Source organism: Crassostrea angulata, chromosome 5 (assembly GCF_025612915.1).
Source record: "Crassostrea angulata isolate pt1a10 chromosome 5, ASM2561291v2, whole genome shotgun sequence".
Classification (NCBI taxonomy): Eukaryota; Metazoa; Mollusca; class Bivalvia; order Ostreida; family Ostreidae; genus Magallana; species Magallana angulata.
Window position 1 is genome coordinate 58174286 of NC_069115.1, and position 144179 is coordinate 58318464.

The window sequence follows — 144179 nt, forward strand, 5'->3', positions numbered from 1 at the left end:
AGAACTCTTTTACAAATGAAGATAAGAATGTAAATCTACTTTCATTTTTCTATATCCATAGGGAGACCACAGGTCACCTTACGTCCTAAAACAATGTCGTAATCAGTTTGTTAATCAATACCGAAACAAAAGTTACCTAACATCTGCCTAGTGTCAGTTTTACAATATTGAGATTCATCAGAAGTGATCCACTGTAGGGACCAGGGGTCACCTAATGTGTAATATCAATGGGGAGATGTCATCCGGTCATCTTATGACAATTTACAAGATTAATATTTACTGGAAGTCAGTCATTTTAGAGAGACCGGCGGTTAAATTAAGTGGAATGTTCGTTTGAGACCAGAGGTTACCTTAGGTCCTAAATATGAAAGGAGAAAAAATAATTCTGGTAATTAATAGAGCAGGTGTCACTTTAAGTGAAAAATTCATAATATGCCTAGAGTTCATATTATATTAGGACCTATGAATTCTATTAATGTATAGGAAAATTAGAGGTCCAGGCACGTAGCATCGGGGGGGGGGGGGGGGGGGGGGGGGGGGTTTGCTTGTCAAGAGTTTTAAGATTTTTTGGATGACTCTGCCCCCCCCCCCCCCCCACCACCACTTTCAAAAACGATGCTACGTGCCTAGAGATTTATAGATTTTTAAGGATACAGATTCACCAGAAGCCATTTACTGTAGAGAAACAAGGGATCATTATAAAAACGATATCAATAGAGATCACCTTAGGTCCTGAATCAAGTGTTGTTATAATTTTGGTAATATATTGGAAGACCAAGTTCACCTAATGCCATTTTTGAAGATGGATAATCACTAAAAGTTCGCCACTGTAGGAGACTACCTTAACCTTAAGTGGAACTTCAATAAGGAGACCAAACGTCACCTAAGGTCCTAAATCAATGAAATGATAACCTTATTAATCTATATAGGGAGACCATTGACCACATTAAGTGAAATATCCAAAAAAAGGAAAGAGGTCTGACCTTTATGCATTTCTGAAGATAGAGATTAATTCACCAGAAACAACTGTAGGGAGACTAGTGGTCACCTTACTTCGAACACCAATAAAGAGAACAGAGGTTACGTACCTTAGGTAACCAATTAAATAATTTTGTTAATCTAAAGTGAACCATTTATAATGTCACCAGAGTTCATCTTTGGTCCTAGATCCCTGAAGTAATAATTTTTTGTTAATTTTTAGGGAGACCGGAGGTCACATATTAAGGAGGTTCGATGATCGTGACCATTTTTATATCATATTGATCTCCTTTATAATAAAATTCTACAAAAAGATATAGTTTATAGCTTGAAAGATAATTTCTAAAATTTAAGGTAGATCTGATGCGTTAACGTTCACCACCAAACTCTATCTATAAAAAAATGTGTAAAGGATGCTGCACCAGAAGGCATCCACTGTAGAGAATCCAGGGGTCACATTTTGTCATTTTTGAAGATGGAGGTTCACCAGAAGTCAGCCACTGTAAGGAGCCTAGAGGTCACCTTTGGTATTAAATCAATCAAATAAAAATGTTGTTCACCTATAGGGAGATCAGAGTTCATCTTATGTCATTTTATAAGATTTTACAAGGTGGAGAGCTTCAACATAATTCAGCCACTGTAGGAAGACAAGGGGTCCTCTTAAGTGGAATATCCATTAGGAGACCAGAGGTAACCTTAGGTCTTTAACCAATAAAACAATTTTGTTAGTCTAAAGAGTATGGGTCACTTTAAGTAAACTATTCAAAATTATACCAGAGGCAATCTTGGGTCCTAGACCAATGAAGTAATAATTTGTGAATCTATAGAGAGACCAAAGGTCACATTAATGTAGTTTTGAAGATGGATATTCACCAAAAGTCAATCACTGTAAGAAGGCTAAATATCAAATTACATTCACAAGGAGACGAGGTCAACGTGGGTCTGAAATCAATGGAGTAATAATTTTTATCTATAGGGAGACCAGAGGTCACCTTATGTCATTTTATAGTATGGAGAGTCACTGGTCATTTGATGCATTTTGCAAATTAAAGATTAATCAGTCTTCATCCATTCATTGACTACTTGGTGTTACCTCAGATTATTTTACAAGATGGAGATTCACTTAGGTTATTCACTGTAGGATAACCATAGATCACCTTAGGTAAAAAAAAGAATAAGTGACGTCACCAATGGTTTTAGTTTTGATGTTGTAATTCTTTGAGTCAATATTGAGACCAGATTTAATAAATATTTTAATATGCAAGGTGAAGATTTACCAAAGCCAGAGGTTACCTGATATTGGCATGGTCACGATTTTGGTCAAAAATCACCTTTCCTATTTTAATATTTACAATGCTTCAGTAAGGCATTCTTAATAAGCAACCGAAATTTGAGTGTAATTTGTTGAATTGTCAACAAAGTACAGAGCTTGAACTTCTTTGAAAAGTAAACAAACCGTTTGTTTATATTTTAAATGTTAAAGTGAAAATTCCAATTTTAGACCTCAAATGAATGTGTTAAACGTTAGAAACTGTTTATGCTTAAAATAAATTAAAAGATAGACAAATCAGGTTTATAATTTTTTTACTCGTATATTCAACCTATGTAAACAAATACAGGGCACGAGCGTTGTTTACATTACAAAGATTTCTCAGCTCTGTATCTTGCTTTCAACTCCACGAATGACTCTAAAATTTCATTTGATCATTGGAAATGCATGTCTAAAGCATTCTAAAACATAAAATAGAAAAAATAGAATTTGACCAAAATCGTGACCATGCCCCTTTAATTGAAATATGTCGGGGGGGGGGAAGAGGTTACCTAAGTTTTTTTTATCACTGTTAATTCTTTATATCAATACGGAGATCTCGGGTCACCTTATGTCATATAACAGGATGGAGAGTCATCAGTAATCCACTGCAGGGTGCTCACAGGACGCCTTATATCATTTTACACAATAGAGAGTCACCGGTCAACCTCTGTAGGGTGACCAGGGGTCCCCGTATGTCATTTTACACAATGAATAAATGAAATATACCTAGGAGAACCAGAGGTTACCTTAGTTTTTTTTTATATCACTGTTCTATTAATTCTTTATATCAATACGGAGATCTCGTGTCACCTTATGTCATATAACAGGATGGAGATCACCAGTTATCCACTGCAGGGTACCCACGGATCACCTTATATCATTTTACACAATGCAGAGTCACCGGTCAACCACTTTAGGGTGACCTGGGGTCCCCGTATGTCATTTTACACAATGAATAAATGAAATATGCCTAGGGGGACAAGAGGTTACCTTAGTTTTTTACCTCGGGTCACCTTATGTCATATAACAGGATGGAGATCACCAGTTATCCACTGCAGGGTGCCAACAGGTCACCTTATATAATTTTACACAATGGAGAGTCACCTATTACCACTGTAGGGTGACCCGTATGTCATTTTACGCCATGGAGAGTCACCGATCATCTTCCAGAGGATGACCGATGACTCTCCATGGCGTAAAATGACATTAGGTGACCCCTGGTCACCCTACAGTGGATGACCGGTGACTCTCAACCGTGTTAAATAACATATGGGGACCCCTGGTAACTCTGCAGTGGATGACCGGTGACTCTCCATCGTGTTAAAGGATATAAGGTGACCCCTAGTCACCTTACAGAGGATGACCGGTGACTCTCCATAGTTAAAAATGACATAAGTGGACCCCTGGTCACCCTAAAGAGGATGATCGATCACTAAGTGTAAAATGACATAAGGTGACCCCTGGTCATCCTACAGTGGATGCCCTGGTCATCCTACAGTGGATGACCGATGATTCTCCATAGTGTAAAATGACATAGGGTGACCCCTGGTCATCCTACAGATGACCAGTGACCCTCCATTTTGTAAAATGATATACGGGAAACCCTGGTCACTCTACAGTGGATTACCGGTGACTCTCCATCGTGTAAAATGATATACGGAGACTTCTGGTCACCCGACAGAGGATGGCCGGTGACTCTCCAAAATGATATAAGGTGACCTGTGAGCACCCTACTGGGGATTACTGGTGACTCTCCATCATGTTATATGACATAAGGTGAGAGTCACCGGTCATCTACTCTAGGGTGCCCAGGGGTCACTTTATGTCACTTTACAGGATGGTGAGTCATTAGTAATCCACTGAAGGATGTCCACGGGTCACCTTATGTCATTTTGCACAATGGAGAGTTACCGGCCTTCCACAATAGGGTGACCAGGGGTCACCATATGTCATTTCACACTATGGGGAGTTACCGGTCTTCCACAGGAGGTTGACCAGGGGTCACCTGAACAGAAATATCATGAGAGAAAGAGAAGTCACCTCCTTACATGTATTTCCCACACAAATGTCGTTATGATTATGTGAACCTTATGTCAATATACCCGATGGAGAGGGACCGGTAATCCACTGTAGGGTGACCAGGGGTCACCTTATGTCATTTTACAGAATGGAGAGTCACCAGTCATCCATTGAAGGGTGTCCACGGGTCACCTTATGTCATTTTGCACAATGGAATGTTACCGGCATCCACTGTAGGGTGACCGGGGTCACCTTATGTCTTTTTACACTATGGGGAGTTGCCGGTCATCCACTGTAGAGTGACCAGGGGTCACCTTAACAGAAATATCAAAAGATAAAGAGAAGTCACCACCTTACATGTATTTCCCACACAAATGTCGTTATGATTTTGTGAACCTTATGTCATTTTACACGATGGAAAGTGACCGGTCATCCACTTTAGGGTGTCCAGGGGTCACCTTAAGTGAAATATCATGAGAGAAAGAGAAGTCACGCAAATGTCGTGATGATTTTGTTAATCAATATATAGGATAACCAAGGGTCACTTTAAGTGAAAAATGAATAAGTGGCGTCATCAATGTTTTTAGATTGATGTTGTAATCCTTTGAGTCATTACGGAGACCAGATTTACCAAATATTTCAATATACAAGGTGAAGATTTACCAAAGTCATCCAACGTAGGGAGACCAGGGGTCACCTTAATTGAAATATGCCTACATGTAAGGGGACCAGAGGTAACTTAAGTTTTTTTATCACTGTTGTATTAATTCTTTATATCAATACGGAGACCATGGATCACCTTATGTCATTTTACAGGATAGAGAGTCACCAGTCATCACTGCAGGGTGCCCAGGGGTCACCTTATGTCATTTTACACTATGGAGAGTGACCGGTCATCAACTGTAGGATGACCAGGGCATCCACTGTAGGGTGACCAGGGGTCACCTTATGTCATTTTACAATATAGAGAGTCACCGGCCATTTACTGTAGGATGACCAGGGGTCACCTTATGTCGTTTTACAGGATAGAGAGTCACCAGTCATCCACTGAAGGGTGCCCAGGGGTCACCTTATGTTATTTACACTATGGAGAGTGACCGGTCATCCACTGTAGGGTGACTAGGGGTCCTCTTATGTCATTTTACAATACAGAGAGTCACCGGTCATTTACTGTAGGGTGACCAGGGGTCACCATATGTCATTTTACAGGACAGAGAGTCACCAGTCATGACCTTATGTCATTTTACACTATGGAGAGTCATTGGTCATCCATTGTAGGGTGACCAGGGGTCCCCTTATGTCATTTTACAGGATTGAGAGCTACCGGTTATCCACTGTAGTAATAGAAATATCATGAGAGAAAGAGAAGTGACCTATTTACATGTATTTCCTACACAAATGTCGTAGTGATTTTGTAAATCAGTACGGAAACTGGTGGTCGGCTAATGCATTTTGCAGATGAAGATTAATCAGTCTTCATCCATTCTTTGACTACCTGGTGTTACCTCAGATGATTTCACAAAATCGAGATTCACTAAGGTTATTCACGGTAGGGTGACCAGGGGTCACCTTAAGTAAAAAATCGATAAGGGGACCAGAGGTCACCAATAGTTTTAGATTGACGTTGCAATTCTTTGATTCAATATGTTTTATGTCAATGAGTTTTAACAAAATATCAATATACAAGGTCAAGATTTACCAAAACCATCCACAGTGGGAAGACCAGGGATTACCCCAAGTAAATTACCATGCAGAATTCATCCACTGTAAAGAAACCAATGTCTATTAGGAGACCAGAGGTCACCTTAGCTTCTAAATCAATGTTATATTTTGAAAATCAATACGGATACCAGAGGTTATCTTATGTCTTTTTACAAGACGAAAATCATGCACTATATTTATATTGTTTATTAGGAGGAACATAATTGTTAGAGGGAACATGTGTCACGTAAAGATGATAATAAATACGTAAACCAGAGTTCGCCATATATTGTACATCATTGGGGAGACCAGAGTTTGCATAACTTATAAGGAAACAACAGGTTAAAATGTGGTGTGTGAAAAATTATACTCTAATCTACTGAACACAAAAGTTCAGACTTTGATTCTATAAATAAGCAAAAACGGTACACATTTCGATCACATTTATTCCAAGGTTATTTTTTGTCGTCAAAGGAAGTTAAGGGGGGGGGGGGGGTAAAGGGGTGACGATTTGCTCGTCTTCATATATTTCTTAGATGCAATTCACAAAAGGTCCGTATTTACTATGTTTATCTTAGCAATTTAAATATTTTTTTTTAATTTGATGAGTGAAAATCCAGTCCAGGGAAGTGGTCGGTGGAGCGGGGTGGGGGGGGGGGGGGGTGGGTGAACTCAAACCCTCATGCAACACCTGTGGACAGCGGAACACCTACTCCGTATTGACAATAAAGAGACCAGATGTTAGCAAGAACATTAAGTTTATAAGGTTGCCTTTGTTGTATATGATGTATCTTTAGTTAGAACACAAATTTGATGTCATTCCTTTGTTCCAGCAGTCTTAAATTTTTTTTACATGTACAGTCCGATATTAGTGAGCTTCTTAAGATAAGACCGTTACTTGTGCTTACAGTACTAATATCCTTCAAAATCAGACTGTCTCGGGTAAATCAACAATGAAATTCAATAGCAGTGTTTTTAGTACGATGTATGCCGAAAACAGCTCTGTATGGAAAAAAAAATATCACACAGTTCTCATCACTAACGGGCTCGAAAATATCAGATATTTTTTTTTTACAAAACTGTTTTGGCATGCACCCATTACGGAAACCAGATGTCATCTAATGTAATTCATTATCAAATCATTTTACCATTATATTAAAGTATCAATAAGAAGTCTTTGGATGGGTGGCTGGGGGGGGGGGGGCAAAACTACTTCTTTCTACATGCTACACCTACGTATACAGAGTAAGAAGGTAAATTACTTTGATATTTTAATGAGGAGGATTTTGTGTTACATTTAACTTATATTTCCTTAGGGGGACCACAGGTCACCTTATGTCTATATAACGTATATCAAATATCTTTCAAATAACAGTCAACGTTGAATTTTTTATCCTCTATGGTGTACTTCCAATACTTAGAGGGGTATTCTTTAATAAAAATACATTTCTGCCTGTTGTATATCATTTCTAAAGGCTAAGTAGTGAAAGTTATTCTACTTTCACTTTGCGGTTGTAATGCACTACATCTTGTAGCGGAGTGCACAGATTTGGTAGTTGTGGATAAGCAGGTGACCTGGGGTCCTAGTCGAGCGTACGTTTAATCATAAAGCGAGTATTTCGCTTATGTTGATCATCAAGGTTAACAAAATGATTGTAAAACGAAAAAGTTGTGGGTCTCCTAAAAAAGGAATTCGGGATAAATTAGGTTTTTAAAAAAAAAAAAAATCTATTCACTGGGTTAAAAAAACAATTCAGTCGGCGGGATTTAATTGGGTCGGTCGCGTTAGGGGAAACATAAATATTTTTGATATTGGCCTGACCATATATGAAACCAGTGACGTCAAAGAAAAGGCTAGGTGCATGTAAAGGCATGCCGTAATCGCCGGAATGCGGACGGAATAAAGAAAAGAAAATACTATGTAGGCCTACTATCTTATTATGACTGGATAACAATCTTCCTTTGAAAGTATGAATTTTCGAGAAAAAAAAATAAATTATGAGCTTGGTGTAAATTTTATCAAGAGAATGTATTAAAGATGCGAGTGAAGAACTCGATCGGCTTCATGTATATTGGATATACACGCATTTTTATTAGATTACATGCAACTAATTGTTAAAGTATAGAGTCGGCTGAATAAAGAAAATATCTCCAAAAGCATCCTCATCGCTACCACAAAGTTGGGACAAGAATCCCCCCATGGCAAAAAATTACAGTTAGTCAATTAGATGCATGTAACTGAGTAGCAAAGTTATCAAGAAGAAAACCAAAATATATTAAAGATATTGTTTTGAGATTTTGATTAATATGAGAATGAGAAGCGACCCCCCCCCCTTTAAAAGAGAAAATAAAAATTCCAAAGAGAAGGTTAACTGTTGTGAAATTTAAATGTATATGAAATATTTTTTAAAAATGTTTCATTTTGCATTGTCAGCAACATACAGGGAAAAAAGCCTATCATTCAGGTGAAAATTGGCAATTTCTTTTTTATTTCAGCAATTACCGGTATTACGGGATATGACGTTATGAATGTCGGTTCAATACATACTCACTTAGTGAAGTTGGTTGATAACAATTTTCCGGAAAGCTATTATAATACAGCTTTTCAATCACTTGTGAACATGCACTGTATACCAAGAAGCAGCTACTTAATTTTGTAAAATTATCGTCAATACAGTCTAAATACATATATTTTAAAATATTTTATAATTAAAACCCTACCAGTTCAAAAACGATCAAATTCATCTGACCCACTCCGTCCTTAATTTCAGAAATCCAATTTCGGAAGAAAAACATATTTACAAAAACGTATACATACTAGTATACCCTTACTATTTCTTCAAAGCGTTTCAATTTTTAACAAAACTTTGTGCTTTAATTAATCATTATAAAACTTTTTTACAACAGTTTTAGATTGTTTTAATATTTAAAGGGACTTGGACACGATTTGACTTAAAATTTTCAAATTCTATTTTCCCATTTTTATTGTTTTTACTGATAAATATAGAAGTTTTAAATGCTATGTCAAATTTTGAGTCAAATATCAAGTTATAATCAAGATACAGAGTTCATAATTTTTTTTTGGGTAAACAAAGCTCGAATATATTAATATTGTCATTTTTGGGAGTTGGTTTTAATCAACTCACCTATGCAATTACTCTGGCAAATCGAAAGTGAAACAGTGTTTGGTCCTAATCACAAATCATCACCGCTGACAAGACTTAGTTCTTGAAAATAATAGAAAAATTCGATGTAATGTAAGCTGAAGCATTGTTTTTCAAGAAAATATATATATAAACACTTTGAAAATACTCTGATCTTATATAATGCGAACAATTTCGATATTTTTGTAGTCTCATGTATTCCTACGCCAATGTTTGATATAGTCTCATTCAACCAAACGCTCGGCTGTCTCCGTAAATCTCTGACGAGCAGAGAGGCTAACGTTTTCAAACCATGTCAATTTCAAGTCTTTGTTCCGGCCTAAACAACTGTTTTTTTCTTCAGGGAACTTAGTGTGGCTGTTCCAAATCCCCTAGAACATTTGCACATCGTATTGAATTACCTTTAAAATTTATGGGTAATTCGATTCAGATATTTCATAAATAAGTGAAGTGTATTTTACATCCAAAAAAAAAAAAAGGCACTTCATATCAGTCTGATAGTTTGCCTGTAATTGATGCGCATGATAACAAAATCTTTGGGGTTATACGGAACAGCCGTCTAAATTATATTGTTTGTCTCTCCATAGCAGAAACGACCATTTGAAAAGTCTTGTCTGTTAATAGAATAGAAATAAAAGTTTCTGGTATCATGAATGCTGCAAGATGACCCCCTAGGTCTCAAAATGGTGTTTGCTGACCCCTTGCGCGGGGGGTGTTAAGGAAGTATATGGAATCTGAGTTACATGTAATTCCGTGAAGTCACAAATCTTAGTTATTATGTACATATTCAAATATCTAAGCAACGAAACGTAGACCAAAAACAAATAAAAAATACTGAAGACAATTTTTTTCAAAAATTTGTTTGTATTACGTAGATTTGCACATTGATGACGTCATGGTTGGAAGTTGAATGTCATGTGAATTTGATCGGAAAGCATTGTAAACATATTCATGTATTGTGTTGTTTTGATGCAACATACCGTTTTCTGTGCAAACGTTATAAAAGTTGGGAAGGTTTTACGAGAGCCGGATAAATAACTATATGTATAAGCTATGTATAGTTGTCACGTGATAATGCACCAAAGTGGCAGTAACGTACTACCCGAGTTTTTTAACGAGGGAATTAAGCATGTCACCAAACGATAATTGATGAATAAGATTGCTATTATACTAAAATTTTCGTAAACGCACCACATGAAAAAATAACGTCAGTGCTGTTTGTTGTCTGATGTTCTGAAGAAGTGACTACAAAAATACAAAAATGTATCTTATTTGCCAAGCTTTTCAGTAAAAGCTGGAGAAAACCCCACGACTCTGTATTAATAAAATTAGAATAGTGACATTCATTGTCAATCAGTCATCTTATTTGTGCATACGTTGTGAATTACTAGTATACAAAATATTTAATCTGCAATAAACTGTTGTCCTGTAATCACATTTTAAAGAATTCGGTAATTAAATGATACATTAACTATTATTCTTTTGTAAAATTCAATTACCATGCAAATGAATGTGATAGAAAATGTAGGTTTTTATTAGAAAATACACAGTTCATAGACTTAAAAATCTTAATCAAACAGGCTAAGAAAGGAAAACAGATAGGAATGTTAAGAAAAGGAAATTCCAGAATATTAACCTGTTGTACTTGTAACCTTACACCCAGACACAAAGTCACACAGATCAGCAGAACATTCACACGTCATGGAGCAGTCCTCTCCATACTATGGATAGTGACATCTGTAAGCACAGTCAATCCCCGTGTATCCAGGTGGACATTCTGTAATTTAATTTATTGATTCCGACTATGATGGTGAGTTTCATTAGTAAACTCTGTTACATATTCATTCAACAACCTAAAAGATAAAACAATATTTTTTTGAAAATATAATTATGCTTTGATTCGAATCATTTTAATTCAAAATGAATGTAGTATTAAAATGTAATATCTATTCATACTGTCACAATGTCCAGACATATTGTTTAATCTGTACCCAGAACAGCAAACAATTATACCATTTCTGCAAGACATATAAAGATAAATCTAGCCACATCTGAACATTTCAAATTATTTATATTGGTATCAATTTAACGGAATAAAAAGTAAACTAAATGAATTTCAAGATGAATTTCAAGATAGAAAATGGGTTAAAAATCGGTCAAAGAGTAAAAATGTGTCATATATAATTGGGACCCACGGGTTAAAGAGTTTGAATTATATTTAATTAGGTTTTAACGTTATATTAATTTTTATTTCTGACATTTTTTTTCTAATATTTGTAATAATTGTTTTAGATTTGAAATGTATATTTCAGCATGTTTAAATAAAATTGCAAATGATCTACATACTTATCAATTATAGGGTCTCTAACGAGTAAAATTAAGCAAACTAATTAAAAAAAAAATTAGACGGCAGATTGATACAGTTGTATAATCATTGATGCTTTTGTCTAAATACATTAATTAATTACTCTTGTTTAATGTAAGGTTTTCAACCTTAATTTTTCATACAGAAAAATAACCAAACATAATACAAATTGAAGTATAAAAATATTACTTACTCAAAGCATACAGCTGCTTGTGCTTTTAAATCTATGACAATGCATATGGCAACGATGATGTATATGTCCATTTTGTATGAAACAATATTACATTAACCACCATAAAATAATTCTACTAGTTTTTTTCAAGCAAGGCGGACAGACTTTGACTCTTCTGAGGAGATCCAATGATATTTAAGTATCAAATTTAAACATCTATCAGCTAGATCTCTAATAGTTTAACAAATATTATTCGAAGGATCGATAAAAAAAATTATGGATAGGAAACAAAAACACGTGTTAATAAATGTCAGCTAGGTTTGTCTTTGTACCAAAAGAGTTCAATATCTTTTGACAATAGGTGCAATTCATTTTTAATTTGCAGTAAGTTAAGAAATCACAAACATTGCAAATGAAAAATGAATAAAGTTTTTTTTTGAAACAATATAAAATCAAGCTGACAAATATTAACATGTATCTTTGTTTCTTACCAAGAAACTTTTTTTTTATCGATTCTTCAAATGATATTTATATACAATTTTGTATTACTGGTCGACCAAACAATATTAAAGGCACATTTTTGATTGAAATTGTAAGAGATCAGAATTTAGTTTGATAGTTATATAATTCTCAATTATGTTCAAGAATACGTTTACGAATAAACTAGCTAGTTGTATTTCACTCTAGTCTTCGTACTTCTTTTAGCAAAGATGAGCAATTGCTAAACTCATAATATTTTTAATATGAAAAATTGAAAAAAAAATTACGCACCTTGTACATCAAGCTGCTCGTGCTAATGGACCGATGACAACGCATACAGTAAAGATGATATAGAAGTCCATGTTTAATGAATGATAACTGTTATATGTAATGACAAATTGTAATCAATTATCATAAATACTTTTTAAACAGGACAGACGGATATATATATATATATATATATATATATATATATACATATATATATATATATATATATATATATATATATATATATATATATATATATATATATATATATATATATATATATATATATATAATCTCTCTATCAAAACCAAAAAACCGCATTATAATATGTATTTTTACATATGTCTCTTTGTGTTGAGTCGCAGATTATTCCGAGATATTAAAACATTTCAGTGAAAGACGCACCAATATTAAGGTTTAACTTTCAAATCTGAAAGTCATATTCATCTGTTGTTGAAATTGGATTGTCATATTTTATCTCTTGGGTAACGATTTTTTTTCAAGCAATATCTAGGATTTTAATACAAAGGTTGTATATCAAATTTCAAACTGATTATTTTATAATGCTGATTTATAAAACAATGAATGATTGAATAAAATAGGTAGTAAAAAGATCAATTAACAGTAAAGCTACTAATGCACATGCTGTAGATTATTTGAGTTAATGCTATATATAAAATAAAATACCATATAAATTCTTATGCTGAAAACCAACTTTGATTGGGGGGGGGGGGACTCACTTTCGAATACCGCCATTGGATTTGAACGAGGTTCAATCAAAAGGGAATATCAACAATGATAAAAGAGATTAGCATGTACCTTAAAATCCCATTAACTCTTTGAAGCGTGTAAGTTTACAAAATATTAAGGATGATAGATGTACCCAGAGTTTTCAGTTCTCTCTCTCTCTCTCTCTCTCTCTCTCTCTCTCATCTATATAAATGTACATCTACTGGCATTTTTCTTCCTTTTCCTTAAAATATCCGACCGTGTGTTCATGTCAATTGTCATGCTAGGATCCACAAATTTCTTTTGGCAAGAGGGAATAGGCTGAGATGGAACATTTTGTTTGCCGGGTATAGGGGGGGATGGGGAGGCGGTCCAAGTTTTTTGTTTCTAATTTCTACCAATTATAAAATCAAAAAGAAGTTTGAATTTTCCAGGGCCCTGATCCCCGTCTCCCATGATCCACGGATGCGTGTACTTGAAAACTGCTTTCAAACACATTATCAAACAATACTATGGCGGCATATCTCTGCCCCTTGTGTGCAAGTTATTTTTCTATCAGATATTTCTACATGCAAAATAAATTTGTTGACATGCAAGACGATTATGTCAACATGCAACATAACTATGTTGACATGCAAAAAAATTGCAATCAGATAAGAATTATGCAACTAATTTATGTTAACATGCAAGATAAATATGCTGACATGCAACTTATTTATGTCAACATGCAACTTATTTATGTCAACATGCAACTAACTTGTGTTGACATGCGAGATAAATATGTTGACATGCAACTTAGTTATGTTTACATGCGAGATACATGTGTTGTCATGCAACTGATGTCACGTGTCAGCGATATTTGAGATTTTTTATAACTCTTATTTGATTGCAGTTTTCTTGCATGTCAACATAGTTATGTTGCATGTTGACATAACTATCTTCCATGTCAACATCTTTATCTTGCATGTCGACATAATTAATAGAAAATTAACTTGCACACAAGGGGCAGAGGTATGCCACCAATTACAATATCATTTAGTCAAGCGAGGAAATTTATTTCGATGAATCGAAAATTTAGCCGGCTGCACAGGAATAGACGTCATATTTTCAAACAAATTGCAATAACTACCATACATGAAAAATAGACTGTTTATTCACTAACAACCAATAACGGTAATTTACTTATTGTAACTTACTTTACATGGATAATAAAAGGGAGATAATAAAGAAGTTCGTAGAGATTTGTAAACTTAATCCAAAAAAAGGAAAATATTATGTGAATTCAGATTTGATTTTTTCTTTAAAACAAGAATTGCAAAATCTTTCATTAATAATTGAAATAAGCTGATGTTTTTGATAACGTTTCGTATAAATCCAATATTAACAATGTTATCAATAATTTATTGTTCAACGAATATTTAAATAAATAGGTTAATTTCTACCCGTGCGAATTGGATATCTACGGCGTCAAACATAAATCCGCCGAACATGCGTTTCAATACACCAAAGCGATTCGTTGTGGTGATTTAGATGCTGCGAGTAAAATAACAGCTGCGGAAGACGCTCTCTCAGCTATGCGACTCGGGAAAAAAATTAAAACGAACGAACAATGGAACGCCACTAAGGAGGCAGTGATGGAAGAAATTATTGAAAATAAAAGCGTGCAAGTAAAACTGTTTCAAGAAAAAATACGATCAGCTAAACAATCTACCACGTTCGTGGAAACAACCTACAACGACGAATGGGGCTCCGGTCTGGATAGGACAGGGACCATCAACACAAAACAAGATAAATGGCCTGGTAAGAACACCTTGGGAACGATCATTAAAAAAGTGGCGAAAAAAGTTCGCAAGAGAAAATTAAGTGATAACGCACCAAAAGCACAAAAACAAAACCGCGAACAAGCAAAGCAACAAAACATCGTTGACATGTTGAAAACATTGCGTGCGGCATCAGACAGTGATGCATCTAGCTGCAATCCCGACTCCGAGAGTTCGGAATCGGAGGGTGAGACCTAGGTCAGTTAATCTGTATTTAAAACTATATATGAAAATTATTGTTATATGTACTGTAGTTTACATAAGAACAAATAGTTGAAAAACGAATGAACTAAAAAAACATGTCAATGTATCGATTATTATTACTATTTGTATTTTTTTTCTTTTTAATATTTTGAATTATGGTATTTATATATAAACACATATAACACAAAGTAATACAAAACCTTTGAGAAATGAATGAATTAAATATACTGTCAGTCAATGTAAGAGGATTAAATTCTAGTGAAAAAAGATATAAGATTTACACATGGTTAAAAGAAAAAAAAGTAGATATAGCTTTTCTTCAAGAAACTCATTTTATTCAAAAATTTGAAAACAAATATAATTTTTATTGGGATGGAACATCTGTGCATGCTTTTTCAAACTCTCAGTTTAGCAGAGGGGTCACTATTCTTTTTCGTAAAGAACTAAACTTGGTTATTCAAAATACCCACCGTTCGGAAGATGGTAGAAAACTTTTAGTAAACGTAAAAATAGATGATAAAAACTTCACGTTTGTAAATATATATGCACCAAATGATGATTCAAAACGTACGGCTTTTTTCGAAAGGATGAAAAGATTTATTACACTACATTCTTTACAAGAAAGCGATAAATATTTATGTGGAGATTTTAATTGTTCCTTTGAAAGAAAAAATGATAAATCGCACAAAAAGTTAGCAGAAATTATAAATTATTTAGATCTTGTAGATATTTGGAAACTAAAAAATTCTAATACAGAGGGATATACTTGGTGTGATTCGGAAAACAACCCAAAAAGCAGAATTGATTTCATATTTACAAGTAAATTAGCCTCTGAACTAGTTGAAAAAATTCAAGTTAAACGCATTCCAGGTACTCATAGTAAAGGAAATAGAATGAGCGATCACCGTTTTTTGAAAATAATTGTAAAAATTGATAAATTAAAAAGAGGCCCAGGGTACTGGAAACTAAATACATCACATCTTGATAACGATGAGTATAGAGAAGGAATAAAAAATATTTTTAAAGATCTAGACAATTCACTAGATGCTTTTTCTAAATGGGAAACTTTTAAACTCAAAGTACGCGACTTCTCAATGAACTTCGCAAAAAAGTCATCAAACAATATAAAATCAAAAATACAAAATTTAGAAAAGAAAATCGATGAAATAGAAACTCTACCAAGTGAAAAGATTAATATGAAAGAAAAACGTGATCTTGAATCAGAACTTGATAAACTACAAAACGAAATTGCAAAAGGCGCGCAAATAAGATCAAAAGAGAGATGGATAAATGAAGGTGAAAAAAATACAAGCTATTTCCTAGGACTAGAAAAGAAAAATCAAACTAACAATACCATTAAAGAATTAAAAGATGTAAATAACAAAATAATCAATACAAACTCAGAAATTATTAAAGAAATATGTAATTTTTACGAAAATCTGTACACGACGAAATCTATCGATTGCAATAAAATCTCTAATTATATTAATGACATTAAATGTCCAACCCTTAATGAACAAGATAAGCTAATATGTGATGCTTTACCAACTTTAGACGAGTGCAAAGAAGCGGTGTTTAATATGAAAAACAACAAATCCCCTGGTTTAGACGGACTGCCCTGTGAATTTTATAAATGTTTTTGGGAATATATTTCACCAATATTTTTTGATTTACTCATAAGCGTATATGAAAAAAAAGAGCTAAGTTATACTCAACGATTAGCACTAATCACAGTTCTATTTAAAAGTGGCGACAGAAAAAGTCTAAAAAACTATAGACCTTTAAGTTTAACTAATACTGATTACAAAATTATAGCATTCATATTTGCTAGACGATTACAAAAGGTTATTAATAAATTAATCGGAAACGAGCAATCGGCTTACATTAAGGGTCGTTATATTGGCGTTAATGCGAGATTAATATTGGACATATATGAATATTGTACAGAAAATAATAATGATGGGATTTTATTATTTCTAGACTTTGAAAAAGCTTTCGACTCTGTTGAGTGGAATTTTCTCTTTAATGTCTTAAAAAAAATTAACTTTGGGGATAATTTCATAAACTGGGTTAAGATTTTGTATACAAATCCAGTCTTTAAAGTAAAAAATAATGGATGGATATCCAAGTCATGTAAAATGTCAAGAGGAATAAGACAGGGATGTCCAATTTCAGCAATGCTTTACATTTTTATAGCAGAAATTTTAGCTTTAAAATTAAAAAACAATAATACAATAAATGGTTTTCAATTTAACGATACGCATAAAGAGATTAAATATTTGCAATATGCAGACGATATAACTCTTACTTTAAAAAACACCTCATCTCTAAAAAAGGCATTACAGACTGTTGAACTATTTTGCTGCCATGCAGGATCAAAAATTAATTTGAATAAATCCCAATGTATACTCATGGGCAATCTAAAAGATAAACATGAAATTATAGAAGGAGTAAAAGTAACAAACAGTGCAGTGCGATGCTTAGGAATTCACATCGGTCATGATAAAAATAAATGTAACGAGTTAAATTGGATGAAAACTTATAACGACATGGAAAAACTGTTTGAGTCATGGAAAAAGAGAAAACTAACTATATTTGGCAAATCATGTGTTGTTAATAATTTAGCTGTGTCAAAATTAATTTACATTGCATCTATTCTCCCACTTCCCGAAAATGATTTTATTAAGAAAGTCAATAGAGCCATTTTCAATTTTATTTGGAACAAACATGACAGAATTAAACGAAATACATTAATAGGAAAAATAGAAGACGGCGGGATCGGTGTAATAGACATAGAACTCAAGTTAAAAGCACTGAAAGCATCTTGGGTTAATAGATTATCAGAGTCTTGTTTAATTAATGATGTCATTAATGCTTATTTGAAAAGGGTCAACCTTAATTTGAACTACATATTATCAACGACTGAGAGAAATATGGACGATTTTACAGTTATTAATCATATTCCTAAATTTTATCAAGAAATATTTTGTTGTTTTAATAGTTGTAAAAAACAAAATAACATTCTTAACATGTCAAACGTAACATTTGTACAACAACCCCTATGGAACAACGAACTATTTAAATATAAAGGCAAAACGTTGTGTTTTTTACGATGGATAAAAAGTGGTATATTATATGTAAAAGATCTTTTCAAGAAAGATGGCAAAATGAAAACACTAAATGAATTATCTGATATTTTGTTGAAAAAATGTAATTGGCTATGTGAATATAATATTTTACGAAACGTAATAAGACAACAATGTGTGAATTTTGATATGACATGTAGTCAATACACAAAAAGTAATGTTGAGAAAAGTTATACATTTCATTTAGGATGGCATACAATAACAGACAAAAAATGTAAATTCTTTTATGAAAATTTGTTGACTACTAAGTTCCAAAAACCCATTTATAAATCTTATTATAAGAACATGTTTAACGTTCAAAAGGAAAACTGGAAAAGTATATACATTAATAAAATTAAAAACATATATGATAAGAACATAAGTGAATTTAATTACAAATTATTGAATAATATATTAAGTTGCAATTTATTTTTACATCAATGTAAGTTAAGACCAAGCAGATGTTGTGATTATTGTCAAGACACAACAGAGAACGTTGAACATCTTGTTTTTGAATGTGACAATGTCAAAGAAATATGGTCAAAACTGTGTACGACTTTGCATTTAGATATTATGTGGAAACATGTAATAATAGGCTTCTATTATGAAAATAACCTCAAGGTACAATTTTTGAATAATATTATATCTTATGTTGCTTATAGAATTTACAAATTTAAGATGTTATGTAGATTTGAAGAAAAAAATGAAACCTCTAAAAGTCTAAACGAATATGTAAAGAATTACTTAATTAGAGATATGAATTACATTACAATGTACTTAAAATCATCGAAATATTCATCAAAACTTAAATCATTAATAAATATATTGTGATTACTATTGTATACCCTAGACACTTAGGGTCTGCCTATGTGTATATATGCTACACCCGGGGACCATGTGATGGACTGTCTGTAGAAGTGTTTGTCCTCCGGGTTAGCCAGGGTATAACATGTACATTTACTTAATATATTTCTACCTTTTACTATGATAGCTTACTATGTACCAGTTTTTTCATATTTGTGTACACAATTTTTTTTGTGTGTGCACATGTATATTAGACGCAAGTATTGTGAGTCATAGTTATGCATATCTATAGATTATCGACGTACATGTATCTCTAAATACATATTACATAAACAATTATATACCAAAATTAAAAACATTATTTCTATGTATAAATATTTATATATATAAACATGCATTAATATACATGTTTTAAGACAAATAGTTAGATACTTTTAAATGTCTTCTCAATGAAAAATTGTACATTATTTGTAGCATTAATATGAAAAATTAAGGAATTATACAAGATGTCTGTACGCTTATAATTGAAATTTTTGAAGTTTTTGTATATTTGTTTACTCTTGTGAATAATGTTGATAATAAAAAAAAAAAAAAAAAAAAATAAATAGGTTTACATGAATTATCTTTCTTGTACAATCTTTATAGGTATGTTGATGACATCACTCAGTTCAGTTTATTTAACTAAAAATCATAAAATGATACATGATGTATGTGAGCAAAACTATATATTTACATATGTAAGTCCAAGGGAAAAATAGGAAAAAGAGGTGCTGAGCAAAAAAGGACCTCTACAGAAGTTAGAAGTAGGATCAAGTACAATGGACAAGCGAGCATCCTCTGCTGACCAGTCACACCCCCCGAGTGTTCTTTGTCGTAATCGGGAAAACGGAAAACCGGCAGACAATAAAATGATTAATTAGTGTTTAACATTGTTTTGTTGTAAGGTTACCATTTATGTCTTTTTCTAGTAAAATAACCAGATATGAAATAGATAACTCAAACGCTGGAGTATCTTTTATTTCATTTCAGTGGTATATACTAGTAAAGAGTCGACGTTAGACTTAATTGTATATTCTTTTTTCCGGTCCCTTATTTTGGCGTTCATAAAATCATCCTATTCATCAATCAATCAAGCAAGCAAGCAATCAGTTATCGGCAAATTAGTTAATTGATCAATCAAATCAGTCAATCGGTCAATCAGCCAATCGTTCAATGACAATGAAACAATCGTTCAATCAGTCGGTCGGCCAATAAGTCAATCGGCCAGTCAGACAATCGGAGAATCAGTCAATCGGTTAATCGTTAAATCAGTCAATTGGTCAAAAACAAACACATACAACCTGTTGTATTGTAAACTCAACGTTTTTATCATTATAACTACTATTGTACATGTAGACCTTGACTGTTTTTGAGTTCATTTGTGTATACTCAGTAAACTGGCCTTAGGTGAATAAAGAATTGAATTGGTCAATCAGTAAATCAGTCAATCGGTCGATAAGTCCGTCGGCCAATCATTCAATTGTACATGGTGCAAACACAATGAGGTTTACATTTTTTTTATAATAGGATAGACCAGAAAACCATAGTGACGGACAATAACAAGGGTTTCAATTGGTGTCGTGACTGTTCTTAAACATTTCTTTATTTCCGTGACATCATATGACATCAATTCTGTTTGAAGAAGGATGTGGTTTTTTTGCGCTTGCTCACCACAGCCAGACAATGCCGATGTTTGTGGTAGTGAATCTAAGAAGAAATAACAACGACAAAACGTATATCTGTAGAAATGTCGAGGATCCCACAAGCAAGTCTCAAAACAGATAACACCAAACGTGTATATATTCATAAAACCCAAGATTATGGAGTATATTTTATTAGATCGTATTATTATCTCCACCTGATAAGAGCTGAAAGTAAACCAACACAAACATTAATTACACACACATATACTGATTATGAGGTATTAATAATTGACATCATCCAAATATTTTCTGTGCTGTGTTTAACTTTTTTAAATTTAATTTTACAGAAACAATTTATTGCTTGTCAAGCACAAAGATTAATCATACATGATATCTATGATATCAAGAGTCTCCATTTACTGTTTACTGGATATCATGATATCTGGAGTCGCCGTTTACCCTTTAAGGGATATCCTCGTCCTTAAGACAGACACACATTCTGTCCAGGCAATGATAATGGCGGTCCCTGTCATGACAACGTCCAACAGTCATACAGTCAGTGATATCTGTACAAGCTGTAAAAAGATCATCATTTATATTATTGATTTTGTGATATCTTAGTGTACAGGCTGTAAACAGATCATCAGTTACATTCCGTGATATCTTTATACACACTGTAAAAGATAATCAGTTACACACTACAGTCCGTGGTATCTGTACAGGCTGTAAAAAGATCATCAACGTATAATACAGTCCGTGAAATATGTACAAGCTGTAAAAAGATCATCATTTATATGAATATACAATCCGTGATATCTGAGTATACATTGTCAGGCTGTAAAACAATCATCAGTTATACGATACAGTCCGTGATATCTGTACAAGCTGTAAAAGGATTACACTTTATAATACAGTCCGTGATATCTTAGTGTACAGGCTGTTAAAAGATCATCAGTTATATGATACAATCCGTGATATCTGAGTATACATTGTCATGCTGTAAAACAATTATCAGTTATACGATACAGTCCGTGATATCTGTAAAAGCTGTAAAGGATTACACTATATAATACAGTCCGTGATATCCGAGTCTACAGGCTGTTAAAAGATCATCAGTTATATGATACAATCCGTGATATCAGTTATACGATTTATTCCGTGATATCAGTACAGACTGTCAAAGATAATCAGATACACAATACAGTTCGTGATATCTGTAAAAGATGTAACAGATTACGATATCAAGAATAAAATAGAGTACGTGGTATTTATAAAGACAGGTACAAACTATCACGATTTCAGTATTATTATACAATCTGTAATGTTTATATTGGATGTAAAAGATTGCAAACACAACACGTTCTGTAAGATCTGTATAGGCTGTTAGAATTTCATGATATTAATTATAAATACAATCCTTGATATATTTTCAGATTAATAGGATCGAAATACCAAGAATATAATACAGTGTCCGATATCTGTACAGGCTGTAATAGATCAGAATATCAGTTATAAACTACATTGTTATACTTTCATGTTAAATACTGAAATCTGATTGGTTAAGACGCAGTTAATAATATTTACTATTACCCTCAGCGTTAGCAACGCACTTGGCAACGGGTAACATTAAAAAATGTTACATGCGCGAAAATTATGCGCGTACGGTTCGCTGTAGAATTCACGTTATTCCTTTATAAAAGCAGTAAAATTTTCTTAAAAATTTTAAAAAAGACATTCAGTATAACAAAATAAATAGTGCCTGTTTGGGAGGATAACAGTTGAAATTGACACCCCTCGAAAACCATTGTCAACCTCCGCTTCGCGTCGGTTGACAATGGTTTTCTCGGGGTGTCAATTTCAACTGTTACCCTCCCAAACAGGCACTATTTATATAATATGTGATATCTATATAAGCTGAAATAATTACAAAATATAATTTTTACAATACAGTTTGTATTACCTATTAGGGTAATAACCCAATACCCATAAGGGGTGAAATAGAGTAGTCAGATATACATGTATGATGAATAAACAGGCTGAAAAATACCCCGATATAGAGTGTGTTATTTGATTCACATAGGCATTACAAAGTTAAGGTGGCTCTATATACCCACAGTTATTTCAATTTTCAATAGAAGACCACAAAACATTTACTTATCGAATATCAAAATGATGGCTGTGATACTATATTTATTTTAAAGGAATTTTTCAGTGTTTACCGTTTCGTGTTTTTGTAAAAAGTTAACAATTAACAAATTGAAAGACAATTGTTTGTCAAATAATAGGTTTTTCCTTCAGACACATAACATATTATAAAACTTCATTACGTTAAAAAATATTATTATTGCAAATTTTTGAGTATTTTCCCGAATCATATAATTTTCATATCTTCTTATTTTGTTGACAAATCATCTGAAATAGCTGCTTAATGTTCTTAGAAAATGTATTTTGATAGATATGACATAAAATATTGAATGAAAATCATTAAAAATAAACACAAATGAAAAAAAAAAATTAAAGTTCCCCAGGCAGGAGTTATCTTTCCAAAGTCCCAGACGAAAACACCTTTGGGACTTTTCAATTTTTGAATTGAAGAAATTTTCCCAAGATTTGTTTTGGGATGATAAATACATACACATTTCATTATAGGCCTATATAAGTAAATATATTCGCTTAAACGCAAAACAAAGTCAAATACATACAGGAGAAAATTAATCTGTAGGATTTTTGTATCCCTGCCTGAGAGAAATACAAGTATATATCTACATGAACGATATACATATCATATCTTTGAATTTAAAAACAATGTAATCGAATAATGAATTTTCCAATTATCAAATTAAATCTATTCAACTTAAACGTTTGAAAAAAAAGCTGTTCCCATACAATTCGTCTAAGTTTAAATCAGCCAGTGCCGAAAGTAAATGCTTCCAGATTAGTTTTTTTGCGTACTGCGTCATAAAATCGTGGTGTATAGAGCCACCTTGGAAAAGGGATAGCACCAAACAAAAAGGTGGGATTAGCAGGAATTTTTTGCAGAAAGAAGATGGGTGAATAAAGCGTGTAAAATGCCTATATGAAGAATGATTAGATACTGCCAAATTAAAATATCATTAAATCTGATATTTTTTTTAATTATTAGAAACAGTGTATTTTTAACGTAACATCGGTTTGTAACCCTTAACTATTTTAAATATTTGTAATAGGTTGATTTAAACTGGAGTGTCACTGTGCGTGTCAAAACCTCCAAATAGTGACATTTTTGGGAGTTGATTTTAATCAACTCTCCTATGCAGTAACTCTGGCAAACTAAAAGTGAAACAGTGTTTGGACCTAACCACAAATCATCACCGCTGACAAGACGTAGATCTTGAAAATAATAGATAAATTCGGTGTACTGTATGCTGTACCATTGTTTGTCAAAAGAAAAGTATCTATAAATGGAATTTAAACAAATTTTAATCAACAAAAATGTGGAGAGATGACCCACTATACTTAAAATATGTCATTTTGTTGCCCAACATTTGAACGATTTAGAAAAAAAATACGAGTCCGTAAATTCGTGGTCAATGTCTCATATAGCATTTAAGCAACGCTCTTTGTTGTGAATGAAATGGCTCAGTGGTTAGAGCACCAGACAAATTTTATAGACTTGGGTTTTTAGGTTGTGGGTTCGATACCACCAAAACTAAAGAATTCATTATTTTTTTCTTATCGTTTTTTGAAATATTTCAAACTGAATATAGGTAGAAATTACCTTTTTGTAAACTTGTATTATAACATATCAAACACAATGTATATTTAATTGAAAAAATGTTAAATTTGAAATTGTATCTTACGATTAAACCAAATGGGTAGTTGCACCATCTTATTCCCCCATCTTCTTTGTTATCATGTCTATTAAGATCAACCTGATGTATATGTTTTCTGAATTCTATGTTAGCTTAAACAGAAATTTCGGGAATGGCAGCTTCCGGGCCATCACGCCTAGACGAGCTAACTTTTAATCTTGATGTCACTCATAGAGAATGCGGCTGAAAAAAGGAGACTAAATAAAGGAGCCGGATTGACTTCAAAAATTAGCTTGGCATTATGGCCCCGGATATCTGCATCTTAATCAATGAGAGTGCAATCTTACTACCCGGATACTCACCAATGACGGCGTCACAGGTACATCTGTCATTGTGACAGGCGATGTGGGAGGAGTTACCGGAACAGACGGTCACCACACAGTCGTCACCATGGTGGCAACGCTCGGCGATCACGCTCACTGTTAATGCAAAAATAGTGTAGAACTCTAGTAGAAAAAAAATAACGTAGGTAGAACAATTAACTTTTAAAAAATACGGACCTGGTGGTTGCATCTCTAAGTAGTTAGTGGCAAACTGATATTTTATAACAATCTTTAGAAGTTCGAACAGAAAAACATCATGGTAGATAATTTCAAAATGGCAGTCTTTCACGCATATGCTAGTAGAACGCAAAACTGTTGACCCATAAAAAGAAATGTTTTTAGGGTCGAGTGTCTGTAATTATAAATGTGACCAGTGGAAGTAAACTAACGGACATGTTTTTTGATTTGTATTTATTTATTTATTTCGTCTCTATCAGAAAATGATGCACAATCAATGTATTATGATGTCACCAATAACGGAATATAGAAACGGAGAGTTATGAAGTAAGGAGTTTTTTCTGGTTTAAGACTTGTCAAACGTAAATTTGATTAATAAAAGTAAATTGTTCATTAAATCAAGATGAATGGAAATTAAAAATTATTGGCATAGAAATAGTAATCAATGTTTAGGATCTAACAAGGACTATATTTTTTGGAATATTGGCGTAGGAAAATATAAGATATTTCGTAATTCAGAATTGCTGTAAATTAATGAGTCTGTTTTACCATTTTTAAAACAATAACATTCATGTTGGATTTTTTCAACTAATGTGAACTAATGATATGATACTTGGGTTTCAGAATTTGTTATTGAAATAAGATTTGTCTATCAATGGCATTTTTATAAGCCCATTTTATACATTGTGTGAAAAAATCACTAAAATCAGTTTTTATTAAATGGTCAATATATTAGCTTTTCTGTTAATTTTTATCTTCATATAAAGTCTTCATAATAGGAAAAAATCAGAAATGTTTTAATATTGGATGCATAAACAAATAATCAAAATATCTTCAAAATTTAAGAAAATTAGAGGAAATGCGGGCTAAGCCATATCAATTTTAGTTTCAATATAAATAAATTATCCAATTAAGTAGTATTATAAGCTGATAGACAATCTGATATTCTACCATTCCACTGAAGAAAAGAATCTTCATATCTTAAACATATGTCTTTATAACTGCAAAGATTTATCATCCTTTAAGGAAAAAGGTAGTGACCTTGACCTGAACTTTATGCGAAAACACGGATGTCAGATTTCATAAAACAGAATCATTTGGTTATATGATATGTTTTGCCGTGTCAGAATTTCATGAATTTCTGATTATAAGAAGTATGTTTCTTAACGAGAATACTCCTTCCTTAAGACCAGTTATTGCAAATCAATATATGTTAAACGTCAATTTTGATGAAAATTTCCTTTTCAACTCGATTTCCTATGTTGAACACTAAGATTCAACATTGTAACGACTTTTTTTTTTAATTCAGCAACAGTTCAGTTAATGTGGCTCATATCACCAGGGAACCTTTAATATATTTTAACATTTACCTTTCATGAGATTTATATGTTTACATAAAAAAAACTTACCTGCGTAAAGGACAAAGGCACAGATAAGTAAAGACTTCATTTTATAATTTGTGACTTTTCTGTGCGAGTCTCTTACATGAAATGAAATATGGACTTGGATGATAAGAAGCTATACAAGTTGAATCATGACATCAAAGGTCGCGAGGTCGGCGAATCCCAGCGACGTGTCTAAGAATCGGATAAAGATTCCAAATAAACCTATCTGAACTTATAAAGAGTATAAAGAGAAACAACAGGAATGTAAGGTTTTTTTTCACATATCCGGTGATAAAACTCTGTTTCAAATAATTTTCAATGCTTAAAAGCATAGAAAACCTGTTGAAAATATTATAGTACTTTAAGGTACACGTAATCATGACTGTTCCTTGAAGAGGATTCTATTATACACCTATTCTGTGAATAAAATATCAATGACATTCATTTTTTTTACAATTATTTTCTAATTTCCTTTTTGAAATGAAAGTACCACGCAAAGATCTAGCTCTCTTTTATTTTAAAACTAGTAGTTTGTCGTAAAGTCACAATTTTTCAAAAACAAATTTAAAATGAATTGTTTCAAATTAAACATTTTTTGGCCTCGCCTCGATCAAAAATCGTTATCTTTAGTCGTCATTTTGCATTGATTTTATCTCGGACTAGAATGACGCAACGTCATTGGTTAAAATGTGTCATGTGATTGTCGTCTTTATTTCATCAAAAGAAGAAAAAAAAAATGATGGTCGTACCTCAAATTTTCATTCTGTTTTCAAAAGAACTTAAAACTTTTTATCTTCGACCAAACACTTAGTACGTTTGTAAAGACTTTCTATGAAATAAGTGGTTTACTCTTATTTTAATAGGATCATTTATCTTCTTTTTCAATACATTTTTTATGTGACTCAGATAAGTCCTGGCCGATGATACCGGTTATAACCAGTTTACATTATCAAACCATGTCAGAAAAACGTGGGTCACGCTTCTTAAACTAAGTCACTGGTCTGAAGAAATGAGGGCATCAATACATTGATTTAAGAAATAGGGAAATTCGAGTCTATGAACTTAATAAAAAACTGGACAAGATAGCAAATAAAATACATGTACTTGTATACAGATTAATATCTTTATTTCAATCTGTGATGATTCTAAAACTATTTTCCGACCCAATCATCTGTTTTAGATGCATGAAAGCAAAGGGATTAAACAGGCTCTGTTCTAAGCATGAATTTGTAATCATCGTGGCTTTGCAAAAATAAATTCTTGTCGACAAGTGCATTGGACGTCACAGCTATATAATTTCGTTGCAGAAAAGCCAAAGACAATTAGATCTTCTGTCTCCAGTCATTCAAGACTATATATAACAATTCAATAGTAATTGACACACATTCAAGGCTATATAACTACTGAGTATTCAATAATAAAGGACACCCATTTTTTGATTGTGTTCTAAAGGTTTATTGGTTTAGTGTGGAATGTCCTCATCTTTCAGGCACGTGCACTCGCTGTCCAGGCAGTGGTAGTGACGGTCGTGGTCTCTGCAGCGCCCGAGGTTCAAACAGTCCGTGATGTCAGAGCATGCTACGTGTAGGAAAGTGGAAAGCATACTGAAATACTCACTTAATACATCTAGCATATTAACTTCAAGTACATGAAAAACCACATCAAATTATTATCCTAAAATTGCCATTTTATGGAGAACTAGATGGTTTGTCATTTTTGACTATCCTGATTTTCTTGAAAAAAAAGCACTATATATATATATATATATATATATATATATATATATATATATATATATATATATATATATATATATATATATATATATATATATATATATATATATAAAATAACATTCCAACTTTAAATCAGAAATCTATGGATGTTTTCTGAGCTTAACGATTATTTATAGCAAAAAAAAATTATGCCTAAAGGGGAGATGAATGCTAATGATTATCCACAAACTTACTTAATATCCCCCCTTTAAAAAAATATGTCTAAAAGAGGCTTTAACAAATGAAAACTAAATAAAATAGTAGTTCAGGTTGTAAAACGTACGCGTGAAGGCATCACAGGTACATCTTCCTCCGTGACAGGCAATGTGTGACGAGTTGGAGGGACAGATAGTGATAGAACAGTCCCGTCCGTCTCTACAGTACTCGGCGTACACACTGACTGTAAAACAGAAATACAGCTAACTGTAAAACAGAAATACATTTGTCTTTAAAACAGAAATAAGTTGACTGTGAACATCTAGAGATTATGATAGAGCAGTCCCGTCCGTCTCTACAGCACTCAGCGTACACACTGACTGTAAAAGTGAAATACAGCTGACTGTAAAACAGAAATACATTTGTCTGTAAAGCAGAAATAAGTTGACTGTGAACATCTACAGATTGTGATAAAGCAGTCTCTAGAGTACTCAGCGTATACACTGACTGTAAAAGTGAAATACAGCTGACTGTAAAACAGAAATACATTTGTCTGTAAAACAGAAATAAGTTGACTGTGAACATCTACAGATTGTGATAAAGCAGTCTCTACAGTACTCAGCGTATACACTGACTGTAAAAGTGAAATACAGCTGACTGTAAAACAGAAATACATTTGTTTGTAAAACAGAAATAAGTTGACTGTAAACATCTACAGATAGTGATAGAGCAGTCTCTACAGTACTCAGCGTACACACTGACTGTAAAAGTGAAATACAGCTGACTGTAAAACAGAAATACATTTGTATGTAAAGCAGAAATAAGTTGACTGTGAACATCTACAGATTGTGATAAAGCAGTCTTGCCTGTCTCTACATACACTGACTGTAAAACAGAAATACAGCTGACTGTAAAACAGAAATACAGCTGACTGCAAACAGCTACAGATAGTGATAGAGCAGTCCCGCTCGTCTTTACAGTACTCAGCGTTAACACTGACTGTAAAGAGAAATACAGCTGACTGTAAAACAGAAATACATTTGTTTGTAAAACAGAAATACAGTTGACTGTAAACATCCACAGATAAAGGAGTCCCGCTCGTCTCTACAGTATTAATCGTACACACTGTAAAACAGAAATACAGCTGAATGTTAACATCTAACATATCGACTGTTTTTAAAAAAGACATTGGCTGTCAACATGAAACATACCGAAATAAAAGCAAAGCACCGACTCTAAATATACAACACTCCAATTGTAGAATTTAACACATTGGCTGTAAATATGCAACATACCGAAAGTAAAAAAAAAAGCAATGGATGGAATTATGTGCCATCAGGCTGTAAAATAGATAAAAGATCTCTCATGATTTGCGATGGTAAATGATTTTTTTTACAACGAGTTGTTTCTATGCCGGAGCCTTGTCGGGAGGATAAAAAACACACAAAGAGATGGATAAAAATCATATACCATCGCAAATCATGAAAAATTCCCATGTTGACACTATAGCTGTAAATCATGTGAGCATGAACATGATTGCTGACACTATAGCTGCAAATCATGTGAACATGATTGTTGACACTATAGCTGTTAATCATGTAAACATGATTGCTGACACTATAGCTGTAAATCATGTGAACATGATTGTTGCCACTATAGCTGCAAATCATGTGAACATGATTGTTGACACTATAGCTGTAAATCATGTGAACATGATCGTTGACACTATAGCTGTAAATCATGTGAACATGATCGTTGACACTATAGCTGTAAATCATGTGAACATGATCATTGACACTATAGCTGTTTATCATGTGAACATGATTGTTGACATTATAGATGTAAATCGTGTGAACATGATTATTGACATTTTAGTTGTAAATCATGTAACCATCATCTTTGACTCTATAGCTGTAAACCAAAGGTTCCGGATCGTTACACCGGAAGTTATCAAATGTGGAACTTACAACTGGCGATTGATATTAGATTTACGAGCTGTAATTTCAATCATTGCGAACTTCAAATAAAATGATATATTTTTTTTTCTGTGTATCGAACAGTTAACTGCAAATTGAGGTCACGGCGCATGGTCAAATTCTGTGTTATGTAAACAATAAAAAATATACGTGTAATGTCAAAAGTAATGTTTCTACAAATTAAATAACTTTGAAGCCCCAAAACAGAGTAGTATCACGCTATTTAAGACGAGATGGCCCTCGTTAGAATTCGCTAAAAATATTGGGAGTAAACTGTGAATCATAGTTCCTACGCCAAAATGCGCACTAAACAATAACAAATAAACAACTCAGTACTACCTTGATGAAAAACGTAAATAATTGTACCTCGCGGGAATTGTGAATATGACAAACACATTTCGGTTTTGTGTAAGAACAATAAACTTTAAAAAAAAAAAAACTCTTTTTAAAAATTATTGCTCTATTTTGGATGTAAAAATTACATTGTTGATATTATGCGGACAATATGCGAACCATATTTCATATATTACAAGAAAATATATTAACGCAAGCGTCAAATGGGCCGCAAAAAATATAATTGTTGTATGAATCATTGGTTGATTACATAAAAACACACCACAAAAAAAGAAAATAAAAGTTGGTTGTACTAATTTTTATGGTAAATTTTAATATACTTTCAGCAACTTGTTTTAAAGTTTAACATTTTACTCTCATAAAGAATCGCGTTCGTTACTGTAAGCATTTCTAACGGTAATTGTATGATCATTGCCCTAATATGAAGTAATGGAGAACACATTGATTTGTATATTACTCTAATACAAAGTTTAACTCATCATTTTTCTCTTGGAGATAATGTATTTCAAACCATTTTGGTTTTTTTGTTGCATTGTATTGAATGAAAACTTAATGCATTAGTTTATATGATTTAAAGGGACCACATGATAAAATAAAAATGGATTAGTTCAAATTTTCCAGTCAATTCAAAATTTCAGTTCTCTCATGCATATTTTTGCGTGAATAATTGATATGGATGTCATTTTTATGATATATATTTTTCTACAGCATACCACATGGAAATATAATAAATAGACACACAAAGTCATTTTATTTGACACGGAACATAGAAATTCAAATGCATCATTTATATAAAATTTAATGACATTCAGGTCTATAGTATTTCAGGTCTTTAGTATGTCCCGCATACCGATGCAGATGCATTGTTTTGAAAAGATAAAGAACTCCGAAATTTTCCGAATAGATTTTAGTCTCGATAAAAACGCACCAAACACGACAGTCTACCGGGTATGACCTATTTTTCATTTACAAGTAAAACGAAAAATATGTGATGTTTTTTAAAACACATTAAACATATTTCTACATGAAAATTTACTTTTAATTTTTAAAAAGAAGCATAATATTAATTCTATTGAAAAAGCACTGTCCCGCAGAAACGCAGCAACAATATTTTAATGTATATCAAATAACGGACCGCCTTCCGGCGGCCCGTAATAAACTAATGAAATATCCACAGGCTTTAAAAAACACAATGGCTCTCAGTGTATGATGAAAAAAAATTTTGAAAAGAAGAAAAAAATAAAGGTGATTTTAAAATTTCCCATATTTTTATACAAAGTTTTCCTTCTATAGAAAACTACAAATTGACCAATCAGTCCTCTTAACAAACTGTATACGTTCTCAATTTAACAAATTATTTTTTATGTAACAAAATTAAAATCTAACAAAATATATTTGCCTCAGCTGACTGCTAACATAAATATTCATACATTTGTAGGGTTGTTTACTGAAGACAAGGAACACTTAGGTCGATGTTACTGAAGACAAGGAACACTTAGGTCGATGTTAGATATAGTCACCACAATTTACAGCTATATATACCCATATACATGTCAGTCATTGTAGTTTTAAAAATTTAGATTATTTACATTACTTAAACAAACAAAATATGCAGATTATTATAGACATACCAGCAAAAATGGCGAGAGCTCCCAAGACCACCGACTTCATGGTAACAGTTTGACAGAATTCACTATTTTGTAACGGAATAAGAGTCCTGTTCAGTCCCAGGGGATTATAAGATACCATCTATCGCCATTACATAAGAGTTCATGATGCCGCATACTTTGACTGACATAGTTCAGAAACATTGTGTACACATATTACTTGGTGAATATAGGATTAATTTAAAAAATTGTTACTTTTTGAAATAAAGCTTTTCTCCCAAGTGAAATAATGAAATAGCATCATTTTTGATTTGAAAGTTATCACTATTACTAGAATTTTTTTTTGCAAACAACCCTATATAAAACATTACATTTTTTTAAATATGCTATATTTGACAGATTATTTTCATTTGTGGCACACTCATGTTTTATCCACTGAATATAACACAGTGTTACATATAATACAATATAAATACTAGGTTAAGTTAAGTTTTTTTGTTTCTGACCAGTCCTTCGGAGTATGTATAATAAAATATTTATACACTAAACAAGAAAGACTGCATCTGACCTTCATCAACAATAATGACATTATACAATTTTTTGTAAAATTTTTATATAAGAAACATCAATGATGACAAGGGACTCGTAACATAAAGGGTACTTAAGTCTGAGACAGTGCTTAAGTAGGACTAATGTACATTCTAAGATATAAGAATAAGATGATTTGGAAATAGTAGGTTCACTGCAGCATTTATCTTGCGACCGTTATGAAAATGTGGACAACATGAGTGAATCTATTCAGAATTATATTAATGTCTTAATAACTTGAGCATGTATGTAACATAATGAGATATACATGTAAACTAATTTGACTCTCAAATGTGTTCAAATAAATTAAACCGTAATTCATCTTAACTGATTTTTATATTCTATGTATTTTTCCTTTTTAATAACTGCCAGTGTAATAATCAAGGACAGAACTACATAATTTATAGCAATATAACGAACATATATGATAGTGGCTGATTTAAATTTAGAATATATTTTTATTATTTTTTTTATCGTAGATAAAGTGAAATATCAGAATGTCACATTGTCTTACATTGTAATCAAGTAACTATAAAAAAGGAATTATTTTCGAGGGTTAACCAAAACTTTTAAATCTTATAAACATATGAGCTACTACCATAAAAATGAGACTGTGCGGTCCACAACGGATCAGATTAACTTCTGGCATATCCTCCTCCCCCTTTCCCCTTCAAATCATGTTAATGTAATCATATTGTAAATGTTGCCATCGTCCACACCAAACTCGTAATACGATGGCCGATATGGGCCGGACAAAAAGTAACCACGAGTTGTGTTTGATTTGCCAGCAACTCTTAGATGCCGGCAAATCTTAAAGGTGGCCAAGTTTTACTTATTGTTCACTTAAAATACCAGAGGATATAAAGGTAATAGAAATAAATTTGACTCAATTGACAAAAGGGTTTGACAAAAACATGGCAGTGCCTATAACAGACCAGACATCTGATAAATGCTAGTGATCCAGCTGTATTACAAAGGACTTTTAAGATTTCAAAACTCATCTTGAAAAAAGAGGTTGCAAGCAATCAGAAATTATTGAACCTATTATGCAAGAAACTCTTTCTGCAATAGAATGGATCTTCCCAAAAAACAAAAGAAGAAAAACAATGAAAAGGTTACAGGTATGCCTTATGCTTTTGTGACTAACTTGACCTATGTTAAAGGTTTCAGGAAACAACCTATGAAATACTGGAATAACATACACCATGAAGATGTATGTAAAAAATTATTCACAACACCTCCAGTGATTACATACAGTTAACACAAAAAGTGTTCTAATCATTGGATCCAAATTAAAATCAAATGAAGTTCAAGGAGATAAATTTATTCATAAGGTGAAATCCTGACGAGACGGGCCCTAGAATTACAAATTTGAAATGAAATGTGCTATCAATACCGCCGAAACACTCTTAATTATTTATGACATATAAGCAAATGACCATTGGCAAATGCGTCATTAAGAGTGTAGGTTGTAATAAGTTAGGACATGTCTGGATGTTATGATGCTGTCGTTTTTTTTGCTCAAAGTCAATGCTGTAGTTTTGAAGTACCCTCAACAATGTCGGCGCGCAATCCCCCCTTACTTCTCCTCATACTGTTTTTTAACCAATTAAGATAACTTGATCTTTATGACCCCGATGTCTTCTGGTATTTTAATTAAATATTGAATATAAAACTTGCCCACATTTAAGATTTGCCGGCATCTAAGAATTGCCGGCAAAACAAACACACTCGTGGTTACTTTTTGTCCGGCCCATATCGGCCATCGTCAAACAGTTCGACTCTCCAACTTCTAAGCCTTAAATATTAAATAAAAAATCTAGAATTTGGTTTTTATTCATATTTTATTACACAAACACCACGTGGCCGCCTCAGTGCATCTTCATACACTTGCAGGCCCCGTCAATACAGTGGAACTCCTCGTCACGCTTGGCGCATCTCCCCATCATCATGCAGTCGCTTCTGTCGCTACAAGCTGGAACAAAACACCAGTCTTCTTATGTCTGGTAAATCTAATACATACATATCATTGCATTCAAGGAACTTAATTATATCATACGCTTTGAAGATAGAAAATATGGGCGCGATAGATTAAAAGTAATTCTTATCCTACGTGCACTCAGGATGCTGTCTTCCCACTTACCTAAAATTCTGAATTTTCTATGGGTGACTGCATGATTTTAGCTAAGTGGGAATGGCGCACAAGTAAGGGTGTCAAAGATCAGAGGAAATTAATTACAGGTGAATTATAGTCTTTCAAATATTGACCTTAATAAGGTAAAATTTAGCTAAGTGGGAATACGAATTTCAAAATGTTAGCTACTTGGGAATAAACCTTCAGGATTTGTAGCAGCTATGCCTGTTTTGGTGAGGGAGGGGGAAGGAAGGTGGTGGTCAATAACTTACTCATGGCGTCAGCGACGCACGTGCAGTAATGGTGGTCACATTCTATGTGTGAAGCGTTGACCCCACACATCGTGTCCGCGCACTCATCTACCGTGTTACATCGCTCGGCCAGTACATACGCTAAAAACATTAATGGTATTGATGAATATATTTATCGTCGGGTAAAATAGTTCCCCGGAAAGTTACCAGGTATGTCATTCTTAAGAACTCCGGTGAAAATAGACTTAGACACTGATTTGTTGGACATAATTAAGGAGACGAGATATCCCCGGATCTCGCTGTTTCCAGCCAATGCAATAAAAATAAATCATTTGGTTTATACGTGAAAGAATAAATATGAATAAAAAATTTGAAAAAAACCCACAAATAAAAAACATCGATATGCTTTTTGTCTAAATTTCTTTGCGGAAAAGTAATAAAAAAAAAACCCCAAAACAAAACAAAGTCCACAAAAATTAATAAGAATAGTTTATATTTTATAGGATGAAAGCGCGCTTACCAAAGGCAAGTACAGCACACACAATTACGGCAGTCCTCATTTTGTGTAAATTAAGTTCTAAATGAGAATTATTTCTACAAAGGTCTACCTTTAGAAGTCTTATCTAGCTTATCTATACGTGACACCAGCATGTGAACACGGTTATAAATCTACAGCAGTAGATGAGAAAATTAGGGCAAACTTACAACTCCACAGAATGTGTGTATTTATACACCGTCACTTATTACTGATTGTCCACAAAAATGGGTTTGTAGGTTTGTTACAGATCCACTCCTGTGTACTTTAGCGTAACAAATATACACACATGCATATATTAGTATGGGTGTATAACATGTATTGAAAAAATGGAAATTTATCATGTTATTACTAAAATAATATACTTCTTTACTAAATTACAACAATTATTACATCTTTGATATTTCATGGTAAATAACTGTCGATGACCCTTTAAATACATGCTATATAATTTTACCCTTTTTCTTTCTTTCTGAGCAAATCTCGACGCTATATAACATTTTCCTCTGTTCTTAAAACATAAAAGTGGCGCCATTTTAAGGCAACTACTCTTCTTTAAAAGTTATTCCAAAGGGCTCAAACTATTCCAAATAAAAAGATTGGTTGTTTTGGCGCCACTCTGTGATTACAGTCCAAGACTGTAGAGTTTATTTAACAGACAAAACATACACGATAGTAGCATCAAGCAACCTAATAGGCAATTATGAAATTGGCAAAATTTCTTAGTGACAGACCCGGAACGCCTATACGTACAGTCATAAACTAAGAAAGACTCTTCATAGAATCTTGTGTTAGAATATTTACCAATCGATTTGGCAAGTCAGAGAATACGGGCAATTGGAAGGTGTGTGTGTGTGTGTGGTGTGTGTATTGGGGGAGGGGCAAAGTCTTAACATACGAAAAAAAACCCATGCAAACTCTCTCCTATTAACAAGTGGTTAATTAAGAAATAAGGAATCAGTCTTTGAGTATTATGAGGTGATAGTTTTGGTCGGGGCATGATCAAATCCAATAAAGCCCGAATGATTCTTTATTACTGATATTTGTATAATTTTAAGCCATTGTACAATTTAATATTTAAATATAAATAAGCAAACCCCGCTGGACCCCAATTATACGTCATTTGAAGTTGTGGGTTATGTAGTACAAAATCGATACATAGTGTTATCACAGGCAAAGACACTGAAAAGTGTAAATATATTCTTATTGGTGAGTACATTTTGCCCCCCCCCCCCCCCCCACTTTCTCTCCCTTGAATAAAAATCGATATTTTACCATTATTTCAGAATACACTTCTATGTTTGTCGAAATTCTTTATCAGCAATGTTACAAAATTTAAAATCCGATGATAATGTTTATATTACATCTATAAACATTAAAACTGGTTCAACTTTGTTTCATTAAATAATTGGATAAACATACTAGATGTAAAACTAAAATCTCAAAAATAATGATCGGCAGATGTCAAAACCATTGAAAGAAAACATTTCAAACAACAAGCATTCTGAAAGTATTTCGTAATAAATACATGTACCCTACCCCCCCCCCCCCCCCCCCCCACACACACACAAGCAAACAAACACATACACGCACGTGCGCATTTTGAAAAAAAGGTCGTTTAACGTGCTAAAAGATGAGGAAAGAAAATTTGGTTAAAGATTTTTTACAGGACAATCCCGATTTTTAACGAAACGAATCTTTTAAAGCTTATTTCTTCATCAGCATTTGGTTCCATTTGGATAAATAGACTATTTGCTATTTACCCGATGAAGAATTTCGAACGATTGCCAAAAATTCATAACTTAAAAACCAGTGAACAAAAAGTAACGGAAGTCGTTAAGTGAAAATCGCTGTGTTGGAGGAAATGGCACAGTCAGAAAAATCCAATGTTTATAGTCTATTTTCTAGAATCTAGGTACTTGTAGTCAAAAATGAAATAGATATGTTTGTTGATTTTAAAGCAATATGAGCTGTATTTTTTTAGAATTTCATGTTGCTGCAAAACCCTGCTAGTATGATAAGTCTATATGTACTTTAACTTTTCTTGATAATTAAGTTTTGAAAAAATCAATAATCTTTGTCAGAGGAAAGATTTCTATATAGCAGATTAATTTTGTACAGGACAACAACAATTTAAATTTTGCTCCAGTTAAGGCTTCTTAACGGCCTTTTCCACAAAATATGGCTAACAGAAATTAAAAAACCATGATATTTTTGTCATTTTAGAATAAAATAACATTTTCGTAAAAATTTTCAACATGAAAATTGCAGCTCATATTGCTTTAAACTTTATCTCCATTATTTGACTGATAAATGAGAAATAAATATGACAATAGAAAATATATAAGTTTTTTCTGCTCTTGCAACAATTAACATTCTTAGTAGCGATCCCCTAACGATTAATTTTCAATCCACGCCTGACATAGTAATAGCATCAATAGTGAAACAAACTATACTATTTTATGCAGATTGTTACTTAAAATTGGTTCGATATACTATATGTTTTAATTCAAAACAGACACCCATTATTTTTCAAAAAGCATCAAACATGGCTATGATTTTATTAAGCAACCCAATGTTTATATTTTCAAACACGTATAGAGTGGTTGAACCCGAACGATAACTCTGTTTTTAATAGCATCGTTTAGTTTACATAACCACTAGATGATGAAATAAGACATATATCTTAATATGTTTTCATGTTTAACATAAATCAAAGTAGGATATAATATGAAAAACGACCAGTACTTACGTATTTTGAGAATATTATCCGAACACTTATACTTCCGCTCGAAATTTCACAGGAACTGAACAAATCTCGGTGAAATCTCGTGAATTTTCATTCGAGCACCTCTGGATTTATACTTAGCAACGATAAAGAAAACATTCCGACCACATTCGCAGGGGTGCCGGTAATGTTAATATAATTCGAGGTGTTTTTCCGAGCCTACCGGAAAGGCCCGAGAAATTGCGATTGTCAAACCATAATTACGAAAAAAAGGTCTGGAAAACAAAATGGGGACAGGTCGCAATAAAGACAACACCCCCCTCCCCCGCCTTCCCGGTAGGAACTAATAACTCTATGTAATTCGTCAGATACAATATTCATTTTTAAGGTGTTATGAACTAAACAACCAACATTAGGTGTATACACTTTTATGTTGCAAAATGCTTTCACTTCAGAGCATACCTATGTTATTTTGCTATTAGTCAATTAATACACAAAATATAGTTTTGGTTAATGATAATGGGCTGTTATAATGCCTGTTACCGTGAACGTATAAATACAGCGCCTTCTAAGAAATGTCCAACTTAGGGGTTCAAGGACCGATAATTAATGTTACATTCGTCATGGTCTTTGCACACACAGGTACAGGCCGCATTCATCACTAGCAGTCAGCACCGGACAGCAGTCAATGACTGTCCACACGCGGTGAATGCGGTATCTTCAGTAAGTTCTACAAAGATCTGAAGATGGTGGTAGCGCGCAGTGCGATAGCGTTTGGCATTCTTGTCGCCATCTTGGATCCAGCGCATGCTACTTCCCTATACTCCAACGATAGACAGATAGCCGACAACTGCTGCTCGGGCTGCAACTCCTCAACGTCTCATTTTGGATACACGGAGGCGACATGCCACGGTAGGTCTTGAAGTGTGTGTGTAGGGGGGGGGGGGTGTAAGGGTAGAAGTTCAAAGACGCAGGGTGGATGGTAAATATCATGTCTACCCAAGAACATTACCTTCTGCTTTTTGGTTAATTTTGCATAAAGCTCTCAAATATTCTTATTTAGATTTTAAAATTTGTTTATCTTTAAAATCAATAATACACAGTGAAACATTTAGACCTATAAAGTCGTATCTTACTAAAGGTACATGGAGGTTTGGCAAAAATAACAATTTGTTAAACGTATTATTTGTTATAGTAAATCGCGTATAAAACATGGAACACAAATGTTTATTAACAGTACAAAACATCGGTTTTTTTGTATAATTCAGAGAAAATTCTAAAATAAACACACGATACACGTGGTTCTGATCGAAGTTATTGATATATAACTGACACGTGATCCAAACAAGATTTTGAAAACATTTCATTTGAACAGAAATTTCTAGGTATTACTTCAATATTATTATAAATTAATTCTGTAACGTGATAGATCTTTCTATCCAAAAATATTACAATGACTACGTTATTCTTGATTTTTTATTGATAAATTCCATTATCGTTCATTCGAAAAAAAAAATGTATATGCTGAGGATGGATATTAAATTTTAAATTCAATGGAGATAAGTATCTTGTTGCGGTGTCAAAGTTTTAGAGTCTAAAGTTTAAAGTCTAAGCAGACAGAAAATACACACAGTACACAGATCTGTAATTTGATTCCATAGTTCTTCTTCATACCTTTACACACTGTATTCTGTAGGCCCCACCCATTGGCACCAGATCACATATGACTGGAGGTTCTGTGGTAGATCCACCCAATCACCTGTCAATATTGGGACCACTAGCTCCATCTACAGACCAGATCTAAAGGCATTCCCACTCCGATTCAGAAACCTTTGTCTTCGAATTCCTGCACGTATTCGAAACAATGGTATTTAAAACAATTACGTCAAACTAATTTTTAAGCTTATTTCAGCAATATTGAAAATAATGTGCTCTCCTGGAAATCTGTATCCAATTTAAGGTTCCTTGCGGTAGCTTTTTCTTTGAAATCTTTTTTCTCACCTTTACAAGGACAATAACATTTTATGATAACATAAAAAAAATTGGTCAATAGGGCATTCGCCGCATTTCGACACCGAGAACGAGGCTGTAGGCTTGTACAACGTGCCGGGTCTCCCTGGTCAGAAGTTTACGTTCAATGAGTTTCACATCCATCTTGGAAGACGTTTACCAGAGGGGTCAGAGCACCTGGTAGACGGCAATAAATTCCCCATGGAGGTTTGTATGCATCAAAGTACACATGGACATAAATGCGAAGATCCTTAACCATAATATACACCGTAGACTAGTTATGACATTTTGAAAAAAATCTAACTCAATGATATGTGTGTTTTACACGACGGCCTTTAATGACGTGGTCACTGTGTTTCCCTAGCATTCTGATAGACATTTTGATTACATTAGTTTCAAATTAAATTTTATTAAATTATTTATATTTCTCAATTATCAATATCATTCTGCAATATATATATATATATATATATATATATATATATATATATATATATATATATATATATATATATATATATATATATATATATATATATATATATATATATATATATATATATATATATATATATATACATACATATATATGTATATCTCAAAGCTACATTAAATACTTTATGTTGAACTTCCTAATTTAACGCAAGGAATTGATATCCGTAAAAAATAGCGAGAAGCACATTAGGTTGATTTTAAATTATCTATTTTATTTTCCCGAAATATTTTAAACTAAATGAAACTTTGATAACATTTTTGCGTTTGCAATATTTTGTTCTGACGATTTTTTGATACAACTGTTGAATCGCGGAATTAAGTACTCGCGTAAAATTAGGAATCTACAGTAAGCGAAATGAATTCTCTTTTTCCATTTGTCGTTTATTATCATACGTTCATTTATGAAAGCGTTCAGACTGGGGAATATTGACCGATTTATTTAGTATTCCCACTGTTGTCCTACTAAGAGTAATGTTGTCTCCTTTACCATTCTCTTAGTGCATCAGTGATTCTATAATACATTTTATTGGTAATAATTGCACATCGATTCAGCTACAAATCATCAATGTTTTTTTCATCATGTTCGGATGACATAGTCCAAATATTGAGAGTTTTCACTCTTTGTAAATAGCTTTCTATTGACAATTAACTGCTTATGCACATAAAGATAAGAGAATGAGTTTAGAAATGGAAAATGTGTTACATATGGAGAATAAGAATGAATAAATGTGTGCTCCATACTTTATGTCAAAGTGTGTTTATGCACATATCAAATTCAAATGTACAATTAAGGCTTGATTGTCTTGTACGTTTAGTTATAATATACGATATAATGTTTATAAACAAAAAGTTATAATCGGTATATTTGTATGGATGTGGATCACATGAATGCAGGCTAATTAAATATTTTGTCTATTGGATTAACTTATTATTAGAAAGTGTTATTAGAAAAATCAACGATGTGAAATATAAAAGATCCACGATTCTCACGGAATTTAAAATTAAAATTGAAAAGAATAACTATTTTTTAAGAAATAGAAAAAAAAACAATGATTAATGTAAGTTAGATGATACTGAAGATCAATTTCACAGGTGCAAACCATTTGTATTATTAAATCATTGACGTTAGTATCGGTAGGCGAATTCTATTTGTACACGTACATGCTTAAAATATATAATGGTTTTGCTAATAGGTTGCACTACAGTATTAAATTTTACTACATATTCGTACCAAAATTGCACAACTTTACATACAGATTAAAAATTCAAAACGAACTTCTGGAAAAAATCCTTTTGACATCTCTTTAAACAACGCTTCATTTACAATTTTCTAGCAAAACATACACGTGCATCCAGCAAGGCGTGAGACTTCGTTTACCTCGAAGTTACACATGTGCTTGAAAATCAAGCCCGGGCCTTTTCACCCCCTCCGGAAACAACACGCATCAAAAATTCAAATGATCTCGCATTATTACAAAACTGGGAAAGTTAGAGCTCTTACACATTGTTTTTCATCTCATATAAAAAACCAGTTCCTGTTTCGAGCGGAAACGCCCCAAATTCAAATATGCAGAAAATAAAACCATTTTAACAAGGCCTTGGACTTTCAATAGGACGTAACTATCTATTTCTTGAGTAAAAACAAGTTAAAAATGATGCTGGCTTCAGGTGAAATATACACCGATTGAGTAGTCTTAGCTCAAAAGCCAGACAAATAGTGTTGATTTCAAAGAGGAATGGCTGAGTGGCCTACAATGAAATAGACATGCCTACGTCACATTGCAGTTTGACACCAACTACCCAAAGTCCAAGCTCTTGTTAAAATGGTTAAAACCTGTGCTAAAAATGGAACATACGAAGTAACCTTTTTAAACTTACAATTTGTTTCACAAATGCCCAAATACGAAAGGGTTACATGTTATGTAGTGGAAATTACTACTCCCTAAGACCAAGCGTCTTATAATGTAATAGTTATGTAAATGAAAATGTGTTATATGTACCACAAACACAAAAGAAAACCCCCACAATAAAACCATGGTTTATACATTAGAATGATTAAGACAAGGAACAGTACAGATACTTTTCTTACCTTTACAGGCTCACCTTGTGTTTTACAACGCCCGGTATGGAGACGCCGTCACGGCCAAGCGGAGTCCCCGCGGACTGGCGGTCATTGGGGTCATGATTCAGGTCAGGGGTCTTATCACAGTCTGATTAATTCTCAAAAAAGGGAGCAGCAATTACAATTATTCAAACGTGATTAAATTAATAACGGACATTTTCGCAAAATGTTTTAGTATTAGTGTTTGGTCGCTAACATTGCCTTCTGAATAAACTGCAACAGCAAAGGTCGTTCAAAAGGTTACCAATTTTGTCACTTGTGTGGTAACTAGTGGCAACAGAATTGAAGTTGTATTTGAAATCGGTATCAAACCTGCATCAAAACATACCTTACAGTGACACTTTGGAACATAGCAGCTTCAATAGCAATTGACCGTTAATGCATCCGCTTATTGACCAAAAACTACCAACATGTTTGTACGCTGGGATTTTTGTTTACCAATGGTTGATTATTTATGAAAATAAGATTTAGCCAACATCCATCATCAAGTTCTGTTCATTGCTACAGGTGGCAGAGGACGGCGATGAAACGGATGACGTCTATATAGAGCGCAAAGACAAGGTGAGTCCAGGATAGGGTTTGGATGAGGACTACCGTTATCATTCCAAACATCACCTGCCAACACATCGTCACCATAGAATCCATAGTTCCCAAATTTGGGCAATGTGCCTGTCATACAGCAGTTATATAAATATGTATGTGTGTATTGTAAAATATGCTTAAGTTTTAGAAACCCTCTTGAAAAATGTGAGAAATCAAGCACACTGTTGTTTCAAAACATGAATTAGATACAATTCTCTATTTGATTTATATATTGATATTTATCATAGGACTGCGGAGCAAAGCGCCACCGGCCCTACAGCAGATGTGTGTGTAACGACAAGAACCCTTATTCCGCCTACTTCTGTAAAAGCTCCGGAAAGTGTAAATGTAAAGACGACAACGACTGTCCAGGATCGAGCAAATGCCGGCGTAATGACGTCATACCAGGGGGATATTGTGGAAAACCGAAAGGATGCCGCGTTCGATTTGCTAGGAATTTAAGTTACATCATGGAACAGTATTATGAAAAAATCCGTTTCTACACCAATGTTGCTAGGAGATTAGGTACAGTATCATCATTATAATCAATATTTTAAAAATATTATTATTATACTATTAAGACTAAGTTTCAGATATAACTGACATAAAAATGAAAACAGGTGATAATAAAGTATATTTTTAAAAATAAAATCTCTCTCTGTCTCTGTCTGTCTTCTGTCTGTTTGTCCTCTCTCTCTCTCTCTCTCTCTCTCTCTCTCTCTCTCTCTCTCTCTCTCTCTCTCTCTCTCTCTCTCTCTCTCTCAATATCTGGTGACGTTTCACAGAGGATCGTCAGTGGGTACCTGTAACAGAAGGCATCTCTGTGAGTGACGTATTACCCTACGACTGGAGCTATTTTACGTACCAAGGTTCCCTTACCACTCCGCCATGTTACGAAACGGTCACGTGGATTAATATGAGATGTCCAATCAAAGTTTCACGAAGGGTATGTAACTTAATTAGTATATGTTGCAAGAGATTTATTTCATTATCCTTTAAAGTATGATTCAGAAGTGTAATGTGATTCCATTTTGCAAATTTCTCTAGGTTAATGAACAAGCATATTAAAAAAAAATCTGTGCATGCTTTTAGGACTATTACTTGAAGATTAATTGGTTCAAGCTTTATAAGTACGTTTCTTTGCCATATGTTCCTGTATGTTCAGCCTACAGACACAAATTTTCACCGATGTTTTAGGCATACAATGACCTTGCCTTGGTCAGGGATGTGAATGGTCCACCTCTGAGGATATTCGGACTAGACAGGCCGCCACAGCGAGGGATGTATGGCGGTCCGGGCGTGACAATCGGCCGTAATTTCCAGTGGGACACTGTCGGAAGAGAAACAAAATTTTGTTCTCGTAACAAATAGCTAGACATGTGACTAAGACAAACTTCTGCACGTGATATAGATGTAAATATAAATTCAGACGTAAAATCACATAATTTTTCAAAACTTCATCTGTGCATTGCATTTTGGTGATGTACATGCATTTGCAAGACGAATATTGTTTTTGTTTTTTAAAATTATTCATTTATGACATTAAATTTTGTTACAATTTTTTGTCTTTATTGCACGGCAAAATAAACACTTTAAATAGCTGATTAATATTTAATTAAAGAGCGGAAAACACTGAAGTGCAAGTGGGAAATCATTTGGCAATCGTCCAGAAAGAGATATACATTTGCATCCGATTGTAAAAGTGTGGTATTTGTAAAATATCTTTTTTAATCATCCCAATTTATAGAAGTCCTTTTATGCCTTGATATCGTTAATTTATGTAGAAAGGATCTACACATTGCTTATGAATTAAATGAAAAATAGAATGTTGATTTAATGCTAAAACAATAACCACGCAAAAATAATATCTACACCCTGGTTACTATTACTTACTTCTAATGCATGAACTATGGAACTGTATTATCGCAAATCTTACATGAAAGTATTCGCTACGACCGATGTAGCATTGCGTTGAGTGATGACACTTTCTAATCGGTGTGTATTTCAATTGTGATTTGAAATAAAGATTCTGATTGGTGCATTTATATAGACCCGCCCATTTATCAAATGCATGTTGAGAACATGATGCTAACACGTGGAAAGATATGTCGGAGAAAGAAAACATCTCATAAAGTTGTACTAGCAAGTTAAAAATTTACGTACAGTGTTATTTAATAACAAACGGGGAGATGTTCACGTACATGTGTAAAATATTAATGAAAAGAAAAAGAAAAAGTTCCCTAAAAGCAGGGATCGGCACATATAGATTATCAGTCACAGAATAAGATTGTACTTCGCTTATCGAATAATGTCATTCAGTTCATTGTGAAAAAAAAATCGCCAGAAACTGTTTAGTGAACAAATTAATTTTACGTTACCGTTAATATGATGTACCATATACTGTATATATTGAAAATCGCATGAGTTTAACTGTTTTTCCTCATAAAAAACTTGTTGCAAAATGTAGATCCACGGGAAAATTCGGGTTGACACGCCGTGAAATCCATTAGACGTTTTACAGCATATGTCTTCACTGTTTTATTTACAATAAATATGTATTGAAATCTTTGAAACATCGTCAACAGCTCCGCAAAATGAAGAAGTGTGGTTTGTTTATATTCATTGAAAACTGTAAAATGGCGACTCGATCTGCACGTGAATTATACTATCCGAGGTCGATTAGCGTGTCAGTCATGAGTGTCAACATCAGAAGTAAATATTGTGTGATTAATATCGAAGAACATAGGCTATATTATATAATAAAATGAATGTTTATACAGACTAAGTGAGTTACAAAATAACGTTGATCACAGATCAGTCCAAAATTGAACACGTTTACATGCCGTAAAATTCAATTTTTTGGTATGTTTGAAAACACATGCACACTTGTAGTTTTAAGTGTGTCATATTATTCAGTTACAGTTCAACAAAATGCAATATAGGCTATGTAATATTTATTGTCAGTATCTGTTGTGAATTCTTTGGAATAAGCTACAACAAAATAAATATAGCCTCATCTTAAATTGATGCGTTTAACAGCTAAAAGGATTTGAATTTTTCGATGAAGTATGTATTATATTTAAAAATGAATTGGGGATTGAACCTGTCTTAACAGCGTGTTTTTGACAATTGTTTACACAAAAAAAGAAGATGCGATTATTGTGAGAACTCTTAGTCAATTATTGCAGAAACGACACAAATACCACGTCGGCTGGTAAGGGTGGGCGGGTACTTAAACGGCCAATGAAAATGCTTGTTTATATAACTGGAACTCGCAATCCCGATAGTGTCGTCACTCAACGCATCAGTTTATCACTCGCAGCGAATACACCCGTGTAAGATTTGCGATAATTATAATTTTGTTCATTGCCATATAGTACACAGATAGGGTTATTGTTCATTTTAAAAACAAGAGATAATTTTTGTTTTCCCTAATAATCAAAATCAATCTGAGAGATGGTCAGATACAGCATTTCCTTTCCAGAAGAAGAGTTATCCGTCCGTCCGTTTGAAAAAAAACCCTGATTAAAACGTGTCATTTCATAAAACAATTATTATTCTCTAAACCATGGATTGTTATATCTTCTTCACTGTATGTGTGCTCATTGGTCCAACAGCACTAGCAGCTATATGCAGAGAGTAAGTTTTTCTTATACGTTTATTCTATTTTTTTTTTAAATAGTAGTTAATCTTACTTAACAAAAAGGCAATATTAAATTAGAATATATACAAGAAGTTAGTTTCTTTGTAAACAGTCTAAAACATAATTGATAATCAGAGAAGCATCAAACTAATTTCTTATCGTAATTTTAATCGCAACACAGTGTTTGATATTATTTTTGTGGCCTGTCAGTAAAGATATCACAAAAATGAAAACAAAAAATTCTTATTGTAAAAATATTCTAAATTCTTTTAAAGCAATTACAAATCTAGCTGACACATTAAAATTTAATTTTAAACGTTTCCTTTCCATTTCACAAATTCTTTACAAATACTATAAATTTACTAAATAATTAAATATCTAGCTGCATTTAAATAAATTTTTGAATTAGTTTTAACATATCAGTATATCTCTTCAGAAAAGTCAAAATCTGTCCGCTTTGCTCGAAAAAAGTTCGAATGATTAAATTTGCGGTTTGATGAAAGATTTTTATTTTTACAAAATGGACAAATACATCATCGTTATTTACAATGAAGCGCATTGAAGTGGTAAAAATGTTCGTCTGAATGGAATATTCTAAACTTTGTATCGAACGTCAATTGTTACATAAGACACACGCATTTCTTTTGAAACGAGGAAAACAGTATTCGTCACAATGCTTTCGGAACCGCCCCTCTTCTAAACAACACAAACATGAATTTCACACACGCACATTATACACAAAAACAAAAGCACAAACTTTCTTTCTTTCTTTCTTTTCTTTCTTTCTTTCCAACTATGTTCAGAAACAGTGATATTGTTCAAAATAAGAATATTTTTAGTAACTTTGTGTTTTGAACTTCCTGTTACATGTACTGTATTGCAAATAAAGAAAAGGTTTTTACAACATATATGCACATGTTTCAGTTTTTTGTTTTAGAGGGGTAAGCTACGTTCTTCGTCTTCTTCGATCTTCTGCATTTGTTGCTGTGTTCGTAGCTTGTTGAGGGGACTGGGGTATGCGCGGGGCATGGAAAACATAAACGGAGAAAATATCGGTGTAATAAAGTTGATTCAGTTTTGTATATACTGGTGTTTATATTTGTGTTACTCTTTAATTATGTTATGAATGGGTTACCGTATGTGAGTGACGAGTGTCGGGTGAGTGTGCTATTTTTATTTTTAGATCGAGTATTTAAAGTGACCGGTTTGGGTGTAGTGGTCAGTAGAGGGTCCTGTAACGACATCAGCCGGGTGCCACGTTTTGCAGCTCCTGTTTCAAGATATGGTGAATATCTCAAGTTAGCTTAATACTAAGGAGAAATGGGTAGCCATTGAAATTTTGGATTCTGTTAGGCGGGCACATGTTTTCCTAGCCGGTAAGGTTGTTTTGTTGTTATTTTGTACATTTCGTTGGTAATTTAGTTCTTAGTGTAATTGGTAGTATGTTTGTATGTTTATCGGGACTTTATTAGTCACAGTATGTTTTTTTCAGTGCGTAAGGGTGTTTGATACAATTACCTGAAATACAGACTGGTGTGCTAGACGGAAATTTTCCTATGGAAGGTCGTGGGGACAATTGACGAAGGTCGGGGACGCATTCTATGCTGAGTGGGGTGTGGCTTTCTATCCGGGCAGTGTCGTAGACTGGAAGCGAGAGACCTGCGAGTCCGGGGCTTTCGGTTAGGATAGCGACAAGAGGGACAGGAAATTTGACGAGGGCAGGAGCGTCTCGAGTGCATAGTGACCTTGAGTTCATTTTCAGAGAGGTTTTAAGTGTTAAAAAGCGACTGTTATTACAGGCTAATTTTCATATACATGCTTTTGAGCTGAAATTTGAAGTAATTGTAAATTCGCGGTATTTTGAATTATTGAACTTTAATATTTTTTTGAGTAAATTTTTCAACAAGAGTTTTATTGGTTGAAATAGCTTCTAAACAACATTTTGTAGTTTACTTCCATTTTATATCTGATACAGTGTGATTTAATCTTGAATTTAGTTGATAGTATCAGATATTTGTTCATTTGTTTAATTGAATTATTATTCTTTTTTTTGTTATGTTCGAATGAGAGTGGTGTGAAAGGGGGAGTGAGAATAATGATTTGTTTTGTTTATTAATTTTTTTTTCAAATTAAACTTGTTTATTTTCTTTACAAAATCTTATTGTTCATTCAGCTGACAAAATCCAAAAAGAACTCATTACAATCGGGATTCAGCTTGTGTCCACATTTCGGTCCGCAGCCCTGCTTGTGTTGTTTAGAAGATGAGCGGTTCAGAAAGCATTGTTACGAATACTATTTTCCTCGTTATAAAATAAATGGGCGTCTCCTATGTAACAATTGACGTTAAAAAAAGTTTAGAATATTTCATTCAAACGAACATTTTTACCACTTCAATGCTCTTCATTGTAAATAAATAAGAACACTATTGCACAATGGTTTGACAATGGGTTAAAGCTAGGAGGATGTATAAGTAATACAACGATGTTTGCTTGTAATTGTCAATTATATGTCGATTTATACTTGTACGTTTAATTTCCGTGTCAGATTTTGTTGTTATGGTATAAAAAAAAATATAACTGAACTTAATCGCATGATTCAATCCGGGTTTACGGAAATTGATTGCGATGATTTAGTGAATGTTGATTTTTTTTTTTTATACATATTTCTATGTTGAGAATGGAACTTACTATGACCTTGGTTATATTTTTTATCATTCGTGAAATTTCACTAGCAGCGATTTGTAAAGAGTAAGTACTTTTTTGTTTGCTTCTTCTACAATAATAATGCGTAGATCACGATTTATACTTGTACGTTTAATTTCCGTGTCAGATTTTGTTGTTATGGTATAAATAAAAATATACCTAAACTTAATCGCATAATTCAATCCGGGTTTACGGAAATTGATTGCGATGATTTAGTGAATGTTGATTTATATTTTTTGTTGTTTTTTTGTTTTTTTTGTTTGTTTTTTTTTTTTTTATACATATTTCTATGTTGAGAATGGAACTTACTATGACCTTGGTTATATTTTTTATCATTTGTGAAATTTCACTAGCAGCGATTTGTAAAGAGTAAGTACTTTTTTGTTTGCTTCTTCTACAATAATAATGCGTAGATCACTTGTCTGTTGATAAAATAAATTACTGTATGATAGTGATTGGTTTTAGTTTCAGTGCAGCCTATGATAAATTGAGCATAGAGTCTTCAGGTTTTTCAAACATAATTGTGAATCGAAAGGACAAAATATTACCTAATTCACAATTTTGACATAATTTGACAATTATGACGAAAATTTGTACCACCCCCAATTTCATGACTCCAAAATCAGTCTGAGGGCCAAAGGGCCTCTGGATAGAGATCGGTGCATCGATAAGAACGAAAATTAGAGGACACCTAATTTAAAAGAGCAAAAATGTTCCGCAAAAATCTAATTAATGGTATGATATATAAAAAGTAAAATAAAAGGTGACGATGCAGGGGATGTAATAAAGCTTTTCTTTATATTAGTGGTGCAAAAGCAAATATTAGACACTCATGTATTAATTGGTGATATTACACAGTGATGAGAATGTATTTTTACGTATCTTGCGTAAAGAATCCTATATAATTATGGATTAACATATTAAAACATGATTTAAACATGTGATAAAAAGATCTGGTTAAGTAATTCCAATCCCTTTATCAAGGCTCGGAATAGTAAAGACACTACTCGTTGGATAAAAATCATAAACCATCACAAACCATTGGAGATCCTATATTTATCTTTGGAAAGAGCAAATCGTTTAGAAATGTTTTTTTTAAATCATTTTTGTTTTTAATCATAAGTACAACCGTTATACCATAAGCCATAAACTGTGTGGTGATCATTTTGATTCGTTTAAAAGTTCACTTAAAAATGAACGTTTTCTGTTCCAATAATTTTTCATAATTTAAATCAGATTATGTGATATTTAAACTTCATTATATAACACAACTTGCCTTCATCACAATTAAATAGGATGCGCGTGAAAAAACATATAAATCCACTTCGCACTAGATGAATGTTTTTTTTTTAAATATTGTATCCTAAAACTTTGTATCCTCAGTTTAATGTCATTTTGAAGATGAAATGGCCTTTATTATCTTCAATCAATTACGTAAAAATAAATTTTAAGGAATGAACTCATATGATATATAATTTCTACTTATATAAAATGTGTTGTATCGGTTTACGTTTTTATTACATGTGAAGCGTAAACTGCCCTCCCCATTTTGTATTAGTATTAATTTGGTAGCTTTTGAATTCCTTCCATGAATAATATAATTTGGAATAATTTACATCGCTTCGCGTAAACTGCACCAACAAGCGCTTCATAAGTATTTCATAATGGACTATGACATAAACTACAAAATGGCATACATGGATATAACTGATGATATAACTGTTAATTTAAGAAATCAGATAAGGGTATTTGCAGATATTTTTTTTTGTAATTGTCGACTCTGATACAGTAGGAACTGCTATATATCATTAACAAATGATCTCGTAAGAATTAACCAAAAACGGTCTACACAATGGTAAACGGAGTTTAACCCTAATAATACTTTACTCGTTCACTTGTATACAAAATGATTAATTATTATACACTGTACACCTTTTTCAATGATACGATTGAACAATGTCTATACTTAGCATAACAAAGTGTACATTTCATGACTGATTAAAATTTTGACTATTGTTGATTTAATCCGATTTTCCTCTGTTTAAAACATAAGAAGACGATTGTTTTTATTGAGAATAAATTGAGAAATATTTGGAAGTTATAAGTGGGCACTTGGGACAGTGAAAATTCTTGACTCAGCTAAGTAAAAATTTCAATTCAGCTGAGAAATGACCAAGTTTGTTTTGTGAAACGCAATTCGAGAAAAATCTCAGCTGAGTAAATTCTCAGGATTTGAGATTAAACTTAGGTAAAATAAATTTCACAAAAAAATTTTTTTTCGTGAAATCTAAGCCAGTTTCCAATTATCATTCCTTACGCAAGAATAACTTACTTCACATACCAATTACAAGAAATGTAGCATATTTTTACAGTTTGTTTTACAATCAAAAGATATGGAACACTTATACTTACAGTGTAAAATATGCAACAAGTAAACTGGTAGCCAAATTTAAGCAAAGTATGCAAAACAAGAAAAAAGACAAACACAAGCACAAGAATAAGCACCTGACATTATATATTTTTCTCATAATATAAATAGACGCCCTATACCTAATAATACAAAGAGTGTATTATAAGGTATATGCAACAGTACTAGTGGACAAAGAAATTTAGATATTTTCCATTGACAACTAAGAATTTTTTTTAAAAGTTATCATAATGCTGAGTTGTACAATCGTGACGCAGTCAGTCAGATCAGTGTTCTTCAGGATAAAGAAATAAATTACAAAGGTAAAGACTAGAAAAAAAAAATCTAGCACTACAACTAACACTACTTAAGAAACTCTTAAAAAAACAATAACTTCATTCTAAACAGTTTTAAACACATTGTTTGGGAAGGTGTTGGCAATGCGACTGATCGCTTTTAAGTAATCAGTCGACTACCACCTGATTGAGTTAATTAGCTAATTAAAATTGACGTTCGAGTTAAAAAAGGAAAATTTAACCCCGTTGTTAACTCGTACGGCGCTCATACGGTGTGTTCCCGTTTTGCACACATTTGATAATTGGGTATAGAACAATAGGTGTGAATTGTGTTGTGATAGCAATTATAGTCTGCTTTCAGTCAAAGATTTTACCTGGATTTTTACTTGTGTTTTATCATTCATTCATCAGCGCCATGAAACAAGAAGAATATAGATATTTTGTTGTGTTTTAGATTAATAACTATCACAATTTTTTTCATTTGATAAAATAAAAATCAAATTAATATTTTTAGTCTTAAATTTCCGCTCACTGATAAGAAAAATAAGGATTAGATGATTTGATTTTTACATTTTTGCCCATTTACTTTAAATATAAAACTCGATGAATTGAGGAAAAATTGCTTGTCCCGGGCCAATTGGAAGCTGATTCAGTGGATAATTATATGATAAAGGGGAAAACTACACGGACAGTCATATGGGGTAGTCCATGTCTCTTTTCACAACTTACATTGTAGAGGCAAAATATGTAAATCGCGTGTTTACATGTATAATTGGTTGTTTGGTATCAACAGAAAGATTATTAGGAAAAGAAACAGACCTTTATCACAAAATATTTCAATCTTCGAAGTAGCAGCCTTGACAGTAGATCTTATGATCGACATACCGCTCTAGTATATTGCGGGTCAATTTTCAAATCAGCAGCTCAATAAATTCCGACAAAAATAATAATTTAAATATTGATTCGATATACTTCAAACTGAAGAAGGTTGAAAATGTATGAATTAGGTCTACATTTGATAGGTTTTTGTGAATAATATTTTCAGCTTTTGAAGCATATAAAATTGCCTATTTATTATCATATCGTCATACATTAATTTGTCTAATAGTATTCTCTTCGATTATTCAAGCCACAGCATAAATGAAAAATAATTAGCAGCGTTTTCACTAGACACATTTCCACCATTTATGTAAGCAAAAGCAATAAATAAATACTTATATATAATATTTTCTCTTCAAACTTGTAGCGTGTAAATGTACTTCCTAAAGGCAGGAAGATAAACAAAAGCACTACATACACAACATTTTTGCAATAATCTTTTTTGTTTAAAGAAATTAATGAAATTGTCGATGACCAAATCGATGTTTAAAATTAAATTCCAGAACATGGATGTCAATTATTATGTAAATGTGCTTCTATGCAAGTTATATTGTAACATAAAATAAATGTAAATATCAATTGCGAGTATATATGTTTTATTTATTTCATTGTCAATTGCCCTTACAGGAACTGTGATATAGACTATAGCAATTTAGCAATTATCTCACCTTGTCAAATTCCCGTTTCGCACACATTTTTTCGATACCTAATTTTCAAATGTGTGCAAAACGGGAACAAACCATAAATGTAGGTTAGTCCCGAATAAGTTTATAATTAATAAAAGCCTATTTTTAAACTGAAATTATAAATGCGTTTAATTGATAAATCATCGAGTTTTCAAAATCTTTTCACGGAAACATATTATTTGCAGTCTATATACTACTTAATTCAATATAATAAAAATCATATGCGGTTTTACTAGGTTTGCGAAATAAGTATGTTTTAGTGAATTGAAAAATTCAATAATAAGTATCTTTAAGCAACATTTAATGTATATGACCTCATTTTGTTGTCTGGCTGTTGTTATTTTGACAAGGATCTCTATAAATGAACAGGGTATTCAATTCTAATGAAACAGAAAATAAATGTATTATAATATGGGTACCTATCGACCTAAAGGACCCCGCCTTTTGTAGTAATTACAATTATATTTACTTTGAGTCTGAAAATCATTGAGCTTTTTTACAATGTCTCAGTTTTGATATCGGTAAAACTATTCGATGTTATCATATCCATGTTACCATCCTTTATCTTATTATTTTTCCTGTTTTAACTTAGAGATGGTAAAGATCAGTGTTGTTCGGGATATAGACGGAACAAGACAAGTGGACAATGTGAGAGTATGTATATAAGTTCAAAAGATAAATTCTTTCCATAACGGATTTTCGTCTTAGTTTACTTTAGATTTTTTTAATAAAGTTTGGTGCCGTCACAGGCGTTTATGGGACTTTTTTCATTGTACCTACTACGGTCGATTATTTTTTACGTTAAAACTGCTTTTTCAAAGATAGATAGCTGATAGATGATAGATAGATAGATAGATAGATAGATAGATAGATAGATAGATAGATAGATAGATAGATAGATTTTTTACACTTCTTCAGAATGTCCACCTGGATACACAGGACCTGACTGTGCTTACAGCTGTATCTATCCATTTTACGGAGAGGACTGTTTTATGAAGTGTAGATGTTCTGTTGATATCTGCGACTTTATATCTGGATGTAGTTTCATCAGTACTGCAGGTTAGTGTTCTTAATTAATATCGTTTACGCCGACGATTATGTAGTACGATATAGTTACGTGTAACACAACTGAAGGTTACATTGTATCATTTCTCATACCAGTTCAACAGGTCAATATCGTGAAATATACTTCAGGAAAATCGCCGATATAAAATATTTGCAAATGAGAGTGATTTAGAAAAAGAAGACCGAACATATTGCTATTAGGTTATTGAATTATTTTAGTTGTCACAGTATGGGACAACAGATAGACAATTTTATACAAGCAACAACTATGTCATCATTTAGACTGATAAATGAAAATAGTCAAAAATATAACTGTACACAGAATGTTGATTTTTATGGATAGTTTTGTTTTTGTAGGAAATTGACTTACAAAATACATGTGTTTTTGTAGTCATTTCTTCGGAGCGTCAGACAACCAGCATCAAGGACAATGTATTTCCATGTGGTGCGTGGTCTCAGTTTTTTATAGTAGTACAATTATCTAATTAATAATTTTTTGTCATGATCTTTTACATTAAGTAAGTGAAGATATGAAACAAGAACACTCATTTTCGATTGGTTAATCTTCGTTCCATTCAACAGTGTAAAATATAGATATTTTTTTCTTTCATAGATATTTGCAGAAACCAATGTGGTAAGATAAGTTACCAAAACATTTTTTAATAATACATGTCAACACATCTTCTTTACGATACTATTAAGGATTTAGCGAACGTCTTTTTATACTGAGGGAAATTGGAAGAAATATAACAAAATGTATTTTGTAAAAAAAAAAAACCCAGATGATCTGTTTATTGTGATCGGCTGCGACCGTATAAGGCATACTGCAAATTTTACAATTTGCACAAACATTACATTTTACAATACTTTAATAAACATGCAGTGATTTCATGTAAATATTCAAGTGATAGTGTTATACCCAAGGAACATTGTTTTCATGTATTTGACTTGAGATATAAATACTGATTCAGTTATATAATGATAGAAATAATTTTTTCTTTACATGCGTAAGGAATTCATTTGGATTTACACTTTGCTTACTAAACGTAAAGTTAACCCGTTCTTTGCTCTTTCGGAAAGCAACAAAACAGCAAGATTTACTTAAAATTCATGCTGACAACTGATATCACATGTCGATCATGTCTTTAAAATGAATATCTCTTATAGCAATAAAAACTCGATTCCCCTGAAAAAATATTTGCTACGTTTCCAGGAATTTGTAAGGTTAAAAAAGTGTAGTCTTCGTAATAAAATTCTGAAATAATTTCATTACGTTTATCGCGCAATGAAATTGTTATGATCAAAAGTTAAATTACATAGATTACCCATAACAACTTTAAAATGTGTTTATGATCACACGCAATTATACGGAAAAAAGATTTAGTTCATTTTTAAATTAATCTTTTAATTCAAGTTAAAAAAATCTACACGCAATGTCGACATGCATTTATCTCCCTTCTCACTGACTACCTCGCCCTGTATGTATTTAGATGGTAAATAACTGAAGATATTCGGACCAGAAGACATAACTGGGAAATCTTTTTTTTTGATAAATTTTTGTAACACGTATGTGCATAACTTTGAATTTAATATAAACAATTTGATAACTATACATTTATATCTGGGCATTCCATGGTAACCAGCATTAATTCCACTTTAAAATGTTAATATCTAAATGAAAAGCGGAAATACTTCCCAATAAAATTGGGAAAGCAGAAACGTTTTAGATTCAATTTGCTTGTTAAGATCTGTTTGTAATGAACTTTGGTGATATAATATTATTGTTCAAATATGTTTTTTCATACAAAACAATATTTATACTGACCAAACATGAATGTGAAAATGATATAAATCCAAAAAACGTATCTGAAGAAGAAGAAGAAGAAGAAGAAGAAGAGAGATGATATGATTTTATCTCATGTAATATACACCAATGACTGATAAGTTAATTTAAAGCATCTGCTTCTGTATATATATTGCTTAACTAGCATAGATATAACATTGCTCTGTTTAATATTTTCTCTAGTTTTATATTCTCCAAACATGAAAGTATCTTGATTCAGTTCAATATCTATATTTTTTGTTTGACATAAGATATAATATTTTATTCTTTAAGCTTCGTTCCATTTAATGACACTAGATGTCATTAAAACTTGTTCAATTTCAGTTGCTTTTTAATACAATAAGTACAAGATTACATTCGATAAGATAAATCGCCAACATCACTCCATATCACAATAATATTACAATTTCTCTAGTTAAAGCTGTGGTTTTAAATTTATAGACATGAATCATGCTCTATCTGTTTTGAGTGTCATTATCTAAAACAATTTTTTTAATGTCCAATATGATGTGTTCGTTGTTTAAATGAAACGCAAAAGCTAGTAGTCACGTCACCACAGCATCAGACATCTACCAAACAAAGATACCGTACGTCAATGTGGTGGGTAAACGCAATATTTGATAATGAAGTATATTTCCATTATAAATATTGTTAGCTCTTGTCAAGATCCATGATCTAATTACACGTAATTTCATCTCTGAAGAAACCGAAACTGTTATTTTCCATTTTGTTTTATGTCTCTGTTTCCCATCCAGAATCTTTTTTATCGATCCTTTAAACAATACTTGTTAAAATATTAGATCTAGCTGATAGATATTTAAATTTGATGCTTAGATATCATTGCACCACTTCAGAAGAGTCAAAATCCGTCCGCCCTGCTCGAAAAAAAAACTAGAATCATTAAATATGCGTTCTATTGTAATATTGTTTTTACACAAAATGGACAAATGCGTCATCGTTGCCATATGCATTGTCATAGATTCAAAAGCACAAGCAGATGTATGCTATGAGTAAGTAATATTCTTTATATTTGAATTTGTATTATATTTGGTTGGTTTTTTTGTGAAAAAATTATAGCTAAAAACATAACATAAAACAATAGTGATTAACTAATGTATAGGCAAAGCATCATTGATTATATAACTGCACCAAACTACCGTCTAATGTTTTTTTTTTCTATTCAGTTTGCTTAATTGTGCTTGTTTATTGATTATACAACTGCATCAATCTACTGTCTATTTTTTTTTTAATTTGTTTGCTTATTTGTACTTGTTAAAGACCCAATAATTGATAAAAAAGTGCAATGTAGATCATTTTCACCTTAATTTAAACATTCTGAAATATACATTTCAAATCCAAAACAATTGTTAGAAATATTAGAAAATAAATGTTAGAAAAAATTAATATGAAGTTTAAAACCTTATCGAATATAATTAAAACTCTTTAACTCCCCTTTCCAAGAAAAATTAATATAAGTTTAAAACCTAATCGAATATAATTAAAACTCTTTCATACCTCTTCCCAATTATATACGACACATTTTTGCTCTATGACCGATTTTAAACCCATTTTCCATTCATTAAATTCATTTTGTTTTACTTTATATTCGGTAAAATTGATACCAATACCAATAATTTGAACAGGTGTGGCTGGATTTATTTTTATATGTCTTGCAGGAATGGTATTGAGCTTTGCTGTTCTGGGTATCGATTAAACAAGACGTCTGGACAATGTGAAAGTACAAACGGATATAACATTTTATAACTACATTCATTTTGGAATAAAGCGAAAGCATTATTTAATTTTCTAAAAAAAAAGATTGCTTTATCTTTTATGTTGTTAAATTAATACATAACAGAGTTTACAAATGAAACTCAATATCAAAGTACATGTAAGAATCAATAAATTAAATTACAGAATGTCCACCTGGATACACAGGACCTGACTGTGTTTACAGATGTATCTATCCAGATTACGGAGAGGACTGCTTCATGAAGTGTGAATGTACTGCTGAGATGTGTGACTTTGAGTCTGGGTGTAAAGTCACTAGTACAGCAGGTTACTATTCTGGAGTGCTATTAAAAAAAAATTGTGAAATCCCTTATTTGTTCTAATAAGATATCATATCTTCACACAATAAACCGATCTATAATATAAAATAACATATGCAACTGAGACTGATATACAAAAAACGAGCAATATGCGTTTAGGTTATTGTATTTTGAAAATGTCACAGTATGGCACTACAGAAAAGCAAGTTAAACAATCAATAACGCGTCGTAAAACTGACATGATTGATAGATTAGATAGACAAGGATGTAAATATACACAGCGTGTTGATGTAATTGATGATTTTGTATTTGTGGGCAATTTATTGCATGACCAATCATATGCAGAATAATGTTTTTGGAGTCAGGGCATTAGATAATCAGAATCAAGGATAATGTATTTCAGTGTCTGATAATATTGCAATTATCTAATTAATGGGTTTTTCTGTCATGATCTATAAAATTATGTTTGCAAAACAAGAAAAGCACAACCAGAAATTATTGTTGTAAAATTGTTTCGCTGTCTTAATTCCAAAAACTCTTTTTTTATGATTTTTAACACATGTCTTCTTAGAAAATATTTAAGACCTAGAGAACCATTTTTTTAAATCTTTGTCCTCCTTTTCTCGACAGCAGAATATTAACAAAAATATAACCCGGTCAGCAGAGGATGCTTACTCCTCCTAGGCATTTGATCCTACCTCTCCCTTTTGGAGGTCCGTGTTGCTCTGCTTTAATTTTTTGTATTTCGTTTAATGGATTTTTGAGATGGTTCACGGTTTTTTATTGTCTTTTTTTTCATTGTAAAAAGATGTGATCTTTCTATTGTAAGACCATAATTAAACATCTTAAAGTTATTGGCTACGTATTTTTCCGTTTTCCCGATTTCGACAAAGAGCACACGGCGGGTGTGACCGGTCAGCAGAGGATGCTCTGCCTGCTTCTGTTTTGTATATTTCTTTTGGACTTTTGATTTTGAACCCTGTTCGCTGTCATCAAATGTCATTACTTCTAACCTAACAATAAAACCTAAATTCCTCTTAAACAACATTTGCTGCCTTCCATGAACCTCTTCATTTTTCTATCAGTGATTTGGTAGCGTAAAAATGGTTTATCTCCAAAATAACTCCCTTCGTTCATCGCGCAATCTTACAAATTAATGATAGAAAAAATGCTAGAACCTCTAATGACCTTAAAATGTGTTAATGATAAGACGCTTTAAATACAAACAAAAATATGTATTTTTTGAAAAATTAATTTCACGAAACCCAACTATCTAATAGCAACTTCAACAAGGATTTTTCCTTTTTTGAGTGTCATTATTTAAAACAATTCTTTTATAATTTCGTCAAATATTTAATAAGGATTTATAATTGTTCTCTTACTTAAAATGAAATATAAAATATTGACGAATAGTATATATTTGTTTTAATTGTAGTTACGTCCTCACAGCCTCTGGCACCAACCATCAAAGATACAATACTTTCACGTGGTGAGTAAATGCAATGTTTGATGATAATGCAATTATCAATATAGTGAGGTCTTGTCAAGACCCGTGATCTAATTGATTTCATATGTTAATAAATCAAAACCTTTAATTTCTGTTCGATATTCATTGCTCCAATTCACATTTTATGTATACAATTTAATTTCAATTTATAGATTTTTGCAAGAACTATTGTGGTAAGATCTTTATCTCTTTTATTTTCAAACAACTTTTGTTTTGTGATTTTTTAAACAGATACACCAGTTAGTAGGTACTATTCTAAAGATATTACAAAAGATTTTAATCGATCATTGTCGACATAAAATTGACAAAAGTATTACAAGGTTTATATTTCAAGAGAGGTGTTCTGTTTTTTCATTAAAATAAAATTTTTATTTGCCTGATAATGTTGTTTGCAAAGTTCGATACACCCTCATCGTTCCCCTGTCTAGTCTACGTGTCGCAAACGTTAGAGTAACGAAAAAAAAGGGTTTTTGAAATCAGATGCCGCAAATAATTTCATTTTGTTAACTGTGCTTTGGAATTGTTGGATTAAAAGTTAAATTTTATTTGATTACCTTCGAAAACCTTAAAATGATATCACACAAATGCAAGAAAAAATGTTCTGGAATAATAAATAAATTAAGCCTGGTAAAAGAAAAAAAGTAAGTCTACAGTCAGGAATGTGAATGGTCCGCAACTGAAGAAATGGAATGGACAGACCGCTACAGCGAGGGGTGTACGACCCAGGCGTGCCAATAGAACTTAGTTATCAAATTGACTGTAACGTTTATGATACAATCTTTAAATATCGTGTTTAATTTCATGATAAGTGCATTACTGATTTATCTTACAAAAATATGGTGCGCAACGCGAGCTCTAGGAACCAGTGCGAGCGGGAAAAAGAACGAGCGAAACAAACAAATTCATCAAGATTTTTTTTTGTCTACGTCCCATAATGCTCTCTAATGTTTTCTCCCGTAGTGGTATGCCAAAAATGGCTAACATTTAACTCGTAATTTACGGTGCCTTGAGGTTTGAATACACGTTCTAAGTAACGCACAAGCTTTTTTGTGACCCAAATCTTTTTTTTACATGTTTTCATTCCTTCGTATGGAGTTGAGATACGTAAACAAATGATTCTAGATTTTAACGATTGACGTCACAGAGATCAAAAATCGTACAATTCTCTCTCTCTCTCTCTCTCACAAAAATTTATTGATGTTAGTTGATAACTAAATAACACTAAGTTGACATTGATGTAAGGTATGTGTAATTCTTGCTGCGCTCACCGCAACGGTATCACCGTAAAACATATAAGCGAACACGCTTATAATTAATTGACGCTTCCAGTGAAGATGTGTAATTTTTATTCCCCCAGACCTATATACATGTTGTAAACTTGGTGGATATAACGAATTACGCTTATAACGGAGTAAGATCGCCTGTCCCTGGCACCTGTAAGCGTGGTTTACTGTATGTCAATTGCCATGTACATGTACATGTACATGTGTGTTTAGCCTACAAAGCCTGGTCCTAATTTTGACTGATATTTCAGGCATACACTGACCTTGCATTGGTCAGGGATGTCAATGGTCCGTCACTGAGGACATTTGGACCAGATAGACCGCCACAACGAAGAATGTATGGCGGCCCACGCGTGATAATCGGTCGAACTTTCAAGTAAAACACTGTCGGAAAAGAGAATAATTTTGTCATCGACAAAGATTTGACATATGAATAAAATATTTTGATGACATGTACATATAACTGCCAAAAGTATGTTGTTCTTATTCTTTAAAAATATTCAAATAATGAGAGAAATGTACGGCAAAACGAACACATCAAATATTTATTCAATTATCGAACGGAAAACTGCATTGCCCCAAACAGGAAATCATTTGACAATCGCCCAGAACGAGTAATATCTGATTTGTGGCTGCATGTCGACCTTAAATAAATCCGAGTTAGTTGTTAAGTCTTGCTTTTCATATTTGGTGGTAAACACATTTGGTATTAACAGCGTCCACTTTTGTTAACATAACTCATCGCCAAAACTTTTACAACAAGCCACATTTCAAAGTCCAAGGTACGCTTTGAGTAGTACCACTACAATCATCATTAGTGTATCTTACTTCAATTTGTTTATTTTACATTATTATTAATTAAGACGTTCATTTCATAAATAGCAAATCCCTTTGTCTATATTGGACACATTCATAAAACTAAGATCATATAGATAATTTCAAATGGAAGATCTTGAACTTGTTATAGGCCAACTTTTAATGACTTTTGCTGACCATCTTTTACTTAATTACTTTATAAGTCGATCTGAAAATCTGAATAAGAAATTGCAAGTAAGGAAATAAACTCACGACTGTTTGCTCATAATTGTAATTGTAATATTCACTGTTGAATTCATTTAAAAAAGGTATATGCATTTTCAAATGAACTAATTAAATTTTAAAATGTTTCATCATTGGTAAATTGCAATGTAAAACAAAGAATCGTAAAATTGATTTTCTATTGATAAAAATATTTAAACATTGACCTCACACAGAAAACAATATCAACAATCTACTAAAACTTCTAATGCATAAACTCTGAAACTGTATATAAATCAACGTGTTCTCATATCCTACAATAACCAAATAGCAGGTTTCATTCCAGAGAATAATGGGAGTTGTTATTCATAAAGAAAATGATTGCTTTTCATTTTGCTTTGTCAAAAATTAAACCGAGAGATTGTCAAATGTTACATCATAATTTCCTATCCAGAAGAGGAGAAATCCGTCCTTCCTGTTTGAAATGTATTTAATCTATAACAATTTATCATTTCATTAAACAATCTTTATTCTCTTAAACATGGACTGCTATATCATCTTTACTGTATACGTTGTCATAGGTCCAATAGCACGAGCAGCTAAATGCATAAGGTGCGTAACTTTTTAATACAATTCTTCATATTAAAAATATAATAAGTTTAGCAATTGTTCATCTTTGCTAAAAGAAGTACGAAGATTAGAGTGAAATACAACTAGCTAGTTTATTCGTAAACATACTCTTGAACATGATTGATAATTATATAACCATCAAACTAATTTCTGATCTCCTATAATTTCAATAAGAAATGTGTCTTTGACATTTTTTTGGTCGATCAGTAATATAAAATTGTAGATAAATATCATTTGAAGAATCGATAAAAAAGTTTCTTGATAAGGAACAAAGATACATGTTAGTATGTGTCAGCTTGATTTTATATTGTTTAAAAAAAGTTTTTCATTTGCAATGTTTGTGATATCTCAACTTACTGCAAATTAAAAATTAATTGTACCTATTGTCAAAAGATATTGAACTCTTTTGAAACAAAGACAAATCTAGCTGACATTTATTAACACGGGTCTTTCCATAATTTTTTTTATCGATCCTTCGAATAATATTTGTTAAACTATCTAGTTGATAGATATTTAAATTTGATGCTTAAATATCATTGCATCTCTTCAGAAGAGTCAAAATCCGTCCGCCTTGCTTGATAATAAAAAAACCTAGTAGAATTATTATATGTTGATTAATGTAATATTGTTTCACACAAAATGGACAAATACATCATCGTTGCCATATGCATTGTCATAGATTCAAAAGCACAATCAACTATGTGCATTGAGTAAGAAATATTTTTTATACTTTAATTTGTATTATATTTGGTTGTTTTTTGTGTTAAAAAAATATAGCTAAAATGTAACATTAAACAAGAGTAATTAATTAATGTATATAGACAAAAGCATCAATGATTATACAGCTGCATCAATCTGCTGTCTAATGGTTTTAATTAGTTTGCTTAATTTTACTCGTTAGAGACCCAATAATTGATAAAGAAGTGCTATGTAGATCATTTGCAATTTAATTTAAACATGCTGAAATATACATTTCAAATTTAAAACAATTGTTAGAAATATTAGAAAAGAATTATTATAAAAATATGAATATATAGTTAAAACCTAATCAAATATAATTCAAACTCTTTAACCCGTGGGTCCAAATTATATATGACAAATGTTTACTCTTTGTCCGATTTTTAACCCGTTTTCTATCTTGATATTCCTCTTAAAATTCATTAAGTTTACTTTTTATTCCGTTAAATTGATACCAATATCAATAATTTTAAATGTTCAGATGTGACTGGATTTATCTTTATATGTCTTGCAGAAATGGTAAAGAAATTTGCTGTTCTGGGTAGAAATTACACAAGACGTCTGGAAATTGTGACAGTATGAGCAGATATTACATTTTAATACTACATTGATTTTGGATTAAAATGAAATAAATCAAAGCATAATTTTATTTTCTAAAAAATATTGCTCTATCTTTTATGTTTTTGAATGAATATGTAACAGAGTTTACTAATGAAACTCAACATCATAGTCAGAATCAATAAATTTAATTACAGAATGTCCACCTGGATACACAGGATCTGACTGTGTTTACAGCTGTATCTATCCAGATTACGGAGAGGTGTGAATGTACTGCTGATCTGTGTGACTTTGTGTCTGGGTGTAAGGTTGCAAGTACAACAGGTCAATATTCTGAGATTTCCTTTTCTTAACATTCCGATCTGTTTTCTTTTCTTAGCCTGTTTGATTTAGTCTATGAAGTCTTTTTTTTCTAATAAAACCTACATTTTCTATCACATGCCTTTGCATGGTAATTGAATTTTACAAAAAGAATCACAGTTAGTGTATCATTTAATCAGTTAATTTCCAAATTCTTTAAAATGTGAAAACAAGACAACAGTGAATTGCAAATTAAAAATTGTGTATAATTCAAAACGTATGCACAAATACCATGACTGATTGACAATGAATGTCACTATTCTAATTTTATTAATACAGGGTCGTTGGGTTTTCTCCAGCTTTTAAAAACATAAGCTTGGCAAATAAGATACATATTTTTTTGCATTTTTGTAGTTACTTCTTCGGAGCATCAGACAACAAACAGAAAGGGCGTTGTATTTCCATGTGGTGCGTTTACGAAATTTTTAGTATCATAGCAATCTTATTCATAAATTATCGTTTTGTGACTAGCTTTATTCTCTCGTTAAAAATACAAAAGAGGAAGAAGATAAACATAGACAGAGCCTGTTTTTCAATCTTCATTGAACACAATCAACAGGAATGTGTTCAAACCACAAGAAATACAAAATGTTCTTACTTACTGGTATTCTTTTCACCCTTAAAAAGTTAATATACATATTCTCCATACCGTTTAAAAAGTTAATATACCTATTCTCCATACCCCTAAATAGTTAATAGACATACATATGCTTTTCATTTATTTTTAGATGTTTACAGGAACTATTGTGGTAAGGACAATATTTCACATCAGTTCTAGGGGACTACTTCCATTTTTATTTAAAAATTATTCAGTAAATGAACTCTGTGTATTATACATGTAACACTAAAAGCTACATAAAGGAAAGAGTTCACAACTAATCGTTACGATATTTTTTGATAGATAGTTTTTGGTGATTGTTGCAGAATAACCACCGAGGTCGAAAAATGTGCTTAATATATATATATATATATATATATATATATATATATATATATATATATATATATATATATATATATATATATATATATATATTTATATATATATATATATATGTGTGTGTGTGTGTGTGTGTGTATATATATATATATATATATATATATATATATATATATATATATATATATATATATATATATATATATATATATATAAAAGCAGAGGCGTCAGCAAACAACATTTGGAGACCTTGGATGGTATCTTGCAACAATCACGATACCAAAAATTTTATTTCCATTCCAAGATAATTCAACAGATCGTTTTTGCTATGGATAGACGAACAAGATAATTTAGACGGCTGTTCCATGTAACCCCAAAGGTTTGGTTATCAGGCGTATCAATCAAAGGATCAGACTGATATGAAGAGCCTAATGTTTTGTGTTGGTAGTAAAATACACTTCACTTATTTATGAAATATCTTAATCATATTCGTTTAGATTTTAAGGGTAATTCAATACGATGTGCAAATGTGCTAGGAGGGTTTGGAACAGCCACATTAAGCTCCCTGAAAAAAAAAAAACAGTCGTTAAGACCGTCCGGAACAAAGACGTAAAATTGACATAGTTTGAAATCGTTGTACGTTCTCAAGTTATACTTTCATGATCAATGCGAAGCTAAATTTCTGGTCTAATACTATATTGGTGACATTCGTGGTATATTGGAGAAAAATGGCAACGTATCTCCCTGATCTCGGCAATAACTGTAGTAGAATAGGAATTTAATATCATGTGTTTATTTTAATCATGAAATAATGGAATTGTTAAAATTGGAATAGCTACAAACGGAAATTTATGTTATAACTCTTCAATAAGGCACTTAAATGAAATTGACACTAACATTATTGTACTCTTTATCAATCTAACCCATCATACATTATCCGAGTTTTAAGGGTTGTATGGTTGCATTCAATAACCACTCACCATGACCTACATAAACAACCCATGCGCGTAATGTTAACGTTTCTACTAGCTAAACAACTTTTTTTTATCATGGTACTTAAAGTTTTGTTTATTTTTAAAATATTTTTTGAGATGAAGCTTCAGCAAATATCAGGGACGTGTTACCTCTACGTACATGTAGGTAACTCATATTGCGTCTGGCATGCACTGATTCCCCATAAAGATGCTGGAGCCGCTTTTAACAAGAACAGAATTTCCTACTTTGTCGACTTCTCTTAGATTAAATAAATCTTCTTGAAGCTGGGCAGTTTGAAGTTATTTGTTTTGTACACTTAAACAAGAACATGGCCACTTTCAGCCGACAGCATCTAGAAGATATTCAGATATCTTAAAATATAATCAGGTTTTGCATCGCATTTGCTTTCAAAGGTGCATCTGATCATGCAAATTATAACAGATTAAATAGTCATCTGAAGTATGAAGTATTTCAAACCCAAACGATGTAAATGGTGAAGCCTGTTGCGTGAGAGACATAGATATTTAAGTTAATGTTACTAGATTAATGTTTAAATGGCAAGAAACCGAGTTTTCTCGTCTAGAAGAACGCTTTTAAAAAATAGACCCCAAATTTGTAATTGGACCAATTACCGAGTTGAATCATATTATTATACACATGTGCGTACGATGTGTTTATGTTTTCGTGGACAGCATTTTGGTTACACATATACCCCAGATAGCATGACTACGTTGGGCCAACGTTGGTAATTGGTTGTACCGTTGGTCGATGGTTGGCGTTGGGCACACAATGTTGGCCCAACGTTGGGCCAACATTATAACACATCTTTCATAGCACATTGATTGCTTTGTTGGCATGACAACGTCGGGCCAACGTTGGGCCAACATAGATAAAACATATGATCTCTATTTGTTGGTTATGCGCAGTTGAGCCAACGTTGTGCCAACATAATAACATTCCATGAATTTCGACTAAGTGTTTGTTGGTGTAACAATGTTGAGCCAACGTTGGGCCAACAAAAGTAAAACATATGATCTATATGATCTATATTTGTTGGTAATGCGCAGTTGGCCCAACGTTGGGCCAACATCTTTAAAACATGCCATGAATTTCAACTAAGTGTTTGTTGGCGTAACATTGTTGGGCCATGGGTGGGCCAACGTAGGTAAAACCATGTGATCTCATTTGTTGGTGATGCGCAGTTGGGCCAACATTGGGCCAACATTTTAACATGCTACATGTACGAATTATGACAAAGAGCTAAGACAAACAAACAGATAACATAAACATAACCAAACAGATGTAAGGTATAGATGGGTGAATAAATAATGTGATTTGCTCTGTTAATTTTGATAACAATTATAAGGAATTTATAGGGTCTTAATTATGTTTTAACACATGAAAATGTTAATTAAAAAGTGTGTATGTATAAATAGTTGAGTTAAATCTATTTCTCTAACTTTGGAATACATAACATGATACATTGTATGTATATAGATCTCAGTAATTTGGGTTGAAAAATAGTTAATCTTTGTTATATAAAAAGTTATAAACTGTCAAACGTTGGCCCAACGTTGGTTCGTTGTTAGATTTTTAACCCGACAATGATTTTTTTTTTTATTTTTAGAGAAATATTATTGGAACATTGTAAATTGTATTGGACTTAATTATTTAAAACTGTTGGGTCATAGATGTTGGCCATTGTTGCTCTGTTGAGGGATGTGGCCCTTGGGCCTCTTGTTTATGAATCTGATGAGTTGTATTATAATACACTGTAGCTGGAGCGCCTATTGCATAACGAATCTTTAGGTGTCGAAATTTAGAGGCAGACGGAGCTCCTTCACTGCCCAAGTATCTGGGTCAGTGCTACTCACAGCATGGGACTGGCCAGTTTCCTTGGAGATCGGTCATCTGATATAACCAGGATGGTCAAAACTGCCACTTTTCATTTCGAATATATTGCAACCGTTGTGTGTGTACACCTATAGTAAATAGTGCTTTTTTCTACTCTACGAATTATACATTAGATGATTGGGGATATATATGCTACAAAAAGTAAGTACATAATAAATTATTATATTAACTTATGTACTTTCAACTGAAATGCGAGATTAACAAATGTCAGTGTATATCTTTTTTTACTGAAGAAAAAAACTATTTTGTGCATCGGCATTTATATTATATATTGTTTGAATTGTCCACAGTTAAGTAAAAAAAAAAATATATAAGTATTCATAATCATATACATTCCTTTACAGTATAACTGATAAAGTTGATACATATTGCACAATAAAAATAACAACTAAAATTTACATTTCCAGCCACAGTAAGAACAAAAGCAGACTATGTGCCTCTGCAACAGATGCAGAGATTGCAACCCTTGCAAAGGACGGGTTCCGTTTTTCAAACACCATGAAGGTGAAAGGAAAAAAAGGGAAGAAAGAAAAAAAGCAAGGAGGTAACCCAAGCCACTGAAGCCAGTGACCCGGACAGTGATCAGACCCTACAGTTCGATTGTTACTAAGGAATATACATATAGACAAAGAAATATACTAACGATTCTTTTTAATTCTAAAAAGTGTTTTTAATGTTTTGTAAATTTTTACTAAGAAAGAATAAAATCTGTATACTATTTAAGTTTTCTTTGCATAAAATATTTGAACTCCTGCATCTTAAAAGCCAAAAAGCAAACAGGAATTAATTGGACATGAGCGTTGAATTTAAATTGGGATTACATTGAATAAGTGCCGACATGCTACGTTTAGCCATTGAAAGTTTGATCGTTGTCACGACGTTGGCCCTCAGCTGTTTACTAGGATGGACCAACGTTGGCAGAGGACGTTGGACCAATGTAATTTTCCTCGTAATCTTTACGTTGGGCCAACGTTGGCCTTTAGTTGTTAACTAAGTTGGACCAATGTTGGCAGACTACGTTGGGCCAATGTAATTTTGCTCATCGGCCCTACGTTCGCCCAACATGTTGGACCAACGTAGGCCCAACATTTTGGGCGAACGTAGGGCCGATGAGCAAAATTACGTTGGCCCAACGTAGTCTGCCAACGTTGGTACAACGTAATGAACAACTGAGGGCCAACGTTGGCCCAACGTAGTCATGCTATCTGGGACTACAACTCCTTTAAAACATGCCTACAGAGTATTAGGTAAGTATTTTATGAATTCTCAATATTTGTTGATATTCTGACTATTCCGACATGGAGGTAATTGACATTTTCATTTTTGTACAAGAATTTCAGAAAAATATCAAAATTTGTATGTTTGAAAGTTTAACTACAGTTGAAAAACACTGGGTGTTCTTTGGATAAAGAGTTCACGGTAGGTATCAGGTATATGTGTAAAGGAAACATTTTTAGTATTCATTTAATCATATTCAAGGGGAACAATTTTACAATCACTGTATTTCTGGTCCCTAAATTAGTAGAATTGTCTTTCTTTATCTTTTTTATACACATGGCTAGATTTTGTTTGAGGTTTGGTTGTCTTCACAGAATTGATCGTTATATACTAGTTTTATAAATATGAACTACGCCATCAACAATGTTCAAGTATGTTATAAGAACAATAATTCCATTTAGTGGCATGATTCAACAATGTCTTTACAATAAAATTCATACGAAGTGTTTTGTTAATCTCATACGGAGTATTGATTTGTTGACCATTTATATGAATAATTCAAATAATTTATTTATTTTGTAATTATTACAAACTATATTTTCATGATTGCAATATACACAGTAAAAAAACCGTTAACAGCAAATGCTTGGTATAGATACCTGTTTCAAGGACACTACATACATGTAATTTGCATTTTATATGTCTTTTATTGATTTAGTACATTCATTTCAATGTTTTTATAAGTGGTAAAATAACATTACACATGAATTCATTAGTACTATGTTTCGGATTTTAAAAATGTAGCAATGATAGCACACTGAATGCTTATTTTTGGACATCGTCGGTCCTATAACTCACCAGGTCGTGCAGACAAATTGAATAATCTGCTGGACCTGGTATGTTATAAGCATTTGATACTAATATTCATACTTAAATTGATGTTTATTTGTCGGAAATATATTTGTATCAGCGCCTTAAAGACATTATATACGATTTTCGTCAGTTATACGAATAATAAATAGAACAACCATAAATTTTAATTTAATATAATTTTATTAGTTCTCTTCTGCGGCAAAAATTAAGTGCTAGAAGTTAGCCTGGAAAGCTTTTTTTTTGAGACTGTAAAAAAAAAATAATTATATAATATAAACTGTTTAAACAAAACAATGGATGCAAACTCACGGGCTTCATCGGATTCTTTATAATAATGTCTTTGTTTACCTCTTGACGCTGTGCTGTTTTCCTTTTTTAGCTCACCTGAGCCGAAGGCTCAAGTGAGTTTTACTGATTAAAATTTGTCCGATGTCTGTCGTCGTTGTCGTTATCATTGTCATAAACTTTCCACATGTTCATCTTCTTCTCAAAAACCACTGGGTCGATTTCAACCAAACTTGGCACAAAGCATGACTTGGTAAAGGGAATTCAAATTTGTTCAAACGAAGGGTCCGCCCTCTTTAAAGGAGATATAATTCAGAATATTTTCATTTATAATGTGTTTAAAGTGGCATGTAAGCAGATGCGTCGGGTGTTATATATATATATATATATATATATATATATATATATATATATATATATATATATATATATATATATATATATATATATATCAGCTCAGTGAGCTCAGTTATGCTGATATTCTATTTGAAATTGCATACACATGTCACTATATAAATACTTACTTACTTACTTATAATGTAACAATTATTTTTCAAAATTACATATCAAATTGGTAATGTTAGTTTGAACATTTCATTTAATCTAACATTAATAAATCTATCAAAAACGCATAATGACGTTTACTTGTGCTCATACGCCATCACAGATTTCCATTGCAGACATAAGGGGAAATATATACCGAATGTAAAAAATATTAAATGGTAAAATTTGTTTTAAAGTGCACCAAAGTAAATGTTTATAAAAAGAAACGAGAAGGTTGAAAAGCTCTACTGATTCATTGGTTATTTGAAAACAATGTGGGAAAATTTATCATTAAACCCTTATATAAAGTAATCACAATTTCTAATAAGATTTGCATGATGTATGCAGGTAATATTTCCGATTCGTTAAAAATATTTACAAATATTTAAATATCTGATCAAATAGTATACGTATAAGCATCTTAAGGAAAGACAAAATGATGCTTCTTTCTGAGAGCTGATCTTGCTGTGAAAAAATATCCGATTACAGTATGTTAATAATTATTCAATTGCAAAATAAAATATCAAACTCAAACATTAACTGCACAAATATATAAACTATTGGAATATTAGCCATTATAATGATAAACATGATAAGTTGCACACTTTAGTTAATTGGTTAAACATATGAATTATTCAATTTACTTATCAATAATCGTTGCAATATTAAACATAATATAAAAAGCTCAACCAGATCTATATAAATAACAAGTAAAATATCTGCGCAGTTTTACTCTTCCTATGAATTAACATAATAATGTAAACAAAAAGGAAAACATTTTTTTCCATCAACGTATTTTTTCAAACCTGTAGAAGAGTTTATATCAAAGTGCTTTGCATCATTATATCAAATTGATAGGGATTAAAATTCATGAAAAACACAGTTGCATGTATAATAATGTAAAAGGGATTATACACTGGAGGTTCTGTAGATGGCGTACATACGTCTGTTTAAAAGGCCTGACGTTCGTTGCCATATTTTGACTATATTGATCTTCCTGACAAGAAGATATCCCCATAATATAAAATAAAAATAACAACACAGGTCTAACAATTGCAATAACTTTACCATATATGAAGATCTGTTATTTCAATCACTTAATAATACATGGATGTTTGTTGGGACAAAATACATTCTTTATTTGCTCAAAAACATTAAATGCTTGTGTTTATAGCTGGCGAGGTTACTGCCTTGTGATTTTTTGCAATACTTGCAATGAATCATCGCAAAAAATTGGATTTTTAAGGTGTTTACATTATGAATCTTATAATTCTGTATTTTATTTTACTTTCTTTTCTGCTATTTGTTGTTTTATTCATTTGTCTTTGTAAAAATTTCTAAACATTCTTTCCTCTTGATGAGATCAATAAGTTAATGTAAATTGATTTTTTTTCTAATTTACAGCGAAACTATTTTTTTTTAAATAAGGAATTTTACAGAGCACAAACAATAATGAAAAATACGCGACGTAAGTTATAATATCTTAATATCTTATCTAAGCCGTTTCAGGCTGTATACATTTACTTTGTGTATGATTAATTCGTTTTAGCCTTTGTACTTTAACAATGTACAGGTTAACACGGCATTTTATAACGCTCGGTATGGAGAAGCCGTCACGGCATAACAAGTACAAAAGGACCGACCATGGTGACAGTCATGCTTCAGTTAACTCGGTTTCAATGCAGGTTATGGAGAATGCTACACCAAAGTAATGTTTTATGGATCATTAAAGTTTCATTTCTGAAACATAATTTCGTTGTTCAAAAGAGGATTTATGCTTTCAATTATTCCATACGATTTTTAGGAGGTTATTTTTTATGATAAAATGAAAAATCTCACTTGGCTGCAAATACTAGACAATACTAGTTACGGAATCAACATGAGGCTAACTGTAGAGAGTTGTTCAGCTATACGTCATCGCATAAAACGAGCATTATTCTTTTAAATTTTTTGGAACAAAAATCTTTTGTTTTTTTTCTTCCTCTTTAATTTTTTTGCTTTAATATGTTATTTTGTTATGATGTAGATAAAGGAGATTTGCAGACTTACTGAGCGTCATCGTACACTGAATGGAGAAAAAAACATACACTCGGAAAAATGAAATTGATAAAGTTTCAAAACTTTATTTAGACCGGATTAGTATTTTATTATTTTAAAAATTTAATTATCAAATACTTATGTTTTGAACACGTAAAGTGTTGAAAGCGATAGATTAACACACATGTATGTCTTACGTTCGATTAGACTGCATGGTTAAATGTTATACTTAAATGTTGACTTCACAAATTAACAGATTCAAGAGGGATTTTTATTTAAAAATCTTTAGAATAGCAATTAAAATACCACTAACTTGTATACTATTTGGTTAAAGGAACGTCTTGTAAATCCATGACAGTTCTTTTAAAAATTATTTTTTTTTCAGAAATGTGCACAGATACAAAATCATCTAGCCACTGTGACAGTTAAGCTCTTCAGGTAGAGTATACAACTAAGAGGAAAATGACATGAGGCAATGTTTGTCTCATTGCGTCAGGTCATGCACTTGGCATTCTATTAATTATAGTATATACATAAATGCCGAATATGTGTATTTTTGTTAATTATGACTTTCCTGCTACAATGGGCGTTATTGTAATAAATGTAAGCATATAAAACTTTCTTAAAGTGGGCAGTACATCGAGGGTCAAAAAGCGACCAAACAGCCAGGACAAGGCAGCATTCATACTTTGCCCTTTATCAAGCGTGCTCACGCGTGGTGGGGGTTAAACTGTGACAGAGCAATGGTCGGGGCACACGGTTTGATAGCGTTTGGCATCTTGGTCGCCATCTTGGATCCAGCGCGCGGGACATCCCTCTACTCCAATGATCGCCGGCCGATTAACGACTGTTGTACGGGATGTGACACCTCTGAGGCTTACTTTGGCTACACGGACGCCACGTGTCACGGTAAGCCAGTTTGGAGTAGTGAATTAGGACTTAAATGATAATTCAAATAGAACATGAGTTCTGTTATCCCTTTAAGAGGGCTTGATGGTTGTGGCCATTCTTAGACCGTATTGATCTCCGTTATAGGAAGAGTTTTATTTCAAATACCATAGGTAATAGGAGAAAACCAAAATTGAAAAAGGCAAAATATATAGTTTTTTTATCATTAAAAAGTAGTTTTTAGCTAAACAAATCATATCTTAAACTGTTACGAACATTTGCAGGTTTATTTGACCATCTAGTCTCTTTAAAGTATTTTTGGAAATATTTCAAAAGTGTACATGTACCAATTATAAATTTGTGATTCCGAAATAACATTATTGTATTCTCAAAATTAGTCAAAATCTTCTTATGATTTGGAACTGTGGATGTATGATACAGTAGGATCAATTAAAACACAAAATTATTCAATAAAATTCGTTGACATTGCTTGTGTTTAATTGCTGATAAAAGATTTCAAAAAAATAAAGCAAAGTCTTTTTCTCTATACATGTATATATAGAGTTTTAACATGGTAATAGAAATGTTTCAATAAGATAACTAAAGCTGGAGTTTCCGCCATAGTATTTTCAATTTGAATCCTTGGTTTTACTTTCTCTTTTATCCAAGAGTTTAATTTCATTTTCAAAAATAACTTAAAATTCTTTCAGTCAGGGAAGATAATTTCAATACGGATTGATTTTATAGGCAAAATACGAGGAAAACATATTCATTATTTTTAATTAATATTCACTTTGTTTGCAAAATTTGTGAAACTATTTTGTAAAATCATCGTTATTGCAGTCTTAGGATATGCTTAATAATTTGCCAATAAAGTAATGTACCGTGACATGTATAAAATCAAGTTCTTATAGCATTGTAGTAAGCTGAAGGCAAGATAATTAAATTAACTCTCATGGAAGAATAATTCATAAAAAAAAACATTCTAGGCCAGGTAATAACTTAAGAATGAAAAGACGTTATATATACAGACGTTACGTCACTTAGAATAAGTACATGTATTAACACTAAAGCTACCGGGAAAACGCCTATTTCACATCAGTTATTTCCGCAAATCGAACTGTACATCCGCGCTCTTACCACAGAAATAGGTAAGAGAAACATTACGTACATTTACATGTAATGTACATTGCAGGCCCCACACATTGGTATGAGATCACGTCTGACTGGCACTACTGTGGCGGATCCACCCAATCACCGATCAATATAAGAACCAGTGTCTCCACCTACAGGGAGGATTTAGAAGAATACCCACTCCAATTTGAGAACCTCTGTCTGCGTATTCCAGCACGTATTCGAAATAACGGTATACTGAAGAATATATTCATTAAATACTTGGGTCACTTCTGTCATTTTAGTAAATTGGGAAAAAGATAAATATGGATAATTTAGAAATCTTTATTAATGCTATATTCACGTGTGTAAGCTTAATCTAAATTTTCCTGTTATTTTTTTTAAGAGGGCAGAAAAACTACGATTATATATATTTTTTTATACTAGGGCATTCCCCACATTTTGAGACCGAGAGCGAGGCTGTAGGCTTGTACAACGTGCCGGGTCTCCCCGGTCAGAAATTTATATTTAATGAGTTTCACGTCCATCTCGGAAGAAGTTTTTCCCATGGATCCGAACATCTTATAGACGGAAATAAATTCCCTATGGAGGTTTGTTTGCACTCATACATCATTTAAAATTAAATGTCATATGTTCAAATTATAATCTATATACCGGTATTCTATTCTTTTATATAAATGCAGAATTTGCAGATCGACCTAAATGCTATGATTAAAATTGACTTGTCTATGAAACGGTCATATTCTTCGCATTCAAAATAACTTACGCTAGGTCGATTGTAAATTCTGTGAGCTCATCTACTAAAACGATTAAAACAAAAATTCTGTAAGGGAATGAAGTGTTGTAATCATTGTAGAAACAATGATTGTACTATTAAATTAGTTCTGTCATCTTCCATTTTACCAATGGGCGGCGCACAGTACATACATGTATACTTCGTTTATCTTCGCGTGTATTATCTTTTCATTTTTGCTTTCTACCAATGTCTTCCCCTAAGGCATCGTGCTTTTCAAAATATTTCTTGTTGAATCGGTAAATGAATGAAAAACAATCATTTACATTGTTTATGTTATAGGGAACTCATTAATCTAAATGCGAAATAAAATAAAGGTTAAAGCTCTAAACACTATGAAAAAGATATAAAACACACCTTATATACCTTAAAAAGAAGACTATAGCAGTTTATGAAATGTTTATCGCTTTATTTATAAGACAGGTGATGAATGCGTCTAACTGTTCTTACCTTTACAGGCTCACCTGGTCTTTTACAACGCCCGGTATGGAGACGCCGTCACGGCCAAGAGGAGTCCCCGTGGACTGGCGGTCATTGGGGTCATGATTCAGGTCAGGGGTCTTATCACACTCTGATTACTTCCGAAAAAAGAGGACATTTCATTACGAATGATTCGTACTTTGATTTAAACAACAATACGCCAGTATACAGCACAATTGTTTATTGGTTTGCATGAGGAACTATAAGTCAGTGGTAACCACGATATATTTTGTATGAACAATAAAAAAAACTAGAATAGAATTGTCTTTTACTTATTAACAATTCTTAATTGTCAATGAGTCCATGACTAATAGTCATGGACTCATTGACAATTAAGAATTGTTAATTAGTAAAAGACAGAATTGTTACTTGATTATTAAAACAAATATGCAAAACTTTTGTTCGAACAACAATCAGCCTATTAAACATATAAACTAAGGTGTTAAATCGTTTCCTATCATGGAAACTCACAAAGATGTGTATGTCTGTTACAGGTGGCCGGCGATGACGACGACGATGAATCAGGCGATGATTATGAAGAGCGAAAAGATAAGGTGAATTAGGAATATCACGGGTTTTATTCTAAGATTTTGAGATTCTGTTTCAAAAGATAGTGTTTTTAACTTAACATGAATCTTCGATCATAATGCGTTTTTTCAACTACATTGTCCATAAACTTGAATACAGAGGAGATTTTCGGGAATCTAAAGGTGTGATAATCTTGAACCCGATTTAATGTTATTAATTATTTTAAAATATATTCAAGGAAATGAGGCATGCATTATCTAAAAAAAAAAAGATTTTTCTTAAAATCTTTTTCAAGAACGTTGTGAATGAGCGATTCCCAAAATTAAAAATAACTAAATGTAAACAATTCGAGTAAATCTATGTAATTTCAACCACATAGTTGAACCTTAAACAGGTTAAACATCGACGACTATAGATAGATAATTTTTAATGTCATTTTTGTTATCAAAGGATTGCGGGGAAAGACGTCACCGACCCTACAGTAGATGTGTGTGTAATGACAACGACCCTTATTCCGCATACTCCTGTAAATCATCAGGGCAGTGTAAATGTGACGACGACAACGACTGTCCAGGATCGAGCAAATGCCGGCGTAATGACGCCATACCAGGAAGATATTGCGGGAAACCGAAAAGATGCCGCGTTCGATATGCTAGGAAGCTGAGCTATTTAATGGAAAAGTACTATAAGAAAATTCGCTATTACAACAACGTTGCTGACGGGTTAGGTACAGAAAAAAGAAACCTCTAGTTATAACATTGATGTTTGTCAAATCAAAGGAAAGGAAATTGCTGATATAAAAAGTTAACAAATGATTGTTGTGCATGAAACAACAAACCCTTATATCTCCTTCTTTCGGCACCGATATGTATAAAAATAAATCTGTGACACTGATATATAATATTTTAGATGATCGTGAATGGGTTGACGTCACGGAAGGCATTACCCCAAGTGACGTATTACCCCATGACTGGAGCTACTTCACGTACCAAGGTTCTCTAACCACTCCGCCATGTTTCGAAACAGTCACGTGGATTAACATGAGATGTCCAATCAAAGTTTCAAAAAGGGTAAGATTAATGTTTACGTACGTTGGACATTTACATTTGAAAGTCCATGTATCTAAGAAATATTTGAAATTAATACTTTCACGTTAAGATATTGCTGGAATTTTGATCTGCAACACTTATACTTAGTATGAAATAATATTGTCAAATGCTTTTTAAAGCCATTTCTTCATTTTGTGTTACTCGTATTCAACTACCCTTATTTATTGACTCTTTATTAAAATTATTATGTTATAAATTAAACATTTTCTTATCGTTCATAGATATTGATTTTGACATTAATACCCATTTTTATTGATCTTGTAGGCTTACAAACACCTGTCATTGGTCAGGGATGTTAATGGCGCTTATCTGAAGAAATTCGGACTGGACAGACCGCCACAGCGAGGGACGTATGATGGCCCCCGCGTGACGATAGAACGTAATTTCCAGTGGGACTCTGTCGGAAGAGAGACATTATTTTGTTCTCAAGATAGATATTAAAAACTTGGGCACAAATACAAAAGAGGGAGACTGTGGATCACTATAGTGTAATTAAATCACAGGATCTGTTCTTATTTGATCCTGTACTGAGGGAACACATTGTATCCTTAAAAAAATATGACTATGAACAATTTATTAAACTACCATCATACGATGATTTATAATTAAAAGGCAAATTCATATCGAATTTTCTTTAAGCAAACAAATATCTGTTGTATATTACTTTACCCTTTTGATGCTATATTATGTGCATTTTGTCGAAAGGTATGAAAAATTCAAAAGTCGCTACGCGTATCAAATATAGTCTTACCTTGTGGAAGACAGACATGTAATCAGGTATCAATGATTGTATCTCCAAATTAGCATAAAATTATCTCAAAAAAAGATGTAGGGTCAGGTGCATGGAGGAGTGAGCATCCTCTGCTGACAGGTCACGTCCGCCGTGTGCTCTTTGTCGTAATCGGGAAAACGGGAAAATCCGTAGACAATAAGGTGATTATAGTACAACAATAAGTATGAAAAAAAAACTGTGTGCGAACCAGTGGAACATTGTATTCGCTTACAAGGTTGTTAAATCGACTAAAGAACCTACGAACAGATAACTACAATCGAGACTGTTGGTAGTCCTGCGTTATCAACTTGTTTGTCATTAGTTTGCCTCGCCTTTAAGTTAGAAACTGTTCATACGTAGAATATGTCATTGCATATCGAATAAACTGAGAGATAAAACCTCCATATGCAGGTGATTTGGCTATATTTCTACATAAGTAAGGAAAGTTGACTATAGAAAAGTTAAAATCGTCATGTTTATATTAAAGTTTTGTTGTTAGGTTGTCATCAATGTCCTTTTCCAATAAAATATCCAAGTATGAAAGAGATGACGCAGGCTCTGTGGCATATACATTTTATTTCAAGTTCACCGCCCGGTATATATCAAGTCGACGTAAGTATAGAAGTAACAATTGTTAATTGATAATACGTCGTCGATATACCTGAATATTGAGTTGAAAAGAAAGAAATTGGGTTGTGTTACATTTGCTAAATAAATTGCTATAATTGTATATAAAGATAATAGGCAGATATTTGAAATCATTTGCATTAATATTAATTTAAAGCTATACCTTTTACGGGAAAATTTTCGCTTTCAACCGAATTCACACAAAAACTGTTGAACTTCGACACATCAACACAAAGCCAACAACAGTACGAAACAGTTCACATTCCTCCATAACTACTTTTTTGTAACAGAGTGCGAAGCGTTCTTAGATACATATGAGAATTTTAGAAAATATCCAATGAACTTTGAATTTTAACAGATACGAAAGTTAAGTCTTTCAGGAAATCGATCCCCACTGTCTGTCAATTCTTTTGATATATACAAGTAATCCTTTATGATAAATTTTAAGACCTTCATATTTCCATTACAAACATATGCATGTGAACCATGTACACGTATATACTCATTATGAAGCAGCAAAATCATGTCAAAACAATCACAGCCCATTGACAAATTTATATAAAATTTCTACAAACTTATATAAAATTTCTTTTGATTCAGAGCAGCACAGAGAAAGGAAATTATTTTATTCTTGTATAAAATGTTGAGATTTCTTTCTTTTGTGTTTATTTGCATTTGAGAAAAATCTGATATGCAGTGGAAGACAATTCCGTAGCAATTGAATGTGTAAATCCTTTCATTTAAAGCAATATGAGCTGCATTTTTCATGTTGAATTTTTTTTTACTAAAATGAAAAAAATATCATGGTTTTTAAATTTCTGTTAGCCATATTTTTGTGGAACAGGCCGTTAAGAAGTCTTATTTGAAGCAAAATTGAATTGTCATCCTGTACAAAAATTGATTTGCTAAACATTTTTTACAAAAGAAATATTTCCTTTGACAAAAAATAATGATTTTTTCAAATCTTATTTATCATAAAAGTTTTAATATGCAGACTGACTGTGGAATTTTACATATTCAATAAAACAATGAATCACAAGAATGCGTTCAATGTAAGTTGAAGTGTCCGTGATGAGAGAAAGTCCGGATCGTTACATGTTCGGGTTCTGCTGCTGATCCGAAGAACGGAAGTCTTGTCCTCCTATTGCAAGGAAAGTTCACCATTCAAGGCCTTCACAAGCTAGAAGTGGGTCGAGTGGATAGTCCTCTAAGTTCGTGGTCCATCACGTTAGGCGCCATTTGTAGCCGGTGTTTTAATGATGAAAAACAAGTCTGGTTGTAGGTTACCTCATTTATTAGCCTGACCCCAGGACTATAATATATATGGGATCAGCGCTAAAATAATTAACATAAATATTAATATACAATATGACAAATAACAATTTCATTTGCGTGCTCACATGTATTTGCTATATATATGAAACACACAGGCACACAGCCTTTAACATTGGTAATAAAATAATTACGTTTATGTTATTGAATTTGATAATTTAAAATGATATCAGCAACTATATATTCAGTTACTCGTTATAATTAGCTATAAAATAGTAATCTAGAATTACATATGACATTAATGTTATAATGTGAATATCTTAGGATATCGTTAGGTCGGAAGGAATGTTCAGCCCAATGAAGTTAGTCCCTCGATCTGATTTGAACTGAATGACTTGTCCTCTTGACGCCATGAACCTGCTTAATGCGTTGATAAATAAAAAAGGTCGATAACTCTTTGATGTCTTTCGAGTGAACAGCACGTGAAACAAGGCAAGTAAACATCAACTCCCATCTCTTTTGATTCACAGTTCCTCCTTGTGTTTGTCGCTGTGTTGTGATCCACGGTCTGAAGGTTTGCCACCAACATAAGAGAAGGGTGGGGCAGGCTGAAGTCTATCCTCTGGTAAATCGGCCATATTTTGCCATCCGAAACTTCCCCGAAAATTGCGGCATGTAGCACAAGACGTTATCTCTGACCGTACCAGATTCTTAGCACAGACGATTTAGAATCCACCAGTGCGGATTGCGCCTTCCGTCAGCAGACGTCTAGGATGTAACACTTGATGGTGGAACCTATGCACGAGCAGCTTGGTGACGTAGTGGTTCTTCGGCATAATTACAAGGTAATGATTGCCAACTCCTTGACCCAACTCTTCTTGGTCAGTCAACCTCCAACACGGAGCACGCCATGTTTGTCAATGAATGGTGACAAGGCAACTAGAGAGTGTCCATTGGGTAAAGACCGTCCACCTTTGGTGCTCTTGAATGGCTTACTGTATACTTCTCCTTGTATTTTCTGTATAACGAAGAGCTCTGCAAACTCATATGCTGTAACAGAATCAATATCACTGTTTGATTCGCCTACGAACGAATAATTTCAGGAGTTTGACTCCTCGCACGAGGGATTCCCACGTAAAGAACCTTAAGAATCTCTCTGACCCTTTTCTGATTTCAGTGGGTTTCTCATCATCTATATGGATCTTGTTGCAGGTAAACTCTGGTCAAATCTCACAATCGCTGTTTGGTTCCAGCAATGGGAAACGCTACTGAAGTTCTGGCAACGTCCTTGTTAAATTATCGCATGAGGGTCCAGTTAGCCACATGCTGTTGGCGAGCTGTAAAGCACTACCTGATCTTGTTACCTGATCAGCTTGGTTTTTTTTCTTTTGGAAAATGTGCCTATTGATTTGGTGATGGGGACAGGTGTATACAGGTAAATACGTTTCACTCTGTTTGATACATAGATGTAGAATCTATGGGTAGTGTCAGATAATCCAGGACAATTAAGCTGTCTGTGTAGAATCGGAAACACTTTGATAGAACACCAAGTTGCTCTTTAATAATACCTGAGACATCAACTCCACGAACTCTTGCTCATAGTATTCCCACCACTAGGTGCAATTTTCCCCTTTTTGAGTAGAAAATTAAGGGAAGGCTGTCAGCCGTCAGCTCTGAAAAGCTGCAAGTAAGGAACGGCTCCCATTGTATCCTGTAATGCGTCGCGAAATTTGTGTACGAGACGGCGTACGAGTGCTTGGAACAACAATTATGTTAATAATTGAATTTATGTGTTGAATGCTATAATTTTATTTGCTGATTTATTGTATTTTTCATGTTTATGTTTGATTTGATAAGTTGCATTTCTTTCCCAGGCCTTGTAGAGGTCGTTGGCCATATTATGTAATTTCCCTGCAGTGGTCACTGTCCATGTCTATTTTTAGCCCAAATTCCTAGTCTAAAGACCTCCCAGTGACCTATTATGTAATTGCTAAAAATTCCATGGTGTAATTCTCCCCAAATTTAATTTAATAGCCAATCAAATTAAGCGATACGGTCACGTGGTTTGATGCGGTCAGTATCTGACCAGTGAGAGTAGGGTCATTCTGTCTTCATCTATGAGAGTGTTAGCACGAGTAATGTTTTGATACAGTAAGTTTTGAAACGCAGTTTCTAGTTTTTTGTTGTATGCGATATCGCATGATTATTTCTGCTAGTTCCGGTTGGGGTACGATATGTAAACAATGAGTATTTTAAATGTGTGCGTGATTGGACATTCTTACATCAGAAGATTAAGAGATTATTGTATGCAGACAGAAACAAATCTGAATTTGGACCCTGAAGTGTTGAAAGTATCATTAAGCAAGCGTGTCTTTAGGGCGGAGATTCTGCATTTTGACTCAATTCCTGATGTGGTGTTTTAACAGATTGGTGAAAATGATATCTGTGAAAGTACAAACAGTGAGAAATTAGCTAGGGACATTATATCTGTTGGACAGTATTTAAGAGATGGTGTTGGAGTAAAGGTAGTGATAATAGGCCAGTTAATTCGCCGAATGCAGTTTGCATCATGCCAAAATTTTAACGTCTTTGTGGTTCAGACTAATGAACATTTGAAACGTTTTGCTGAGCCCCTTGGTGGAATTTATTTCTGGGGACATCGGGGGTTTTGGAAGGACTTTCATTATTTAGGCCCGGATGGTGTCCATCTGCTGTGTACCCCTGCCGAGGACCAGCCCATGAGGAAGTTTCGCAGCAGCATTAGGAATGCGGTGATCCTGCACTCAAAAGTTTTGAGGCCAGTATGATTTTAGATCTTATGTGCTACCACTTATATAATAGTGTTGTGTTGTGCATGTACTATGCCTAAATAGTAGTCAGGGTTTGATACATACAGTCATTTAGGGTATTTCGGGTCACCCCGATTTTCGGGAGTCATCGGGGTTTTCCATACACAGTTCCCGTTAAACGTTACAGAAAAACGAAATATATTGCAGTCACGTCCATCAAGGTATGTTATATGCATTCACACAGTTACAAAGGAAAATATTGAAAATAGATGTCTTAATTAATACGTTGATTAATTGGCTTATGTGTCCCGACCAGAGAATTTTGCATGTCAAAAACGGAGACATCTTTTTTTCTTCGATCATGTGAAGTTTACGTTTGATAAAACATTACGTGTTATATACTGCTGGAAAGGAAATTTTATACGCTTTCTAATGCAACTAAACAAATTTTGGTTGCAATAAAATCTATTGAGGTAGTGGTGTATTCCTAGCCCCCTTCGGTTTAGGTTATTTCGGGTCATGTGCGTTTTTAGAGCCTCGCGTTTTCGTATGTCACATGTCGATGTTTACATTGTGCTTTTTCAATATTATCATGATTATAGCTTATTCGTATGTAGAAAATTTGTTATACTAAATTAAACATTATAAAAGTAATCATTTTATTAAGAAAAATCCATTTTTTTGTATGTGTGTATTAAATAAGTTGCTGCGACCTGCAATTTTTTTTCAATGACAATGTACATGTAGACAAGTGGTGAATAAACATACTAAGCCCCTACATACACATTGCTTATTTTCAGAAGAATGGGGAGAACTAGAAAGAGGAAGGAAATTTGGACACCATCTAAAAGTCCTGCTCAGAAATTGGCAAAACAAATATCAAGAAAGTACAAGTCTCCCCACAAGGTTGCCAGGAAAGCATTGTATCAGGTATTCAATAAGCAATTATCTATTAGAAAAGCTGCACGGGAACATAATATTTCATACTCATCATTGCAACGTAGAACAAGTGGGTTGGTAGATGTAGAGAAAAAAAGAGGCCCAGAGACCATCTTCAACAAGTCTGAAGAAGAAACAATGGCAAAGTATTTGTCTGAAATGGCACAGCGTGGGATGGGTTTACGACCAACCGAGTTCCTAGATTTTGTTGAGAACATAATGAAAAATGACAAGAGGAGAAAGACCTTCAAAGATGGTCGTCCAAGTTGGGACTGGTATTATGCATTTATGAAACGCAACAAACACATTGTTCAAAAGCGAAAAGAAACGCCTCTTGAAATTTCTAGAGCTAAGGTAACTACAGAAGAAGTGGATGGTTGTTTCCATAATTACAGAATGTTTATGTCAGACAACCATTTGATGGACAAACCAGAAAGAGTATATAATGCAGATGAAACTGGTTTCACGATGGGTTCAAAATCTGGTGAGGTCATAGGTCCTGCCAAAAAAGTCCAAAAGGAACCAGTCCCACACGTAAGTGGTGGAAGAAGTAAGGAACGAGTCACTGTTATGTACTGTGCAAATGCAGAGGGCAGTATCCTTCCTCCTTTCTTTGTTTTTGCAAGACCAAAACCAACTTCATATGACTTGTTAGCAGGTTCGCACAGGAATGCTCGAGCAGAGTTCACAGATAAAGGATGGATGGATGCGGAGACTTTCAGGAAATTTATTCATCATTTGCATGCACATGCTGTTAAAGAGAGACCAATAGTGTTGCTGATAGACAGTGTTGGAAGCCATGTTGACATGGAATCCTTTTCTGCAGCCAAAGAATTAGGAATTGAAATATATCGATTGGTTAGAAATGCTACCCACCTCATGCAACCACTTGATGTTGGAGTATATGGTCCCATGAAAAAAAGTTGGTACAAGCACCTGAGAGATCACACCAGGCACCACCCAGAAGACATGGTGAGGAAGCAAAATTTTGCCAGACACTTACAGGTTGCTTTCATGGATTTTTACAAGCCAGTAACCGTCCAAAAGAGCTTTGCTACATCAGGTGTCTTCCCTGTAGACAGGTCTGCTATCTCCGACTTGAGATTAAAACCTTCCTTGACATATGAAGAGGCCACATTATCAGTGGATACCTCTACCGCCTGTACACCAACATCTTCAAGAGCAACCACATTTTCCTGCGGGTCTACTGAAGAGCATTCAGGTTTAGATATCCTTGCACAAGCTGCTTCAGCTGTTGATTATGAAGCATCAGGAAATTTGCCATCCTCCATTCATGAACAAGTTTCACCACTAATTGTGTCTGCAGTTAAATTACCTACCATAAGAACAAAGACGGCTAAAAGGAAAAGACTTGCAGATGAGCTACCAGACAACCTTACTTCTGAAAATGGCATAAGAATGATGGGACTGAAATCACTCGAAAAAGCTAAGAGTTTCGCAAGTAAAGAGAGGAGAGCCAGGGAAAGATATCTGAAATCCAAGGAAAATGTAAGGAGCAAAGGCCAGAAGACAGGCAAAGGAAAGCAGAGAAAGAAGGTTGTTACAACACAGATGACATTAGAAGCGACTCGTTCTGATAATCAAGGTCCGTCCACCTCACATACTGACACCAGAGCAAAGGAGATTTCAGAAACTGAACGTTGTTTTGTGTGTCATGCAGATGAGTCAGAACCAGGAGATTGGATACAGTGTGATTTGTGCCGCAAATGGGAACATATCTTGTGTATTCCAGCTGCGCATCCATGGGACAAAGATGCAGCTGTTGACGAATCTGTTGAGTTCATATGCCACAACTGTACATCTATTTCATAGATATCATATGATATTTACCTGCTTGTTGCCAACCTCCTCTTGTATAACAATATTAGTGAATATCTATTTTTTTTTAAAGTTTATAATCTGGATTTTTTTCCAAGCCACACATAAAATTGTATATTTGAATATTCTCTGCTTAGTGCATGACATTATTTATAATGCAAAGTATGTTTTATATAAAATATGATACAATGTAAAATCAAAATCAGAATATAATCTAAAAGATGGTTGGGGGGTTATTAGATGCATTAAGAATATTCTTTTTCTTATAAATTTGTATGACTGTATTTTTTTCTTTTACAGGAACCAAACAAGGAGATAATTTATATCAAAAACTGTGTAATTAAGGGCTATCATGAGTATAAAGTAAAGCCACTTGTGACAAGTGATTTGGAACTTCAGGTTGACAGAGAATATTCAAATATTCATGATACAGATGCATGTGTAGTCTGGGTGCCAGAAAATGTTCCAGAGAACCTGGAGAATTCAGTGAGTGATGGGAAGAGAGACCTGAAATTACGTGACATAGCAGGTCTTCCATGTGGTCATGTTCCGAGAGGTTTGGCGAGTGCCTTTAGGTATGTGATGGATGCTGGAGGTGTAGTAACTGCAATCGTTACTGGTGAACCATTGCCCAGTTTTCCACCCTGGCCCCATATGCTGGAAAAAGGAGGAGGTGTTGTTATACCCTGCCAATACAAAGTGTGTCCCAAAAACTTCCATGCAGCATTGACTGTTATAGAGCAGCATATTGAAAATATGCCTGAAAAGTCTGTAATTAATGTCTCTGTGTCATAAATTGTGATTCTTTTATCAAAGAACATTTAACGAGGCTGGGGTGTCGTAGCATATTTATCTCCTATAAATGAAGAGCTATATATATACATGATATATAGAAAATATAGAAATTGGTAAACATTTTAGAAATTTTTCTTCATCAAATAATTGTTGACACATTTATAGACCATATCTTATTTTTTCAGCTAAATTTGATGGTTAATTAAATTTTTAAGACAACAACCCCCAGCCTCCTTAATAGAATGTGAAGTTGTTTTTATACATGTATGTCCAAAGTAGGACCTTTATTTTCAATGTAAAAGTTTACATACTAAGTTTGACATACTTAGTCTTAATATCATTTTAATTAAGATGCACATAAATTTGAATGTGAGAGAGAGAGAGAGAGAGAGAGAGCATGAATTTGCCAGACTTATGAGAGAGAGAGAGATATGCACATTTCCACTGAAAGTGAGGGGTGTTTTACAATGTAATACCAATGTGCTATATTATTACTATTATGTTTATTTTGTAAATCTATATACTTTTTATATGTTTATATTTTATATGAGTCCTAGCAGGACGAATTTACTTTTTTTTGTTACTGTATAATTTTTTTATAGCCTTTTACCATGTTTACATTCCTAGTCATTTTTCCGTTATTTAAAACCAGGTGTTTCCATTGTTATTTTTTTTCTTTGTTAAAAAGTCATTTTATTGAAATAAATAATGACATAAATGTTTGCCTCTGAATTAACAATCCAAAGGACATAATTCCATGGTCTTCAAGCTAGATCCGCCCCACATTACACACGGTCAATATAGTGTGTTGATATCAGCTTTCACCGTGAGCGATTTCCCCCACAAAAAATCATTTCTGTTGAAATAACAATTGGATATTAGCAAAACTAACTAATTTTGGTCATAAAACAACATTAAATGTAATTTTTGTTTTGTTTTGCACACGTTTATAAAGTGACCCGAATAACCGGAAGTGACCCGCAGTTCCTTGAATTGAAGGTCTAAATAAAGCTCCCACTGCGGTCGTTTTATCAATGATAATCGCAATTTGGTTCGTAAGTCTTTTCAATCAAACAATAAACTTCTTAATAATGCCCAGGTTCATTAATAATATTCGTTTGTTTATTTAATTGCAGTAGAAATGTAAAAAGTGGCCCGAAAAACCCTAAATGATTGTAGTGCACGAGCCGGAGGCGAGTGCACTATGTATCAAACCCTGACTACTATTTAGGCATAGTACATGCACAACACAACACTATTGTTATTATTATGCCGACTGTTGAATATACTGACTTACTTTGCTATATTTAAGTAGCTGTGACGTTCGAGTGTTGACAAGTCCCTATAAATTATCACTGGAAAAGCAAGCTTTTGGGTTTTTTTTTTCAAATTAATCAATTGATTTGATTGTTTATTTAATCAACAAGTTGTTGTACAAGAAAAAGTCAACAAAGGTTTATGTTCTTTTCAAGAAATGAGAGACATTTGGCCTTACCGAGAAAACTCGAAATGTTTAGCAGACGAAATCTCATTGAATTTTTTTCTTGTACATTCTTTATCAAGCGTCATTTAAAAAAGCGTTTTTGTGATTCTCATGTAGAATTTCTTTGAAAAATGTTCAATCAATTTGTTCAAAAGTTTATAAGAAACTTTAACTTAAAAATTACCGTCAATAATGAAGTGTTTTTGGAAAAATGAATAATTTTAATTGCTTGATGTCAGTCATATATCTACGTTTTATATATATATAAATACCAATAGTTTAAATAACGGCTAATTTAGCGTAGCGGTAACGCGTTGGGCTTAAAGCTTGAATGATTTTAGCGTCGTGAGTTCGAATCCCGCTGTCGGCGCTTGAAAGATTTTCGTGCAATACATTTGCCGTGCTTTATTTCGGCATAGTATGCATACGCCATATAAATCCTTTAATACTATGCGAAAATAGATGAGTATTGAATATATAGTGACAAACTGTCTGAAGGCATAATAATCTAGAATAATGATATTCAATAATATGTGAATATATATATCCATATTTATATATATTTACATTTTATTTGTTTTGATTAAGACAGTGTAGGGGCAGTTTATGTCTTAACTCCCTGAAATTTAAATGCGTGATTTTTTCATGTTGATGAGTATCAGTTCAAGTTATACCTTTCATTTTTAACTAAGCGTTTTGGCTGGAACTGATAAATTTTATGTTTGGTGAGTTTGCATACTAAAGAATGATGAAGTAATATTGGGTCTGTGTTACCCATATGGCCAGTGGGACATGTTCCCTTACAATTATGAATTTAATGTTAACATGTAATTAAAAATCATGTTGGGACTATTTAGTTACATAATGTTTGAATCTACATGTACTAATAATGATGAAGGAACATTGGGTCTGTGTTACCCATATGGTCAGTGGGACATGTTCCTTACTATTATGAATTTAATGTTAAAAATGTTATGTAATTTAAGTCACGTTGGGACTATTTAGTTACATAATGTTTGAATCTACATGTACTGATAATGATGAAGGAACATTGGGTCTGTGTTACCCATATGGTCAGTGGGACATGTTCCTTACTATTATGAATTTAATGTTAATAATGTTATGTAATTAAAGTCATGTTGGGACTATTTAGTTACATAATGTTTGAATCTACATGTACTAATAATGATGAAGGTACATTGGGTCTGTGTTACCCATATGGTCAGTGGAACATGTTCTTTACAATTATGAATTTAATGTTGATAATGTTATGTAATTAAAGTCATGTTGGGACTATTTAGTTACATAATGTTTGAATCTACATGTACTAATAATGATGAAGGAACATTGGGTCTGTGTTACCCATATGGTCAGTGGGACATGTTCCTATTATTATTAATTTTTATTAACATGTACATGTATATCAAAATCTGTGTTGGTATTCGCTTAACTGATCAGGTCAAAATACCAAGTACATGGTTGAAATCATCTGTTAATGCAAAAGTTATTATGAAAAAATCATATATGTGAAAGGATAGGATTCATACTTATTATTCTTTTCATTATATATTTAGCCATTATGTCACCCAAAAAGAGAGTCAGGAGAGATGATGGGGCAACGGGAGGAGTGTTGGGCAACCTCCAATAGTGAATTCTGTTGAAGATACTGCACCAGTTGTTGGGGAAACTATACCGGCCGCTGCCACAATTCCAACAATGAATTTGTTGACTAATAAACTTTATTGCCGACCTCAGGAGATGAACCCCTTTCAATTGTGGTACAAGCGGGGAAAATTGAGCTACAACAAGCGGCTTCACATAAAACACCTATTACAATCAATCAATGGACAGATGCTTTTCTGGTATTCAGTACAATTTACTTACAGAAATTTTCCCCATGAGGCATGCAATCTGTTAAAATACATGTTTACAATTAGGGAGATTCACAAGCTTCATGGGGACCAACCCTGGAGAATGTATGATGAGTCATTTAGGAAAATAAGAGAGACATCCCTCCTGCCGTGGGAGAGAGTAGTAACAGAGTTGCGACTTAAGGTAGCCTCTATGGGTTTAAAGTCTCCTATCCAATCCCAAGCTTATAATGGTAAACAGCAGCCCTTTTCGGGCAAAACAGTGCTACAATTATAACAATGGGCAAAAATGTAACTCCCTACCTTGTCGATTCGCCCATACTTGCCAAGCATGTAGTGGACCCCACCCCCGATTTCAGTGTAGAAACATGTCATCCAAATCTATCACATCAAACAGGAATGGCGCTGGTTCTTCCAACTCCAGTAAACCCGTTAAGACTTCACAATGAACTATTAGGTTATGAGGCAGATGAATTAAAATTGTTAGTGAATGGCTTTACATGTGGGTTTCGATGAGGCTGTGTTAAGTCCCCTTCCATTCATCCTCCTCATAATCATAAGTCTACATATGAGCACCCAGAAGTTATTGAAGATTACATTCATAGGGGTTTAAGTAAGCAGAGGATAGCTGGCCCATTCACAAGACCCCCTTTTTAAAACTTCTCCCCTGGGGGTTGTACCAAAATCCGAGCAAAACAAGTTTCGAATCATTCATGATTTATCCTTTCCTGCTCAGGACTCAGTTAATTCTAGTATACCTAGGGAATACTCTCAGGTTCATTATGATTCAATTGATACGGTACTCAGTTTGGTTCATCAATATGGGATGGGTTCTCTTATGGCTAAAACAGATATAAAGGATGCTTTCAGAATAATCCCCGTGAACCCAAAGTATTATCATTTTTTGGGTTTTACATGGAAAGGTCAATTCTACTACGAACGCTGTTTGCCAATGGGGGCAAGTAGCTCTTGTCAAATATTTGAGAAGTTAAGTACAGCTCTTCAATGGGTTATGTTAAACAAGCTAGAAACAGGGGATATGTCTCATATGTTGGATGATTTCTTTTTTATTGGGCCTCCTCAGTCTGAAAAATGTAAAAATGATTTGATGAATTTCTTGGATTTATGTGGAAGGATAAATATTCCAATTAATGATAAGAAAACTTTCTGGCCAGTAACATCATCACCATTTATAGTATTTTAGGTTGATTCTATTGATATGATGAGTCGGCTGCCACCAGAAAAATTAGAAAAATGTAGGACTCTTGTATATCAGTTTAGTAGGCGTAAAAAAGTTAATTTGCAGGAGCTTCAATCATTAATTGGAGTCTTAAATTTTGCTTGTTTGGTAGTAGTTCCTGGTAGGGCATTTTTACGTCGTTTGATTGACTTGACTATAGGTGTGAAAAAACCTTATTATCGAATAAAATTTAATAATGAGATAAGAGCTGATTTAGCCATGTGGCTAGATTTTCTTCAAAATTTCAATGGAAAATCAGTTCTTTTTCCAGAGGAATGGGAATCTTCAGATGTCACGCGACTATTTACAGATGCTTCTGGTTTGTTAGGATTTGCTGCTGTGTTTGGTTCAAAATGGTTTGCTGATGAGTGGACACAAACTCTACCTTTGCAAATTGCCGTAAAAGAATTGTTTCCATTTGTTTTGGTTTTGGAAATTTGGGGTTCAGAGATGGCAAATAGAAAAATCTTATTTATGTCAGATAATATGGCAGTGGTAGAAGTAATCAATAAACAGCCCAGTAAGGAAAAGTGCCTCATGCATCTACTTCGGCGTTTTCGGATAGGGGCAGCAACACATACTGCACAGTTAGGCTATTCTAGAGTTGTATTCAGCATTTAGGCCGCTGGAACTCCAATGCATTACACATACATATTAGAATACAATCGTTTCAACTGTAATTATTTGTATCTTCATTCTTTCTTACCCCTGCAGTTTATTTATAGCAGGCCAGTGATTAACTGCTGCTATTGATCTGTACCAAAAAATGTCCTTATGTTTGTTACTATTTCCATAAGAGAATCTTGTGCGTAAAATAAGGAAAGTGTCTCAATTTATTTTGTTAGTTATAGTATGTTTACAGGTGTAGTAATGTGTTGCCTTTCAAAACGACTGGAACCGCAAAGCCGATCAAATCATAAAGTTCATTTATGACCGACAGTATCGCACGTCTTGTGAACAGTTTTTTTTCTCTATGTCTTTATGTTCAAAAGCAACAAGAAAGTTGTGGAGCATTTGTTCCACATCTGCGGTGACATATGCGGCTTCTCTCCGGAAGCAGAGCAGAATCCCAAGGAGGCTGTTATAGATCGATGGTCCTTCCATTAGGACATCATTGGCAAAAAATCATAGACTATCCTCACACGGTTGGGCTTCTTAGAATGATAGACACTGAATAATGGCAGGTACCGTATCTCTTTGTTGTTAACTATCATGGGAGCAGGTTTAGCGTGTTGTCTATCCAGTATCTTCTGCATAAATTCACGTACATGCTCTGTCTTGGTCGTGTTATGTATGAGACTATTCTTGAATGAAATAGCTCGTTTCATCGCAGCTTCCCTGTTGTTGTGTAGAAGTGGTCTACAGGTTCGAAAAGGCACAGGTCTGTCCATTTACCAATCGCAGACATCTGGAATTATGAATCCATCATGTCCAGGAAGGTTTGGTCCTCTAAATCCTTCACATTCGTCATACACAGTTTGTTTTCTTAAACACAGGATCATCCTTCACGTAAAGGGGACTGTCACAGGGCTCTAGGTGATTGGTCTATCATTCGCATATATTGCGGTCTTGTTAACAGAGATGACTGACTCTATGAACTGTGCCGAGACATGAGTTGCCAATCAATACCAACCTGATGGATAGTCTCTGTCGTAAGGGAACACCAACACGTTGGTCGAGCACTACATGGGTATCTTGAAGGTCACAACCAATGAGTAGTTCGATCGAAACATGATCTTCGACGGTAGGTATGTAGTCGAATGTCGCGTAGATGTCTGTTACTATCCGCTACCTCTGGATATATCTCATTGCGATTCCGTGGGATCTCACAACACTCTATGATGTCTGGTACTTTAAACGTTCAGGACCTGAATCACTCTTATATTTCTATTCAAACCTGGCATATATATACATGCAATAGTGTTGTATTGTGCATGTACTATGCCTAAATAGTAGTCAGGGTTTGATACATAGTGCACTATGTATCTGTAACAATCACATATATCAGGTTAGCTTTACGGCCCTGTATTTTATACCAGGCTGGGTAATACCCACAATTCTATAAAACACGTGATCATGTGTGACATGGTAGAATCGAGCCATTTTCTCAGGTGTGCGGTCGTGTTGCAAGAAGGGGACATGATTTATCTACTAACAGGTCTATGCATACAGCTACTTGACTTACTTCATAACACGGACCGTGGTGACTAGTGTGGAGTGCATTCGATATGTATTCTTGTTATTTTTGCATATAAAGTAAAACTTTTCTAAATGTAGCTTGGCAAGCATTCACAAACCTTACCTGTGTTGTTCACTCAGGTGTGACAGTGGAGAGGAAGTTTAAATACCCCATTCTATCGATAACTTTAAACGCCTTTTGTATTTGTATTTTTTGTCTTCTTTTAAACGTATTTGTCTTCTGTGGACATATTTTATGGTAAAATGAATTAAATGTGTTGGGCGGAAGTGAGTTCCCGAAAGTGGAAGCCATGTTGGTTTAAACTTCGTTTACATGTTACCATGCATATGTATTTCAATCAATATAGATAGCTATAAGATATTATGTACTAAGTTATATAAAGTTGAATATGGTTGTTGCCTACATGGATTTATATACTGTACGTATTGATACAGTTGATTTATTAGTATTGACTTTGTAGCGTTGTGACAGTGGTTGAAGAGCATGATGTAGCACACGATTTGATCAGATAGGACTGTTTCACTACTACGCCACACCACAACCAGTTCTAGGACTACAGCCCCAGAAATAGTGATGAGCATGGAAGACAGCCCCAGAAATAGTGATGAGGGGGGAAGATAGATAGATAGATAGATAGATAGATAGATAGATAGATAGATAGATAGATAGATAGTGATTTTTAAATATTTTCTATTGATTTATTTTCTTGTAAATAAATTCATTAATTGAAACTGTCTTGAGTGTTTTTGGAGATCGCCTGGCTCAACCACGTTGCAGTATCAAACCCTGACAACTATTTAGACACAATACATGCACAACACAACAATATTGTCATTATTTTGCTGACTGTTGTATACTAATGTGCGTTGCTATAAGTACCTGTGACGTTTGAGTGTAATATCTATAGTTCCTAAAAAATAGTCATCGAACAAGCAGGCGTTTGCTCTTTAAAATAAATCAATTGATTTGATTCTTAATTTAATCAACAAGTTGCTGTTCAATTACAAAATGTCAACAAACTTTGTTTTTGTAAGATATGAAACACAATCCTTACCGAGAAAACTCGAGTTTTTTCTTGTACATTCTTTATCAAGCGTCATTTAAAAAGCGTTTTCATGATCAGCATGTACAACTTCTGTGAAGAATGTATAATCAAAATTGTTAAAACGATTAATATCTTTTACTGTGTGACCGTTGGGGCGAGCGCAGAAGGAACTACACATCTCCCATCATTGTTAAGTGCAACCCGTGGACTTGCCCCAACGAAGAAACGTTGGCTTTAAATACAAAGCTAATTGGGTTTGTTTTTAATGCAAATACAATCATGTTTTATTATTTCTTTACTTTTTAATAAAGATCAATAAAATCTATAAACAATAAATTGCTTGTCTGTGTTATTGCTCATTTTGTTCCTTGTTGTTATTTGAGTTTAAATTATTTTATCTACATCATTAATTTGTTTTTAATTTTGTTAATTTTCGTATGGCATATATACGTTATAGACATTTTTGTAATATTTTTTTGTCACCTACCTAACGTTTGCATATTACAATGGATCAATATGACAGTAAATTAAGAATGGAGCTTGCATGTGTACTTACTAAGCAAACAAATTATCAAAACAAAACTAATCAGCCAAAGAGTCGCCATTAACACTGATACTGAGTAATTACTACACGTCACACCCAATACAGATGCTTGATCCATCTCCAAATGCAGGAAATTAAAGCGCGAATAACGTCATACTTGACTTTCTTTTGCGCTTGACAGTTCTCGTAAATTGTCGGATACGTTCGGGAAGGAAATGACGTCACACGTCAGCAAAAGTTCCGATAGGTACACATTTTTACGTAAGCATTTGTGTTGTTTACTTTAGTGGTTTTAAAGGATTTTTTAGCTCACCTGAGCTGAAAGCTCAAGTGAGCTTTTCTGATCACTTTTTGTCCGTCGTCCGTCCGTCCGTCCGTCTGTCCGTCCGTCTGTCCGTCTGTAAACTTTTTACATTTTGAACTTCTTCTCTAAAACCGCTTATCCAATTTCAACCAAATTTGGCACAAAGCATCCTTATGGGAGGGCGAATATAAATTGCAGAAATAAAAGTCCGATCTGTTTTCAAAGCGGAGAAAACCTTGAAAATGTAGAAAAAGGGGGGTGCATTTTTAAAAATCTTCTTCTCAAGAACTACTGATTCCAATTCAACGTAGTTTAGCATAAATTATCCTTATGGGAAGGAAAATATAAATTGCAAAAATTAAGGTCTAATTCTGTTTCAAATCTGAGTTATTACGAAAATAATAATAAAGGAAAGCCGTGTTTCAATCAGTTTAATAGCCTCGGATTCGGCATCCGGTAAAATGGGTAGACAAGACTTGGCCTGGGCAAAACAAAAGATAAGCAGTTATTAATCTGCCAATCTCATTAAAATTTCAGGATAATTGATGGACCAGTATATTTGTATTTGCTGTAATTATTGCTGCAAAATAATGCGTATTTGGAATTGACGATTGCCGATCTGCCCCGGCTTTTATTTTGCCACGGCTCGGTTTTGCTTACCCATTTTACCAAGACTCGTATTCCATACTTCTAAAACGAGGTTCTTTGTTGAAAGCAGCCATGACATTATACGAAAAAGGGTCGATCTGACTATGATGAATTTGCTTGTTGTGCAACAGTTCGCGTATGAAGGGAAATTTTTTAAACATGAAAAATATATTGGTGCGGATTTTGTGAAGTAAATTGAGGCTAAATATTTCAATGCATTGACAGTTTTCACACATGACGTTGATGTTAGCTTGTTCTGATTTTCGTTTCGTTTTCATTATTTATGCTTTGTAACCTGGAAACTGTCGTCTGTATTTCGTGATTTTTACGTATCAAATCAAACAGGGACTTCGGTAAATCAAACAGTTACGTTAACTGTTTACCTGCGCAAATTAAGCAAAATCTGATGTAGGAGTACTGAAATACAATTCATTCTATCGGTAATTCGGCATTATTTTTTGCGTAATGGTAGATTATTGCAATAGGTTTTTGTTGAGATGCTCGGCATTTTCTCGAGTTTATTCAGTTTAAATAGAGTTTGATATCGCTTACGGAAATATGTAGGTATATACATGTATATATATGATTCATTTCGAAAAAATAAATTGTGTTCTTTATTTGTTATACATGTAGTGCATGTTTCTTGTGTTTAATTGTTAACAATTTCTATTTACTAACCATTTTTTAGTGTTTGCTTCGAATTATAAGCAAGATACAGAGATTTGCTAACAATTCTATGTTTGTACACAGATCTTAAAAGCTTAAGATTAAATCAAAGTACTGATAGTACTGAAAAGCGCTAACCCAGCTTCTGTATGTATATAACAGATATATGTATATAGCATTTCAGCTTCTGTATACGCACTATATTATATTATGACAGTCCCTGCAATGATGTATGTAAGCCCCGTACATTAATTTCACAATAACCCGTAAGTTAGATTCACAATAGCCCGTGCAGTTATGTGCATAAACCCCTGAAACTGGTTCCCTAACCAGTTTAAATGATGTATACTTTTGCTTAGAGGGGGCGGTTATTCGATGCACTGGAAGTTGAAGTCTAACGACCATAAAGGGCTGAGCTATGCTAAGCGCTTTAAAAAGTAAAAAAAATTGTCAATATTTATTACGAAAATTTTCAAAATCTGTTCTTCCAGAAACCAACTTATTGAATTGTAAACTTAACCTTTTTAGCTCACCTGAGAATGGGGCCACAATGGGGGGGTCGAAGTTTAACAAATGAATATATAGAGTAAATCTTTAGAAATCCTCTTCTCAGAAACTAATCGGCCAGGAAAGCTGAAACTTGTGTGGAAGCATCCTCAGGTAGTGTAGATTCAAAGATGTGAAAATCATGACCCCTGGGGATAGGGTGGGGCCACAATGGAGGGTCGAAGTTTAACATATGAATATAAAAAGTAAATCTTTAAAAATCTTCTTCTCAGAAACTAATTGGCCAGGAAAGCTGACACTTGTGTGGATGCATCCTTATGTAGTGAAGATTCAAATTTGTGAAAATCATGACCCCCCGGGGGTAGGTTTGGGCCACAATGGGAGATCAACGTTTTACATAGGAATATACACAGTTAATCTTTAAAAATCTTCTTCTCAGAAACTAATCAGCCAGGAAAGCTGACACTTGTGTGGATGCATCCTCAGGTAGTGTAAATTCAAAGTTGTAAAAATCGTGACCCCCGGGGGTAGGGTTGGGCCACAATGGGGGATCGAAGTTTAACATAGGAATATATACAGTAAATCTTTAAAAATCTTCTTCTCAGTAACTAATTCGAAGGCAAAGCTGGAACTTGTGTGGAAGCATCCTCAGGTAGTGAAGATTCAAAGTTGTGAAAATCATGACCCCTGGGGGTAGGTTGGGGCCACAATGGGGGATTGAAGTTAAACATATGATTATATACAGTAAATCTTTAAAAATCTTCTTCTCAGAAACTAATTAGCCAGGAAAGCTAAAACTTGTGTGGAAGCATCCTCAGTTAGTGTAGATTCAAATTTGTGAAAAGCATGACCCCTGGGGGTAGGTTTGGGCCACAATGGGGGATTGAAGTTAAACATATGATTATATACAGTAAATCTTTAAAAATCTTCTTCTCAGAAACTAATTAGCCAGGAAAGCTAAAACTTGTGTGGAAGCATCCTCAGTTAGTGTAGATTCAAATTTGTGAAAAGCATGACCCCTGGGGGTAGGTTTGGGCCACAATGGGAGGTCGATGTTTTACATAGGAATAAACAGAGTCATCTTTAAAAATCTTCTTCTCAGAAACTAATCAGCCAGGAAAGCTGGAACTTGTGTGAAAGCATCCTCAGGTAGTGTAGATTCAAAGTTGTGAAAATAATGATCCCCACGGGTAGGGTGGGGCCACAATGGGGGGGGGGGGTCAAAGTTTAACAAAGGAATTTATAGGGTAAATCTTTAAAAATCTTCTCAGAAACTAATCAGCCAGATGATTCTTTATAATTATTAAGACTTTGGCCGCAGGACAATTCTTTGGCCTCATGAGAAGGTTGAGAGTTTACTGTACGTTTATATCCCATATATAAACTATTGTTAGGGATCTTTTTGAGAACTGCAATACTCAACACATGATATGACTATAAAATCATCCTGTTAGAAAAGGGACTAATGATTATAAACATTAGAATATCCAGGGGAAAATGGATTTTATTTATACAGGATTTACATGAATTATTGTATATTGTCCAGATAGTTTGTATTATGACTCCATTGAGCTGATTTTATCATACCTATTGTTCCTCAGGTGAGCGATGTGGCCCATGGGCCTCTTGTTATTGTTAAATGAAATAGATGTATGCGATTTAGAGGTAAGAATTTTCCTTAGAAACGCTACCTGTACCACCATGTTGCTATGAACCGCAAAGGATTATTGGGATATGTAGAACTTTTTCACGTGGCCTCATAAAAATTTCTTTAAACAATGTGCAGATTTCAACTCGAATTTGCTCCGTTCGTACACGTTGTCTAAAATGAAAAAGATATATACGATCAAGAGGTAAGCATTTTTCCTCGAAACGCTTCCTGTTCCACCATGTTGCTATGCACCGCAAAGGATTATTGGGATATGTAGAACCCCTTTCATGTGGCCTCATAAAAATTTCTTTGAACAATGTTCAGATTTCAACTCCAATTTTCTCCGTTCGTGCACGTTGTTTATGGAGCTCGCTACTCGCTGCGCTCGCTATTTAGGATGTACAGGAAAATTTGATATATGTAAGAACAACAAATGTTATTATTCAACAGACCATTCGTGATATATCAAGACAATGGGTCTGGCCCCTTTATCTAGTCGCCAAGAGACTCGCAAATTTCTTGATTGTAACAATTACTATTAAAAAATCATTGCAACACCTATTTGTTACATAATTTAGATATTTGGGGGACCTAAATCTTCAAACTTTAATATGCCGTAGGTTAGAAATAACGTATTGAGCATAGTAAATTATATTGGTGATCCTATACATAATTTGAAAGTATAGGAGAGGGGGTCTGAATTTTCTTCAGTATTGCATCGTATCGTTTCAAAACAATGGACCAAAGGTCTGCTAATCGTTACTAGCAACGAGATCGTATCAGGTATTAATTTTTTTGTTTCTTTTTTTTTTTTTGGTATTTTCTTACAAAAAGAACAACATTCATAATTATTATGAAAATTGATTATTTCCGAGATCCGTTAAAACAGATGTATGATACAATAATTTTATGAGCCATTAAGGCATCAATGGTAATAAAAACCCAATTACGAATATACACACTTAAAATATATAACAACGCATTTGAAAATCTCCAGTACAGATTATGCTACTTATTATGTTCTTATGCGTTCTACTCAAACGATAAGAAGACATTTATGAAGTAAACACATTTGTGATGTGAAATGCTTTGAAAATACAGTTCTATCAAATCACAATAACAAAAATATTAGGGATAGCAGACGGTTATAAAATTGCTAATCGGTCAACCGTATGACGTTCCGAACGATTAACCGGTTAATCGTATTAAAAACTAATGTTTTGGTGACACACAAAGAAACTTTATTCATAAGTGCAAGAATACTCGAGATACGTAATTAATTAATCAATTCAAGTTAAATAAGAACATATTTCAAAAAATAGCAAGAAAAGATAGTCATACACATGTAACGAATGAACATGCATTAAATATCATGGACATATAATATTCCGATATACACGCTACATTGTCACCCTCACCATAATGCCTGCCGTTGAAAATATTTTTTTCAATTGATTCATAATTTTTTTTTATTAAACCAGCGAGATTTGGAAACAGTACTTCATTTTCAGACATACCATTCGAGAGGTTTAACGTTTTGGGTTACTTTTCTAATTAAATATTTCGACACTACACTTTCCGGTTTGTTCGGCTCGTCTTGAAACGCTTTGCATCTTTTATGGGGTAATTCTCTTATGGTCTCGGACCGCGCGCATTTGTGTGAGTTCCATTTAGCAGAGAGGGCATTTTACGATTTTGCCATCTAATTCTCTCTCGAGATATCGCAATGCTTGCGATGGCGTTTGAGGCGGCATGTTCACTGACACTGGAATCCAAGATTTGACAAAACGGCGACAGAAAAAAATGTAAATACATGAAATCTTATTACGCATGATTAAAAAAACGGTGGACAGTTAGAATGGTTAGGACGGTGTCGAAGTGCTTAAATAGTAATTAGCACCTAACAGTAAGGAGTAAATCAATTATCCCAAATTAAAGCTCTAAGCAATCTATGAAAATATCAAATTATAAACCGTTTATAGTTCTAAATGTTGAATTTTTATGAAATTTTGTCCGATTTTATTTTTATTCCGACTATCCGATTACAGAATTTGTAACCTGTTACCATAGTTCCGACCGATTAATCGGTAAACCGGTTAGCAAATGCCATTCCTAAAAAATATAAATCTTTTAAAGCACATCCTCCAATATGACAAAATGAGAAATATATTTTATAATGCTATAGAATGCATACATACAAAATAAAACCACACGTATTAATACATACATTAATTTTATATTATTTGAAAAGTATTCTTATTAATCTTTTTGTACAAAAAAAAATCACTTAAAATATATTAAATATGAGAAACCGAGAAAAAATATTTAAAAAAAAAATAAACAAACCAAACAAAAAAAAAATTACTATTAGACATTTCATCTCAATTTTTCATTATACTTTATCCATACTCGCTAAAAATATCCATTCAACAATTAAACTATATACTATAAAGGTTATCATCAATACATTGTACTACCTTTCACTATCTTTATCATTTCCATATATTCCAAAATATGCTTATTCTTATCATCTATCCTCAGAGACATTTCAGCCTGAAAATGACTAGATTTTAAGAAGGTATTCTACTTTGGATTTGAATACTACACGTTTCAGTCGTCTTCTTTAGGTAAAGGTAAATTTGACAGAATGAAAAATTTTACAATCATCATTACCAGATTATGCTGTTGAGAACATTGCCTTTCTTCTGAATTAAAAAAGCTATATTTGAACTAATGATTACTGACACTAAAAACTGTAAAAAACTGACACTAAAAACTGTAAAGAAAAAATACAGATAGAATCACAAAAATTTAATTTGTACAGCATTATCTGTTGTATATTATTTAATAAAAACATTCCGTTTAAAATAACTTTAAAATCACATTTATTCTCAGAATTGAAATACCTTTAAGCTACTGAATAATTATATCCCACGTTTCAATTCAACAATTTCGCTACCATCGGGGTCACTAGTCGAACGGGTAGAGAGATTTCTTGGAGATTTAGATTCTCGTAATTTACAATGCATTAAAGTGTTTGTATACCTTTTACAAAAATATAAAATAAGCCAAGCAAATGAATACAGGATGATATTCAAAACCACAATAATGGTAATCAAAGTCGTGCTAGTATCCAATGAATCGAATCTGTAAAAAAAAAAAAAAAAAAAAAAAAAAAAAAAAAAAAGGCAAAAATGACTAATTTTGAACAATGAACTTTAAAAAAACGATAGCTTTTTATTTTTTTGTAAGTACTTGGCATAAAAAGGGCAAAAGTGCATTTTTCAAACTGTGTTGAAAGAATAAGCTCTAAAACACATTGCATTTTATTCTAATTAGTTCAGTATTGTTTTTTATAATTATCTTGATTGCATACGAATATCAGCCTGAGGTTTTTTTTCCCCCAAAACATTCATTAACAACACTTCTTTACAGATGTAAAACTAGTTTTTGTAATAATTCCACACTAATTCTTTTAAATTTATTAATGTGTTTTTATCATAAAGCAGGTCCTTACTTGCAATTCACTGCTTCATTTTTTTCTTTTTTCTTTTGAACTTCGTCATAACATGATTGATCTTAAAAAAAAAGAAATGTAAAATGAAATCATTTTAATGACAGTCAAATAATAAAAGGCTATGTAAATTTTGTTTTCCGATCACGTTAGAATTGTCAAGAACACAAATTTAATGCAGAAAAAAGCAACCTTACATCTGTAAGCGTCTGTTGATTTATAAACCTTTGGACAAGGAACGGATGCGTTGCTGCAGTTCTTTGAACTTTCTTGTATTATCTTGCCTTTAGCGTCAAATTCCGCGCAATTTTGACCTGAGACGCAAGTTTAAAAAATTAAGTCACATTAAAAATTGTTTTCTTTCTCAATATTGTACAGGTAGTTAATTGAAATAAATATATGATATGTTACAAACAATAATGACATAACGCCTGTTAATACAGTTGCAATGACAAATGCTAAAATTTATTGTATTAACGGTTGACAGCTTCAATCACTAATGATAAATCGCCGTTTAATGATAGAATTGTATCATTAACCGTCACAAATGCAGAGCAGCTCAAACGCTTAATGGAATAAGCAAATATCTTCTCTCTCAACTGCTATTGATACGCATATAATATTATTATAACCGTAACTTGATCCAATGGTCGGATCACGTCGCGTTGCCATCCGCGGATCACCAGATCAAACGTGATGCGATGTGTCAAGTTTGATCTGATGATCTGCGCCTGGCAACGAGACCTTTGATCAAGTTTCTTTTACAATGGTGAATTTATCATATAACATTGTCAACCTTAAAAGTTTTAAGTACATTCTATCTTTTTAAAATCAATAGTATGGCGTCAACCTTAATAACAATTCTAGTTTTAAACGAACTCTCATAAAATGCGGTAAAATACAGAAGTAATTTAAGGTCAAGATCTAGTAAATGAAAGGTGCCTACAGGTTTATGAAATTCAAGATATAAACTCTTTTAATGATGCTCCATAACAAAATCTTTGTTTCATAGTGTGTACCGGGGCTTGATTTTTTGGTAAACACAATGAAAAATCATGTTTTAAACAATCATTTTTTATGAAAGTAACAAATTTCAGAGCTTTGTTCATTTTTGACTAATGAAATATATCTAGAATGCCTACAGTCTCTCAAAAACGGCATTATACAAGCTCTTGACCTCCTCTTTAAAATGATGTCAAATTGAAAATAGGTACCGGGATTACTTTTCCCGTGATTTAATATAGGTCAAAATATTGTTTTATTTTCTACATTATTCCTTTCAAACCGTAAAATACGTGAAAAAAACTCACCAATCAATTATGACGTCATAATAGTTCTAGCACTAAAAAGACAGTCTTGAATCATTTACTAGATCTTGACCTTAATATGTACTATGATATCAGTTTTAGAGAGTTGTGATACGAACTCAGAAACCCACGGTGTGAAATTCGCAGAAAATCGGATCACACTCTGTAAAATTGACATTTATGAAGAAAGGAAAATCGATGGGTATATATATAATAAAACATTTAATCAGTAAGCGTTTGCAGCTGCACCCTTTGATGATTTAAAAATGTAAAATTGAATGCTAGTCTTTTACGTACGGTATAACACTTTTTTAAATTCTCTTTTTAAAGTTATGTAACGTGTCGGGCCTCGACCAGGCTTCTCGGTCCGTGCCCGGTTCACCCGAGTTTTATAGGGAATGCAAACGAAGAGTAATATGACACTTGCCAAGTGCCTCTAGGATGTACGGAAAAGCTTTAATTCAAAATATACAGATATTCGTAAACCACTGCCTTGTAATTCTCAACACACACACACACACACACACACACACACACACACACACACACACACACACACACACACACACACACACACACACACACACACACACACACACACACACACACACACACACACACACACACACACACACACACACACACACACACACACACACACACACACACACACACACACACACACACACACACACACACACACACACACACACACACACACACACACACACACACACACACACACACACACACACACACACACACACACACACACACACACACACACACACACACACACACACACACACACACACACACACACACACACACACACACACACACACACACACACACACACACACACACACACACACACACACACACACACACACACACACACACACACACACACACACACACACACACACACACACACACACACACACACACACACACACACACACACACACACACACACACACACACACACACACACACACACACACACACACACACACACACACACACACACACACACACACACACACACACACACACACACACACACACACACACACACACACACACACACACACACACACACACACACACACACACACACACACACACACACACACACACACACACACACACACACACACACACACACACACACACACACACACACACACACACACACACACACACACACACACACACACACACACACACACACACACACACACACACACACACACACATATATATATAGCTATTTCAATGTTTGCTAACCGCCCTTGCCACCTGGCAAGACAACTCGTCGCTCAGCCACTTGGTTATGCAACTCGGTCAATCAATCTGGCTATGCCACGTTGTCTATCAATTTATTTGTCACTCTGAATAGAACCTAATTTGCCAATTTTGATATCATAAAGTTTCTACTTTCAGAATTCACAGCTGAGGGAATTGCTCTACTCTACAGTAATTCGCACCAGGGAATACTTCTCCTATGAGTCTACTGTACAGACCGTACAACAACCAAGTTATGACACCATCTGGCTCTTAAATCGAATGTATTATATCTAACAAAGGTATTTATGGACACCCAAACATACTTTCTCGATTTATAAGTCTGTCTGACTAATAAGAAATTACAATAACTGTTTTTGTTTTTATATAATAAAAATACTTTAATGACTCTTTTAATCATTTGAATTAATTACACTATTTACAGTAATTACTGGTTATAAAAATACAAACAAGGGAAGATATTTATTTCAACCGTTTCACTCCCCTCCCCTTAAGAATATGTGTCCCGCATGATTCTACTGTAAGAACAAACAATAAGTAAACAAAAACTAATTAAAATTTTCCGCGGTACGGAGATTAGCGGAAAATAATTGTCTTGTTGATTCGAGTAGAAAATTGTATCCAATGAAATTCATAGTTACGAGTCACGTGGTGACGAGTGTATGATTGGTGTTCGAATAGCACGAGAAATCAGTTCTAGCCCGTCTTCTTACAAAGACGCATCAAATTTACATCAATAAAAAATTGTTATTTTTTATTATACTATAATTTAGAAGCTTAAAAATTTTCATATTTTTGTTGTAAAGTCCCTGCACTACCCTTGAGACGGCACGCATTTGCGACTTTGACATGGTTTGGGACACAGGTTTCCAGAGATTTTTCTATTTAATAGTTTTTTATTTCTGGTTTTTTCTGGCCGGTCACGTCGTCGATGAAAGGTTCAAATATTTGTTTAAAAAAAGGGTGAGGCAGTGATTTTTTATATTACAGTATATGTACATGATACAATTTTGTATTGTTCAGCTTAAAATAAACTTCCGGCTCCCCCGTATGCATTCTGGGCTAGTCGGCAAATATATATTTGCTCGTCATTTTTGTAAGAATAGATAAGACTAAGTCAATATGCCGATGATTTACAGCATCTTCTCCCTCTGGTTGTCTTGCGTGCTCCCGGACAATAGTCGTTGTCCTAATCGACTACCTATTTATAACGGGGTCCGTCTGAACAGCATTATCTGCAACTTTGCACATGGGGTCATTTGTCTTGTTATCCAGCCTCGGTGTCTTGCAACGGTCAGGGTATACATGGGCAAAGGTTGAGTCCTCTTTCTAACAGAAGGGTCCACGGCTTTCCCACAGGGTATAGGTCCTCTAGTAGCTGTACATTCTGCTGGTTCTTTGTTACTGGTACCCGATTTTTTATCAATGGTAATGTCGGGTGCCTGTGAGAGCCACTCATCTTCATCTGAAGACTCTTAGTGGAAATCTCTTCACGCTATAGTCGTAACCTGTCAACATGCACAACCTGTGGTTTGCCACGTTGTCCACAATTATCGTTTTAGGTTAAGTTTGTCACTGAGCACTTTAAATGGACCTTGTCAGTAAATAGTGAACTTTGTAGATCTTCCGACCTTTCTGATAGGAAAGTAAACATAAACTTGATCGTCTTGCTTGAACTTTTGCCATGATAATTTCTTGTGGTGGTACCTTTTCTGTCTCACCATAGCTGTGTTAATGTTCTCTTTGATATACTTGTGAGCCTCCTCCATTGTCTCTTTGAGTTGCCATGCCCAGCTGTTGCGTGGAATATATTTAACTTCAGTTGGCATCTCGTATATAGTGTCCAGCGCTGTAGTCAACTCTCTACTAAGCATCATGAGGTTTGGTGTGAACCCTGTGGTCTCATGTACTGATGATCTGTATGCCATCATGACATAAGGTCAAAGCATATCTCAGTCAAAATGGTGATTAATTACGTAGGCCACCATCCCATCACTTTGTGGGCGGTAAGGGGTGGTGCGTGTCTTTTTTATATGCAAGACATGACATATCTCAGAGAACAGTTCGCTCTCATACTACCCACCCTGGTCAGAATGTATGATGGAGGGTGTTCCATATCGTACAACAACTTCCTCAACTATAATTCTAGCAACAGTTGCAGCTTCCATGTTTGGCATGGCAAAACTCTCCGTCCATTTAGTAAAATAGTCGGAAATGACTAGAATATATTTATTGCCGTTTTCAGTCAATGGAAGCTGTCAGTCACAACACAAGATGTCAGTCGCAATTCTGTCTATGGAAATTCCACTTTTTACAAGTTTCATTGGTGCTCGCTTCCTCATCTGTGGACTCTTTCTCTAAGAACACTTTTTACAACCAGCTATGTAGGTTCTAGTGCCAGCTTGTAAACTTGGCCAATAGTAATTCCCTCGAACTCGGGCAATTGTTTCAACGCCCAAATCTGCAGCAGTGTCCATATCATGACAATATTGCAAATATCGCTTCGGGGTATTATTGCTTGCAGACAAGATGCTTTTACATTGCCATCATCATACTTCCGGTATAAGATACCATTTTCTACCACAAGACTATCCCACTGAGATCAAAGAGATCTTAAAACTTTCCAAGACCACTTTTGTCTTCGTAGGCAGGTTAGCTTGTACTTTCCAACCAGCTCTTTACTTGCTTCAATTCATGGTCTTTATTTTGTACTTCCCTGATGTTGAGACATAAATCTTTGCTTTCAGAAGCCAACTTAACGACATTGGCATGACACCCTGGTGACGTATCTTGTGGTTGGTCTAAGACACTTTGCTTTTGCGATTGATTTGATGGATCATATCCACATTGTCTACATGGTAACCTACTCAATGCATCTTTTTTTGTGCTGAAGCCCCGGCCTATGTTGTATCTTGAAATCAAAGGCACTAAATGTCTTTAGCCATTTGGCAAGCTGACCTTCGGGTTTTTTAGCTCACCTGAGCTGAAAGTTCAAGTGAGGTGTTCTGATCGCATTTTGTCTGTCGTCCATCTGTCTGTCCGTCTGTCTGTCTGTCTGTCTGTCCGTCTGTCTGTAAACTTTCACATTCTCAACATCTTCTCAAGAATCTCTGTGCCAACTTCAACCAAACTTGGCACAAAGCATCCTTAGTCTAAAGGAATTCAAAGTTGTGAAAATTAAGGATCACGCCCTTTTGCAAAGGGAGATTATTAGGAATTTATGAAAATTTTCGAGATATTTTCAAAAATCTTCTTCTCATGAACCATAAGACCAGGAAAGCTGAAACTTGTGTGAAAGCATCCTCAGGTAGTGTAGATACAAAATTGTAAAAATCATGACCCCCGGGGGTAGGGTGGGGCCACAATGGGGGGTCGAAGTTTAACATATGAATATATAGAGTAAATCTTTAAAAATCTTCTTCTCAGAAACTAATCAACCAGGAAAGCTGACACTTGTGTGGAAGCATCCTCAGGTAGTGTAGATTCAAATTTGTGAAAATCATGACCCCTGGGGATTTGGCAGAGCCACAATGGGGGTCGAAGTTTAACATATGAATATATCGAGTAAGTCTTTAAAAATCTTCTTCTCAGAAACTAATCAGCCAGGAAAGCTGAAACTTGTGTGGAAGCATTCTCAGGTAGTGTAGATTCAGAGTTCTGAAAATCATGACCCCTGGGGGTAGGATGGGGCCACAAGTGGGGATCGAAGTTTTACATATGAATATATCGAGTAAGTCTTTAAAAATCTTCTTCTCAGAATCTAATCAGCCAGGAAAGCTGAAACTTGTGTGGAAGCATACTCAGGTAGTGTAGATTCAAAGTTGTGAATATCATGACCCCCGGGGGGAGGGTGGGGCCACAATGGGGGGGTCGAATTTCATCAAAGGAATATATAGAGTGAATCTTTAAACATCTTCTTCTCAGAAACTAACCAGCCAGGAAAGCTGAAACTTTTGTGGAAGCATCCTCAGGTAGTGTAGGTTCAAAGTTGCGAAAATCATGACCCCTGGGGGTAGGGTGAGGCCACAATGGGGCAGGTCGAAGTTTTACATATGAATATAAAGAGTAAGTCTTTAAAAATCTTCTCCTCAGAAACTAATCAGCCAGGAAAGCTGAAACTTGTGTGAAGGCATCCTCAGTTAGTGTAGATTCAAAGTTGTGAAAATCATGACCCCCAGAGGTAGGGTGGGGCTACCATGGGGGGGGGGGTCGAAATTTAACATAGGAATATACAAAGTAAATCTTTAATAATCTTCTTCTCAGAAACTAATCAGCCAGGAAAGCTGAATCTTGTGTGGAAGCATCCTCAGGTAGTGTAGATACAAAATTGTGAAAATCATGACCCCGGGGGTAGGATGGGGCCACAATGGGGGGTCGAAGTTTAACATATGAATATATAGAGTAAATCTTTAAAAATCTTCTTCTCAGACACTAATCAACCAGGAAAGCTGACACTTGTGTGGAAGCATCCTCAGGTAGTGTAGATTCAAATTTGTGAAAATCATGACCCCTGAGGGTTGGGTGGAGCCACAATGGGGTTCGAAGTTTAACATGAATATATCGAGTAAGTCTTTAAAAATCTTCTTCTCAGAAACTAATCAGCCAGGAAAGCTGAAACTTGTGTGGAAGCATTCTCAGGTAGTGTAGATTCAGAGTTCTGAAAATCATGACCCCTAGGGGTAGGATGGGACCACAAGTGGGGATCGAAGTTTTACATATGAATATATCGAGTAAGTCTTTAAAAATCTTCTTCTCAGAATCTAATCAGCCAGGAAAGCTGAAACTTGTGTGGAAGCATACTCAGGTAGTGTAGATTCAAAGTTGTGAATATCATGACCCCCGGGGGGAGGGTGGGGCCACAATGGGGGGTCGAATTTTATCAAAGGAATATATAGAGTGAATCTTTAAACATCTTCTTCTCAGAAACTGACCAGCCAGGAAAGCTGAAATTTTTGTGGAAGCATCCTCAGGTAGTGTAGGTTCAAAGTTGCGAAAATCATGACCCCTGGGGGTAGGGTGAGGCCACAATGGGGCGGGTCGAAGTTTTACATATGAATATAAAGAGTAAATCTTTAAAAATCTTCTCCTCAGAAACTAATCAGCCAGGAAAGCTGAAACTTGTGTGAAGGCATCCTCAGTTAGTGTAGATTCAAAGTTGTGAAAATCATGACCCCCAGAGGTAGGGTGGGGCTACCATGGGGGTCGAAATTTAACATAGGAATATACAAAGTAAATCTTTAATAATCTTCTTCTCAGAAACTAATCAGCCAAGAAAGCTGAATCTTGTGTGGAAGCATCCTCAGGTAGTGTAGATACAAAATTGTGAAAATCATGACCCCGGGGGTAGGATGGGGCCACAATGGGGGGTCGAAGTTTAACATATGAATATATAGAGTAAATCTTTAAAAATCTTCTTCTCAGACACTAATCAACCAGGAAAGCTGACACTTGTGTGGAAGCATCCTCAGGTAGTGTAGATTCAAATTTGTGAAAATCATGACCCCTGAGGGTTGGGTGGAGCCACAATGGGGTTCGAAGTTTAACATGAATATATCGAGTAAGTCTTTAAAAATCTTCTTCTCAGAAACTAATCAGCCAGGAAAGCTGAAACTTGTGTGGAAGCATTCTCAGGTAGTGTAGATTCAGAGTTCTGAAAATCATGACCCTAGGGGTAGGATGGGACCACAAGTGGGGATCGAAGTTTTACATATGAATATATCGAGTAAGTCTTTAAAAATCTTCTTCTCAGAATCTAATCAGCCAGGAAAGCTGAAACTTGTGTGGAAGCATACTCAGGTAGTGTAGATTCAAAGTTGTGAATATCATGACCCCCGGGGGGAGGGTGGGGCCACAATGGGGGGTCGAATTTTATCAAAGGAATATATAGAGTGAATCTTTAAACATCTTCTTCTCAGAAACTGACCAGCCAGGAAAGCTGAAATTTTTGTGGAAGCATCCTCAGGTAGTGTAGGTTCAAAGTTGCGAAAATCATGACCCCTGGGGGTAGGGTGAGGCCACAATGGGGCGGGTCGAAGTTTTACATATGAATATAAAGAGTAAATCTTTAAAAATCTTCTCCTCAGAAACTAATCAGCCAGGAAAGCTGAAACTTGTGTGAAGGCATCCTCAGTTAGTGTAGATTCAAAGTTGTGAAAATCATGACCCCCAGAGGTAGGGTGGGGCTACCATGGGGGTCGAAATTTAACATAGGAATATACAAAGTAAATCTTTAATAATCTTCTTCTCAGAAACTAATCAGCCAAGAAAGCTGAATCTTGTGTGGAAGCATCCTCAGGTAGTGTAGATACAAAATTGTGAAAATCATGACCCCGGGGGTAGGATGGGGCCACAATGGGGGGTCGAAGTTTAACATATGAATATATAGAGTAAATCTTTAAAAATCTTCTTCTCAGACACTAATCAACCAGGAAAGCTGACACTTGTGTGGAAGCATCCTCAGGTAGTGTAGATTCAAATTTGTGAAAATCATGACCCCTGAGGGTTGGGTGGAGCCACAATGGGGTTCGAAGTTTAACATGAATATATCGAGTAAGTCTTTAAAAATCTTCTTCTCAGAAACTAATCAGCCAGGAAAGCTGAAACTTGTGTGGAAGCATTCTCAGGTAGTGTAGATTCAGAGTTCTGAAAATCATGACCCTAGGGGTAGGATGGGACCACAAGTGGGGATCGAAGTTTTACATATGAATATATCGAGTAAGTCTTTAAAAATCTTCTTCTCAGAATCTAATCAGCCAGGAAAGCTGAAACTTGTGTGGAAGCATACTCAGGTAGTGTAGATTCAAAGTTGTGAATATCATGACCCCCGGGGGGAGGGTGGGGCCACAATGGGGGGTCGAATTTTATCAAAGGAATATATAGAGTGAATCTTTAAACATCTTCTTCTCAGAAACTGACCAGCCAGGAAAGCTGAAATTTTTGTGGAAGCATCCTCAGGTAGTGTAGGTTCAAAGTTGCGAAAATCATGACCCCTGGGGGTAGGGTGAGGCCACAATGGGGCGGGTCGAAGTTTTACATATGAATATAAAGAGTAAATCTTTAAAAATCTTCTCCTCAGAAACTAATCAGCCAGGAAAGCTGAAACTTGTGTGAAGGCATCCTCAGTTAGTGTAGATTCAAAGTTGTGAAAATCATGACCCCCAGAGGTAGGGTGGGGCTACCATGGGGGTCGAAATTTAACATAGGAATATACAAAGTAAATCTTTAATAATCTTCTTCTCAGAAACTAATCAGCCAGGAAAGCTGAATCTTGTGTGGAAGCATCCTCAGGTAGTGTAGATACAAAATTGTGAAAATCATGACCCCGGGGGTAGGATGGGGCCACAATGGGGGGTCGAAGTTTAACATATGAATATATAGAGTAAATCTTTAAAAATCTTCTTCTCAGACACTAATCAACCAGGAAAGCTGACACTTGTGTGGAAGCATCCTCAGGTAGTGTAGATTCAAATTTGTGAAAATCATGACCCCTGAGGGTTGGGTGGAGCCACAATGGGGTTCGAAGTTTAACATGAATATATCGAGTAAGTCTTTAAAAATCTTCTTCTCAGAAACTAATCAGCCAGGAAAGCTGAAACTTGTGTGGAAGCATTCTCAGGTAGTGTAGATTCAGAGTTCTGAAAATCATGACCCCTAGGGGTAGGATGGGACCACAAGTGGGGATCGAAGTTTTACATATGAATATATCGAGTAAGTCTTTAAAAATCTTCTTCTCAGAATCTAATCAGCCAGGAAAGCTGAAACTTGTGTGGAAGCATACTCAGGTAGTGTAGATTCAAAGTTGTGAATATCATGACCCCCGGGGGGAGGGTGGGGCCACAATGGGGGGTCGAATTTTATCAAAGGAATATATAGAGTGAATCTTTAAACATCTTCTTCTCAGAAACTGACCAGCCAGGAAAGCTGAAATTTTTGTGGAAGCATCCTCAGGTAGTGAAGGTTCAAAGTTGCGAAAATCATGACCCCTGGGGGTAGGGTGAGGCCACAATGGGGCGGGTCGAAGTTTTACATATGAATATAAAGAGTAAATCTTTAAAAATCTTCTCCTCAGAAACTAATCAGCCAGGAAAGCTGAAACTTGTGTGAAGGCATCCTCAGTTAGTGTAGGTTCAAAGTTGCGAAAATCATGACCCCTGGGGGTAGGGTGAGGCCACAATGGGGCGGGTCGAAGTTTTACATAAGAATATAAAGAGTAAATCTTTAAAAATCTTCTCCTCAGAAACTAATCAGCCAGGAAAGCTGAAACTTGTGTGAAGGCATCCTCAGTTAGTGTAGATTCAAAGTTGTGAAAATCATGACCCCCAGAGGTAGGGTGGGGCTACCATGGGGGTCGAAATTTAACATAGGAATATACAAAGTAAATCTTTAATAATCTTCTTCTCAGAAACTAATCAGCCAGGAAAGCTGAATCTTGTGTGGAAGCATCCTCAGGTAGTGTAGATACAAAATTGTGAAAATCATGACCCCGGGGGTAGGATGGGGCCACAATGGGGGGTCGAAGTTTAACATATGAATATATAGAGTAAATCTTTAAAAATCTTCTTCTCAGACACTAATCAACCAGGAAAGCTGACACTTGTGTGGAAGCATCCTCAGGTAGTGTAGATTCAAATTTGTGAAAATCATGACCCCTGAGGGTTGGGTGGAGCCACAATGGGGTTCGAAGTTTAACATGAATATATCGAGTAAGTCTTTAAAAATCTTCTTCTCAGAAACTAATCAGCCAGGAAAGCTGAAACTTGTGTGGAAGCATTCTCAGGTAGTGTAGATTCAGAGTTCTGAAAATCATGACCCCTAGGGGTAGGATGGGACCACAAGTGGGGATCGAAGTTTTACATATGAATATATCGAGTAAGTCTTTAAAAATCTTCTTCTCAGAATCTAATCAGCCAGGAAAGCTGAAACTTGTGTGGAAGCATACTCAGGTAGTGTAGATTCAAAGTTGTGAATATCATGACCCCCGGGGGGAGGGTGGGGCCACAATGGGGGGTCGAATTTTATCAAAGGAATATATAGAGTGAATCTTTAAACATCTTCTTCTCAGAAACTGACCAGCCAGGAAAGCTGAAATTTTTGTGGAAGCATCCTCAGGTAGTGAAGGTTCAAAGTTGCGAAAATCATGACCCCTGGGGGTAGGGTGAGGCCACAATGGGGCGGGTCGAAGTTTTACATATGAATAAAAAGAGTAAATCTTTAAAAATCTTCTCCTCAGAAACTAATCAGCCAGGAAAGCTGAAACTTGTGTGAAGGCATCCTCAGTTAGTGTAGGTTCAAAGTTGCGAAAATCATGACCCCTGGGGGTAGGGTGAGGCCACAATGGGGCGGGTCGAAGTTTTACATATGAATATAAAGAGTAAATCTTTAAAAATCTTCTCCTCAGAAACTAATCAGCCAGGAAAGCTGAAACTTGTGTGAAGGCATCCTCAGTTAGTGTAGATTCAAAGTTGTGAAAATCATGACCCCCAGAGGTAGGGTGGGGCTACCATGGGGGTCGAAATTTAACATAGGAATATACAAAGTAAATCTTTAATAATCTTCTTCTCAGAAACTAATCAGCCAGGAAAGCTGAATCTTGTGTGGAAGCATCCTCAGGTAGTGTAGATACAAAATTGTGAAAATCATGACCCCGGGGGTAGGATGGGGCCACAATGGGGGGTCGAAGTTTAACATATGAATATATAGAGTAAATCTTTAAAAATCTTCTTCTCAGACACTAATCAACCAGGAAAGCTGACACTTGTGTGGAAGCATCCTCAGGTAGTGTAGATTCAAATTTGTGAAAATCATGACCCCTGAGGGTTGGGTGGAGCCACAATGGGGTTCGAAGTTTAACATGAATATATCGAGTAAGTCTTTAAAAATCTTCTTCTCAGAAACTAATCAGCCAGGAAAGCTGAAACTTGTGTGGAAGCATTCTCAGGTAGTGTAGATTCAGAGTTCTGAAAATCATGACCCCTAGGGGTAGGATGGGACCACAAGTGGGGATCGAAGTTTTACATATGAATATATCGAGTAAGTCTTTAAAAATCTTCTTCTCAGAATCTAATCAGCCAGGAAAGCTGAAACTTGTGTGGAAGCATACTCAGGTAGTGTAGATTCAAAGTTGTGAATATCATGACCCCCGGGGGGAGGGTGGGGCCACAATGGGGGGTCGAATTTTATCAAAGGAATATATAGAGTGAATCTTTAAACATCTTCTTCTCAGAAACTGACCAGCCAGGAAAGCTGAAATTTTTGTGGAAGCATCCTCAGGTAGTGAAGGTTCAAAGTTGCGAAAATCATGACCCCTGGGGGTAGGGTGAGGCCACAATGGGGCGGGTCGAAGTTTTACATATGAATATAAAGAGTAAATCTTTAAAAATCTTCTCCTCAGAAACTAATCAGCCAGGAAAGCTGAAACTTGTGTGAAGGCATCCTCAGTTAGTGTAGATTCAAAGTTGTGAAAATCATGACCCCCAGAGGTAGGGTGGGGCTACCATGGGGGTCGAAATTTAACATAGGAATATACAAAGTAAATCTTTAATAATCTTCTTCTCAGAAACTAATCAGCCAGATGATTCTTTATAATTGTTAAGAATTTGGCCCCAGGACAATTCTTTGGCTTCACGAGAAGGTTCAGAGTTTGATGAACGTTTATATCCCATATATAAACTATTGTTAAGGATCTTTTTGAGAACTGCAATACTCAACATATGATATGACTATAAAATCATCAACCTGACATAAAATAATGGTTTATCTTAAAATGACAATGGAAATTTGTAATTGACAACATTATATCAAGACACTTTTAATAGCAATTCAATTTTGTCAGTGTTTTCATTAAAAAAACACCAAGACAGTGTACAATTTTTGACTTAAGTCTAAGTTTCTACATGATCCTGGGGCCAGGTCTAATTTGTTCTGCCCTAGATTTTTAATGGAATTTTTTATATGAATTTCTACTGAAAAAATTATTATTTTAAGATGAAAAAGTCAGTCATTTACCACATCGTTTGCTTACGAGGTCATCTCAAAATTTATTAATTTTTAATATATGACCCTACTGGTTTTGCTTAAAATGCGTCAATTTTATACATTTTTTGTATTAACTTCTGCTCTATGGATTTATTTCCTGTTCTACATATGAAAGTCATTGCTAAAAGGGATCAAATGGTCAGATGAAAAAAAAATTACATCCTTGTTTGTTCCGGTGGTCTTATCAATTTGGTTTGTTGTATGCCCAATTTTCCAGATGAGTCAGTTATGGCTATTGTTTATTTGACAATCTCGGAAACTTTATAGTATCATTAAAACATTTAGACATATTAAAGTATTAAATAAATATAGAACATCATATATTCAGGGCCATTAATTTAAAATGTGATATTAATTTTACGCCTTAATCGAGCTATTTTCAACAAATTTCACTGAGTAACTGCAGTTGAAACCAACCAGTTCGCCATTGCGTCAACCAAGCAAAAAGATGACGTCACAATGCAAATGGAACGCTGCAAAAAGCGTGCGTACTCGAACTGAACTCAGCCTCGTTAATATGTCTAATATTATACTTGGCCAAATTCCATTGTCGTTTCATAACTAAGTCATTAATTTTATAATTCTTTATATGAATCAATAAATTTTGTTATCATAGGTCAAATAGGTCAAATAAGATTCCAATACTGATTGGTTTCCTTTGTCATTTAAAACTTAAATACAATATTGAGAGATATGCTGCAATACAAACTTGTAAATAAAATATTTTGAAAAATTATGGGACGGTTGGTAAGGTATTTTTGATGCTGACATCTAATTTATTTTCAATATAATTATTATGCTCTTTCGTCTCAGCGGATGACCCTTCTATTATTCTATTGTTTCTTTTTTAGCTTTATTTTTTTTCTTTACAATTGTTGTGAAGAAGATTTCTCGGAGATGGGTGGTCCGATTTTCGTCAAATTTTCAGCATTGATCTATTTTCATCTATTATGTTATATATCTTTTTGATTTTGTAAAAATCACCTCCGGTTTGGACTTATCTCCAATTTTGTCATGAATTTTTGTCTACGAATCTACTCAAAAAACCGAGCAAAGATAGAAAACTAAAATTTTCAGAAATGATAGAGAACATGAGCATAAAGGCTCTCAATGAAAAAATATTTTCTTGAAAATCAGGGTACTGAAGGACAGGTTTTTGACCAATTCTCCTTGTCCACGCATCTGTTTAGAAACGCGAGTAAAAATAGAAAGCTGACATTTTAGGAATGATAGAGTACATGTTAGTGTAGCCTACCGAGTAAAAATCATTGTCCGGAAATTCTGATTACGGAAGCACCCTGGGGTCAAAATATAAGACTTGTTTTCGATGATATTTCTTTGTCCACGCATCTACTTTAAAACGAGTAATGATAGAAAGCTAAAATTTTTAGGAATGATATAGGACATGCCAGTTAAGCATTTTGAGAAAAATCATTGTCCGGGAACTCTGAGTAGGAAAGCTAAATTTTTAAACTAAAATTCAATTGTGTTAAAATGACATCAAACTAATTTTAAAACATGATATCTAAGTTCTGCGTCTGCAGACATCTCTTTGAAATGAATAAATGTAATTTAATTTTTTTTTTAATTTAAATTTGATTGAATCGTATTAAAATGACCTCAGACTAATTAAAAAAAACATAATATTTCAGTTGCACTTGCAATTCTGTGTCTAATAACATCTTTTGCGGTTTGGTTCGATGAAATTTAAATTTTTTCAATAATTTTAAACTCATTTATATCGAGTTAAAATGACATCAGACTAATTTTAAATAATGATATCTAAGTTGTGCTTGCAATTCTGCGTCTCATGACATCTTTCACGAATTGATAATTGATTGGATGAAATTTAAATTTTTCAATAATTTGAAACTCATTTAAAATCGTGTGTTAAATGACCTCAAACTAATATGAAATCATGATATCAAAGTAAAGCTTGCAATTCTGTGTCTGATGACATCTTTTTTGAATTGAATGGAAGTCATTTAATTTTTTGAAAAGATTTAAATTTATTTAAATGGTGTTTATACAACCTCAGACTAATTTTAAAACATGATTTTTGAAATGCACTTGGATTTCTGCGTCAAATGACATCTATAATCCTAAGATTTTTTGCATTTTCAAACTCATTTAAATCGACATCAGACAGATTTAAATCTCAGTTAAAATCTCATGTTATCGCATCTGATAAAAAAATCAAACGGAAGATCCACTCGTTGCTCGCAACAAGATCGCATCTAGTTTTTTTCTTCAATTTTTCATTTTTGTTACATAAACTTTTTTCTGTGTGTGTGTGTGTGTGTGTGTGTGTGTGTGTGTGTGTGTGTGTGTGTGTGTGTGTTGTGTGTGTGTGTGTGTGTGTGTGTGTGACGTGACCGAATGTCTGTTCTGCATGTCTATTCTTTGAAAAAGAAATCAATAATTATTATGAAAAGTATAATTTTATAAATGCTTTCTTTCAGAAAAATAATCACTAACAACTTTGCGCTATGGGTTAGAGCTCAAACTACAGATAAAAAAGAGCATGAACTACGGGTCTCTAAGTCTTGAGTTCGAATCCCAATTGGGGCTTATATAATTTTCACCTTTACAACAAATTTTAAAACATATTTTTTGTCAAATGGTCTAAAACTTGAAAATCGTAAACCGGTGAGAGAATTAGATTTTAATGTACTTTTATCCCCGTTAATATCACAAAAAAGGCCGGTTTGCTGGAACATTGACAACGTTCATCTTGTTACGTATTACATTGCAATTGCTATGAAAATAAATGAATAATTAATTTTACGTCATTTTATCGTATTAGATATTATGTCCTCTCTGTATTTCAGTTTGTTTTGCAGATTGTAACAAAAAGATAATACTAGTTGTCACATATAAAAAAGCACATTGTAATCTTATGTCACCTGTGTTTAGAAACTAAATGTAGTAATTTCATAATATAATATTGCGTCCCTTTCTGTAGATGTTGTCGTAGATGATAATTTTATTTTTTGGTTTTGATAGTTTTATCTTTTATATACGTTAAGATTTACACCAAAAAAAACCACCACCCACACACACACAAACCCCCAAACCCCCCAAAATAAACAAAAAAAGAACCCCAGAATGTTACAATATCTTAGTTTAATGTAAATCAGATTTAAACATTCAAATGATTTGATAATGTTTATCAATGGCGGCTCGTTTGTGGAAAAACTTACTAATATTTGATATGACTTTTATTTTTTATTAATTAAAGAGGGCGATATCTGTTTAACTCCTCTCAAATATTAATTACCCAATATTGACTACATTTGATGTTTATCTTATTAGGTGAGTGGTGGGGGTATATGATTGCAAAAAATATAACCTCCATCAAACTCAAAAGGCAATACATTTGGGCGAAAGAGGCATTTTAAGCTATTTTTTGAAAATATTTACATTTTATATTATCAAGCGGATTTATCAAACAAAACATTTAAGAAACGCAAGGTTACATGTATACAATTATGTCAATTATCACTTAATTATATATATTCTTAATTTTTGCATTACATGCATCAAATCAATAAAGTAGATGACCCCAAGAGGATGTTTTTACCCCCCCCCCCCCCTTTTCTCTGAAATAAGAAATGATAATATAATTTGAGTTGGACATCTCTAATCATATTCCGATAGTTGGTTTGGCTAATGCATAATTATAGTCAATGTACAAAGAGAAACAAATTCTCGAATGAAAATCTCGTTCAATAGAAAATAATGTGATAATTGGGCTTGATGAAAAACCAATCGCAAATCCTGCAAGCGTCGTACATGTAAGGGTTGCTTTTATCCATGAACTGGATCCAGGCGAGGAAGAGGTTGATTCGGTCGATATTCTAAATCTTTTTAGACTGTGAGAAAAAGACCCCACGCACAAGAGAAAATACCCAAGACCCATCTGTATCCAGTTTAGATATAAAACACACAAAGACAAAGTGATGAGCAGAGTGAGGGTTTTAAAGGTTATCATTAAAGGGGAAAGGAAGTCAAAATCATGTTTCATTTATATCAATAAAGTGGTTTAGATTATCACACGTGGTCATGTTGTATTGAAAATAAACTGCATAATTAAGCTTTAATGGACGTTTGAAGTTAGAGAAATTGTATTAACGGGAGTCTTACATGATTTAGAACTCTTTCGAATTAAAAACCATAAAACTTGATTATTTTGACGTCACACCATCTATTCCGGTTGGGTTTTGAATAAAACGCTGGTTTATGCTTTTCTCAAGTAATCGACTGAACAAAATTGATAATGTTTAGGCCCATGCGTCAATCTAAATAATACATACATACATGTATATGCATTAATATGTACATTTTTATTAAATAATTGACAGTTGTTCATCTGCTATTATTCAATGTCGAAAATGACCGACTACATTTTTATTCGAAGTAAGGTCCTTCGCTAACTAAATAAGAATGTTAATTGTAATCGGGTAGTTTGAAATACATTCTCTAAATCGGAATTACCATGTTGAAATAAATACGACACACATTTTCTTTAACCAGTTTGATACTGGCCTGGTTAGATCACTTCAATTATATAAGATATGATATATTTTTACGTACAAGCATGCATGCATGTATATGTATCATTGAGTTGTGGAATGGAATTGACCCTTAGGGTAGGGTGGGACCACAATAATTAATCAAAGGTTAATGAACATGGAAACATTTTGAATCACAACTTTTCAATAAGAGTTTGGAAAGAGGGTCAATATTATAAGTTTAATGATAATTTAAAACTAGCTACATGTACATACAGTACGTATCCACATTAAAGTTGGCTTATTAAATCTATTGACCATCCAAATTTCATTTAGAGATTATTGGTATATTATGTTCATGTTCATGTATCTCTGTGAAAATATCATGATAAAGTATTTCTTTGGAAATGTTCAATTATAGATCAAAGCAATTAATTCAGAAAATGTGGAACTGCTTGACACTTTATTAAGCAGTTCATAGACAGTTTGCTTACAGTTGATTAAGCAATAAACAGTAGCTTAACACTTTATAAAGCAGTACAAAAGTAGTTAAGTAAAGGAACACTATTTCCAAAAAAAGCTGCTTATGAATTGCTTATGAACTATTAATTATTGCCTATCAACTGATAAGGCTAATAAAATTGTTTATTTTATTAGAGGGTTCATTATGGTTCCAGCATGCCCCTACAGAGTGCAGAAAAGGTTTCGAAACTGTCTATCACCTGTTATGGTGAGTTACAATTTAAGATTAAGAACTGCTTAATAGCTGCCTTTCATTTTGCCATTGAAGCCTTAGCAAAAGTCATCGTAATTTTTTATTAACGCTTCTATAACTGCAGAAATGCATTAAATGTGTTTTTATTGTATTAAAAACCGGTTTTAATGTTAAAAATACCGCGACTCATCTCAATTTCAAAAAGACTGTGGTCTTATATAACACCTATTTTATCAAAATTCAAAGTTGCAGACATGATCTAAAGAATGATTTTCTACTTGGAACATATCAACAAAACGTGTAGAGACTATTTTTTATAATTAGCGAGCACCTGACAAAAACAATACTGTCAACGACTGAAAATTCAAAAATATGTTGAAGCAAGGTCTGTATATTGATTTAACGCTGAATACAAATAAAAAGTGAAAATCATTGATACATTTAAGTAACAAGCACCAAGAAGGTTCAAGAAGGTTGTGCAAAAAGGTTTACATTACCGTAAATATATTTAATGGGGGCACATGTTTCCAACAGCTCTGTTCCATTCGAATTCAAAACACAATGATATTGAAACATATCTGTCTGCACACATGTCTGGTTAATTGATGAACAGTTAAACATGTCTGCTCTGACATTCCATTCATCTTTATTTCTTGGACATTGGTTTACCTTTCGTATTAATTCAAACGACAAAAGACATGGCATCCCAATCACTTCTCTATCCAAATTCAGTATCTGTAAATACGTAAGAAAACACTTGTAATACCTCAAGAAAATCATAACATAATTTGTTTTGCTCAAAATGTTTTTTTAATCTAAATAATTAATTAAACGAGTAAAAATTGGAATTACGCAAATGAATTCCCGAAAATATATTTTTGTTAATGCTTTAAGTTTTAAATTTAAAAAGTCATAGCTATCTTGTATTAGTCTTATCTACAATTATGTAAAGGGAAAATGCGCTCTCATTATCTCATTATCTTTGTCATAATAACAAAATTTATATTCTAAAGAATTAAAGACATTTTCATCAGCAGTCGTTGGTGATAACTTAGTAGCTACTTTTTTATATAAGGGGTTAGGGAATATGAATAATGTTGATATCATATATTATGTATATGATTGATAAAATACTCAGTTGACACCTGCATCAAACAAGTAAAAACAGGGTAACTTTTCTCAAGAATTAGTCTTGTATATTTTTAATTGAATATCACTTATTGAAGGGAATTTTGACTGTTTTCTACAAAACAAACCCTAGTAAAATAACTCCCTTTACACTTAACATAGCAGGGACATCAACTCTTGAATTATGATTGGATTGGAGGTGTTCAGTAGATGTGCAATAAGGCTAACTATTTTATTTAACTTTCATTTTTGGGATATTTAATTGTAAATAAAATTACTTTTTTAAATGAAATAACATTATATTTACATTTTTCATAATTGTCAAATGATCTATTAAAATATGATTTGTGGTCTTAAAAATTCTATTAATTGTTTTAGGTACCTCACTACACCCAGACTTATACTTTCACATGATGGTGATTGAAATGTTTTGTTAAACTGTTTATATAGTTCGATTGGGTTGTATATCGTCTTAGCTCAGTGGTTAAAGTATTAAGCCTCTGAACCGCAGATCATGAGTTCGAATCCAAGTGGAGCTTTTGCTTATGTTTACTGAATTAAATTATCAAAAATGTAATTTTTCATCCAAAATCACATATTTTTTTTCGCCTATTTGACTTAGATACTTCTTGTCAATTATAATATCTATCATAATCAAGTAATTTTCTGCTGATTTGAGATCTATTGAGATATGATCAGAAGTTTTATTTTCTCCCTCGGGATCAAAAACTAAAATTCAAGTTAAACTTATTGAAAGTAAATGATTTAAATTAAATGTTTACACTCCATCCCATCAAACTTGGTTCTTAAGATTCAGAGTCTCTTTTTGCATTTTTACAGTAGCAAAATTATTTCTAAATTGGTATTTTTCTCTAAATGTAAATAAATAAATATTTTGGAAATTGCTTTTTAATCTTTTATTATAGACAAAATGTAATATTTAATCGGGGCAATGAACATCGTTTAGGGGCGGGGATCTCAATAGTTATCAAATTATATTATATTTTCCAATTTCAGAGGAAGGAGGTGGTCATGTGGGTCAGGTACTTTATACTAGTGATGCATCACTATACAAAAAAAAAGAAGAATACGTAGTAGTGCTGATATCTAAAGTTTTCAAGATATTTCGTGACTATATTAATTTTCTGTTCCATTGGGGCCAGAACAGTATCCTTAGAATCATGACTTGCATAACTCTTGATGTGCCATAATACATTAAAAACAAAAATAATCATATACAGTACCCACAACGTCATTTTTGACAATCCTATCCTATCCTATCGTGTATCAATCATATCCTATCGTGCGTGTATACTGTTCTATTGTGCGTTGATCCTATCCTATCGTGCGTGCATAATGTTCTATCGTGCGTTAATCCTATTCTATCGTACGTGCATTAATCCAATCAGGTTTATCTTTTAATGTTAACACTTTTTCCGTTTATCATATTGTGTTAATCATTTTGGGCCTTTTCATAGGCAAGAAAATTTATTTCAGAGTAGCAAGTCGTTCAGGGCGCCGTATACGAAAATTTATCGAACAAGAATGGTAGAATCCTATTAGGCATTCTAGCATGATACTAATTTCTTAAATTTATGAATCAAAAGTAACCAATATTATATGTGATTCATATCTGTAAGCATTGGAAAAGAAAAATTAAGGTAAACCATCGAAGTCCTTATGAACAAGGTAACATATTTACCAATATATCGAATACATTAAATCGTACGGGGACTGTATACTTGCGTAAACATTACCTTTAATGCCATATTATTCATTTTTTTTTTCATTATGTTTTACCAAAAAAAGTGTTTATAAAATATTTTATATTTAATCAAATCAGAGTTGCATTTTGATTGAACCCATTATTTCCCGTGTGATGTTTGATTTCAGGCTAAAATGTTCTCGGCAATCGGCTAGGGTGTGTGGTAATGAAAACAATGTTAACAAATCGAATGCGGAATGTGTATCTGCGTAAATATTGATTTAACTTGAATGTAATATAAATTGTTTTAAAGGCATCATTTTCTTATACAAAAAGAAATATATTCATGATAGGTTTTACTTTACTTTGAACAAGATTTTTATAATTAAACCTGCTATTTGATTTGATCTCGCGCTGAAATATTCGCGGCGATCGGCTAGGGTGTTCTGTAATGAATACAATGTTAACATTATAGAAGTTTATTGATCATTTAAGCTAATAATTTTGGTTAATAAAGTTACACGTTGTTATGGCATGATGAGCCACGGATGCTAGCGGATTTTAGCACATTACAAGAGACGCCACTTCTATCTTTTTAATAAACTTTTTAATAAACTTTAATCTGCGCATGCTCAATAAACAAATCAAGTCGTACATAGAATATTTCTTATAATATGACATCTCCCTTTTTTCAAAGAAATTGGAAATTTACTTTAATTACACAATAAATTTGATGTTTTAACCACATTGTACACAAACAATGACAAGTAACTGAAAAGGCAAAATGTCACATGTTGGTTTGTAAATATATTGACAGTAGATTGCATCAAAGGTCTCAATTACATTTCATTATTGCAAATATAATGACTGTAATGATATATAATTTCATATTAAAGACACCAGAATATTCAAAAATTCAGTATTTGTTTTGGTTAAACAATCCTGCCTGATCTGGTAACATATGGCCTGTCATGTTGTACTGGTTTAGGAGAGGCAAGGTTGGGCTGGTCACCTAATGTGTTAGATGTAGTAGACATGGGTTGGACAATGTCTGGGTCAAATGTCTTACGCTTTGGTTCAGGTTGAGTAATAGGCAGTGGGGATATTATTGATAGGTATATTGTAAGGGGTTTCTATATTACTTTCTGCCTTTTCCCTGGACCTAAAAATTTGTTTGCTATTTCTCCTATAGACAGAGTCATTGTGTGTCTTAACAAGATAAGACCTATCATTGTGAGGTTCTAAGACAATTGCTGGGGTCCATGTTTTGGAATTTAACTGAACTCTCCCTTATCCAAAAGTGGTGATAATTTTGATCTCTCGTCATAATTTTGTTTCGATTTCATCTTATCACTCATCATAGAGTGTTGGCATCAAACTGGTCATCGACATGAGGTTTCAACAAGGAGTGGTGCATAGGCAAGTCTGATCGTAACCTTTTAGACATTAGTAACTGAGATGGTGAAAGACCAATACTAAGGGGTGTTGAACGATAAGCAAGGAGGGATATAAACAAGTTGTGTCCATCTTTCTTAGACTTTGTCAACAGACGTTTGGCAGTTCGGACATTTTGTTCAGCGAGTCCATTGGACTGGGGATATCTGGGATTAGAAGTTCTGTGTTTAAAGTTCCACGGGAGGGCAAAACCCCTAAATTCATGGCTAGAGTATTGTGGACCATTATCTGATACTTCTTTCTCTGGAATACCATTTCTAGAGGATGATTCTTGTAGTTTAGAGATAACACTCTAACTAGTTGTGTTTTGAAGTTTAAAGATTTCAAAATATCTACTGTAATAATGTACTACTACTACAAGAAAATCCTGATCTTCCCATGTGAAAAGATCAGTGGCAACAACTTGACATGGGTATTCAGGTACTTCTGTCATGTTCAAAGGTTCCCTAGGTTTTGAGTTGCGGCGGTGGGTAAGGCATATAGTGCAAGTAAGAATCATATCACGTACTTGTGATATACCAGGCCGAAACATAGAGTCTCGGGCCCGTCTAAGGGTTATCTCTACCCCTGGGTGACCTGTGTGAAGTTTCTGCAAAATCTCATATTGCATTGACCTTTGAATGACAATTCTATTCCCTTTTATGACTATCTGACCTATAACAGACAATTCATCTCTTAAATTTCAGAAATCTCTTACAGAGAGTGGACACTGAGCCATGTGCTTTGGCCAACCATTAAGGATAGTACTCATTAAGGTAACTAACTGAGAATCTTGAACTGTTTCTGACCTGATTCTGTCAAGACATGTGTCACTCATGGGTATTTTGCTAGATATCATGTGAACTTGGGCTTCAATATCATCATCAGATATAGATGGACATGTATCGGGTAAGTATTTTCGGGACAAAGTGTCAGCTACTGGAATTTTCTTACCAGGAACAAGTGAAAGGTGAATAGAATACCTTTGAAGCCGTAATACCATGCGCTGTTACCTAGCTGGCGCTGAGTGAATGGGTTTTTCATAATTGATACCAAAGGTATGTGATCAGTTTGAACTGTCACTTGCAACACTACCTCTTTACTGGGGTCAAAATATGAAAGAATAGGTCCTGGAGACCTTGTAAGAATAGACTTGACTTTGTTAAAGGCTTCATCTTGGGCTGCATCCCAAACAAATTCAGACCTGGACGATAATATATAGCATCCTCATGGGAGCAATTTCCTGTGATCGACAAGCTTGGCGCTAATAGGTAATCAAACCTAAAACAGTCTCTAGCTCACTGCGATTCTTAGGGGACTGCATCAAGCTAATGGCTTTGACCTTTTTAAGTTCAGGCTTAAGATCTTGACCTGAAATTATGTGACCAATATAGTCTACTTCTGTCCGACAAACAGCAAGTTTTTCAGGATTAAGCTTTATGCCTTTCTCTCTGCATCGTTGCAGAACTGCACGCAAGTTTGTATCATGTTCTGCTTTGGTCTTGTCATAAACAAGAACATCGTCAACTATAGCGACTAAACCTGGTAAATCTTAAAAGCATTCATCAATTCTGCGTTGAAATTCATCTTGGGATGACTTTAGACCAAAGGGAAGTCTTAGAAATCTATACCTGCCATAAGAGGTATTGAAAGTATTCAACATGCTAGACTCATCTGTGAGTTTCAATGTCTAATAGCCACTTCGAGCATCTAGTTTCGTAAAGTGCTTTGCTTAAGAGAGCTGTGGAAGAACGTCATTGAGAGTTCTCATGGGGTAGTGTGGGCGACGAATAGCCTTATTTAAATCTCGTGGGTCTAAACAAATGTTGTTCCGTTATGTTTTTCAGCAATAACCAGGGAATTACCCCACTGGGTTGGTTCTTTAACCTTTATAATTACCTTGACCTTTTCCATCCTATCTAATTCTACTTTAAGCTTTTCAGATATGACGTTCGGGACCCTACGGGGTGGGTGAATAACTGGTTGTATAGTTGGGTCAACTTCAATTTTAACTTCACCTGGGAACAGACCTATGCCTGTAAATATATCTCAGTATTCGGCAAGTACTTGATCTTTATCAAGGGACTTGGAAGGTGGGGTCAGATTAACTGAGTCAACTAGTTTTACAAGTCCTAAGTTTAAACATGATGGTAACCCCAAGATAGGCGGAACTTTTTTTCCCCATTCTGTACCCTTTGACCAATGCAATCAATATATAGACTGCAAACACCTACTGACTTAAAGCTGACATGAATTCATAAATACGCATTATTTCCCTTTTATCTCCGACTACCGCCATATTAGTTGTCGAATTTTATTGTTCTGTTCATCGCTACACACCCCCTATATAAGTCATGCTTCACCGCATTCAGGTATTTCATTCACCCGAACACGTTACCTTGGACGAAAAGACGTATAGAAACGCGTTTAGAACAAAAATAATATGACAACCACTGCACTGCCAAGGAATATCCAATGAACGACGAAACAAGACAAACTGGAATCCAGACACAGATACTTCAAAAATCCTCAATAATTGTAGACCGTTTTCCTGTATATTTTATAACGTTGCACATGCGCAATCACACACTGTGGCAGATCGAGCATTGTCAGTGATCGCATAGATTTTTTTGCGTAGAAACCGATTGAAACGATGTTACGTTGTTACTTTCTTGGATTTACTATCATCTACTGTGTTGGATGCAGTGCCGCCGGGGTTTTCAAAAAGATACAGACGTTATGCACTCTGTATGAACGAGACACGTGTTCGATGTGTATGTGAAGTAAGGCAGTACTATTTGTGCAAAATAGTACGGATACCTTGGAAATTCTTTCAAAGAATAAATATATTTTGTATTTTATTGATTGTTGTTTCCTTTATTCTTTCCTACAAAGATTGTACTACAATATATAGTTCATGCATTTAGAAGTCCGTGTAACCTGAATGCCTCGATCGGAAAGCAACCGACCGTAACTTTCTCGACCGGTATATATACCCCAGTGGCAGTAGAGGAGCGATCGAAACTAATATGGCGACCAAACGCTTTTATGAGTTCATGTCAGCTTTAAGTGGGAAACCCCTATACCCCAAAAGATTTTGGGCCGGACGGAGAGGACATGACTCTTGGAGTACATTTACTTGTGAACCTGTGTCTAGTGTACAATAAACTGTGCTGTTTGACCCTGCATGCAATACATTTAATTCAGCAAATGCATCACTATTTGTGACACTTGTACATGTTTTTGCAATACAATTAATAAAGAAACCATCATACTGATAATCTACATCATCATCTACATCAACATTTTCAAATGATTGGCACACATCATCATATTCATCTACACCACTATATTCATGAATTTCACAAACACTTTTGCCCACTTTAGAGAAATGATTCCATCGTCGGCATTTGGTATACTGCTTTCCTTTTGCGGGACATCGGATATCTTAGTTCTTTGTGATGGTCGAAACCACAGTTCTGAATCTTATCTTGATTCGCCTGCGCGTTGTTTTGTCCCCGGTGATCGTCTCGTCCTCTATGAGAAGATTCTTTCCTGTTGGACGGCACTGTGGATCTGTGAGTGCGAATGTTTCCTTGGCCGCGTCCCCGGGAATAATGGAGAAAAACGGTAACAGGTTCATAGCACATTCCACGGCCGTAGATTCCAATCAGCAGGTCAGGAGATCAATAATCAAAATCATGCGTATCGACAGTGTTCCGAGTGCCACACAAAATGGCCTTGCGTACCGTTTTGTAAGCTCCGACCGGACCATTCATAAAGGTTTCGATGACGACGGGGAGAATGGCGCGGGACGGCAGCTACTTAGGACCTGGCAGAAAAGTGAAAATGCGCTCGTGGTAGTGTCCCGATGGTATGGAAGCAAGATCGGATCAAGCGTTTCGCGCACATCAACGAGACAGGTCTTAGTGCCGCAAAGCAACAACCCTGTGTGTGTTAAATACTTGTCTCGCAAATTACTTAATCCATACAGTTGCAAGTATTCATCATGTGAGACTAGTGAGTTTATATAAATATGTGTGTGTGTGTGTGTGTGTGTGTGTGTGTGTCTGTGTGTGCGTGCGTGCGTGCGTGCGTGCAGCTTGGAAGCAAGTTTAAAAGATATTTATAAAACTTATTTGGCATGGTATAAGGACAAACCCTAATAATTTTCAAGTCAATTAGTTCAGTACTTTTTAATATATCGTTAAGATAACATAATTTTAAACAGAAATTTTATGTACGACTGAACAATAGCTACTTCCACTTCACTTCTGTGAAACCAAAGTGAAAGTAAGCAATTCAAATCGTTTGTGGATTTAGATCTAGTACAGGTAAAGAAAATGTATTTGTTTTGTAGTAATTGAGAGTTAGTAGAATGTGGTCTCCTCATTTACATTTACAATACTATGTATTCCTATCAATAATTCCTAAATAATGCATCCCCCACACAATAGCTCCTCATGCTCATGTCGCGAGGGGATGCTCCGCTTAGCGGTGCCCTTGTCATATCTGTTTTAGTATTTACAGGATAAATCTCTGCCATTCAGTCAATTGAAAGGTATTGAACGGTAACTGAAAGGTGGCTGAATGGCAGAGCTCTGTCATTCAGTCACCTTTCCAGACCATTCAGTAAACATTCAGTTGACTGAATGGCAGAGCTTCATACTGGGATTGATTTGTATTGAAATAATGTAAACATTGTAAACGTACCAATGCAACGTAGATCCAACAAACCAGACAAATTTTATTCCAATAAAAGGACATTTTTCTCGAATTGTTCTCAAGAATAACACACCTGAAAGGTCAAAAACATCATGTCAAAGGTACTGATCAATTAGTCTGGATCATATTATGTATTAAGCTTCTTCGGAATATTTACATCGCTGAACTGGTTATGCATTCAAAGATTATTAAAACACTTGTAGAAAAAAATCATCTACCTGCTTTTTTATGATTTGTGTTTTGTCAACAGTTTTGCAATCAAACAATACTATGCAACAAGAATCTATGATAAGGTTTTGCAACAAGAATCTATGATACGGTTATCAGGTAAGATTTTATTTATTATGCTCTTTTGTTGTTGTTGTTATTGTTGATATTGATATTGTGCTATTTTTTCCTATGTAATTATAAAATACAATCAATAAGGAAGTTTTAACAATATTTTTTATGTTTGGAATAACAGTCATCTAAGCTGTTCTCTTGACAAATTCTTCTAACAGAGTAATGATTTGACTGCAAAAAAATTCCCTCCAAATTCTTCTTTGAAATCAGCTACTTAGTGAACCTCTTCAACAGTTTTCAATTTTTCTGAAAAATAAATTTTATAAATAAAATGTTAGGAAGCTAATAATTGACCTCGACAATATTTGACGAATAAAAATGTGGAATGATGAATGTATCCCCAAAATTCCAACATAGAGTTGCATGGTGTTTTTTTCCCTGAAAGTTATTTTTTTTTTCAAAAAAAAAGCTTTTTAAAAAGGATTGAAAAGCTAACACCATATATAAAAAAGATTCATTAAGATACTGAATCCTTTTCTGATATCATGATTTGGATATGAAGTCATAAGAAGGATTGGTGTCTTGGTCAGAACGCAAATTGTATGATTTCTTTTAACAGTTTTGACTACTTTCCATATTCAAGTACTATTTTTCAACGGTCATATATATTTTTGTCAAAACATTTGAATATAGTATTTGCAGTGGAGTCAGCTTTCAAAATGAAGGAAGTTTTGGAAAATAGGCCTGGAATGCTATTTTACGTTCGTTACAAAATATTCTTGAAAATAAAAATGCATATTATATATATTTTCGTTATGAAACCAACATTCTTGACCCCGAGAAAACAATTGCCAACCGACGCAAAGCCTGTCTAAATTTCAAAAGAAAACTTTACTGCTTTTATATGAATGAATTCTATGGCGAACCGTACGCGCATAATTTACGCGCATGCAACAATTCGTTGTGTTACCTGTTGCCAAGTGTGCTGCCAATGCTGAGGATAACGTAATAAAACGGATTATCAACTGCGTCTAAATCAATCAGATTTCAGTATTTAACATGAAAGTATAATAATCTATACTACTATATTAAAATAATAGAATCGAATTTTTGGTCTTTAAAACCGGGAAATTGGAAGAATACTGTCTTTTGTTTTATATATTTTAAACATCATTGGTACTTGAAGATTACCAATTTGTTTTTATTTTTTCTTAGTTAAGCTTCGCTAATTAATAATCAACGAAAATTCCTCAAAGAATCCCGGAAATCACCTGGATTTTTTGAGGAATTTTACAATCTTGCGCTTGCGCAATACATTCACGCTAACGGAACTTTAGTTTATGTTTCCACAATATCACATCTGCATGAATAAACTCAGAAATGATAATACAAATACGGGTAAATTTTCATTGGACTTTTGCTATAAATTCTGTTCATATATATATATATCTTAATGATTTCTTATGAGAGAAAGTATAAAATAACATTTCAACTAAGTACATGTACTTACTTTTGTCTTCGTGATGACAAAAAATATTTGATTACATGCAAAAAAGTTACATTATATTTGTTAGGAGAGTGGAAATAGAATATGTTTTATCGTAAAAATGAATAATGTCCTACGGACCCAGTTTTACAAAGAAAATATGTGTACGTTGGTAAAAAAAGGTGTTGAATTCTTCCTTTCTATGGATTAAAACTTTTTTGTTGAAAGGTATTTGAAGTCTCAAAAAGGTTTGTTGTGATGAATTTGACTGTTGTTTTCAAGGCAGCTTCATTAACTTTCTGCAAAATCGTTCCGGAGCGATTCTGCAATTTTATGCTACATTACGGGTATAAGGGAGTCATTCTAACTGTGGTGAGGTCCGGGCAGAGACATAATTTGTGTCTCTGGTCCGGGGGAAGGCCTTTCCCGAGACACAGTTAGATCATTCAAACTAAGGAAAATGAAGTGAAATTACTAGCATTATTGAAGGCTTATAGCTTTGTTATGTAAATGTCATTTATAAGGTGTGTCGATGTACCTATTTCGTAAATGTCCGATATGCAATGTCAACCCGTGGACGCACGGGTCAATTTTCTAGATAGTATAACTAAACGTATAAGAGTTTGTTTACATGAAAACTCTTAGCAAGCTTACTAAAGTGCTTGCGTACCTGTTAGAATAAGTCTTAGTTAATGATAAGCATATAATACGGCGGCTGCAGCCAGATAAAATATTTTTTTTTACTTGCACCAACCGTCCTAAAAAACATGTTGTTAACTCGCTTTAGAATGTTTCAATAAAATTGTCATATCTAGTCGTCAATGTGTAATTGTTTATCCTCTAACAATACAACTGACTGTTCTTAGTGTAAAAAGTACACGCACCTATTCATATTATACAGCTTGCAAATCAAAGAGAAGAAAAACAAATTTAAAATGTGTTAGCAAATTATTTTGGCTAAGAGTGAAAATATTGTGCACAATCTAGAAATGTTGTTACAAAAACAGTTTAGAGTTAAAAATCGCCGGGTTTTTTTTTTAAAAGGCTTTGAGGTAGGCCAATTTCCCCTGCAAACAGTCGCGTGTAACATACGTTTCTGCCCCCAATCATTGATGGATGAAAATCTTGATCAGAAAATAACTTTTCAGAATAAGTTTTGTTATCATAACATTGCATATTTGCAAGAATTTCGAATGTTTCTAACATGAGACATGATTATGGAATTTTACATGGAAAAGTAACATATGTTTCTGTTTCTAACATATGTTTCTTATTCTTTGTGATAGCTGTGAAACATAATTAGATCATTTCAATTTTATTTTAAATTTTAAAAGAAAGAAAAGACCTCTTTTTAATATGAAGTAAAGTCTTGGTTCGTCTTCTTAGTCGGGTATCGTATGTTACATTCCTTATGTTACTTCTGATTTTAATCGTCAAAAAAAAGACTATTTCATGTAAATTGATTAGTAATCCAAGCCTTTCATTTATGTTTTTAAAAGGTTTTCAAAAAAAAATCTGTCTGACTTATAGCTGGTCTCAGATCTTGCGTAACTTATACATTTACATGTAACATTCACATTTTGCGAACTGAAATGTTTCCGTTTTCTCATCATTTTTTACTTATACTAGATGATTTATTGGATTTTTTTTATTTTCTAAATTACCATGCACATAAGATATATATATATATATATATATATATATATATATATATATATATATATATATATATATATATATATATATATATATACCCAAACAACAAATAATTGAAATGAAAATCTAATAATATCGTTCTGGATAGTTGGTTTTTTTTTTTTTAATTTTATGCGTAAAATAACTAGGGGCATGGCATTTGCAGTAAAAACAAATAATACTATATTTCCAATCATTGTTGACAGATACTAAATAATCCATTGTATGAAACTTTAAATATTATTGAATAAAGAGTCCATGCTCTGTAATATTATTACCATTGAGTCAAAGTAAAAAAAACATTTTTTAGAGACAGTAACGTACGATATAAAATGTCTTATTCATTACACTCTAGCTACGCGATTTTTTACCGGATCCAAAAGTAGTTTTGTAACTATAAAATATTTCTAAAATTTGGCTTTATTTGAATTTGCTTGTCTAAAAATGCCGTTGACATCAATTGTACGCTTTTATTAACTTTGGGTGATAAACTATCTGCTATAAATAGACACAAAATATTTATTGTATATACAGAAATTATCCAAGTTAAATATGGATGGCCACGTCATGCACTAAACTGTAGTTGGCAATTCCGGCGATTAGTGTATGCCTTACGCTAGACAGGCAGTCCGACTTGTTTCTCTTTTGTTTGCCGCTTCCTATAACCACTATCAATAAGCCGTAGACTTCTAGTTGAAATTATATCACTGCACAGGGCCCACATGTAAAAGTACTATTAAATCGTGTCATTAGGTCGCGATATTATTGCCAAATTTAACCAAGCCAGAGGAAAGTAGCATCAACAATACATAAAACAAGGATTAAATGTGAAATATCTAGGACAACGTAAGGAATGTCGACGACGCGTTTTAGGTGTGCAATAGGGTGTAACGAATCGAAAAGTTACATGATATTTATAACTGTAAGCCGATGTCGTAGCAATCTATGAGTCATGTTCAGCTTCATGACAAAAACGCAAATTTTATTTAAATTATATACAAGTATAACTATTATTGACCGGTACTCCAAGCGTTTAGATTAAAATAACAAGTACGAGACAACATCCTTGAAATAAGTTTATAGTTGTCTCGTTAAAAAAGATCAGGGGCTCGTAACATAAAGGGTACTTTAGTCTATGACAGTGCTTAAGTAGGACTTATGTACATTCTTAGACTTAAGTCCGTAACTAGAAGAGTTCATACCAAAAACTTAGGCAGTCGGTAGAGGTGACTTAAGTATGTCTTAAGTATTGTTTTCACACATTTAGAAATTTTATTGTTATTAATTATTTAAATTCAGCATATACTTACAGAGTATTAATCACATGATGATATTTACAAGGAATGAATATCTTAATATTCACCAATATAAAGTTTTTGATTTGATTGATATAAATATTAATAGTGGTCGTAATAATCTGTCACATTTTCCATAAGCCGGTAGTATGCAAGTGGACTGCTGAATAGGTTGTTAACACGTAATGGTCGGTTTACAAGAAGTTACTGCATATTTAAACTCGTGAAACTTGAGAAACTAAAAGAAGGACGTTCAAAGACAGAAAAACACTTAGCGATTTTAAAGACGACGATTGCCTCACTTCAATATATCGACTTAATGAAGAAATTATACCCAGAATATGTGAATTGCTTTATTGGTGAGGTAAGAGGTAGAACAAAACATAAAAAGAAATCTACTATATAATTATATCAAGTTCTACGGCATCGCAATATTACGCCACAGACAGTCATCGAGAACGACTAAAATAGTGAATATTGGTCAAAACAAACAATCAACAACTATAGATTGAGTATATTGTCCGAGATCCATCGCTTTGAGCTTTTTAAAAATTTTAGGCACATATGTATATATACTCATGTCGCCTTGAATGTTTTGTCTGTACATTTACATCTACCCCATCTAATATCAAAGATGTCATGCACGTGTATCTATAAAAACCAATACATTCAAATGAAAAATACGCTTTTACTTTTTAACATAAACATGACTTAGCTAAGACATTGCTAAGTTTGCTTTATGTTACGGTATAAGACATACTTAAGTAGGACTTATGTAGGTCCTAAGAATCCGCCTAAGTCCTACTTATGACTCTACTTAAGTCAAAATCTTAACATGCTTTATGTTACGAGCCCCAGATTGATAAACTGTATAAGTAAACCGGTATCATAAAGTCTTCTTGATAAAAATGTGTTGATTAATTATATTAATAGGATAAACTTTAGTATTTTTCTGAGACAATAAAATAATTTAATCTGAATCATGCACATCCTTTTTGTTTGTAAACAATAGCACGTGACTTACCTTTACTTTACTTGTGTTTCTATCTTGTTCATGTTTATTTATAGCTCCGAGTAAAACTACAGTGATTCTCAAAAGAGGTATAACGTAATTGGTCTCTAATGCATCCGTGGGAATTCACTTTATTTGTAGTAGTAGTAGTAGTAGTAGTGGAGAGGTAGTAGTATAATTAGTATTTGGTAAATCCACACTTTGAGATTGTTGTACAGAATACATTTTAAAAGAAAGTAGAATTTGTACTCTATTTCGTCTTTTGTTACAGAATTTGCATATACGCTCATTTACAGGTTCACCCCCCCCCCCCGAAATCGTCCAGTCTCTCTCTCTCTCTCACCATGTATATATATATATATATATATATATATATATATATATATATATATATATATATATATATATATATATATTTTACAGTACACAACATCATTGAAATCTTCAGGATTTATTAGAGAAGAATAGGAAAATAGTTTAGTGTGCAATAAAAAATTGGATAAATCCTATTAGAATTATGTTTTACATGTATTGTAGTACACGTTTACATTGAATCAATTTTTTTGGTTTAAGGTGGTCCTTTTACTGAAATCTAGACAAATACTTCAATTAATGCATTAATACAGTCATGTATTGAAAAATCATTCATTGAAAAGATGAATTAAGTCACCCCTTTCAAAGGGGAGACGTATTGTTTTTGTCGACTTTCTTATTCTTCTTATTAGTGTCTTCCGTCTTAGCGGAAGACCCTTCTATTATTCTATTGTTTCTTTTTCACTTTTCTTATTATTCTTTTTTTTCTTACAAATTTTGTGCAGGCGATTTCTCGGAGATGGCTCGCTCGATTTTGGTTAAATTTTCAGGGATGATGCCACGTCATCTAAAATTTGTACCGCCTTGACAATTTTGAAAAATCTACTTCCGTTCGGAAGTTATCGTCGTTAAACGATTTTTAATGTCAATTTTGTCTGTCGCGTTTCTCAAAAATAAGTAAAGATAGAGGCCTAAATTTTATAAAAGATAATAGATATACAGTTTTTCTGGTGCACCTCGGTCAAAAGAATGTCCGCCGTCACTTCCGGTCGTCACCGGAAGGAAATAAAACAAGAGGCCAATTGGCCTTAACGGTCACCTGAGTAGCATATATCCAATACACAAACTTGTCATGGAGTCTCATATATGCATCTAATTAATTAGGTTTCATACTGGAGTAGAAAAATTATAAATTTGTAATGACAACCACATTTAATTCAAAAAGAACTGTGAAACCTATAATTTTGGTGAAGAACTAAAAGATCTGATCTACAAAATAATGAATTTAGTTTTCCTTTCAGGTGTGTGGGAGTAAAGAAGATAATTTTTTAACGTTATATGCATTAACATCTATACATCCATTTTGGTCCTGCCCTAGAGTCAAAACCCATACCCCAGGGGACATGAAAATTAAAATTTCAGAAGAGGACTTCCTAGTAAAGATAATTATTAGTCGGTTTTTTTTATACCGACTTGTGAGAAAAGAGAAGAAGATTTTTAAACATTATATGCATTAACACTTTATTGCCATATTGCCCCCCCCCCTCATGTCCTGAACCCCTGACCCAGGGGCCATGAATTTCACAATTTAGGTAAAGGAGATTGTGGATATCATAACCATGTATTCAGTTTTTTGCCCACATGTGTGGGAGTAGAGAAGAAGATTTTTTAAGATTTAAATCATTTTTACTATATGGGCATTTTGGCCCCACCCTAGAGCATGAACACCTAACAAAGGGGTCATGAATTTCACAATTTTAGTAGAGAGCCTCATGGACATCATAATCATGCATTTAGTTTTTAACAAATATATATATAGGAGTAGAGAAGAAGATTTTCTAAGATTTAATACATTTTTACTATTTGGCCATATAGGCCCCACCCTAGAGCCTGAACCCCTGTCCGAGGGGTCGTGAATTTCACAATTTTACTAGAGGGCTTCATGGACATCATAAACATGCATTTAGTTTTTAACAAATATATATGGGAGTAGAGAAGAAGATTTTCTATGTTTAATATATTTTTACTATTTGGCCATATTGGCCCCACCCTAGAGCCTGAACCCCTGACCCAGGGGTCATGAATTTCACAATTTAGGAAGAGGGCTTCATGGACATCATAATCATGCATTTAGTATTAAACAAATATATATGAGAGTAGAGAAGAAGATTTTTTAAGATTTAAATCATATTTACTATATGGGCATATTGGCCCCACCCTAGAGCATGAACACCTAACAAAGGGGTCATGAATTTCACAATTTTAGTAGAAAGCCTCATGGACATCATAATCATGCATTTAGTTTTTAATAAATATATATAGGAGTAGAGAAGAAGATTTTCTAAGATTTAATACATTTTTACTATTTGGCCATATAGGCCCCACCCTAGAGCCTGAACCCCTGTCCGAGGGGTCGTGAATTTCACAATTTTACTAGAGGGCTTCATGGACATCATAAACATGCATTTAGTTTTTAACAAATATATATGGGAGTAGAGAAGAAGATTTTCTATGATTTAATATATTTTTACTATTTGGCCATATTGGCCCACCCTAGAGCCTGAACCCCTGACCCAGGGGTCATGAATTTCACAATTTAGGTAGAGGGCTTCATGGACATCATAATCATGCATTTAGTATTCAACAAATATATATGAGAGTAGAGAAGAAGATTTTCTAAGATTTAATACATTTTTACTATATTGCCATATTGGCCCCACCCTAGAGCATGAACACCTAACAAAGGGGTCATGAATTTGACAATTTAGGTTGAGGGCTTCATGAACATCATTATCATGCATTTAGTTTTTAACAAATATATATGATAGTAGAGAAGAAGATTTTCTAAGATTTAATACATTTTTACTATTTGGCCATATTGGCCCCTCCCTAGAGCCTGAACCCCTGACCCAGGGGTCATGAATTTCACAATTAAGGTAGAGGGCTTCATGGACATCATAACCATGCATTTAGTTTTTAACAAATATATATGGGAGTAGAGAAGAAGATTTTCTAAGATTTAATACATTTTTACTATATGGCCATATTGGCCCCACCCTAGAGCCAGAACCCCTGACCCAGGGGCCATAAATTTCACAATTTTGGTAGAGGGCTTCATGGACATCATAACCATGCATTCAGTTTTTTCCTCACATGTGTGGAAGTAGAGAAGAAGATTTTTGAAAATTTGGCTTTTTTGCATATTTGGCCCCGCCCGTGGCACCCCAGGGGTGGTAGAGCCATAAATTTCACAATTTAGATTCTTCTTACCATAGAGATGCTTCACACCAAAAATGGTAACGATTGGCCTGGTAGTTTTCAAGAAGAAGTTAAAAATGTAAAATTGTTAACGCACGACGCACGACGACGGACGAAGACCAATTGCAATAGGTCACCTGAGTGTCTCAGGTGACCTAAAAAATGAATTTTTAATTTTTTTTGTTTTTTAATTTTTTTTCTTTTATATTTTTACAGTTGATAGTGACCGTTCTACTGATTCAGAATATGTAATTTGTTTTAAAATCGATCAACACATTCTCGAGATATTAAGGATCTAATTCTTGAAGCGAGAATCCGAGTAGCTCAGTCATAAGAGTCGTGGACATGTGCCCAGGCGACCCGGGTTCAAGTCCAATGTGCTGCAAAAGTTTTAAACTCATATTTCGCTTACACCTACGATTTTATCTTTAAAATGATGGATTCTGTTCTTTTCCGTTTTAATTTTGTGCAAGAAGTTACAATAATAGCGCTTTTCCCAGTATTTGTGTATTGAGATCCTTAGCTATGTATTCATACTGAAATAAACTTACAATATTGGGAAAAATAAATAGTTACATCTTTAATACATCGCTAACACATTGTTCTAACATATGTATTTCATTTAGTAATTGTGTAATATGTAATATTTAGAATTTAATATTCTAAGTTTAAAATAGAAGTCACCGACCGACCCCCTCCCCTTTCATAAAACCATTTAGTTTTTCTGGCCCGATTTTACTTGACCTTTGATCTTGGACCTTTAATTTCAACTTAATACCATTCTACATTACTGTACTAATTATCAGATCAATTCGTTCATTATTAACAGAGTTATGAACTTTTTGGCATTTGAGTTTCAATTGTCGTGTTTGACATGTACTGTATAAAAAAAATTTAACTCCCGAGCCCTTCACTCAATCCTAATGAAATTTTGTGCAAATGTACCTCGGACCCCATTCTTATTGTCTGCCAAATATGCAGCGGATTCAACAATTAAGAAGAAATTCCTGAGATCAAGCGGCGAGTATAGCCGGGGACTTCAAATTTACACAGTACAAGGGATGTAAGCAGCCGCGTAATATTTCTGTTGCATGTATATTTCTTGCTTTCCGTTTAGTCTGTATCTACGATAGCGTGTGAACTACTTATGAATGTTAGAACTGTGGAAATTACTGTCATCAAATTTTAACCGAATAAATTTACGTATTACTGATTTCGTGATTTCTACATTTATAAAGATTTTATCAATCCTGTTGAAATAAAACAGTCAAACATAACAGTAAACGACACGAAAAAAAATCTCAACACTGAAATACAATGTACATGTGTAAAATGCATCAGTCATTGATTTAGGACTTCCCCTAATTGTCGTTAACCGAATCCGAGATCCACTCCTCAAAATTCTACTTTCGATTTTTTTACGATGAAAATCAAACTCGGGTCTTTTCACCCCCCTCCAGACACAAACACGCATCAATATTTCAAATGACCTCGCACTGTTATCAAACTTGAGTAGTCAGACATCTCACACGTTGTTTTTCATCTCATACAAAAATTCAGCTCCTGTCCCGGGCGGAAACGCCCTAAATTCAAAGAGAAATTTGGGAATTATTTCGCGTCAGCCATGTTTTGACGCGAACCTTTGCTGAAATACTGTTATGAAAAAAGGCTGTGCGTTCTTATCTCGCCTTAGCCAAAATTTGTTCTTTCTCTCTATTTCTTTCTCTCCAAATTTTTTTCTAACTAAAATATTCAACATAAAGGGGTTGTTGGACTGAAGTACAAGTTGAAAAAACACTTTTTTATTATTAGACAAAAACATTATTATTAGGGGATTTTAAAAAGTCAATTTTGTCTGTCAGGTTTCTCAAAAACAAGTAACGATATAGGGCTGAAATTTTCAGATATGATAGATCTATCGTTTTTTAGTGCATCTCGGTCAAGAAAATGTCTGCCGTCACTTCCGGTCGTCACTGGGAGGCAATTAAAAAAAATAATTTTTGGACTTTTTTATTTTTTCATAAATTTTATTTGATTTTTTTTTACAGTTGATAGTGACCCCCATTTACTGACCCAAAATATGTAATTTGTTTTAAAATCAATCTACGCATTCTCGAGATATTAAGCGTCAAAGTCCTGAAACGACAGTCTGAGTAGCTCAGTCGTTATGGTCAGATTCGAGGCGCCACGGGTTAAAGCTCTGAGTGCCGAAAAAATTTTCTTCGTTATTTTTGCGTAGACTTACGATTTTATCTTCAAAATAATGAGTTTTATCTCATTCATTATAAAATTGAACGGAAGACCCACTCGTTGCTCGTAACGAGATCGCATCTAGTTCTTCTTATTAAGGTCTTCCGTTTCCAACGGAAGACCTTCTTGTTATTGCTTTGTTTCTGCTTTGATCTTCTCCAGATATCTCGAGAACGGTACAGAATTTCTAAACACTTGTTAAACAAAATGTGTTTGAAATGACAAGAGCTTCCTTTTCACACCAAGAAAAAGGGGCTGGCCCTTCAAGTTAGGGGCCGATAGCTATAGAGTTCTAAAGTCATTGAACCATAACTTTTTATTGTGAAATATTTTGTAATACATTACAGAAACAATAATGTTAATCGAAATGTTATGTACCTATACATGAAAATTGTTTACTCCTATGTTACTTAATTCGGGATTTAAGGGGCCAGAAGTCCGACATTTTGATCTTCAATATCTCAAAATAAAAATAAAAATTGAAAAGCAGTATTCAACAATATGTAACCATAACTTATTTGTTAACCACTTCCTAAAAGGAGTTATAAAGGTTGACCCCTAAAATGATCTTCTCCAGATATCTCTTGAACGGTACGTACTTTCTAAACACTTGTTGAACAAAGTGTGTTTAAAATGTGAAGAGCTTTCTTTTCACATCAAGAAAAGGGGCTGGCCCTTCAATTAGGGGCCGATAGAGTTCTAAAGTCTTTTAATAACTTTTAATTGTGAGATATTTAGTAATACATTACAGAAGCAATTATATTAATCGAAATGTTTTGTACCTATACATGAAAATTGTTTACTCCTATATTACTTAATTAGGGATTTTAAGGGACCAGAAGTCCGACATTCTTAAAATATAAAAAGAATTTGAAAAGCAGTATTCAATAATATGTAACCATAACTTTTTGTGTTGGCCACTTCCTTAAAGGAGTTTTAAGGTCGGCCCCTAAAATGATCTTCTCCAGATATCTCTTGAACGGTACATACTTTCTAAACACTTGTTTAACAAAGTGTGTTTAAAATGAGAAGA

General features: G+C 33.8%; 6 protein-coding genes, 2 long non-coding RNA genes and 2 pseudogenes across 9 annotated transcripts; 6 read left to right on the plus strand and 4 right to left on the minus strand.

The window, feature by feature from the left end:
* Positions 1–20987: 20987 nt before the first annotated feature.
* On the minus strand, positions 20988–26741 carry LOC128185713 (serine protease inhibitor Cvsi-1-like). The gene is made up of 4 exons (XM_052855346.1): positions 26586–26741; positions 24979–25095; positions 21285–21400; positions 20988–21050 (listed from the first exon to the last, which is right to left on the minus strand). The coding sequence occupies exons 1-3, from the start codon at positions 26623–26625 to the stop codon at positions 21288–21290; spliced, it is 270 nt and encodes an 89-aa protein (XP_052711306.1). The 5' UTR covers positions 26626–26741; the 3' UTR covers positions 20988–21050; positions 21285–21287.
* Positions 26742–27992: 1251 nt separating this feature from the next.
* Positions 27993–32578, minus strand: LOC128185939 (serine protease inhibitor Cvsi-1-like). Its single transcript, XM_052855650.1, has 3 exons — positions 32454–32578; positions 28620–28736; positions 27993–28139 (listed from the first exon to the last, which is right to left on the minus strand). The coding sequence occupies exons 1-3, from the start codon at positions 32569–32571 to the stop codon at positions 28024–28026; spliced, it is 351 nt and encodes a 116-aa protein (XP_052711610.1). The 5' UTR covers positions 32572–32578; the 3' UTR covers positions 27993–28023.
* A 2264-nt stretch (positions 32579–34842) lies between these two features.
* Positions 34843–36081, minus strand: LOC128185766 (serine protease inhibitor Cvsi-2-like). The gene is made up of 3 exons (XM_052855425.1): positions 35923–36081; positions 35424–35543; positions 34843–34992 (listed from the first exon to the last, which is right to left on the minus strand). The coding sequence occupies exons 1-3, from the start codon at positions 35960–35962 to the stop codon at positions 34889–34891; spliced, it is 264 nt and encodes an 87-aa protein (XP_052711385.1). The 5' UTR covers positions 35963–36081; the 3' UTR covers positions 34843–34888.
* A 3245-nt stretch (positions 36082–39326) lies between these two features.
* Positions 39327–45474, plus strand: LOC128183712 (nacrein-like protein). The gene is made up of 8 exons (XM_052852831.1): positions 39327–39577; positions 40362–40532; positions 40719–40882; positions 43268–43360; positions 43800–43853; positions 44123–44399; positions 44660–44820; positions 45072–45474. Exons 1-8 carry the CDS (start codon positions 39412–39414, stop codon positions 45243–45245), a joined length of 1260 nt encoding a protein of 419 aa, XP_052708791.1. The 5' UTR covers positions 39327–39411; the 3' UTR covers positions 45246–45474.
* A 9988-nt stretch (positions 45475–55462) lies between these two features.
* Positions 55463–56258, plus strand: LOC128183715 (uncharacterized). Its single transcript, XR_008243649.1, has 3 exons — positions 55463–55546; positions 55944–55997; positions 56166–56258. It is a non-coding gene; the product is annotated as an uncharacterized LOC128183715 (long non-coding RNA).
* Positions 56259–65438: 9180 nt separating this feature from the next.
* On the plus strand, positions 65439–68160 carry LOC128183714 (uncharacterized). Its single transcript, XR_008243648.1, has 4 exons — positions 65439–65503; positions 65894–65947; positions 66268–66288; positions 66784–68160. It is a non-coding gene; the product is annotated as an uncharacterized LOC128183714 (long non-coding RNA).
* A 6097-nt stretch (positions 68161–74257) lies between these two features.
* On the plus strand, positions 74258–79914 carry LOC128183711 (nacrein-like protein; annotated as a pseudogene).
* A 4256-nt stretch (positions 79915–84170) lies between these two features.
* On the plus strand, positions 84171–93990 carry LOC128185531 (uncharacterized; annotated as a pseudogene).
* LOC128183709 (uncharacterized) lies at positions 84824–88289 on the plus strand. 2 transcript variants are annotated; one of them, XM_052852830.1, is made up of 3 exons: positions 84824–84937; positions 85517–85646; positions 87795–88289. In XM_052852830.1, the coding sequence occupies exons 2-3, from the start codon at positions 85521–85523 to the stop codon at positions 88287–88289; spliced, it is 621 nt and encodes a 206-aa protein (XP_052708790.1). In that variant the 5' UTR covers positions 84824–84937; positions 85517–85520. The 2 variants fall into 2 exon arrangements, with proteins under 2 accessions (XP_052708790.1, XP_052708789.1); XM_052852829.1 differs by lacking the exon at positions 87795–88289 and having other exon boundaries at positions 85517–87590.
* A 9364-nt stretch (positions 93991–103354) lies between the features above and the next one.
* On the minus strand, positions 103355–132131 carry LOC128183713 (uncharacterized). Its single transcript, XM_052852832.1, has 6 exons — positions 132054–132131; positions 131824–131908; positions 123341–123578; positions 104160–104276; positions 103966–104026; positions 103355–103595 (listed from the first exon to the last, which is right to left on the minus strand). The coding sequence occupies exons 2-6, from the start codon at positions 131875–131877 to the stop codon at positions 103373–103375; spliced, it is 693 nt and encodes a 230-aa protein (XP_052708792.1). The 5' UTR covers positions 131878–131908; positions 132054–132131; the 3' UTR covers positions 103355–103372.
* Between the last annotated feature and the right edge of the window lie 12048 nt (positions 132132–144179).

What these genes read in the sequence shown, in the direction of transcription:
- LOC128185766 (XM_052855425.1), bottom strand. Translation starts at nt 35,962, where the DNA reads ATGAGGACTGCCGTAATTGTGTGTGCTGTACTTGCCTTTG. An exon ending in GTGTGCTGTACTTGCCTTTG is followed by an intron (nt 35,544 to 35,922) that starts GTAAGCGCGCTT and finishes TAATGTTTTTAG; the next exon opens with CGTATGTACTGGCCGAGCGA. An exon ending in GTGCGTCGCTGACGCCATGA is followed by an intron (nt 34,993 to 35,423) that starts GTAAGTTATTGA and finishes GTTTTGTTCCAG; the next exon opens with CTTGTAGCGACAGAAGCGAC.
- LOC128185939 (XM_052855650.1), bottom strand. Translation starts at nt 32,571, where the DNA reads ATGGTATCTTATAATCCCCTGGGACTGAACAGGACTCTTATTCCGTTA. An exon ending in AGCTCTCGCCATTTTTGCTG is followed by an intron (nt 28,737 to 32,453) that starts GTATGTCTATAA and finishes TCTGTTTTACAG; the next exon opens with TCAGTGTGTACGCCGAGTAC. An exon ending in TACCTGTGATGCCTTCACGC is followed by an intron (nt 28,140 to 28,619) that starts GTACGTTTTACA and finishes TCCTACACGTAG; the next exon opens with CATGCTCTGACATCACGGAC.
- LOC128183712 (XM_052852831.1), top strand. Translation starts at nt 39,412, where the DNA reads ATGGTGGTAGCGCGCAGTGCGATAGCGTTTGGCATTCTTGTCGCCATC. An exon ending in TCATTGGGGTCATGATTCAG is followed by an intron (nt 43,361 to 43,799) that starts GTCAGGGGTCTT and finishes TCATTGCTACAG; the next exon opens with GTGGCAGAGGACGGCGATGA. An exon ending in CAATCAAAGTTTCACGAAGG is followed by an intron (nt 44,821 to 45,071) that starts GTATGTAACTTA and finishes CCGATGTTTTAG; the next exon opens with GCATACAATGACCTTGCCTT.
- LOC128183709 (XM_052852829.1), top strand. Translation starts at nt 85,521, where the DNA reads ATGGGGAGAACTAGAAAGAGGAAGGAAATTTGGACACCATCTAAAAGT.
- LOC128183713 (XM_052852832.1), bottom strand. Translation starts at nt 131,877, where the DNA reads ATGTCCTTTTATTGGAATAAAATTTGTCTGGTTTGTTGGATCTACGTT. An exon ending in GTTGGATCTACGTTGCATTG is followed by an intron (nt 123,579 to 131,823) that starts GTACGTTTACAA and finishes ACGTATTTACAG; the next exon opens with ATACTGAATTTGGATAGAGA. An exon ending in AATGAAGCAGTGAATTGCAA is followed by an intron (nt 103,596 to 103,965) that starts GTAAGGACCTGC and finishes TTTTTTTTACAG; the next exon opens with ATTCGATTCATTGGATACTA.
- LOC128185713 (XM_052855346.1), bottom strand. Translation starts at nt 26,625, where the DNA reads ATGAAGTCTTTACTTATCTGTGCCTTTGTCCTTTACGCAG. An exon ending in TGCCTTTGTCCTTTACGCAG is followed by an intron (nt 25,096 to 26,585) that starts GTAAGTTTTTTT and finishes TTGCATTAACAG; the next exon opens with TGAGCGTGATCGCCGAGCGT. An exon ending in TACCTGTGACGCCGTCATTG is followed by an intron (nt 21,401 to 24,978) that starts GTGAGTATCCGG and finishes ATCTTTTTACAG; the next exon opens with CTTGTACAGATATCACTGAC.